The following is a 130,178-nucleotide window of genomic DNA, read 5'->3' on the forward strand; positions in this document are numbered from 1 at the left end:
AAATAAGAAATTAAAACACCATTCAGGAGTGTCCTACACCCCAGCAATGAAGGGAAAACATACCTTTTCTCCTCTCTCCTTTAGGAGATAATCTTTGCATATTTATAATTATCCAGCATTCAATTTAATCTTTTTTATTCTTTCCTTTTCCCCTGTTAAATTAATTTCTGTCCATTCTTTAAAACCTTCCTCACTGTCCACCTCTTTCACTAAGCCTTCCCTGATTTTCATCCCCTAGCTCCAACTAGGAATAACCACCACTTTCTCTGACCTTCTCCCCTTCTAGAAGATCATTCTTTTTATTCTTTTCTAATGATTTGTAATATTTGTGTATGACATATCCTCCTCCTGCTTCCATAAGGGTAATGGTCTGAATTTATCTAAGTTTTATCTTTTTCTAGTAACTAGCACAATACTAGGGCAGCTAGGTGGTGCAGTGAATAGAATGCCAGACCTGGAGTTGGGAAGATTTGAGTTCAAATCTAAACTCAGATGCTAGTTATGTGACCCCAAACAACCACTTAAACTGTTTGCCTCAGTTTCCTCATCTGTAAAGTGAGCTGGAGAAGGAAATGGCAAACTACTCCAGTTGCCAAGAAAAAACCCAAATGGGGTCACAAAGAGTCTGACTTGACTGAAAAACAACTGAACAATTCCCTACTAAAAGAGATAGGACTTGGCATCAAATCCTGGCTTTGCCACCCACTGACTGTGACTTTGGACAAGTTATTCACTCTCTCAGAGTCTCAGTTTCCTCATCTATAAAATGAAGAGATTGAACTAGACAATAGTCTATGTTTCCTTCTAGCTCTAACTCTCTGAGCTGAGGAAACTTATCTTCTTTGAGTTGACACTGTTCAATGATAGGCCAGATGTCTTTTTCCTGAATTATTTGCCTTGTTAATTTGTGATATCAAGTTAATTCATGACATAATTACCAGAACCTCCAGGTCACTGGCTCCTGTGCAGATGAAGTCCCTGAAATTCCTAGGAGACTCTCTTTACTATAGAGGCCCTTAAACTTGGAGCCAGCAGAACTAGGAGAGAGGCCTGGCTCCAGCACTTATATAACATCAGATGAACTATGTAATGCAATGACTCAAGACAATCCTGAGGGACTTATGAGAAAGAACACTATCCACATCCAGAGAAAGAACTGTGGGAGCAGAAAGAAAAACATTTGTTCTATTACATGGTTTGACTGGCATATGATTGGATATATAAACTCTAAATAATCACTCTCTTGTAAATACTAATAATATGGAAATAGGTCTGGATCAATGACACATGTAAAATCCAGTGAAATTGCTTGTTGGCTACAGGAAAGGTTGGGGAGAAGGGAAGGGAAAGAACATGAATCATGTAACCATGGAAAAATATTCTGAATTAATTAAATAAATAAATTTTTTTAAAAAATCTAAAAGTTGAAAAAAAGGCAAAAAGAAATGATTAATTATGTAACAATCAATCTTGATTTTCTTGTAAGTCAAGAATCACTTTAAGATCCTGAGCCTGGGAGATTGGAAAGATGGTGGTAGTTTCAAGGGACATGATAATTACTTCTCAGTTTTCTCATCTCTCATCAAAATGGGGATAATAAACTTGCACCCTCTATTTCTCAAGATTATTGTCAGGAAAATGATGTGTAAGTCTTTTTAAAAAATCTATTACCTTTCATTTTATTTTATTAAACCCTTACCTTCCATCTTAGAGTCACTAGCATATATTGGTTGCAAAGCAGAACAGTAAGGGCTAGGCAATGGGGGTTAAGTGATTTGCCAAGGGCTACACAGTTGGAAGTGTCTCAGGCCAGATTTGAACCCAAGACCTCTGGTTTCTTGGTCTGGCTCTCAATCCGTGCAGCCACCCAGCTGCTCCCATGTATAAGTCTAAAAAAACACTATAGAAATGTGATTGATTTCATTATTATCTGAATATACAGCATTGAAAGATCAATTCTATATTCCTTGTTGTTATTGGGGTGGAGAGGTTGCCCAATCTGTTGCCAAGGCCTGTCAATTTCACTTTGGTCACATCTCTCTCATACGCCCTCTTCTCTCCTCTGACATCTCCACTGTTCTGGTGGAGGTCCTCATCTCCTCATGCCTCCACTATTGCAATAGGCGCTGCTTGTTCCCCACTCTAGTTCATGGTCCTCTTAGCTGACAGAGTAATCTTCCCAAAGCACAGTCCTAATAATGCCATTCTCCCTGCTCATAAACTCCCAGTGGCTCCCTCTCAACTTCAAGGATCAAATAAAAAATAAAATTTTGGGCATCCATAGCCCTTCATGTCCTGCTTCCCCATTCCTACCCTTTCCAGTCTTCTTTTTTTTTGTGGAATTCCTTTTTATTTTTTTTAATTTTATAATATTTTATTTGATCATTTCCATGCATTATTCATTAAAGACAAAGATCATTTTCTTTTCCTCCCCCCGACCCCCCATAGCCGACACGTGTTTCCACTGGGTATCACATGTGTTCTTGATTCAAACCCATTGCCATGTTGTTAATATTTGCATTAGAGTGTTCCTTTAGAGTCTCTCCTCTGTCATGTCCCCTCAACCGCTGTAATCAGGCAATTGCTTTTCCTCGGTGTTTCTACTCCCACAGTTTGTTCTCTGCTTATGGATAGTGTTTTTTCTCCTAGATCCCTGCAGATTGTTCAGGGACATTACACCGCCACTAATGGAGAAGTCCATTACGTTCGATTATACCACAGTGTATCAGTCTCTGTGTACAATGTTCTCCTGGTTCTGCTCCTCTCACTCTGCATCACTTCCTGGAGGTCGTTTCAGTCTCCATGGAATTCCTCCACTTTATTATTCCTTTTAGCACAATAGTATTCCATCACCAACATATACCACAATGTGTTCAAATTGCCCTCCGGAATGGTTGGATCAATTCACAACTCCACCAGCAATGAATTAATGTCCCTACTTTGCCACATACCCTCCAGCATTCATTACTTTCCATAGCTGTCATGTTAGCCAATCTGCTAGGTGTGAGGTGATACCTCAGAGTTGTTTTGATTTGCATCTCTCTGATTATAAGAGATTTAGAACACTTCTTCATGTGCTTATTAATAGTTTTGATTTCTTTATCTGAGAACTGCCTATCCATGTCCCTTGCCCATTTATCAATTGGAGAATGGCTTGATTTTTTGTACAATTGATTTAGCTCTTTATAAATTTGAGTAATTAAACCTTTGTCAGAGGTTTCTATGAAGATTTTTTCCCAATTTGTTGTTTCCCTTCTGATTTTAGTTACATTGGTTTTGTTTGTACAAAAGCCTTTTAATTTGATGTAGTCGAAATTATTTATTTTACATTTTGTGATTCTTTCTATGTCTTGCTTGGTTTTAAAGTCTTTCCCCTCCCAAAGGTCTGACATGTATACTATTCTGTGTTTACCCAATTTACTTATGGCTTCCTTCTTTATGTTTAAGTCTTTCACCCATTTTGAATTTATCTTGGCGTAGGGTGTCAGGTGTTGATCAATTCCTAATCTCTCCCACACTGTCTTCCAATTTTCCCAGCAGTTCTTATGGAATAGTGGATTTTTGTCCCAAGACCTGGGATCTTTGGGTTTATCATATACTGTCTGGCTGAGGTTGCTTGCCCCCAGTCTATTCCACTGATCCTCCTTTCTGTCTCTTAGCCAGTACCAAATTGTTTTGATGACTGCTGCTTTGTAATATAGTTTGAGGTCTGGGACTGCTAGGCCCCCCTCATTTGTGTTTTTTTTTTCATTATTTCCCTGGATATCCTTGATTTTTTGTTATTCAAAATGAACTTTGTTATGTTTTTTTCTAAATCAGTAAAGAAATTTTTTGGGAGTTCAATGGGTATGGCACTAAATAGATAAATAAGTTTGGGTAGGATGGTCATTTTTATTATATTGGCTCATCCTATCCATGAGCAGTTAATGTTTTTCCAATTGCTCAAGTCTAGTTTTAGTTGTGGGGAGAGTGTTTTGTAGTTGTGTTCATATAGTTCCTGTGTTTGTCTCGGGAGATAGATTCCTAGGTATTTTATTTTGTCTAAGGTGATTTTGAATGGGATTTCTCTTTCTAGTTTTTGCTGCTGAGCTGTGTTGGAGATATATAGAAAAGCTGATGACTTATGTGGGTTTATTTTGTATCCTGCAACTTTGCTAAAGTTGTTGATTATTTCAATTAGCTTTTTGGTTGAATCTCTAGGATTCTTTAAGTAGACCATCATGTCATCTGCAAAGAGTGATAACTTGGTCTCCTCCTTGCCTATTTTGATGCCTTCAATTTCTTTTTCTTCTCTAATTGCTACTGCTAGTGTTTCTAGTACAATATCGAATAGTAGAGGTGATAATGGGCATCCTTGTTTCACACCTGATCTTATTGGGAATACATCTAGTTTATCCCCATTGCAGATGATATTAGCTGATGGTTTTAGATATATACTGTTTATTATTTTTAGGAACGACCCTTCTATTCCTATGCTTTCTAGTGTTTTTAATAGGAATGGGTGTTGTATTTTATCAAAGGCTTTTTCTGCGTCTATTGAGATAATCATGTGGTTCTTGTTGGTTTGCTTGTTGATGTGGTCAATTATGTGGATGGTTTTCCTAATATTGAACCAGCCCTGCATCCCTGGTATAAATCCTACTTGATCATTGTGAATGACCCTTCTGATCACTTGCTGGAGTCTTTTTGCTAGTATCCTAGTTAAGATTTTTACATCTATATTCATTAGGGAGATTGGTCTATGGTTTTCCTTCTCTGTTTTTGACCTGCCTGGTTTTGGAATCAGTACCATGTTTGTGTCATAAAAGGAGTTTGGTAGAATTCCCTCTTTGCTTATTATGTCAAATAGTTTGTATAGCATTGGGATTAACTGTTCTCTGAATGTTTGATAGAATTCAGTGGTGAATCCATTAGGCCCTGGGGATTTTTTCTTAGGAAGTTCTTTGATGGCCTGTTGGATTTCATTTTCTGATATGGGATTATTTAAGAATTCTATTTCTTCTTCTGTTAGTCTAGGCAATTTGTATTTTTGTATATATTCATCCATATCACCTAAATTGGTGTATTTATTGCCATATAATTGGGCAAAGTAATTTTTGATGATTGCCTTAATTTCCTCTTCATTGGAGGTGATGCCCCCCTTTTCATCTTTGATGCTGTTAATTTGCTTTTCTTCCTTCCTTTTTTTAATTAGATTGACCAGTACTTTGTCTATTTTGTTTGTTTTTTTCAAAGTACCAGTTTCTTGTCTAATTTATTAAATCAATAGTTCTATCACTTTCGATTTTATTAATTTCTCCCTTATTTTTTAGGATTTCTAGTTTGGTTTTCTGCTGGGGGTTTTTAATTTGGTCACTTTTGAGTTTTTTTATTTGCATTTCCAATTGATTGATCTCTGCTCTCCCTAGTTTGTTAATATATGCACTCAGGGATATGAATTTACCTCTGATTACTGCTTTGGCTGCATCCCAAAAGGTTTGAAAGGATGTCTCGCCATTGTCATTTTCCTCGATGAAATTATTAATTGTTTCTATGATTTCTTCTCTAACTAAACAATTTTGGAGTATCATATTGTTTAATTTCCAATTAGTTTTTGATTTGGTTTTCCATGTACCATTACTGATCATTATTTTTATTGCATTGTGGTCTGAAAAGGCTACATTTATTATTTCTGCTTTTCTGCATTTGTGTGCCATGTTTCTGTGACCTAATGTATGGTCAATCTTTGTGAATGTGCCATGTGGTGCTGAGAAGAAGGTATATTTCTTTTTATCCCTATTTATTTTTCTCCAAGTGTCTATTAATTCTAATTTTTCTAAGATTTCATTCACTTCTTTTACCTCTTTCTTATTTATTTTTTGATTTGATTTATCTAAATTTTATAATGGTTGGTTTAAGTCTCCCACTAATATGGTTTTACTGTCTATTTCTTCCTTCAATTCTACTAGTTTCTCCATTAGAAATTTGGGTGCTATATTATTTGGTGCATACATGTTGATTAGTGATATTTCCTCATTATCTAAAGTCCCTTTTAACAAAATATAATTACCTTCCCTATCCCTTTTGATTAGGTCTATTTTTGCTTTGGCTTTATCAGATATCATGATTGCCACTCCTGGCTTCTTTCTGTCAGTTGAGGCCCAGAAGGTCTTACTCCATCCTTTAATTCTGACCTTGTGGGTGTCTACCCACTTCATGTGTGTTTCTTGAAGACAACATATGTAGGGTTTTGGATTCTAATCCATTTTGCTATTCGTCTACGTTTTATGGGTGAGTTCATCCCATTCACTTTCAAAGTTATGACTGTCACTTGTGGACTCCCTGGCATTTTGATATCCTTCCCTAATTCTAACTTTCTTCTTCAGCTCTACCTTTTAGTCCAGTGATTTACTTTAAATCAGTCCCCCTTGTACTTCCCTTTCTACCCCCCTCCTTTCTTATTCCCTCCCTTATTTTCCCCTCTAGTCTTTTTAAAATTTCCCCCCCACCTTCTCCCTCCCTTGTACTGCTTCCCTCCCCACCAGTCTGTTTTTTACCCTTCTACTCCCCTATATGGCGCAAATCTATTCTCTTCCCCAATGGATTGGATTGTTCTTCCCTCTTTGGGTCAGTTTCAAAGTACATAAGATTTGAGTATTTCCTGTCTCCAACCTCTTTATCCTTCCAGTGTATCGATGTTCTCCCCCCTCCCGCCATGAGCTTCTTTGTGACATATAAATTTACCCCCATTTGTTTCTTTTCCCATTTCTTTTAGTCATAACCTCTTTTCTTTTTTAGCTTTAGTCATATATATATATATATATATACACATACACATGTATACGTATTTATGCATGCATATATCTATATACCCATTTTTGTCTTGTCCTTTCATCCTATACAGTTTGTCACTGTTCCCTCTGAGTGTAGTTCTTCTAGCTGCTCAGGTGATAGCAACAGTTTTTAAGAGTTGCCAATGACCTCTTTTCTTATAGGGATACATATCATTTTAACTTATTGAGTCTCTTAAAAATTTTTTGTTGTTGTTGTTGTTGTTGTTGTTGTTGTTGTTTTTTCCCCTCTTTTTTAATTACCTTTTGATGATTCTCTTGAGTTCTGTGGTTGGACTTCAAATTTTCTGTTCAGGTCTGGTCTTTTATTTATGAATGCTTGGAATTCCTCTGTTGTGTTAAATGACCATACTTTCCCCTGTAAGAATATAGTCAGTTTTGATGGGTATTTTATTCTTGGCTGTAGGCCTAGTTCCCTTGCTTTCCAGAATATCATATTCCATGCCTTTCGGTCCTTCAGTGTGGATGCAGACAGATCCTGTGTTATCCTCACTGTGTTTCCATGGTATCTGAATGGCTTCTTCTTGGCAGCTTGTAATATCTTTTCTTTCATCTGATTGTTTTTGAATTTGGCTATAACATTTCTTGGTGTTGTCATTTGGGGATTAAATACAGGGGGTGATCTGTGGATTCTTTCAATCTCCACTTTCCCCTCTTGTTCTAGGATCTCGGGACAGTTTTCCTGAATAATTTCCTCTAGTATTATGTCCAGGCTTTTTCTTTTGTCGTGGTCTTCTGGTAGTCCAATTATTCTTAAATTGTCTCTTCTTGAATGATTTTCTAAATTGTCTGTTTTGTGAATGAGATGCTTCACATTTTCCTCAATTTTTTCATTCTTTTTGTTTTGTTTTATAGTATCCTGCTGCCTTGTGAGGTCACTTGATTCTAGTTGTTTTACTCTGGTTCTTAAAGATTGGATTTCATCTCTGGCTTTTTGGTCATCTTTTTCCTTCTGGTCTGATTTTCTTTGAAGATCGTCTTTCATCCTCTTTACCTTGTCTTTCATCTCCTTTGCCTCATCTTTCATCTCCTTTGCCACATTTTCCAGCTGGATGATTTTGGCTTTCAGGACACTATTTTCTTGTTTTAGTTCATGTGCCTCTGTTTCCAGATGACTTATCTTAATTTTAAGTTCTTTTCCCAATTGTCTTCAGCCTCTCTTAGTTGTGTTTTGAGTTCTTCCACAGCCTGTATCCAATTCGCTGGGATTTCTGGTTTATCGTTTGCTGATCTCTCCCCCTGTGTTCCATTTGCTGAGTAGTAGCTCTCTATTGTAGTTTCTTTCTTCTGTTTCTGTTGTTTGTTCAAATTCACCCCTTCTTTACTCCCCGTATTTGTCTGTGCTCTTGTTCCTCTCATTTTTTTGTTTTTTTGGGGGGGACTTCTATCGGTCTCCCCTCTTGGAGCTTTAACAGAAGATCTCTTGGTGTAATCTCTGGGGGAGGGTTGTTGGGGATTTGAGCTTTCCTGTCCTCTGGAGGCTTTTGATTGGCTTAAAGTCCAGCAGTCAATGAGGATGGATGGGGAGCCTGGGCTTCCCTGCTTTCTGGAGACTTTTGATGGGATTGAGTTCAGCTTAGTTGGGCTGGGTTTACTCTGAGTTTTAAACTTCCTGGACGGCTGGAGCAAATATGGAGGATCTCCAAAGCTCTGGCCAGGCTGCCAGGTCTATGCTCCTTCTAGGCTGCCATCTTGACTTCGCCTCTAGGTTTCTGTTTTTTCAGAAGACTCTGCTCTCTAAGGGGGGAGGGGTCATGGCTTGCCTGAGCTCTGAGGGCTCCTGATGGGATTAGGTTCACCTGGTTTGGGCCGAATGAGCCCTGAAGCAAAAAACCTCCTCCTCCACAATCTGTGTTGAATGCCTGGAGACTGGCCCAGGTTGTTTTCAAGGTAAGCCCTTCACTGGCACTGAGGTTTTTGTTCTTTCAGAAGCTCTGAGGGCTCCTGATGGGATTAGGTTCAGGTGGTGTGGACCAAATGATCCCCAAGCCAAAAAAAGGAAGAAAAAAAAACAACCTCCTCCTCCACAGTCTGTGTTGAATGCCCAGAGACTGGCCCAGGTTGCTTTCAAGGTAAGCTCTTCGGAGCAACCCCTTTGCCAGCCCTGAGTTTTCTGTCCTTTCAGTAGCTCTGAGGGCTCCTGATGGGATTGGGTTCAGCTGGTGCCCTAAAGCTGGGACCTCCCTTGAGACTCAGATGGAAGGACCCAGCCAGGGGGCTACAGGCTTCCCCCTTCTCTCTTTGTTTCCCTGCTGTCTGTGTTGGGTGCCCCGGAGACTGGCTCAGGTTGCTTTCAAGGTGAGTCCTCAGAGCCCTGAGGTTCCTGCTGCTGCCGTGGGCTCAGCACTCTGGGTTGGGAGGAATGGGTCCTGGGACCTTCCTTCTGCCTACCCCTTAGATCTGAGTGATCTAGGGTTCTGGCTTTTTGGGTGTGGTACCCTTTGATCCAGGTCCAGGAGGAGGGTTCCCCAGATCTATCCTGTTGTTCAGCTTGAATTTCGGTGTCCTAGGAGCTCTCTGTTTGCGATCGGTAAGGAAGGGTTTCTGAGGTCTGAACTTTCGCTGTTTCTACGCCGCCATCTTGACCGGAAGTCCCTTTCCAGTCTTCTTATGCCATCTACACCTCCCTTACTCATCTACTCTGCAATTTGGCAAGGCCAGTTTCCTTGTTTTTCTTCAAATGCATCACTCCATTTCCTGATTCCAGGTATTTTCACTAGCTGTCCTCTTCTCTTCAGATTTTCTTCATCTTCATCTCTGTCACTCAGCTTCCCTGGCTTCCTTTAAGTCTCAGTTAAAATCCTGCCTTTTAAAGGAAGTCTTTCTTGCCTCTCCCCCTTTAATTCTAGAGTCTATTTATACCTTTGATTATCTCCAAGTTGTCCTGTATGTAGCTGTTCTTACAGGGTCTCCCCTGTTAGACCTTAAGAGCAGAAACTGATCTAAAAAACAAACAAAAAAAAGCTCTTACCTTTTGTGTTGGAATGAATCAACACTAAGTAAGGGCTAGTGACTAGCCTGGGTTCAAACAGCAAGGAAGTATCTGAGGTCAAATTTGAATCCAGGACCTCTTATCTCCAAACGCTCTCTGACCACTTAGCCACCTCGCTGCCCCCCAGAGACTGTCTTTTGCTTCTTTTTGTACCTCTAACAATTAGAGGCAGCTGAGTAATGCAATGAATAAGTTCTGTTACAAGAGTAGAAAGTCTTAAATTAAAATCCATCTTGCATTACTAGCTGTGGGACCCTGAGTAAGTCACTTAACCTCTGCTCGCCTCAGTTTTCTCAACTGTAAAATTGTTGAGATTCCAGAATGAGGGAAAAATCAAGGATTACTTGGACATGATGAACCCAAGAGATTGGGAAGACCTATTTATTTGAGGGCACCCTCAAAATAAATAGAAAAAGTTTGAAGGAATAATTTTAAGGGAGATGATAATCACATCTACTTTGTGAATGTTGAATCTGAGATGTCAATAAGACATACAGGTGGAGATATCTAAAAGGCAGTTAACACTATGGGGCTAGAGCTCAGCAAAGAGATTGTAAAGGCTAAATATATAGATTTAGTAGTTATCCATTTAGAGACAATAGGGAAAAAATGAGAATCACTAAAGGAGAAAGTGTGGAGAGAAGAGAATAGATATGACTAGAGAAAGAGCCGGAAAGCACTTTGGAAGCCCCAAAGCATTATATAAATGGAATTATTATTATTATCATTATTATCCAGATGAAAAGTGGAGTTTCCCCAGATCTGGCTATTCACCATGGTGAAGATAAAACACAGTGCTAGCACTGTGGAATTTCATATTAACTGAATGAAAACGAAATCAGATTTGTATATATGTTTCCTATAACCTGAATTCCTGAAGGGGGGAGAAACAAACCTAAAAGGCTAGGTTGGAAGCAAATAGCCAATTAACATTTAACAGTCTGAAAAAGGGTTTAACTTTGAAGCATTTTCCTGTTAATTGATGGCTTCTTTTGAGGTTATTGAGTTAGGCTGTGTAGGTCTGAGGGCTTTCACTTTATAGCCTTCTCAATTAATGGGACCTTTGTTTGGCAAAATGTGGGTTTAAAGTAATTGGGTGTACAAATTAAAATACTAGGCTCCAGAGGGAAAAAATTGTTCCCATAACTGTAGGTTAATTGCTAGTAACTGTTGCTCCCACGGCCTTGGTTATCATTGATGAATGGCCTTGGAGGACAATAAAAAAGGTACAAGAGCTATGGAAGGATTATTAGCAACTTTAACTCTTTCGCAGTAAAGATGGGCATAGGGCAGTTTAAACAGGAACTCTGACATGTCCTCTTCTCCCAGTTAGGTGCCCAGTGCCCTCATACTGCCTACTGTCCAGAGTGCTTTGACTGTTAATCAGTGCAAAATGACAAGACCAGGAAGCTCAATTTGGTGGGGTTTGTTCTAATGGCATTAACAAAAAAAAAACTTACCTTTTTTCTTAGAATCAGGGCTATGTAGTGGTTCAAAGCAGAAAAGCAGGAAGGGCTAAGCATTGAGGGTTAAGTCACACAACTAGGAAGTATCTGAGGCCAGATTTGAACCTGGGAACTCCCAACTACAGACCTGGCCCTCTATTTATTGAGTCATCTAGCTGCCCTTTTACTGCATTTTTAAATACAAAAACAGTATAATACTAAAACTGCTGAAAAGAAATGTCATTATCCATTGGAATTAAATATTTTCTAGCTATCTCTCTTTGGGCAGCTAGGTTGCCCAGTGGATAGAGTTGCTGGGCCTGGAGTTGGAAAGACCAAATTCAAATCTAACCTCAGACACTAGCTGGGTTACCCTGGGCAAACCCTATTTGCCTCAGTTTCCCTATCTATAAAATGAGCTGGAGAAGGAAATAGTAAACCACTCCAGTATCTTTGCCAAGAAAACCATAAATGAAGCTGGGCATACCCTTTGATTAGTAATACCACCATTAGGTCTGGATCCCAAAGAGATAATAAAAAAGAGGAAAGGACCTATTTGTACAAAAAGATTTATAGCTGTTCTTTTTGTAGTGTCAAAGATTTGGAAATGGAGGGGATGTCCATCAATTGGGGAATGACTGAATAAAGTATGGTACATGTTGGTGATGGAATACTATTGTACTATAAGAAATGATTTCAGAAAAAGCTGAGAAGATCTGCAGAAACTGATGCAGAACAAAATAAGCAGAACTGGGAGAACATAGTACATAGTAATATTGGCAATACTGGACAGTGATTATCTGTGAAAACATGGCTACTGTCAGCAGTGTAGTAATCTGGGACAATTCTGAAAGACTTGTGATGGGGAATGCTAACCACCTGTGGATGGATAGAACTTGCCTTAGTACTCAATATTTTCTCTTAGCTGCAAGACCAAATTATTGTTTAAGGTCTCTATAATGGATGGTGCAGTGAATAGTATTATTGTACTTGAAGTTAGGAAGATGGAAATTTTAGTCTTATCTAAGACATTTACTAGTTAAGTAAACCTGAGCAAATCACTTAACCCGTGTCAGCCTCAGTTTCTTTACCTGTAAAAATAGAGATAACAGCACCTACTTTAAAGGGCTGTTGTGAGGCTAAAATGAGATGACATGTAAAACATTCTTCAGACCTTGAAAGTCAGTTAGTAAGTTAGTAAATCCACATTTATCAAGACCCCCTCATGCACTAGACTCTGGGCTAAGCACTGAATATACAAAGAAAGGCAAAAGAGAGTGCCTGTTCTCAAGGTGCTCCACCCAATGGGAGAAACACCCTGCAAAAAACTATATATAAATAAGATAAAGGGGGATTGGAAAAGGTTATTGAGAAAGCTGGGATTAGATAGGACTTAAAGGAAGCCAGGTAAGCCAGTAGGAAGAGGGGATGGTGAGAATTCCAGGCAGGAGGGACATGTCATGTACAAGGAATGGAAAGGAAGCTGTGTCACTATGTGTAACTAAGGTGGAAGAAGGAGCAATTGTATAGGAAGAAAGAAAAACAAGAGAAAATGGTGTCCAAAAGAAGAGATGAAATAATGGCAGATCAATGGTGAAAAGTGCTACAGAGAGGTAAAGAAGGATCAGAATTGACACATGGTCATCACATTTGGCAACTAAGACATCACCAACAATTTGGAGAGGAGTTTCCAGTGCGTGATGAGATAAACTTGACTGAAAAGGACTGAAGAAAGGAAAAGTAATGAGGAGGCAGCTTCTTTTTTGGAGCTGAGCTGAGAAATAGAGGAAAGATCTAGGGTATACCATGAGGGGATGATGGAGACAATAACCTTTTTTTAAATGATGGGTGCATAGGTGTGTTTGTAGACAACAGAAAAGGGAGAAGTGGAGAGGGAAAGCTTAAAGATTAGAGAGAGAGGAGATCATTGTGGAAACAATCTGCTGTCAGATACCGAAAAGGTTTGGATCAAATTAACAGGTAGAGGAGATGGCCATGACCACCTCAAAGACTGAAATGAAAGAGGAAGAGAAGAGGGTATGACATGATGGGGTTTTGAGATATAGAGACAAAGAGCAAAGATCAAAGTAAATGACCTATTTTTCAATTTTAAAAAATGAGGTGAGGTTTTCTACTCTGAGGATGTGAGGTGGCTTGCGGAAATAAGCTGGCAGCAATTCAAAGAACTAGAAAATCTCAGGACCTCTGGGCCTCAGTTTGTTCACCTTTTAAGTGGAGAAGTTGGTTTAGCTTATAACTTAAGGCCTTTCCATCTATGTGATTTTTTGAAGGAAAAAAAAAACAAAACAAAACAAGAAAAGTCAAATGAAGCTTATTAGAATATAATCCTATGCTTTTTTTTCTAATTATTTGTTTTATAATTTTTTTTAAACCCTGATCTTCCATCTTAGAATTAATACTGTATGTTGGTTCCAAGGCAGAAGTGTGGTAAAGGGATTAAGTGATTTACTCAGGGTCACCCAGCTAGGAATTGTCTGAGGTCAGATTTGAACCCCAAACCTTCGATCTATGGGCCTGCCTCTCAATCCACTGGACCTCCCAGCTACCCCCATTTTATACATTTTTAAATGCATTTAAAATTTTTTTAAAGAAATATATTCATTTTTTTACTCAATAGATGCAGAAAAAAAGCCTTCAACAAAATACAACATCCATTCCTATAAAAAACACTAGAAAGCATAGAAACAAATGGGCCATTCCTTATAATGGTAAATAGTAGTATCAACCTAAAGCCATCAGTAAGCATCATCTGCAATGGGGATAAGTTAGAAGCCTTTCCAGTAAAATTAGGGGTGAAGCAAGGATGTCCATTATCACCTCTATTATTTGATATTGTACTAGAATGATAGTTTTAGCAATTAGAAAAGAAAAAGAAATAGAGAATTAAAATAGGCAATGAGGAAACTAAACTATCTCTTTGCAGATAATATAATGGCAAAATTAGAGAATCCTAGAGAATCAACTAAAAAAATTAGTTGAAATAATTAGAAACTTTAGTAAAGTTGCAGTATACAAAATAAATCCACATAAATCATCAGCATTTCTATATATTACCAACAAAGTTCAGCAGCAAGAGATAGAAAGAGAAATCCCATTTAAAATAGCTCTAAACAATATAAAATACTTGGGAATATACTTGCCAAGACAAACACAGGAATTATATGAACACAATTACAAAACACATTCACACAAAGTCGGAACTAAACAATTATAAAAATATGAATTGTTCATGGGTAGGCTGAGCTAATATAATAAAAATGACAATTCTATTAAAATTAATTTGATAATTCAGTGTCATACCAATCAAACTACCAAATATCTATTTTATAGAACTAGAAAAAAGAATAACAAAATTCATCTGGAAGAGCAAAAGGTCAAGAATAAAAATGGATTTAAATATAAAAAAATGTGAAGGAAGGTGGTCAGATCTCAAAAATCTATTATAAAATAGTGATCATCAAAGCAGTGTGGTATTGCCTAAGAAATAGAATGGTGGATCAATGGAATAGATTAGGCATACAATAAATGGGCTAAATGAATTCAGCAACCTAGTGTTTGATAAACCCAAAGACCTGTTATAAGGAAGAGAGGGTTTTAGCAAGATAGGTGGTCTGCAGAGGAGAGACGCAGGAGGATAAAGATTCTAGAATGTGGAAGTAGGTGGTTGAGATTGTTAACTGGATTTACCTGGGGAGACTGGCTGCCTTACCTATGTTTGCTGATCCACCCTGATTTCCCATCCTTCCTCCTACCGTGCTGTTATCTGCTGTTTCCTGATGATCCTGAACATCTCTCTATCTGACTGTAAGACCAAGTCTGGGGTCCTTTTGGATCCAGGGCCTTTCCTTGGGCCCTGCCTGACTATCATTTGACCACTACCTCTAATACCACCTAAGAGGGGGGTTTTAATGAAGATTTAGGTAGAGCCGGGACTAGGATTTTCTTTAGGTCAGAGAGGTGAGGATTAATGTAGCTCAAACTCTATGAAGATTCCCTAGAAAGAAACTATTAAATCTGAAAATTTTATTTAATTGATATTAGTATTAAGATCATCCTAATTCCTCTTTATCCTTTTCCTTTTAGAATAAACACAACTTCCTTGTTATTAAGTAGTCTGTGTTTATTGGTCTCAGTCCAGGCTCTACCAGGACTGGTTTCTGTTGGCCTTCCCAAACCACAATTAACAATCTGATATTGGCCCAATTCTATCCATCAGATCCCATCCCTAGCTTTTAGGATAAAAACTTGCTATTTAACAAGAGCTGCTGGGAAAATTAGAAAAAGGTATGACAAAAACTAGGTATAAAACAATATCTCACATCCTATACCAAGATAAGGTCAAAATGGGTATATTATTTAGATATAAAGAGTGATACCAATAAGTAAATTAGAAGAACATAGAATAGTTTATCGAACAGATCTGTGGAAAAGGGAAGAAATTATGACCAAACAAGGGACAAAGAGTATTATGAGATATAAAATGAATAACTTTGAGTACATTAAATTTAAAAGCTTTTTGTAAAAAAAATAATGTAACCAAGATTAGAAGGGAAACAACAAACTGGGAAAAAAGTTTTATGATAAAATTCTCTGATAAAGGTCTCATTTATCAAATTTATAGATAATAAAGTCAAATTTATTAGAATGCAAGCCATTGCCCAATTGACAAATGGTCAAAGGATATGAACAAGGAATTTTCAGATGAAGAAATCAAAGCTATCAAAAATTGTATGAAAAAAAATGTTCTAAGTCACTCTGGAATAGAGAAATGCAAATTAAAATAATGCTGAGATACCATAGCACACCTATCAAATTAGCCAATAGGACAGTAAAGGAAAGTGATAAATGTTGGAGGGGATGTGGCAAAATCTGGACACTAATGCATAATTGGTGAAGTTGGGAATATGAGGGCAATTTGAAACTATTCCCAAAGGGCCATAAAATTGAGCACACCCTTTGATCCTGTGATACTATTATATACTAAAGCGATAATAAAAAAGGGAAAAGGACCTATCTACTTGTACAAAAATATTTATAGCTGCTCTTTTTTGTGGTGGCAAAGAATTGGAAAATTGAGGTTTAGTTCATCAAGTGAGGAATGGCTGAACAAATTATGGTATATGTTGTTGATAGAATACTATTATGCTATAAGAAATAATTAGCAGGGTGATTTCAGAAAAAGCTGGAGAGATATACATGAATTGATGCAGAGTGAAATAAGCAGAACTGGGAGAACATTGTAAACAGTAACAACAATATTGTACAATGATCAACTATGAAAAATGTGGCTACTCTTAGCAATGCAGTGATATCGGACAATTTTGGCAGACTTATAATGGGGAATGTTATTCACCTCCAGAGAAAGAACTGATGAAGTTGGATGGATGAGGATCAAAGGATACTATCTTTCACATCAGTATATTTAGTTTTATTTTAGAGTTTTGTCTTTGTGTGAGTGTGCTCTTACAACAATGACCAACAATATAGTAGTGTGTTTTGTATGATTTTTAAAAATCATATTTTGAAGAAAATATTCAGAATATATGATATAATCTGAGCTCTAGTACTTCTAGGCTTCCTTTGTTCCTACATACTTCATTTTTTCCTTTGAGTCTTTTGACCTGTTGTTCCTCCACATAAATTTTGTTACTCTTTTGTCAGGATCTATAGAATAACTCGTTTGATTGATATTATGCTAAATCTGTAAATTTTTTTAATGTCACCATTTTTATTATATCAGCATGATCCAACAATGAGAGTTTTTAAATCTTCCCAATTATTTGACTTTATTTCTATAAAGTTTTTTGCAATTGTGCCATGTAAGTCTTGATACCATGGCAATAGATTTCTAGATGCTTTATACTTTATTTAGTTATGATGAAAGGGATTTTTTTTTATATCTTCCTATTGGATTTTTTAGTAAAATAAAAGTTGTTGATTTTTGTGGATTTATTTTATATTTTGATACTTTGTTGAAGTTGTTTCAATTAAAGTTTAATTGAATCTCTAGATTTTTTCCATGACATTGTCTACAATTTGTAGTAATTTTGTTTGTTCTTTTTCTGTGCTTATTCTTTCAATTTCTTTTTGCTTCATTGCTATTATTTGGATTTTTAAAAGTATATTAAATAATATTGGTGCCAAATGGATATCTTGCTTAACCTCTGATCTCTTTGTAAAAGTCTTTAGTGTTTTTACAGTACAAATACTAGTTATTGAATTTTTATAAATATTGTTTACCATTTTGAGAAAAGGTCCATTTATTCTTATGCTTATTGCATCTATTAATATAATTATGTGATTTTATATTTATTTTTAGAATTAATATTGCCTATTGTATTTATAATTATCCTAATTTTGGACTCTCCTGGAATTCCTGTTATAAATCCAACCAGTTACAACAGATAGCTTTTGAATGTGTTGCTGTAATCTCTATACTAATATTTTATTCAATGTTTTTGCATCAATATTCATTAGAGATCTTGATCTAGAGTTGCTTTTTTAATCTGCTTTCTCTCACCCCGGCTTAGGTGGAACCATATCATTTCCCCAAAAGAATATTATGATCCATTGTTTCTCTATTTTCCTATACAGTTTGTGTATAATTAGAATATATTTTTCTTTGTTTTATAAAGTTCTCAGTAAATGTTAGCCTATTTCTTTTAAATTATCTATTTTGCTAGCATGTAATCTGTAAAAATAAATTTTGAGAATTTATATTATTCATCTGTTATAATTTGTCCTTTTATATTTTTGATGATTATTATTTGGTTTTTAAATCAAATTAGCTAATAGTTTGTCTATTTTATGTCTTTTCAGAAAACCAACTTCTAGATCAATTCAATGGGGTTTTTGTTTTTATATATCCCTTTTATCTTCAAAGTTTTTTATTTTTGTACATAAGTAAGACTTTTGACTTGTTGATTTTCTAGAGATTTTTTAGTTATGTGCCCAATTCATTAATCACTGTTTTTAAAAAATGAACATGTTTAGAAATATAAATTTCCTCTTCAGCATGATTTTGGCTGCATTCCACAAGTTTTGGTATGTTGTCTCATTGTTTTGATTTTCTTTTGTAAAATGTTTATTGTTTCTACAGTTTATTATTTGACTCCATACATTCTTTATAACTTTCCCTGGCTCTCTCTCATGCATAGAATTCTCTTCCTCCTCATCCTATCTTCTAACTCTCTTGGTTTATTTCAATTCTCAACTAAAATCTTACCTTCTGTGAGAAGACTTTCCCAATCCTCCTTAATATTAGTGCTTTCCCTCTGAGATTATCATAAATGATCCTTTATGTGTCTTCGTTGTATAGTTGTTTGCAAGTTCTCATCTCTATTAAAGTGTGATCTGGGGGCAACTGGGTAGCTCAGTGAATTGAGAGCCAGGCCTAGAGATGGGAGGTCCTAGGTTCAAATCCAGCCTCAGACACTTCCCAGCTGTGTGACCCTGGGCAAGTCACTTGACCCCCATTGCCTAGCCCTTACCACTCTTCTGCCTTGGAACCAATACACAGTAGTGATTCCAAGATAGAAGATAAAGGTTTAATTTTTTTTAAAGGATGGTCTCCTTGAGGGCAAGTCCTATTTTCTGTCTTTCTTTGTATTTTCAGTTCTTAGCACAGAATCTGGCACATAGCAGGAGCTTAATAAATTTTTGCTGACTGAGTGTGTCATTTAAATGCAAATAATTTTAAAATTACTTTTTATTTATTAGAATTTTTGCTCTGTTTTAGTTGTAGTCAATAAAATGTATTTAATATTTCTATTTTGCTGCATTTGCTTTAATTTTTACAAAGGTCGAAAGAACAACTGACAAAACATATGTATATATGTATGTATATATATTCTTTTGCATTCTATTCAATTATAATCAAAGGTTTATCATATCTAACTTTTCTAAAATTGGTTTTGGATAAAACCATCTTGAAAACCATCAATGCACCAGCTACTTTCCCACATCTCCATCATTAGATGAAGGCAAAGGGTATAATACATACATAATGAACAGATTTGCCAACGGGTCCCTTTTTCTATGTGTGAGAAAAGAGATTGTAAATCCTGTGTTTCTTCCCTCTAACCTTCCTTCTACTTCTGGTCTAGTTGAGTCAGCAATAAAGTTGTTTGTTTTTTTAAACTCTTACTTTCTGTCTTAGAATCAATATTGTGTATTGGTTCCAAGGCAGAAGAGAGGTAAGGGCTCGGCAATGGGGGTCAAGTGACTTGCCCAGGGTCACAGATTACATGATTCTCTCCCTTTTTCCCTCCCCACTCCCAGAGTTGACAAGGAATTTCTCTGGATTATACATACATTATCACTCAAAATCCATTTCCATAGAATTCATTTTTAAATAAAGTAATCTTTTAAAACCAAAACTCCAAATCATGTACCCATACAAATAAATGACAAATCATATTTTTTCTTCTGGATTTCTACTCCCAAATTTCTTTTTCTAGATATGAATAGCATTCTTTCTCATAAGTCCCTTGGCATCATCCTGGATCATTACATTTGCTTTTAGTAGCAAAGTTGATTATATTTGATTGTCCCACAATGTTTCAGTTTCTGTATATAATGTTTTCCTGGTCCTACTCATTTCACTCTACATCATTCATGTAGGTCTTGCCAGTTCATATAGAAATCAAACAGTTATTCATTCCTTATAATACAATAATATTCGATCACCATCATGTACTACAATTTCTTCAGTCTTTTCTCAATTGAGGAACATCCCCCCATTTTCCATTTTTTTACCACCAAAAAAATTTATTATTATTATTTTTGTTTATTTGTTTATTAATATTTTTGTACAAACCTAGTAGTGGTAAAGCAATAAAGTTTTAATAAGAAATAGTTTACCTCTTGCTAGAAGATCTTGATACAACCTTCTACGCAGGTCCCTGTGAAGTTTCTAGACAAAATCAGATGAGGTGATTCAACCTGAAACATACTCAAATTCCTATAAAAATAAACCATGTTGTAAGAGAGTTCCATTCCACACCTTAGGTTGTGTTATTTTATGGAGATATAGTCAGGAGATAAGTACCCTAAAAAATCATTTTCCCTTCGTAGCATTCTGGTTTCTCCACTGTCTTATATAAAGAGTTTTGCTCTGTGGTAAGTGATTTACCATAAACAAGTTTGCTTGACCATCAATTGCCCTCAACAAAACCTTAGCTATAAGAGGAAGTCCTTTCTGCAAAAGATAATTGAATAAATGCTCCAACCATTTCAAAGTCAGAGAATATTAGGCAACAAAATTTTTTTTTGTTATTTCTGTTCTAGGTTTTACATAGGGGTCCAGGGAAACTCTGAAAGTTTAATAACGAGGGGAAACTAGGTGATGTACAGGGACTGGAGTCAGGAAGACTCATCTTCATGAGTTCAAATCTGGCCTGAGACACTTCCTAGCTGTGTGTTGGGCAAATCACTTAAACCTCTTTGCTTAAGAAAAAGTTTAATAACCTTTTTTATCTCAAATCCACCCAATTTGCATACATATATAAATTTAATAAAACCTCCAAAATGGTGTTAATTTAGTATGTCAATGCATAAGCACTCTTAGCACTATGTGCCAGCCACTCAGTTGAGCACTAGAGACACCAGAAAAAGAAAAAACAATGCCATTTGCTTTCAAGGAGCTCACATTCTAATGGGAGAAACAACAGGTAAGTAATGAAACAACTTTTATATATATATATATGTACATATACATATGTTTATATATATAGTATTGAGTAAATGGAAGATAATATCAGATAAAGAGCATCAGGGAAGGGGGTTAACAATCCCCTGAAAAGACCTATTGTATAAAATAAGATTTGAACCAAGTCATAAAGAGACAATAAGGAAAGCAGAGGCAGAGGGCAAGAGAGAGGAGTATTGTCAGTATCTTGGGTGGAAGATAAAATGTCATGTGCCAGAATGGCAAGTAGCCCAATGTAGCTATTGCATCAAGGGAACTAAGGATAAGAAAAGTGGAAAAGTAGGAAGAAGTCAAATGTGTCAACAGAAGACTTTATACATTGAGTTCTCATTGGCCAGTCTCCTAGGAAATATATTTGATCTGGAAGTATATTAGGCAGCAGATGTTTGAGTTCTAAAATGTTTCTTTTTCTAAAATTGTTTAATACAGGTTTTCTGATGTTTAGTTTTTAGTCTTATCTCAACATGGATAAGCCCAATGTATGATCCCGTCTTGAAAATTATCAATGCATCAATTAATTTCCCACAATTCTATTGCTTGATGTGGGCAAAGGATATAGAACATCTGTTGAAGCTGGATGACTATGTTTTCCCCAAAGTTTTGTACCCCTCTCACTCCCATGTCTCATCCAGCTTGGCAGGATCTCAACAAAACCGTCACTTTAAAAATTCCTTCAAGCCCATGCTCTCTCTAATGGTGAGCATATCCCAAAGACTCTGCCTTAAGCCCTCTTCTTAATACAATATGCTGTCTCATTTGCTGACCTCATGATGATTACATACACATATGTACCAACACACAGACATTTATAGATGATCTCTACATATATAGATTTATGTATGTATATGATAATTGAAAATATATCCCCCCAGGGAGCTTATTTTCTATGAGTTATTATAAATTTATATATGCATATTCATACATAGATATAGATGTAGATATATGTGTTTGTGTGTATAAAATCAATTTCAGCCTCTCTTCCATGTTCTAGTAATGCAAATTCCTATTAGACATTTCACCCCAGACATCCAATGGATGTCTCAAATTTTAAATGTCCAAAACAAAATTCATTATATTTCCCACTCCCCTGTATCCACCTTTCCTTCAAACTTCCTAGGTTCTATCAAGGGCAACATCATCCTTTTAAACAGCCAAGTTCTCAATATCAGTGTTATCTTCAACGCCTCACTCTCACTCACCTTACATATTCAGTTTGTTGCCAAATCATGTCATTTTTGCACCAACACATCTCATACATCTGTTGCTTTTTCCAAATACACATAAACTGACTAAAACCAAGCCCTCCTCATCCCTTATCTGAATTACTGCATCTGGTTCCATCTCTCTGACTCAAGTCCCGCCCCAATCCATCCATCCTCTACTCATCTGCCCCCAAATTTCCTTTTAATGAGATCAGACCATGTCATTCTCCTTAATAAATGTGGTGACTTCCAATCATCTCTAGAATTTAAAATAAACTTACTCATTGGCATTGAAAGTCCATCACAATCTAACTCCAAGCTGCACTTCCAGATTTATTACATTTTATTATTTATATTTTTATATAATATTTATTTATTACAATGTTTATTATATTTTTTACAAATTGTACAATCCCAGTCATTGTCTGTTCCTCATGTCTATACTGCACTACAGGCTTTCTTCCAACTCTTAGAATTTCTAATCTTCAAGGCACAATTGGGAAGCAGCTAAGTGACTTAGTGCATAGAGAGCCAGGTCTGGAGATGGAAAGTCCTGAGTTCTAACATGGCCTCACACATTTCCTAGCTGAGTGACTCTTGGCAAGTCAGTAAACACCCACTGCCCAGTCATTACCACTCTTCCTTCTTAGAAAAATATGGAGCATTTCTTTTGAAATGGAAGGTAAGAATTTTTTAAAAAAGACACAATCATGCACCATCTTCTATGGTAGACTTTTGTTTATCCAACCAGTGGCTAATGCTCTGTCCCCCCAAATCTCCTAAATCTATTTTGTAGTTATTTGTACATATATTTGTCATATTTTCTCCCCACAAAAAGGATGAGGGAAGGGGCTGTTTTGCTTCTGTCTTCATTTCCTCTGCTGAGTGAGTACTCCACTGAATGATGGAGGTAGATGAAATCCCCATTCTCATTCCACACAATTCCTGTCTGTGTCCCTGGTCTGCCCAACTTTGCTAGAGAATTTCCCCTAAGTTTCCTAATATTATATAGTTAGCAGCTTAGCAGGCAGAGAATCATAGAATTATAGCAGAAAGGGACACTAGAGAACATCGAGTCCATCCCCCTCATTTTATAAATGAGAAAACTAAGGACTACAGAGAGTAAATGATTTGCCCAGTCATCCAGGTGGTAAGCTATAGAGATAGGATTTGAACCTATATTTTCTGACTTCAGAGTCAGTGTTCTTTCTACATGCCATGTTGCAAAATTAGAAACATTATGATGTCTAGTCAGCAAGTGATTGTTCATTGCTGCACATTACTTAAATTCTGACTGTGTGGGGGCAGCTAGGTAGCACAGTGGGTAGAGCACCAGGACTGGAATTGGGAGGACCTACGTTCAAAAATCTGGCCTCAGATACTATCTAGCTGTGTGACTTTGAGCAAGTCACTTAACTCCAATTGCCTGGCTTTTCTCGCTCTTCTAAGTTTTAAATCCCAGAGACAAAATTTTACTACTCTTCTCGAGAGCATATGCACCCTATTTTGTAATCAAGGGGAAGCTTAGATCATTTCTCATATTGTATCACATGTTAAATTCATAACTGCCTGGATAAATGGATCTCATCACATGCTATTTACAGTTCCGATGATTTAGAAGGAACAAAAGGTTATTCAATAGATTTCTATTTTTGCTTTTTTTCCCTTTAAACACTTACCTTCCATCTTGAAATCAATACTCTGTATTGGCTCTAAGGCAGAAGAGCAGTAAGGGCTAGGCAATGGGGGGCGAGTGACTTGCCCAGGGTTGCAGAGCTAGGAAGTGTCTGAGGCCACATTTGAACCCAGGACTTCTTGTCTCTAGGCCTGGCTCTCAATCCACTGAACCACCCAGCTGCTCCCTCTATTTTTGCTTTTTAAACACATTGGGAATTATCGCTGAGTCTACATTGTATGTCAGAGGTTCTTAACCTTTGTTGGGTCATTGACACCTTTGGCAGTTTGATGGACCCATCTCAGAATGATGTTTTTAAATACTTAAGATAAAATGCAGAATATTTCAGAGAAAACCAATTATATTCCAATACAGTTATAAAAAATGTAATTCATACACTCTAGGTTAAGAATCCATGCTGTATTATATCTATATCACCTATTAGCTATAAGGCCTGCTGTATATAGCAAGGAACTAATTAACTGTACTAAAGCCACTGGAATCTCTAGCCATGGATAATGGAGATGACCCTAATGGTTTGTATTACAAAATATGAGTCTCAATAAAACAAAGTAGAAAATAGGTAAGCTGGTAAACTCTCATTTGAAGCTTAGCCCAGTGCCTAGTACAGTGTAGTTAAGTGCTTGTTGACGGTTTTATCTTCATTTCATAATGCAAACAATTTTAAATAACATTGGGATCTTGTACAAAAATCATGCCAAATTTTTAGTTTCTAGACCAAAAGCATGGAATTTCCTTTAAGAGGGCATGAAAATATGTTGAAATATAAAAATTTTCTTGAAAAGTATTGAATATCTGAAGCCCTTTCATTGAGGTTCCAACCTGAATATGCCATAGTTGTTGATAAGGCAACAGTATATTAAAAATAAATTCTGTCAAAGGAAAGAACTGATAGGAACCAAGGAAGAAAACAGTAGTAAACCCCACTGAGAAAAGATCCTAAGCACGTTTTCTTACCACTATTAAAAATTAGGCTTGATCTAATGAAAAAATTATCAAGATAAGGGATCAGGTATAGGTTTTCTGTATCTGAAAAATAAACCTTCAAGAATAAGTAAGGCTCATCAAAAAGGGCATATTTATTATCTCACCACTGTGGGATGAGTACTCACAGACCCCATTTGCAAGCCAGCCATACCTGCCCATTCTTTGTAATGTTTTTTTTTTTATTTCTTCCCATAAATTCACCACAAGGATATGACCCAACATATTATAAACCTTCAAAATAAGACAGACTAAAGAAAATTAAAAACGGAAAGCCCTGGCTGCTTTTCTCTAGTCTGGGACAATTAAAGCCAGTTAGAAAAATCTATAATATTACTCCCAATAATAAACTAAAATTCTACTACTCAGTTCCTCAGAGACAATTCTGGAATCTTCATCACAAACATAATATACTCCAGGCACCATTAAAAACCCTTCTTCCTAACAATTAACAACATGACTTCATGGGATTTTATGAATTTAAATATGATCCTAAAGATATAAGTTCATAAGAAACATAAAAACTTCATGAACATAATTAAAATCTAAAATCACAATCTTATCCCTACCAGACCAATAACAATGAACCATTGAAATTCAGTTGAATGCATGTCCATATGGATTACCTGATTCATTTGAATGTTTCTCAATTTGGGCATTATAAAAACCCACTAGAGAACACAACCATCAATACCAATTCATCATAGCTACAAAGGTATGCCATGATTGTCCATCAATTTCTATTCACAATAAAAATCAAATACACCATGGATAAAAACTGTGTCCTCAACTAATATCAACAACTCGATGTTATACCAAACAATAAATGAATGTTTCCAATTAGATGAATTTCAAATCCAATTTCCATCTAATTATAATTTTGAAGTCCATCAATTTCATATTACCTGCAAAGAATGTAAAATGCTCAGACTACAATTCTAAATATAGTATCAATTATTCACTTGCCAGAGGGTGTTAACAAGTCCCTCAAATAAATGTTTTCAATATCTGGTACTCCAATTCCTTGACGGCAGAAACTATCTTTTGCTTCTTCTTGTATCCCCAGGGATTAATGAATGTCTATTGACCAACTGATTCTAGCTCTCTCTTTTTTTTTTCTCAAAATCCAGACCAAGATTCTAAGATGAACTTTAAAAAGAACAGCTGTAGGTCACTAAAGGATGTCTATATGAGTCCCTTTTATAGGTTTATCATATCAGTCTGTTCTAGATCCTTTATAATTTTCTTTGGATTCCTGCAATATAAATGTTTTGTTTGGTATGGATCCTTATTTCATTCAATAAAAAACTGATTAAGTATTTTTATGGGTCAGCTCATATGCTAGGCTCTTAGCAAATAGAGCCACGCACACACACACACACACACAAATAGTCCTTGCCTTCAAGAAGTTTCCTTTCTATTGAGGGAAATAACACATATGCATATACATGATATATTCAAGGATCTACTAAGCAGTAAAAAGTATTAGAGAAGGAAGGGAGGGCCAGAGAAGGCCCCATGGAGAAGGTGACTCCATATTGATTTTTGAAAAAAGCTAAAAGGCAGAAGTGAGAAGAGGATGCTTTTTAGAATGAGCCTGGCCAAAGGCAGAGAACTGGAAATGGAATGCCTCACAGGAGGAAAAGCAAGTAGCCAGGAGATTGGAATATACAGTTTGTGAAAAGTTGGGCTTGTCAAAGGAAAGTAATAAATGTTGGAGGGGATGTGGCAAAATTGGGATGTTAATGCATTGCTGGTGGAGTTGTGAATTGATCCAGCAATTCTGGAGGGAAGTTTGGAACTATGCCCAAAGGACGATAAAAGACTGTCTGCCCTTTGATCCAGCCATAGCACTGCTGGGTCTATACCCCAAAGAGATAATAAGGAAAAAGACTTGTACAAGAATATTCATAGCTGCGCTCTTTGTGGTAGCAAAAAAATTGGAAAATGAGGGGATGCCCTTCAATTGGGGAATGGCTGAATAAAGTGTGGTATATGTTGGTGATGGAATACTATTGTGCTCAAAGGAATAATAAAGTGGAGGAATTCCATGGAGACTGGAAAGACCTCCAGGAATTGATGCAGAGCGAAAGGAGCAGAACCAGAAGAACATTGTACACAGAGACTGATATGCTGTGGTACAGTTGAATGTAATGGACTTCTCTACTAGCAGCAATGCAATGATCCAGGACAATTCTGAGGGATTTATGTGAAAGAACACAAACACAGAAGAAAAACAACCACTTAATCACAAGGGTCAATGGGGATGTGATTGGGGATGTAGACTCTAAATGAACATCCTGAATAGATCTTGATCAATGACACTTGTAAAACCCAGAGGAATTACATGTCAGCTACAGGGAGGGGGTTTGGGAGAGGGCAGGGAAATAACATGAATCATGTAACCATGAAAAAATATTTTAAATTAATTGATTAAATAAAAATTTTCCAAAACTTAAAAATAAAATAAAACACAGAGGGCTGAGCTCTCCCTAACATTGGGTGGGGGGAGAAGTTGGAATGATTTCATTTGCAGGAAGAATGAAATAAAATGATAACTTTTAATTTAAAAAAAAAGAACAAAAAGTTGTGCTTCTAATAGGAAATATGTCATAAACCAAAGGAGGGACTCTTGAATGGGTTTGCTCCTTTTGTGTTTATTTAGTTGTTTTCAGATGTGTCAGTCTCTTTGTGACCATTTGAGGTTTTCTTGACAAAGATATTAGAGTAGTTTGTCATTTCTTCCCCAGCTCACTTTACAGATGAGGAAACTGAGGCAAACAGGGTGTTAAGTGACTTGCCCAAGATCACATAGCTGTTAAGTGTCAGAGGCTGGATTTGAACATGGGTCTTTCTAACTCCAGCCCAGCACTCTATCCTTTTTGATACAATTAAGGAATGTCAAATTTACAACTGGCATTTCTTCAGACAAGGTAATGAATAGTTCCGCAGTCCTGCTAGTTGTTTCCTTAGAGTTGTGGCCATGTCAATGGAATACAGTGGTCCCTCTGTACTTGAAATATTTCTTTTGGGTTACTGGTGGCATTTCTAACTTGATATGAAAGTTTCCATTTGAATTATGACATTTCTGGGATTTTCCTTTTGAGGTTTCTTCCTGAAAGTGATCCATGAATTTTTTTCTAACTTTGTTCATCTTTTTCACAAAATAAAAGTTAAAACAGTTCCACTAAGAAAGACGTCTTCTCCATCCTCTTTCTCTCTATCCTTCATAGTCTTTCTTCAAACAGTATTTTAGCATCTCTTAAGCCATCACCTGAAACAATTTTTCTCAGGCTTTCTTCATTAAATTTCTTTTTATAACCTTTCTTCCTAAAATACATTACAAATCTTACAAGAAATGAGTTTCTACCCACTTTCTTTATCTTCTCTATAATTCAATCTCATAAATCAAAGGGGGAAAAAATTCTCCTTGACAGAGTAGGAAACAGCACCTTATACAGAAGCAGTTAGTTTATAACTCTAAATTGCCAATCCAAACTTTCCTTTCCTCAATATTCCATTTGATTCTTAAAGATATAATAAGAGTAATTGTAAAGTAGTAGTGTCAGTTTCAAAGTTGACTTTGAAAACCACAAGCTAATATTATGCTGAATTGTATTTTTGCTTTATCAAATATTTCCTAATTATATTTTTAATTATAGTTTGAGCCTAACTCAGTACATTTGAGACCTTCTGTAGATCATAGTAAAGCCCAATGAAATGAATGTTATAGTAATAAACCATTTCAGTAAGCTTACATCTTCATAATTTTATATTATTTTCACAATTTTATTTCACAAATTTATATTAATAACTTTCAATAATTTATGTATAATTTCAACATGCATAAGGGATACCATACTGGAATGTCATTGAGGTAGAGTGTCATTGTGATTAAATGCTGTTTAATAGCAAACAAAGGAATTGTGGGACTTTATATTCTCTCCATCTTTCAGTCAAATGTTCAGTAGCTAGATGGTGCAATAGATATAGTGCTGGGTCTATAGTCAGGAAAACAAGTTCAAATCTAGCTTCGGACACTTACTATCTTGTGGTTCCAGCCAAATCATCTAAGTTCTGTTTGCTTCTGTTTTTTTTTAATTGTAAAATGAGAACAATTATGACACCTACCTCCCAGGGTTATGAGGATCAAATGAAATAAATAATATTTTTAAAGCAGTTAGCCCAGTAACTGGCAGACAGTAAGTAGGTGCTGTATAAATGCTAACTAGTTATTATGTTGTTCACTATGTATCACTTGCAGAAGGCTTCCTGTTCACTTCTAATGTCCTCATTAAGGACTTCTTTAATAAATGTGCAAATTATTCTCATAAAAATTCTATATAGGTGCAAAAATAGGAAAACAAATTCATTGATATTGGTTATTTGAAGTAAAGATTTCTTTCTTTATGATTTTTGTATCTTTCTCATCTTTCAAATATCTTGAAAATTGCTTCCTCAAAATTGTTTCATATTCCTCTTGGAACCTTCTTTTCATTTTTAATCTACTCTACAATACTTTTCGCATCTTTATTTTCTTCAGTTCAATTTCCACTTTTTTTATAAGTGCATTAGGGATCAGAGGTAGTAGAGTCCAAATGTGGTGGACCCAGTGACACTGATAGTTTAAAATAGTATATCTTTATGCTCCTTTAAAATCTTTAATCTGCTGGTACTTCTAGTCTTCAACTTCTGTTGGGATGATGTAGGTAGGTAATGGAGCAGTGGCTTGCTAATGTGGCCAGAAGGTTTGTTTAGTCTCTTCTATTTCCCTACCTCCATCCCTGACATCCTATTACTAGACTCATTGTCTAAATGGATTTTCCAAAAGTAGATGTTGTTCAATCATTTCAGTCATGTCCCTCTCTTTGGGATCCCATTTGAGGAATTCTTGGCAAAGATACTGGAATGGTTTGTCATTTCCTTCTCCAACTTATTTTACAGAGTAGGAAACTGAGGCAAGCAGTGTGAAGTAACTTTTCCAGGGTCACCCAGCTAGTAAGTGTCTTAAGACCAGATTTGACCTAGGAAAGATGATTCTTCCTGGATGGATATCCAGTGCTCTATCCACTGTGCCATTTCGCTGTCCCATTCATCCATTCCCCACCCCAATCCCCAGGCCCAGTACAGATTTTTTTTTTCTACTCTGGAAAGTTTTGAGAAAAGACTCTCTCATTCTCTTTTATCTTTTATTAGATCCAAACCCTCAGCCAGTGACAGAATACTGCTAAAACACTTCAGTTTTAGATTTCTCTCTTCTCTCAGGATGCTCACGCTCCCCTCTCAATGGCCTCCTCCTAACTATATTTCTAGTGAGCATACCCAGGCAAGCAAATGCTTGTGGTTAACATTGGTTATAGGGGCAGCTATGTGGCAGAGTGCATCAGACCTAGGGGTCAGGAAGACTCATCTTCCTGAGTTAAAATCTAGCCTCAGACACTTACTAGCTGTGTGACCCTGGGCAAATCACTGAACCCTATATGCCTCAGTTTCCTCATCCATAAAAATGAGCTGGAGAAGGAAATGGCAATTATATATCTTCATTATATATCCTTGCTTCTGCCTTCTGTAGATATCTTTTAATAACTTAAACTGAGCTGAGTGCTCAGAGAATCAGGCCTAGAGGTGGGAGGTCCTGCGTTCAAATCTGGCCCTAGATACTTCCTAGCTATGTGACCCTAGACAAGTCACTCAACCCTAATTGTCTAGCCATTACTGCTCTTCTGCCTTGGAACAAATACCTAACATTGATTATTATAAGACAGAAAGTAAAGGGTTTTTATCTAAATTGGGTGATGAGCCCATATTGGTCTCCTTAAATAGATTTCCCTTTTTATTCTCATAATAACGATTTCTTCGGTGACTCCAGACTTTTATTCTTGAAGATTTCCTTTCCCTTTTGGACTACTTTCTTGATGACATTTTAGGCCAGTAGAGCCTACCTATACTTTCTCTGGACACCACTCTATATTAGGATGTTCATGAGACTCAATCAGACTGTGGCTGGCTTTTTTCTCCATCTCTATCCTACATTAGAAAATAGAATGATGGCTGCCTCACAAGAATACCATAACTTCCACCTGCAGTAACTACTTCTTCTTTATTGGTAAGAATCAGGTATAGAATTCAGGTTCCCTTTATTGTTTATGTTTGTTATGCCTTTTTAGAGGATGAAATTATTATTAAAGCAAATCAAAAAATATTATCTGTTCTGATGAGAGAGGAAACAAATTCCAGCTGATAACTGTCCTAATAATTGAATTCCCCTATCCCTACTATAATATGCCACTGTACCAGGCTCGTAAATGCATTTCTCATAATCCTCATGTATTTCTTCTTGCCATCCAAGTGGTATATTGAATAGTCCAAGGACAAAACTGCATCTGCAATCTGCCTCCATTGTTCTTCACTTGCTAGAAATATAGACTATCAGCTTATCCCACTTCTCCCATTCCTGGATTTCTTCATATGAGTGCCCTTAATATGCAAAGTATAGTTCTATTCCACACTCTTTTTGCCTATCTCATTCCTATTGAATAATTATGCCCTTTCGGAACCATAATCCAGTCATAAGTCCCATCCCACCAAGTCTCAACGATTCCTATGTGGTTAGCTTGATCTTGTATTATACGCTCTGTCTATTTTGAAGGGGTTTTGTACTTTTGTAAGTAAGCACCTGAGGCCATGAGTTTTATTGCTGACCCTCTTCTTGGACATTGTCTCCTGTGAATTATCAGTTCTCTGTGCTATGTTCTTCTTTTGCAATGACTGGGGTATCTGGGTTTTTCTTCTTATCCGTCACTGTCTATAATATCTGGTATATGTATATTGGTAAATTTTTTTCCTTTTATTCCATTTTCAGCTTAAAGTTCTCATCATCTCATTGATAAGAGAGTAGGCAAGTTTACTCTTTTAAAAAAATTAAATATTCTTTTTTTCTAATTACATGTAAAAAACTATTTTAACCTTCATTTTTTACAATGTTGAGTTCCAAATTCTCTCCCACCCTCCTGCCCCTCTCCCATCATTGCGAAGGCAAGGAATTTGACAAAGGTTATATATGTGGAGTCATATAAAACATATTTCCAGATTAGTCATGTTGTGAAAGAAAACAATGACAAAAATAAAGAAAGCTGAAATAAAGTATCATTTTATTTGCATTCAGATTCCATCAGTTCTTTCTCTGGGGGTAGATAGCATTTTTTATCATGGGTCCTTCAGAATCATATCAGATCTTTCTATTTCGAAGACTAGCTAAGTCATACACAACCGATCATTGTACAATATCACTGTTATGACATACAATGTTCTGGTTACACTCACTTCACTTTGCATCAGTTCACATAAGTCTTCCTAGGTTTTCTGAAGTCCTTCTCCTCATTGTTTTTTATAGCACCATAGTATTCCATCACAATCATATGCCACAACTCATTTAACTATTCTCCAATTAATGGACATTCCACCTAAATTTCCAAAATCTTCACAATTGCAAAAAGAGCTACTATAAATGTTTGTATAGATCCTTTTCCATTAAAAAATCTCTTTAGGTTACAGATCCAGTAGTGATATAGCTGGGTGGCAAAATATCCACAGTTTTATAGCCCTCTGGACATAGTTCCCAAATTGCTCTCCAGAATGGTTGGATCAGTTCACAACTTTACCAACAGTGCAGTAGTGTCCCAATATTCCCATAGCCTCCCCAAAATGTATCATTTTCCTTCTGTCACATTAACCAATCTGATACATGTGAGGTGCTATCTCAGATGTAATAATTTGCATTTCTCTATTCAATAGTGATTTAGAGCATTTTTTCATATGATTATTGATTGTTTTGATATCTTCTTCTGAAAACTATCTGTTTATATCCTTTGACACTTACCAGATGGGGAATAACTTGTATTCTTACAGACTTGACTCAGTTCTCTATATTTTTGAGAGTTGAGGCCTTTATAAGAAAAACTTTAAAAAAAATCCCCCCAGTTTTCTGCTTTCCTTATATAATCTTGGCTGTATTTGTTTTTGTGCATGTGTAAAACCTTTTCAAATTCACGTAACCAAAAATCTCATTTTTCTTTCCATTATCCTATCTCATTTGGTCAGAATTTTTTTCCTGTAGCCATAGAGCTCACAGGTAAACTATTCTACACTCCTAATTTGCTTATGATACCACCTTTTATATGTACATCATGTACCCATTCTGACCTCATCTTGTTATATGATGCAAGGTATATTGTCTTCGTCTGTGGTCTATGGCTAGTTTCTGCCAAACTACTTTCCCTTTTTCCCAGAAGATTTTGACAAATAGTGAATTCTTGTCCCCAGAGTTTGACTCTTTGCTTTCATCAAACACAAGATTACTCTGATCATTCCCTGCTCTGCATTGTGCACCTAATTTATTCCACCGATCCATCGACTATTTCTTAACCAGTACCAAATTATTTTGATGATTACATTTTGCAATAGTTTGAGATCTGGTATGTCTAGACTACCTTCCTTCATAATTTTTTAATAATGTTTTTGACCTTTTGTTTTTTAAGATGAATTTCTTAATATATATTTTTGGTAATTTGATTAGTATGGCACTAAGTAAGCATATTCATGTTTTAGGTAGAACTGTCTTTTTGGCAAGTACATTTTTACCAGCCTGTTGTTACATATGCTTTATCTGTGGTCAGGAGGCTCTTATGTTTTATTTTATTTAATTTTTTAACCCTTACCTTCCATCTTAGAATTAATACTGTGTATTGATTGGTTCTAAGGCAGAAGAGCAGTAAGGGCTAGGCAATGGGGTGTAAGTGACTTGCCCAGGGTCACCCAGCTAGGAAGTTACTGGGGTCAGTTGAACCTCAGATCTCCTGTCTCTAGGTCTGGCTCTCAATCCATTGAGCCACTTGGCTGCCAGCTCTCTCATATTTTAAGAAGCAGATTGGCATAGTTACTAGTTGGTCATGGAGTTAGGAAGGACTGAGTTCAAATATAAACTCTGGCTTTGCTAATGTTAAAGCGCTTCTAATAGTCTTTTTATTATTTAAGCTATGCGCCACAATCCCAAATTCTGGTGCTAATTTTCATCCTATTACTGCATCCTTCAAGATCAGATCTGGCTCCTATAAGTAATTCCTAATGGGCTATTTCTAAAGCATTTGGCACAATGCCTGGCACACAGTAGGCACTTAATAAATGTGTATTCCCTTCTCATACTCTATATCTCAAGAATTGAAGTGGACTGAATTTCTCTCAATAGATATGACTTTTCCTCAAGAGAGGTGAAAAATGTCTAATGGGGAAGGAAACTACCGAGATTTGAACATTTATGGAAATTTGCCTTTTTGTATAAATATGTAAATTTACCAAAAAAAACGACGTCTGAATTGAAAGCCCAATTTTAAAGACTGTCCCTAAAGTTACTAACACGGGAGGATTCCTGTGGAGGAAGATGACGAGATTAAAATTGGACTTTCTCTTTCCTTAACAACAGGGGTTTATGACGGTGGGCTGTCACAAATCACTTATTTCATATGACTGAGAATCAAAACGGACTCACTGATCTCCAATATCTTCAACTGCCGGGGCCTCTCTCCTCCCCTCCAGTTGGAGTGTTCCAAACGTAAGAATTTTGAGAGAAAAAACCGCTTCACATTCAAAAGCATTTTAAGTGAACCTTTTGCCCTCGATTTCTTATGTCTTCATTGTTGCCCCAGGATAGGAATCAAAGGCTTAAGAGCCGCTTTGCTGGAGCCCAGCACACTTGCAGATTCACACGTGTCACGTGCCACCCAGACCCAGGCTGAATGGGAAAGCCGAGCGGTCCTTGTCGGAGGTCGATGTTTAAAAGTCCAATACTGCCATCTATTGAGCACTGCTGGAAAACTCCCAATCTGTTCTTCCTCATTGACTTCGCTGAGGAAATCGAAGCATTATAGGCTGCAAACTAGAAAGGAATTGTGCCTGGCGCATAGTCGCCTCTTGCGAATTTGAGAATAATGCGATGGAACCCGCAAACTTAAAATAGAACTTGTCCTTCTGAGGGGGTCCCCAGGCTCTCTGAACACACCCGAATCTCCATTCAATTAAATTCAGCCAATTATCATAGGCTTCCCAGGGTGCAACACGAGGCTGGGTGCTAGAAATGGACCACCGCGCGGCAACACCCATGCCAAGGGGCAAGAATGGAGTGTGGCAAGGACTCTGCCACACTCAAATAATGTGCCTTGGGAGGGAAATGACAGGAGAAAAAACTTAATTTAACTTAGCCCTTCATAGCATGAGTCTCTGCATCAATGCGCTCCATGCTACAACTTCAGACCAGGGTCACAAACGCCATTTCCACTTCCCATCTAGAGCTCTTTGGAGAACTGTTGCTCTCCGTTACCTTTTTTAGTCACCTTCAGATCTGGGTTCTCTCTCTTCAGTAGGGTTCTTCCCCCCCCCCCCCAAACCTGATTAGTTTCCCTTAATCACCAACAGGCATGGTCTTATTCCCTCCTAGAAGGTAAAAAGAAAAAAAATGGCACCTGCCTTCTAATCTAAGAGTTTAGATTCTAGTAAAAGACATATGGACAGATAACTATGATGCAATTTAGAACTTGGTCATACATCGGAGAGATCAGAGTCAAACAAAAGATGATAGAAAAAAGGATCATCTCTAGGTAGGAGGATCAGAGAAGGCGTCCTGGAGGGGGTAGAATCTGAACTGGGCTATGAAGTAAAAGGATTTTAGCAGGCACAGATATGAAAGAAATGTTTCAGGCATGGGATTGTATAGGGAATTGGAGTTTCTTGTACCAACAATAGTGAAGGACAAGATTTAGTAATAATTAATGATCTGCTTTCACCAGTGAAAAAGAGTGCTATTCTGGAAAAGTAGACAGGAGCCAGGTAGTAAAGGGTCTCTGTCACCCGTTAGCCAAGTTTAGATTCATGTTGGAACTCATCTTCTCTGTCTTCTTCCCCCTCAAAAGAAAAAGCTTTTGATTAGCTGGGCAGTGAGGTGAAAGTTTTATTTTTTTTTTACTTTTTCCCAATTACACATAGAAACAATTTTTGACAATTATTTTCTGTCATTTTAGGATTCAGATTTTCTCCCTTCCTTCTTCCCATCTCCTGGAGGTGGTAAATAGTATGGCATAGGTAATGCCAGTACTTCCATGCAAATTATCATGTTGTTCATGCTGTGACAGAAGACACCTATCTATCACACATGCAATAAAAACCTCATGAAGGAAATAAAGTGCAGGATGGCATTCTTTGATCTGCAAGCAGACTCCAAACAGTTCCTTCTTTGGCATTTTTCATCATGAGTCCTTTGTGGATATCTTGGAAACTTGTTTCCTGATAATAGTTTAGTCCTTCATAATTGATCATCATACAATATTCCTGTTACTGGACACCTGGTTCTCCTCATTTCATTTTTCATCACTTCATAGAAGACTTTGCAAGGTTTTGCTGAACTCATCCTATTTATGTCTCAACGGTATTCCATTACAACCATATATGACAACTTGTTCAGTCATTCCCTAAGTGATGGATATGCCATCCGTTTCCAATTCTTTGCACTACAAAAAAGAGCTGCTAAAAAGATTTTTGCACAAGTAGGACCTTTTCCCTTATCTCTGAGCTTTGTGGGGATATAAACCCAGTAGAAGCATTGCTGAATCCAATGGCATGTAGCTTTACAGTTCTTTGGGCATGGTTCCATATTTGCTTTCCAGAATGGTTATGTCAGTTCATAGTTCCACCAACAGTGTACAAGTGCCCCAATTTTTCCACATCCTCTCCAACATTTGTTATTTTCCTTTTTGGTCATGTTAGCCAATCTGATAGGTTTGAGGTGGTATCTGAGTTATTTTAATTTCCATTTCTCTAATCAATAGTTACTGGAAGCATTTTTTCATCTGACTAATAGTTTTAATTTCTTCCTCCAAGAACTACCTGTTTATATCCTTTGGCCATTTATCAATTAAGAATTGTATTCTTACAGATTTGACTCAAGTTCTCTATATATTAGAGAAATTAAGCCTTTATTGGAGATACTTGCTATAAATGTTTTCCCCGATTTGTTTCCCTTCTAATCTTGGTTGTATGGGTTATTTGTACAAAACCTTCTTAATGTGGTATGATAAGAAAATTATCCATTTCATTTTTTGTAAATATTCTATCATGTTTAGTCATTAACCCTTCCCTTATCCGCAAATCTGACAAGTAAACTTTTCTGTGTTCCCCTAATTTGCATATGGTATCACCCTTTTATTTCCAGATCAAGCATCCATTTTTTATTTTATCTTGGCTTATGGTGAAAGGTTGGTCTGTGCCTAGTTTCTGCCATACTGTATTCCAGTTTTTCTAGCAGTTGTCAAATAATGAGTTCTTCCCACATGAGCTTGAACTTTGGATTTATCATATACTAGGTTACTATGGTCATTAACCACTGGATGTTGATTATCTAACCAATTCCATTGCTCCACTACTCTATTTTTCAGCCAGTACCAGGCTGCTTTAATTATTACCATTATATTGTACAGTTTGGGATCTGGCGTAGCTAGGCCTCTTTCCTTCATTTTTTCCATTAATTCCCTTGATATTCGTGATCTTTTGTTCTCCCAAATGAATTTTTGTTATTCTTTCTTCTAGCTCTATGAAGTAGCTTTTGGCAAAGACAGTGAATTTGGGTAGGATTGTCATTTTATTATATTGGCTTAGGCTATTCACAACCAATTACTTAGTTCTCTCAACAGTGTTTGTTTGACTTTGTGTGAATTGTTCTTAATTTGCTCAAATAGTGCTGGGTTTGTCTTTGTACGTATATGCCCAGGTATTTCATATTTAGTCTACACTTATCTTGAATGGAATTTCCTTTTCTTTCTCTTGCTGTTGGGTGACACAGTTTTAGTACATCTGCCCTCACCCCAAGTTGGTTGGACTTTTTATGGCCTTGTGTGACTCAGAAGCCAATTCATTTCACCCAGAAGCTACCAAGAAGCAGCTAATAATGTAGATGCAGCTTGAGTCTTAGCTCTTCTTCCTCTGATTTGGACTTGATTTGAATAAACTAGGATTGGGGCTCTGAGGGGCAATCACCTATTATAATGGTCTACATCAATTCAACAGGCATTTACTAAAAGCCTACTATGCATCAGGCACTATGATGCTGGATAGAGTCAAAATAGTCCTTGTTGTCTAGGAGTTTACATTCTACTGGGGTAATAATAATAATTAGCTATGGGAGGGGTGGGGAAAGGGGAGGGAGGAAAAGAAAATGATTTTTGTAACCAAGGAACAATGTTTGAAATTAAAAATTAAAATTAAAAAAAGAATTAAATCCTAAAAAATAAAAATAAAAAGTTAAAAGTCCTTCACAACCCTAAAAAAAAAAAACCAAATAATAATAATTAGCATTTATATAGTGCTTTAAGGTTTTCAAAGTGCTTTCAAATGTCTCATATTTATTTTTATAACAATCCTGGAAAGTAGGTGCTATTATTATCCTACTTTTACAGATGAGGAAACTGAGGTTGACAGAAGTTATGTGACTTGCCCAAGAACACACAAGTAAATACAAAATGCATGCAAAGTAATTTGAGAGGATTAGGGAGTGACCTTTGAATGGGGGGGGGGGGGGCAGGTGTAGAACATTAACTATTATGATTGTCCAGGAAAGACTTTGTGTAAAAATGCCTTTATCTGAATATGGAAATAGGTTTTGAACAATGATACATGTATAACCCAGTGGAATTGTTTGTCAGCTCTGGGAGAGAGAAGGGAAGAGCTGTGGGAAAAATCATGATTCATGTAACCATGGAAAAATATTCTAAAGAAATAAATTAATTAAAAAATAAAATAAAATGACTTATCTGAGACTAGAATGGAGATAGGGTGTCTACGATGAAGAGGTAAAACATTTTGTTAATTTTTGTTGTTCATTTTTTTTCAGTAATTATGACCTCATTTATTTATTTATTTGTTTGTTCACTCTGTGATCTCATTTATTGTTTTCTTGCCAAAGATACTGGAGTGATTTACCATTTCCTTCTTTAGTTTATTTTACAGATGAGGGAACTGAGGTAAAAAGAGTTAAATGACTTGCCCAGAGTCAAGCTGCTCATAACTGAGGCCAACTTTAAACTCAGAAAGATTAGTCTTCCTGACTCCAGGAATGACTCTCTATCCACTGTGCCACCTAGATACCCACATTCCATTCACTGGGGACAGGAAATACACAGTTATGTATAAGGAACAAGTAGGTCAGTTTGACTAAAATATAGAGCACAGAAAGGAAAGTGATATAAAAATAGTCTGCAAAGATAGGTTAGAGCCAGATAATTGAAGGTCATTAAGTCAAACAAAGGAGTTTCTATTTTATATTACAGACAATAAGAGACACATTAAAGCTTTTTGAAGAGAATGATGATGGACCTGTATTTGAAACCTGTTTTTACATGGAGACAGCCTCTCAGCCTAGACTACATGAAAACTATACCGATATTTATGGTAGTAGGGAGACCAGGAATAAAATTTGTTTGAAGAAATGAATCAGATAGTACGAAGGGTCCTGAGAACCGAAGACAATCTTCTCCAACTCTCAAATGACGGATGGATGCAGCACCATCATCAATCCCTGCTACTAGTAGGAAAAGTGGGGAGGTGATATTTATACCTCAGTGTTCCCTCCACTCCCCCTAACCCTTGAACCAGCAAGGGCAGGCCTTTTGTACAATTGATCTGGAGGACATGAAGTGGTTCAGCTACCACCAGGACAGCATGAAGTTTTTGAGGATAATATGTCTCTTGAACCAGTATCAAGTCCACAAAATCTTCAGAGATCTCCAAGCCCATTATTGTTGGGACCCACAATATCCAGGGTTCTGGAAGTTGTCTTGAAGTTCTAAATCAGAGATGGGCTACAAGATGGGACAGTGAGGGTGATGTTGATCTAAGAATGAAGAAAGCAGGACTTATTTTCCCCTTACCTATTGTGCCAAACAGTTAGTGACCCCTTAGTGTACACCCATTGCCTGGGTGTAACTTTGTGATCAGAAGGTAAAGGCAGTCTGAACATGGGATGATGACAATGATGAGAAAAGAAGCTGCCATTTATATAGCACTTTAAGCTGTGCAAAGCACTCAGCATATATTTTCTCATCTGATCAAAACAATTGTGCGATGTATGAGCTATTATTATATCCGACCTACAAATAAGAAAGTTGCCATGAAGGTTTAAGTGACTTGCCCAGGATTACACAGCTAGTTAAGTATGAGAGGCAGAAGAGGAAGTCTTCTTACCAAAGTCTCCACCCCTACTTTACACCCAACCCTACTGTAGCAGTCCGCCCCTAGCTATGGGCAAGGGAAACAGTTGGTATGTTCAGATTGTCTTAGAAGAGAGCATGCTCAGGCTTGAGCATGCTCAGTATTGCACGTGGCTGGGAAAGCCTCTGACCTTTGACCCCAGCTTCTCCCAGGTTAGGTGGGAACACAGGTTTCTTTGTGCTCACCTGGTTAAGAGAAACCACACCTATACCTTGTCATTAACCAATGATAATCATCCCTGTGTACTGTGTATATTTGCATATCAAAGAGATTAAATATGGCCCAGCCAGCTCCGCCTCACTCTCTTCTGCTCTTCCTCCCTTCCAGCTCTCACTGATGGCTGTCCTTGCAGGAGCCTGGCCGGCTCCATCTTTAATCTTTCTCTATCATCTCTCCGACCTGTGTGGTATTGAATCTGGATCTCTGGACTGGTAAAAGCCTTCGGAATAGTCCATTGATCAGAGCTTGGCTGTGGCTCATTGACATTTAATAAGGCGTGCATTTGTGACTCATTCCTGCCACCTCATATCTCTACTTCAACTCCGTCATCCCCCTCGTGGTATCTAAAACTTCTATCCTTTCTCTATCTTCCTACCTTAAAGCTTCTCTCTCCCCTCTAAGGAAGCTTTACCTACCATCAACTGAGAGCTACCAGTGGGCAAATGGGAATATATGCTAGCTAGTCTGGCATGAGTGACCATAACTAGATGTGGAATTCCATGCATATAAATTGCCAGATAAATGCACACAGGGTAGTAAGACTATACTAATTTATCGGGGCAGAGCCAATATAATGATTAGAGAGCTACCCAGCTGAACTCCTCCAACATTCCCTTTCAAACAACTTAAAAATCGCACCTTCAATCAAACCCCCAGAACTAGTTCTAAAAACAGTAGCATAAAGAAATTGAAGCTTGGGATAAGGCTTCCCTTAGGGTAGGCCCTAAGGTGAACAGAGTCTAATAAAGTTCATAGTCAAGACATAGGCTGGAATATGAGCAAATTAAAAAAATGCTGTGGTAGCAAGGAAGACCATGACATAAAATCAATTCAGAAGAAGCCAATAATGTGAAAACAGCTACAAAGAAAGCCTTAAATAAAAATCCTAATTGGACTCACACTCAAGAATTCCTAGAAGATTTGAAGAAAGCAGTTCTTTTAAAGGGGCTCAAATCTTATCTCAGACATCTCCTAGCTCTGTGGTCCTAGGCAAATCACTTAATCCTAATTGCCTAGCTCTTTCTGCTTTTCTGCCTTAGAACTGATACTAGTATCAATTTTAAGACAGAAGGTATAGGGGATTCTTTTTTTCTAAAGGAAAGAAAACAATGAGTGAAGCAAAGAAATTATGACAAGAGAATTAACAGCTTGGTAAAGAGGCACAAAAAGTACTGAAGAAAATAACATTGTAAAAAACAGAATTGGCCAAATGATAACACAGGGGGAAAAATTCACTAAAGAATTCCTTTAAGAGCACAATAGGTCAAATGGAAAAGATGCAAAAATTCACTGAAGAAAACATATTATTAAAAGTCAGAATTGGGCAAGAGGAAGCTAATGACTACGAGACATCAAGAAACACCCCCTCCCCCAAAGTTAAAACAAAATCAGAAGAAAAATTGAAATATCTCAACAGAAAAGCAACTCACCTGGAAAACAGATCAAGAAGAAGTCATTAGAAATTACTAAGAATACTGAAAGCCATGATCAAAGAACCTCAACATACTTTAAGAAAATATCAAGGAACATTGCCCTGATAGCTTAGATACAGATGGCAAGATAGCAGTTGAAAGAATCCACCAATCATCTCCTAAAAGAAGTCTCAAAATAAAAACTCCAAAGAATATTATAGCCAAATTTTGGAGCTCTCAGGTCAGAGAAAATATTTTGAACAGCCAGAAACAATTCAAATATCAGGGAGATACAAGTCAGAATCACACACGATTTAGTGGCTTCCACACTAAAGGAAAAGGCTCAGAATATATTCTGGAAAGCAAAGGATTACAAATTTACAAAAACTTCCTAACTGATAAAATGGTCAAAGGATACAAAATGGCAATTTTCAGAAGAAATAAAAACTAGTCATATGAAGAAATGCTCTAAAATCAACATTCATTATAGCAATACTTTTGGTGGTCGTAAAGCAATGGACATTGAGGGGATGCTCATCAACTGAGGAATAGAATAGGTAAAAAAGTCATGGCATGGTTTATAAACTATTATTCTGCAAGATATGAGGAGGTGGTTTCAGAAAAAAACATAGGGAGATCTATACGAACTAATACAAAGTAAAATGAGAACTGGGAAATAATTGTGCACACAATAACAGCACTGTTTGAATGATGAACAACTGTGGAAAACTTGGCTACTCTGATCGATACAGTAATACAAAGAAAATTTCAAAGGATTCATCATGAAAACATGGTATTTTCCTAAACAGAGCACTGATGGACGAGAGTAGTTTCCCACTTTTCTTGCTTTTTTTTTATTTGCATAATTTCAAATGTACCATTGATATTTAAAAAAAAAAGACTTTATGGTGTTTTCCAGTCTCCCTCCTTTCTCACTAGAGCCATAGAATAACTGTGTATCTCGATGGTCTTTATTCCCACTGTTAGACCAGCCCAGTCACTTCTATACCTTGCTGAATCAGCATTAGAACACAGAACAGAATTGGCTCTGGGCAACATCTGGTGAAGACCATGTTGCAGTAAGCAGTCATCAAATAAATTCCATGGATCAAAGTGGCCCACCTCCCCGTGCATCCATCCCACACAGCCTTTGTGAATGAACAGTAGTAGATCTCACCTGTATGAACAAACACATCTTTGATGCAGAAGCATCCAATGGAATGCACTGACAGGTACAATTCACCCCTTCCTCTGATTTCTAAGAGACATATTCCTTCCATTGGCAAAATTATGTGCATGCATTCTTTTGGACCAAAATCTCAAAGAATTTATTTTCCACAATCTTAACAGTGACCGGTTGTAAAAATGGGACAATATATTTAAAACAGGAATTGACACTTTTGTGGTTCAGGCAGTCACTGGAACTTCTAAAAATTGCAGGAAGCCTTGATTCCATTCAGTCCACACTGATTGACCAAATGATTTAACCACAGATGTGCTGGTAAATGTTTTAACAACTGTTTGGGGGAATGGGGGGCGAGGAACAATGCATACATACTTTAAAAACAATTTTCTTTTTTATTCATTAAAAACAAGAAAAAAACCAAATCTATCAGGGGTATTCCCTACTATGTCTTGAATTTGAGTTCAGAAAAAGCTAGAATTTCTTATCTTAGCCAAAACCCAGTAGAGATCTACTTGTACCAGCTTGACCAATCTATGAAGGAGAGAATAATCCGTCAGATAGCCTTACTCACGAGGAAAGATATCACAATGGCCCTATTTGCGTCTGGTCTGGGAATAGGGGTTGGAATCCTCTAGGAAATGAAGGCACATTAATAATTTTCATTGGGGTCGAGTCTTTCATTTGCTTGGCAAAAAAAGAAAAGTCTGAGGAACTCCAGATTTCCTTTCTCTGCTGTCCTTGCAGAATTATGAACTAGAAAAGGATATGGAATGTTATACATAGTGTATCAGATTCAGTTAATGTTTGGTAAGTTTTGCTGAAATGCCTTTTGCCTTATTTTATTCCTTGAAACAAGGGACCATTGATGGGGAGGGAAGAGTATATATTTGGAAATGAAAGCCATGTAAAACAATAATTAATAAAATTTTAAAAATAAACTTGCATTGGTATCTTTTTTTCACATCCCCCACTTTTTTTAAACCCTTACCATCTGACTTGGAAGCAATACTGTGTATTGGAATTGGAAAAAATCTTGATAATATATGAAATGTGTAGTCTACCCTGCCAGCTCTATATGGACGTGGAGGAAGTGTCTTCTTATGTATTTTCACTGGGGCCAAACTTAATCATTACAATCTCAGGGTTTTGGGGTTCTTATTCTTTCTATGTGCATCATTGCTGTAATGTATAATTTTCCTGGTTTTGCTTCTTTGCCTCATTGTTATCTTCCTCTGCTTCTCTGTATGTCATATTCATCATTTTTTAAATATTTCATTACTCACATGCAAAAAAATGTTGAAAGTAGTCATTCTGATAGATGGACTTCTAGTTGGTTTACAATTCTTTGCTGCCTTAAAAAAAATGTACCATATAGTTTGATGTACATGAGACAAAGCTTTTTTAGTGGGGAGGGAGGTCATTCAACCCTTAATGTCTGACACTGGAATTCCTGGGGCAAAGGGTATAGGAATGTGTTACTTTTTAAAAACAAGTCCCTATTTTCCCGAATGATTAGCCCAAATTACAGTTCCACCAACAGTGCATTAGTTTTCTTGTCTTTTATAGCCTCTTCAAAATTATGTTGTCTTTCTTTGCCAATTTACAAGATGTGAGGTGAAAACTCAGTTTTGACTAGATTTTCTCTTATTAAAGTTATTCATATGGTTGTCATTAGTTTTTATTCTTTTGAAAACTGCTTGTTTCTATCCATTGTCCACTTATTACTGAAGTGCACTGTCTCTGCTTTAAATGATAGGACACCACTGACTAAATTCCTCAGAGTAGCAAGTTCAGGAACCACTTGGTTCTTATATATATATGTATAGAGAGAGAGATTATACTTTATTTCTGAAAAAAAAATGTTTTGTAGTTCTATTTATATCACTCCTGTATATCATTTTTAAGAGTCATAAAGCAAGTTAATTCACAGATCATTCATTAGCTGTTTTTAAATAATCAGTCTGTCTCCTCTATTCCCTCCTGAATGTTACTAAGAAATAAACAAAAACTCTGAGGCAATTAGATGGAATAACAGGTCTGGAAATAAGTTCTGGGTTCAAATATGACCTCAGACACTTGCTGTGTGATCCTGGGCAAGTCACTCAAACCCAACTGCCTAATCCTTACTGCTCTTCTGCCTTGGAACTGAACAGAAGACAAAGGTTCCAAAAAATAAAATACTAAGTTTCAGAAGATTTTTGTGGTCTGGTTTTGTCTCTTGCTGCCTCCCCCAATTTATGCTGATTTTGGGTACAGTCTTGTAAAAGGCTTTTTCTGCACCTATTAACATAATCTCATGGCTTCCACCATTGTCATTAAGATGATTAATGAATATTTTTCTAAAGTTGAATCATTCTTCATTCTTGTTATGAATCCAATTTGGTAATAAAGATTTGGGGATATATTGCTATATCCTGATACAGCCCTACATACTTTTCCTTTTTTTCTCACTCAGGCTACTATTTGCCAAACATGAAGCTTCTCTTTTTCTCACTTTTAAGACTAGTTTATACAGTGCAAGGATTCCTTTCTCTTTAAAGGTTCTATTGAATTAACTCAAATCCATTTAGTTTTTCCTTAGAAGTTCATTTGTGCCTTGCTTAATTTCTTTCTGAGTTGGATTGAGGTAATCCTTTTCTTGTATTAGTGTAGTCATTAAATGTCTACTGCTTTTAGTAGTGTTCGTATATATTTGGTGTTACTGATTTTACTTAAGGAAATTGCTTTTAGATCTAGAAGGATCTTTTGAATTCAACTAGTCCAGCCCCTTTGTTTTACACTAGGGCTGACGGAGGCAGAGGGTCACTAACTTGCCAGTCACGTAAGTAGTTGGTGTCAGTTGAGATTTGAATACAGGTCTTGATTCCCAAACGTTATGTTTTACAGTGTAAGATTTTAAGCCAAACTCCATTTCCTATTCCCCCCCACCCCCCTTTTTTGAATTGGGTTCAAAATTGCTTCTGGTTTTCCTCTCTCAATCTTTATCAAGTTACCTAGCAAATTGTCTTTTTAAATTTTATATTCTCAAAGCACAGCTCGTTTGTTATTAAGTGCGAACAGCTACCATCCCTACTCAGACCGCCTCTCTACACTCCTAGGCTATCGCTCTTCATAAACGACCTCATTTTCTTTAACATAATGATCATTTCTATGAGTTGTTGGATTCTACTCAAACATTTAGTAATTAGGTCTTTGTCTTAATGGCTATTATTTGAGCCTTACCCTTACCTGTCTCCTGCTCCAAGATTCTAAATACACCCTAACGTATGCCCCAAGCTCTCTACTCTGCCTGCCCACGAGCTTGTTCCCGATTGTTCTCTGAGCAAGCACATAGCTGTAGAAGTGGCCCTGTGGCAGGGGATGGATACAGAATGATAACACTCTACGTTGGGCCTTGGCCATCTAGCTACTTCTCCAAAGCACTGATCCAGCTGGGCTGCATACTGACTTAGAAAAACTAATGTCATATCTGTTAGGCATTTCCCAATTTGAATGTGGTTCTTGTGTTGGCTTGACACCTCTTGACCTAAAAAATAATCTATGACAGAGCTTAAGTATAAGCCTGGCATATTCCAAAGTGCTGGATGGGCTGAGCAGAGTGATTATTTATTGAAATTATTTCAAAGATACTGCTCGTCTTTTGGTTTTCATAATGCCAGAGGGTCGATCTTCCCTTAGGGAATATACTCATATACCCCCAGTTTAAGTTGATTTCTGTTGGATTCTATAATATATTGAAACCTTTTATTTCTTGTCTTCAATAAATAATATGCCTGCATAACTTGAACTGGTATTCAATATGTAAAATGTAAAGTATGGCTCTTAGCGATTTATATTTCTACGTGGATTCAACTCAAGGTTCCTTTATGACAGTAGCTTGTGAGGCATTATCTCCACTGCACAACTTCCTAACATACGGTCATTAGGACTTGCACTATGGTTTTCTGAGAGATCAAACTAGGTCTATAAATTCTTTTATGATAGCGTTTGGTTGTGAAGGTTTCAAAGGTCTCACTTTGCCATCTTTTGCCTATGCACTATTTGTCCCATCTCTGCCATTTCTGTTCTGAACTATCAAATTCATTGTTCTGTCAATTTTGTGGCAGCTAAAAGACTCAATGGATAGAGTGCCAGACCTAGCTAGATACAGCAAGGTTTGGGTTCAAATCTGTCCTCATACTCTTCCTACCTTTATAACCTTAAGCAAGTCACTTAACCCCAAATGCCTAAGCCCTTACTGCTCTTCTGCCTTGGAACCAATACTAAAACTGATTCTAAGAAAGAAGGTTAAATGTAAAAATAATTTTCCCCTCCTTATAACTTTCAACATTCCAAAATAAAAATCTTTTGAAAATTTTTCTAGAGTTTCTTGTGTTGGTTCTAGTCTCATTTCAGGGGAAAGTGGGGTATGGTTATTATTGCAGTATTATTCCTTTCTTCTAGAAATTTCTACTTGCTGGCTTTTGTTACCTAATATTTATAATTTTATAAAAGCAATGTAATTGCTTATTACTTCTTCTAGTCTCTGTTAGGTTTTTATGAAATTCTCCTTGGTTAATTCTTTCTCCCTTCCTTTTTTATTTTTCATTTAAATGTTGTATTTCTTCTTTTTGGAGGTGATAGTTCCCCTTGTTTTATAAATATGTTTCTTAACTGTGTAAGTGCACTTCTGTTTGAAATCAAAGTGCAAAGTACATCCAACACACTTTAAGATTATAATAATAGTGCTTGGGGAAATAGTTTATTTGCATTGCTTTAATCTTTCTATTGTGGTGTTAAATGCTAACATAAGCATTATTCTTCTACATCCTACTTACAATTCATTTTTGAGTATGTACTACAAATACAATATATAATTTCCAAAATGTATATAAATGTAGTTTGTGGGGGTTTTGTCATTTTGTAGGAGCTTTGCAAATTTAATCACCTAAAATGTAGATTTTATACAGGACATAATTTGTACATCTTTAGGAGGGCATATGCTATATTGAAAGACACAACAATCTGCAAAAATGCAATAAAATACAGAAAATAGAAAGAATAGATGTTATCATATGGGGCACAATTATAAACAACAGTACCATTGGAGTTGTAAATTTAGCAATATAATACCCATAGTTTATAGAAACAACTGCAAATCAGGAGAATGTTCTGACAGATAGTAAAACATTATATACACAATGAGGTAAATGTACCTTGGTCTTTCAAGAGGTAATTTAGGTTTAAAGCAAATGAAATATTGAAACATTTTCTTTACATGTATATTAACACCAAATACCTCTATAATAATTTTCAATGGCACAATGTGAAAAAGGATACCAAAAAATGTTCATGACTTATATTACAAATTTTGTTTAGAAAAATTAATGAATGTTTATGTTCCACAAAGAGTCAAATGTTATTAGCCACATTTTCAAAGGTATAACACAAAAGAAATTTAATATTGGAGTGAAAAGTGCCAATGTTGTACTCTCATCAAGAAATCCAGCATGCCAGCATACAGAAATATTCCAAAATTTCAAAACAGTCCCTCAAAGCACCAGTAGCCGTCTAATATAGTACCACTCTGAAAGAACTGAAACCATTTCAATAGTCCTTTTCAACTAGACTAAAAATCTGCTATTTTAGAACAAGGGCCTCCCTTCCCATTTTCCAAATGAAGGAGATACCTTTAACATTTTACTTTCAGTCACTGAGTCATTACAAAACATGAATGATATATTGGTGAAACAGCAAAAGGTAATGCAGATTTTGTTTTATCTTTTTACTAATACTTTTCTCATCTGTTAATCCACATGTCATCTTTATTTAATGGGAACTAGAAAACATTTACATGATGCAAAATGACAAACTTTTCTAAATTTAGTTAAGAGAAGATAAATTTGGTATGTATTAGAGCACTGTCAATCTTTTCCGAGTACAGGCACTTTTTGATTATACTATGTACTTTGTGGAGGCAAAGGTACAGCTCCCATGCTACTACTGGATCTAGAGGGGCTCCCCGTGTTTTTCATGATTTCCATATTAATCAGTATTGTCACAATTGTCACCTCTGTCATCTACTCAAATCTTTTACAAGGCTATATGAGGAGTTTCAGGGTGGAGACTCTACCCAGAAGGTTATGATCTGTTAGCAAATTTTAATAATGCCTGATTAATCTGAAAAATTGGTTGCCATTAACGTGCCTCACTCTCAGAAAATTAAGAGATGCTGTTAAACAGCAACCCCCTAAGACTTGGGAAATCCAAAGAAATTCATTAGGAAAAAGTTGTAGGCTCTAAATTTAAAGAGCTAGAAAAGAGTAATGCTGTAAATCTGGTGCTACTTGTGAATAAAACATGGACTCTATTTTGTAGCCGCTTTTCTGGGGTAGGAATAGAGCTTTTGGACAGATGACATTTTTAATCATGTTGACTATTTTTAGGGTTAAATATATGAAATATAAACAGCATGCAAGAAGGCAACTGTTTCAATATTACCAAACTAACACTATCAGGCTATTATTGCCTCACAGATGTTTTATGTCACCTTTTCCAATATTAGAAGCATTGGGGTTATTTATGCTATCACTGGCCCAAACAATAGAGTTGTAGTCATAAATAAATTTATATTAGAACCTAATCAAGAAATGTAGTAATTTAATTCCCTGATTTAAGAAGTATCTAAGCCTAAGTAGCCAGGAACCATATGCTAATTCAACTTTCCTACTAATAAAACTAAATATGTACTTTGCTGAAATTTATCTTTTGCAAATGTGTGAAATCATGCATTGCATTTTTTAATTAGACAAGGAATTTGGCATATTCTTGAAATTATATATTCTTTTTTAGTGATAAATGGCATTGGTCCCCTGAATTTAATAAAAGAAAATCAAATTAGTTGACAAATATTTAATTTTTTAAAGTGTTCACAGAGCTAGAGGTACCTACTTCCTTTTTAATAATAAATATAAAAATGAACCTCCTAAAACAACTTTTTTATAACTACAGGAAAAAAGGCTCAAATTTAGGCAAATTAGAATACTATACTGTGTAGCCACTAATCATGATGTTTTTAAATGGTGAAATAAATGCTAAATTCCTAAAATGTCACTTCATTCAAATTTTTTTTGGTTCTGGACTAATTGTCTCTCAAATTTGTTCTTTCAGATTTTAAAGAGACAGATATTATAATGCAACTTTGATCCAGTTGCATGGCTATCATTTAAAAAATAAAAATACTATAAAGTTATTCTAATTATTTAAGATGTATAACCTTATAAATTCAAAGACCCAACTCAGAGTTATCTTGAGGGATGTTTTTGAGAACTGGATGGATCACAGTGATTAAATAAAAACTTTGAAAACTGGGAAAACTCTGGAAAGACTTTATAACATTGGAAGAAATGATAAATTCAACTTGTTAACCTGAAGTCTATGGCAAATTTACTTTATGTATTTATTTGATTTAAAAACCATTATTAAAATTGAAATTCCCAAATACTTTCTTTTAGATTTTCATGTCTCAAATACCTAATGGTGAATTGAAATTGAAATACCTATTAAGTTGTAATATTCTACTCATGTTACAAAAAGAAAAAGTTGTTTAAAAGCTTTATCTCCTTTCACATTCTAGTGATACCTCAAAAAAGTACTCTAATTTCAACTTAGTTACAAAAATATCAACAGAGGCTACAGGACAAGTTTACTTTTACTTAACCGCTGCACTTGTATCTTGTACACCCATTATATTTCAACCTTTTATAAACTGCTTTCACTTTTTTAAGGAAAAAAATCTATTAAAGTTTTAACAGTGTGGTAATTACATCGTTTAAAAAAAGTAACACTGCCTTTGATCAGATAAATAAAAATAGGCTTACAGAACTACACAACTTTTTTAACAAGCAGCTAAACATAGCAAACTTTCCCTTTTTAAAAAATTAGGTTTTATGCTAATTTTAAATTATTAAAGTACTATAAGCATCTAAAGAGTGCCACTTGATTTAAAAAAAATTATCACAATTAAAACTCAATAATGTATTATTAAAATGTGACCATAACTAAATTAACTAACTTTAATACTATCTAATTTCTATAGTGGTTTAAAAGCATATTTGGGTAAGAATTTTTTTTTTAAAGAATGGTATAATTACATGCCAAAAATATAGTATGTTCAATCAGCTAAATTAATCTTTTGAATTTAGCTTCTCTAGATCTGATTACACAAGCAGATTTTCTACAATTTTACTAATCTGAATAAGAAAGACATAGAAGTGGCACTTACTGGTATATGAGTACAATTTCATTTTGAAGGCTTGAGATTCTGAGTAAGTGAAATAATAATAGTATACAAAATATAACTGCATAAATTAAGTTCTCAATTGGATACAGTTATTTTAAAATTCAAGGTAAGAATTTTGTAAGTGTAGTTTAGTTTTAAGATCCTGAAAATTAAACTGCAGTACATTCAAAGTCTGAATCAAGGATAATTTTAGTGGTTCAGAATACTTTGAGATTGTACTAACAAAAATTAAGTCACTTACATTAATGATAATCTACTGTACAATTCAGCTCCCCTTTTTTAAAAGATAAATCTTTAGCAGAGTTAACTAAAGACTGGCAATCAACTTTTAAAAAACAACTTTCATGTTAATAAAAATAAAGCGACTACACAACTTTTTTAACTGTCCCAGGAAAAGAGGTGTTCATAGTGCACAGAAAGAAGCCACACAGTTGTTTCTCAGGGCTATTGTATCCTGGTGGTCAGTAATCCACTGTTACTTCCATGTTTCAAAGGAGGCGATATCCTTTTGTTCCCTCTCGGTGAGGTAGAACAACTGACCTTCCAAATGAAAACCCAGGAGTTGATATGGATATAAAGTGTTACTCAGCTCAAGTGTGGAACTACATTTTTATGCCCTCTTGTTGACTGAGCTGTGATAATGTCTTCTTAATACGTAAAGCTGTAAGCCTAGCTGCTCCATTGGCATACCAACATTCTCGCATAATTTTGGCCATCACTCTCAAAGCCTGCAGGAATAAGAAATAAAATCAGTACTTTCATAGGTGACCCAAACATTCCTAATATTTTTGTAGACACATACTGTGATATAAGGGGTATAAATATGTACTTCTATAAAGAAGGCAAGAATGAATACCTGGCCCATTTTATAGAAAAGGAAATGGAGGCACAGAGAGCTAAGGAGTAGTCCAAAATCACATACTTAGTACCTCACAAAACTTAAATGTTTCACTTCTTAAACTTAAAAAAATAAAAGCAATAAATTTTCATTCTAAAGTTGAGCTGAATTTTCTAATGGATTATTACAGAACTTGCAATCATGTAAATTTAAAAGATTTTGTTGTAACTACTTACCTTCAAGATTAGTATAAGCTCCAGAGGAGAGAAAGAGGGGAAGGGAGGGGGAGGGGGAGAGGGAGACACAGAAAAAGGGAGTGGGTGGGAGGGGGGAGAGGGGGAAGGGGATAGAGAAAGAGAGAGAACACAACCCCATGTATTTGTAAAAAGAAATAAAACATAACTGTCTCTACTAGAAATCTTCACTGAAATTAAGTATTGTGATATGTTAGGTTCTACTTCCTCCCACAACAGATTTTTTAAAAATTTGTAAAAGAGGAAAAGAAATCTAATGGTTAAGATTATTGGCTGTATGAAGTCTTAAGTGTGTGCTCAAGCAGTAGTTTGTTTTGAAGACTGTTGTACAAAAAATGGTGTCCATTTATGCCCATGCACTTAAATTACTTCAGATAAAAACAAAGTCGCTTTACTATAATACTTGTCCTCAATGCAAAAAATTATTGAAACTGTCACTAACTATCAGAAGTTGACAATCTATAATACTTACTTCACAACTCTGCCATCGATTTGGAATATTTGGCCGTAACTTCTGTTCACAAACTACTTTCCGCATTTCTTCTACTGATGGATCAGAAGGTACAAGATCATAATAAGGCAGCTGGTAGTCTTCATGAATTCCTATTTGTTTAAAAAATATATGCATATTTTGAGATGCATACCTTGTAACTAAATATTACAAATTGCATTTCATTCAGGGATAATTGTTCCTTGTTCACCATAACATCTTCTTTGGAACAGGCAAACATGCTTTATCACTCAAAATAAAGGATACTCCCTGAGCTCTATGAAGATGGATTCCTCCTCAGTGAATATCTGCACTTAAGGTATTCATTTAGAGTAGCCTAGGTCAGGTGTAAGTGAAGAAAAAGAAAGTAATATTGATTCGTGTTTTTGTGTTATTTCCTAGGTAAAGAAAACTTCCTCTACTAAAGTCACCCAAAGACAAGGTTGTAGAAGTGGCTTGGGGAACACAGAGGTGAAGCCTTTGCCCATCCAGAGTCATGTAGTCAGGATGGGTCAGAAGCAGGACCTGAATCCAGCTTCTTCTGAGTCTAAGGCCAATCCTCTAACTATGAAGTTCTGTTGTCTCTCATACATAAAACACATGAAAATACAAATGACATGTATAATAACATATTTGTAGCATATACATTTATATGCCAACAAGAATCACAACACACCAAATAAACACAACTTGCCTTGAGTTTGGAACTGGATAAATTAAAAAGAGCAAAGATATAGTCTATCAAAATACCTAAATAATAAAGAAGCACATTTGTGTTTCTGTTACTTATATTTCACTAGTGTGTGTATATTTGATATACGGTTATAGATGTGCTATATCAAATTAATAAAGTATATATCTATTTGTGTATATGTAAATTACTTTATATATACTTATGGTAGTAAGATATTCATTATATGTAAATAACACTTCTTTAAGAGCACATCTTACAGAACACATTATATAATATTATGTATGTATGCAATATTTATACACATTTATATTAAATACAAAAAATAAAGAGGCTTCTTTATTAAGTAGTGTCCTTTCTACCAGGAGATATGACTCAATTTCAAAGGTCTTATTTCATTCTCTATTCTGTCTGTCTCAAAGAACAGTCTGCTCTTTCACAAATTCTGTATGAATGCCTTTCCTCTTGTTGGTTTTATTTTATTTTTAGAGGGTGTGGTTCTTCCTATCAAACAGCACATACTTTAAAATTTTATATACTGCCTACTTTACACAGGTATCCAGGAGGTGGTTTAGGAACCAAACGGTTTTGAGAAACAACACCCAAATAAAAACTATATTTAATAAAGACAAACTATATTAGCTTATGGGAGGTCCTGGAACCCAGAAGACTGGGGAAGAATGAATGAACTCTTGAGAACTGCCTCAGCTATTTCAATGAGGTGTGAGGAGCCTATGAGCAGAATGTATGAACATATATAATACCAGTGATAGGGGTGCAAGGAGGGGATCTGTCATCTGCTGCCTGGTGTTAGGATAGAGGTAACTGCTTCAATCTATTGTCTCTCTGGCCCCATGTTCCTAGAAGATGCACTATTATTTCTAAAAAAGTGTTTCTTTGAAATGTTACTGTGTTTTAAGTGGCTATATGACATCCATATATCTATGGTAGTTGTTAAAACATGAGTGAGATCAAAAAGATACTGAGTAAAATGATACATTCTAAGTACATATCATACAAAGAAACAAGAAGAATGGAATTAGGTTGTTTACTGGAATTAATTTTTATTTTAACTGACCAAATTTCGTTGGAATGAGATTATCTGTTGAAATTCTCCTCCAAAGTGCAAGCTATGAACTGATAACCTGTTAGACAAATAATTATTCTATGGATAATTTGAAGTATAATCTGAATTGTATTTTTTAATTTATCCCCAAGTATCTTCAAACATTTGGATAAGAAAATGTAAAAGGAGACACAGAGGTACAGAGATATCTAGAAGCAGGTTATTCTTTCCCTTAATCAAAAATTCTTCCCTTTCCTTTCTACCCTTAATTGGGATTGAAAGAGCACCCAAATGAAATAGCTTAAGTAGTAGAGTTGATTTACTAAATGGGCTTTATTTTAGCAATTGATATGTAATATATTTTAACTACTTTACTTACATAACCCTTTGTAAATTTTAGAATACATATTCCTCACATCTCTTGAGGTAGTGAGAAATAATATTCAGATGGTTAAATTTTGTGTAAAATTGTAACTTACCACCAATCGAACATCTCCGAGCTATTTCCCAAAAAACTAATCCCATTGCATAGATGTCAGCACGTTTGAATGATTCAAAGTGTTTCATGTTTATGGAATCATCGAGAACTTCAGGGGCCATGTACCTATTTAAAAAAAAAGAAAGAACAAAATCAATAACTTTAAGAGCCAGGTACTGGGCATAATGCTGGAAATATAAAAAGAGGCAAAAGATAGTCCCTGCCCTCCTGGAGTTTAGAATTGAATGAAGGAGACAACATGCAAACAAATCAATGAGAAACAAGCTATATTCAGAATAAATAGGAGATAATTAACAGAGGAAAGGCATCAGAATTAAGAAAGGTTGAGTGAGAGAAGATGAGATTTTAGTTGGGTCTTAAAGTCAGAGGTCTGTGATTATATAACAGAGAAGGGTGAAATATTCAAAAACACTTTCCATATTTAAAAATTATTCTGTAATCTTTTATATCCAATCAACAACCAACACATAAATCTCTGAAGAACTCTTCCATCTCAACAATTAAAGACATGTGGAAAAACCACCAAATTCTCTTTTAAGCAGATAAGCCAGAGAGCAGTTAGGTGGATCATTAGTGTAAAAATGGAAATTTGAACCAGAGACTTCAATCCCCAGAAGTCCTTGCTAGTTGCCAGATTGCCCTTTAATCTCCCTGAATCTCACCTAAGTTAGAGAACACAATGGCTATCTAAACTGACTGTACTGCCTACTCTCTTGCTGCTTCCCCTTCCAAGCACACAGGTCTCTCAAGATGTAGTGTAAGTAAAATTGAATGGGTCTTTCGGCCTTCCTAGGCACGTGCTTTCTTATTTTGTATTTTCTTTATTTCTTAATCTTTAATAAACCTCATAAAAATATAAAACTTTTATTACTAGAAACTAATTTTTTAATCTTAGTAGTATGGCGAACCACGTGAGTTGTGACGAAATACCCTCGATCTTTTTAAAAATCTTTTACTAAGTTCAGCTTTTAATAGATAGTGCCTACTGATTTTTTTAAGCCACGTTTAGCGAGTCTCTTGACTCATCCCAGCTACTGCCTGCATGTTTCTGCAACCCCGGTGGCTGCTGCTCCTGGTCTTTCTCTTGCTCACCTGGCCTAGCTGATTCCCTCACCTCTGGCCTCATCGCCACAGGCCCAGCCCCAAGACCCAAACTGCTGGTAACAGACCCAATTTCTTCAGGATCAAACACCATCTGGTAAAAAAAAACGGGGATGAATTTTTCCTTAGGCTACAATTAGCCTCCATGTAGACTGGGGGCAGAGGATCACAGGGAGGGAGAAATAAAGAAAAGAAGGAAGAGGCTTTTCCAAACAGGAACTTACAAGCATGGGGTATTTAAATGGATATCTTTTGACTGTACTGATAATTTCATTTACTTCACATGAGATTCAGGGGAAAAATTCAGCTCCCTGCAATTCTTTAGCCAAATATGGGATGCCTAAAGTCCACTCTTACTATGGGGGGGAAGCTCAGTGGCTTAGTGAATTGAGAGCCAGGCCTAGAGATGGGAAGTCCTTGGTTGAAATCTGGCCTCAGACACTTCCTGGTGGTGTGGCCCTGTACAGGTCATTTAAACCCCATTGCCTAGCCCTTACCAATCTTCTGCCTTCTGACAATAGGCATCTAAATGGATAATTTAAAAGAAAATCCAAGGAACTTTAAAGAGACTGGAGGTTATATTTTTAAGGCTTTTCAGACTCCAATGTTTAAAAAAAAACTATATCCTATTGCATTTTACTGATTGTTTTCTTTAAGGTTTAACTTTATGATTTTAAGTTCATATATTATTGCATTCAATACTATTCTATTACACTGAATCATTTTAATATACTGGGCTTTAACTACTGTTATATTCTGTTGCTTTTCCCCTATAACTATACTGAACAAACATTATTGAGTAAGCCCATATAAAAACAGCTTTTCTATTTTTGACTTTGTAAATTGTCACACAAAGGATGGATGGACTCCATCAGAAAATTGCTATAACAACCTTTGGGAAAGTTAATGAGCTAAATAACTCAAATCAATTTTAACCGTTCTTTAGACATAATTTTTAGAATTTTTTCTTAACAATCTCTGGTCATTTTGCCTTCCCCTAACACGAGGTAAGGCCCATTTTAGTAGCTGAAGTGAAATAAAATTATAGCCCCCAACTCTCTCATTTATAAAAATGTGAATGGAAGTTGGGCAGTTAATCCCAGGGCATTTGTGCCCCTAGAAGCCTCCAAAAAAGGAGCACCTCTCATTTATAACTCTTCAGTTCACCACTTACTTCCACCAGAATGATATCTAGATTTCTTGATGATGGCTTTTAAAAATGCCATATAGCAACTCATGTAAAAATGATAGTGGGGGACTTCCGGGTAAACATGGCTGCAATCTAGACGCGACTTGCTTCCCCTCCCCAGCACCGAACGAAATAGACTACCTCAAAAGAGCATAAAAATCACCTTTGGAAGAACAGAGGGACTCTCCAGTAACCCACAGAAAAGAAGGTACATGGGGTTTGAACATTTCCACACTATAAGGAGGAGGAAAAGCTCGCACAAAAACGTGAACTGAGCCGCCCCCCCTCCCCCACTACCAAACCAGATTAAGCTATCAGAGCACTCACTGGAATGGCAAGTGAGTGAGGAGCGTATCTGTCTGAGGGGGCACACCAGGGTCCTTGGGATCTAAAGACTGCAAGGAAACGACCTCTCAGGGCAGTTTCATGGGAGGATCCTGCGCTGAGCATGGCGGGCTGTGGAGCTGAACTCCGGGACGGTTGCACTGAGCACCTGGGAGGAGCTGAACACCTGGGCAGGCCACGTTGATCGCCTGGGCGGTTGGGCTAAACACAGGGGACTGTGCTCTAAAAAACCTCGGAGGCTGGGAAGAACTAGTCTGAGGCAACCTAAATTCACAGAAAACCCGCCCATATCACCCAGACCCCAGACCAAACAAGAAAGTGGAATAAAACCACCAAAGGGATGGCACACACGGCCCAAAATCAAGCCTCCAAGAAGAAAGGGGGGTGGGGGGGGGAAGTGACTATTGAAAACTTTTATGGAAGGAGTACCCAAGGAAAAGAAAAGAATGAGGATGAAATCCAAACAAAATCAGAACATGCCTCCCAAAATGGAAACTATCCACAAGCTCTGGAAGATCTCAAACTGGAGCTTACCCAAAAGATGGAAACCTTTTGGAAAAAAAATTGGGAGAAAGAGATCAGCAGTCTGATAGACAAGACTTCACAATTGGAGAAGGAGCTGGAAGCATCTAATAGAAGGGCAGACAAAGCTGAAAAGCAAAACCAGTCCCTAATGACCAGAATTAAGCAAATGGAAGACAGTGAGATTACAAAACAGTAAGAATCAATAAAGCAAACCCAAAAAATTAATGAATTAGAAGAAAACATAAAATATCTCATTGAAAAGGTCACAGACTTAGAAAACAGAGGAAGAGACAACCTCAGAATTATTGGTCTCCCCGAAAAACCAGAGATAAACAAAAACCTCAATACTATTCTATAGGAGATTATAGAAGAACATGCCCACATGTTCTGGAGCAAGGGGGCAAAATAGAAATAGAAAGGGTTCACAGAACACCCTCTATACTAAATTCCCAAAAGACAACCCCCAGGAATGTAATCGCCAAATTCAAGAGCTTCCAAGAAAAGGAGCTTCAGATATAGGGGGACTCCCATAAGGATCACACAGGACTTAGCGGCTAACACACTAAGAGATCGCAAAGCATGGAACACGATATTTAGAAAGGCAAGAGAGCTGGGTCTCCAACCAAGAATCAACTACTCAGCAAAACTGACTATATATTTCCAGGGGAAATTATGGGCATTCAACAAAATAGAAGATTTCCAAGCATTTACTAAGGAAAGACCAGAGCTCTGTGGAAAGTTCGATATCCAAGCACAGAAAGCAAGAGAAACATGAAAAGGTAAATATGAAAGAAAGGGAAAAGGAGATATATCTTATCTTTTTCTTTAAGTCAAACTCTCTTCTATAAGGACAACATTTATATCAAATTATATATATTAATATGTGGGGAAAATGTATTGTGTAACTCTCAAAAATTGTATGCATCATAAGAGTAGTTAGAAGAATCATGCATAAGGAAAGATTGGGGCATCAGGAAGATTTGGTGAAAGGGGGGGACAAAGAAAGAAAAAAGGGCGGGGAGAATCATCGATAATACTAACATTTACTTCAAGAAATAGGGGGGGACTAAATAGAATAATCTTTTCCATACAAAGATACACATGGGAAGGGGAGGGGAAGAACTCTCATATGAGAAGGAGAGGAAGAGAGCTTGAAGTGAAATTACTTAAACCTTACTCTCAGTGAAATCAAATCTGAGAGGGAAGAACATCTAGATCCAGTGGGATCCTGAATTCTATATTATCCAACAGGGTAAGAAAGAAAGAAAAATCAAGGAGGGGGAGGGAGGAGGGAGTATAAAAAGGGAGGGAAGGAGAGGGGGAAGAGGAAGGGAGCATAGAAAGGGAAGAATATCAAAGGAGGGGACTAGGGGGTACTGACCTAAAGTAAATCACTAGTTCAAAAGGATATAGCTAAAGAAGAAAGGTCAAAACTAGGGGAAGATATCAAAATGCCAGGGAATCTACAAGTGACAATCATAACTTTGAACGTGAATGGGATGAACTCACCCATAAAATGCAGACAAATAGCAGATTGGATTAGAACCCCAAACCCTACCATTTGTTGTCTTCAAGAAACACATATGAGGCGGGTTGATACTCACAAGGTTAGAATTAAAGGATGGAGAAAGACCTTTTGGGCCTCAACTGATAGAAAGAAGGCAGGAGTTGCAATCATGATATCTGACAAAGCCAAAGCATAAATAGACCTGATCAAAAGGGATAGGGAAGGTAAATATATTCTGTTAAAAGGGAGTATAGACAATGAGGAAATATCATTAATCAACATGTATGCACCAAATGGTATAGCATCCAAATTTTTAATGGAGAAACTAGGAGAATTGAAGGAGGAAATAGACAGTAAAACCATATTAGTGGGAGACTTGAACCAACCACTATCAAATTTAGATAAATCAAACCAAAAATAAACAAGAAAGAGGTAAAAGAGGTGAATGAAATCTTAGAAAAATTAGAGTTAATAGACATATGAAGAAAAATAAATAGGGACAAAAAGGAACACACCTTCTTCTCAGCACCACATGGCACATTCACAAAAATAGATCATACACTAGGTCACAGAAACCTGGCACTCAAATGCAGAAAAGCAGAAATAATAAATGCAACCTTTTAAGATCATAAAACAATAAAAATATTGATCGGTAAGGGTACATGGAGAGCCAAATCAAAAATTAATTGGAAATTAAATAATGAGATACTCCAAAATTGGTTAGTTAGAGAAGAAATCATAGAAACAATTAATAATTTCATTGAGGAAAATGAGAATGGTGAGACATCCTTTCAAACCTTATGGGATGCAGCCAAAGCAGTACTTAGAGGAAAATTCATATCCACGAGTGCATATATTAACAAATTAGGGAGGGCAGAGATCAATGAATTGGAAATGAAAATCAAAAAACATGAGAATGAACAAATTAAAAACACCCAGAAGAAAACAAAACTAGAGATCCTAAAAATTAAGAGAGAAATTAATAAAACCCAAAGTGATAGAACTATTGAGCTAATAAACAAGACTAGAAGCTGGTACTTTGAAAAAACAGACAAAATAGACAAAGTACTGGTTAATTTAATTAAAAAAAGGAAAGAAGAAAGGCAAATTAATAGCATCAAGGATGAAAAGGGGGACCTCACCTCCAACGAAGAGAAAATTAAGGCAATCATTAAAAACTACTTTGCCTAACTATATGGCAATAAAAATACCAACCTAGGTGATATGGATGAATATTTACAAAAATATAAATTGCCTAAACTAACAGAAGAAGAAATAGATTTCTTAAATAATTCCACATCAGAAAAAGAAATCCAACAGGCCAGCAAAGAACTTCCTAAGAAAAAATCCCCAAGGCCTGATGGATTCACCAGTGAATTCTATCCAACATTCAAAGAACAACTAACCCCAATACTATACAAACTATTTGACATAATAAGCAAAGAGGGAGTTCTACCAAATTCCTTTTATGACACAAACATGGTACTAATTCCAAAGCCAGGCAGGCCAAAAACAGAGAAAGAAAAGTATTGACCAATCTCCCTAATGAATATAGATGCAAAAAATCTTAAATAGGATACTAGCAAAAAGACTCCAGCAAGTGATCAGAAGAGTCATTCACCATGATCAAGTAGGATTTATACCAGGGATGCAGGGCAGGAAAACCATCCACATAATTGACCACATCAACAAGCAAACCAACAAAAACCACATGATTATTTCAATAGATGCAGAAAAAGCCTTCGATAAAATATAACACCCATTCCTATTAAAATCACTAGAAAGCATAGGAATAGAAGGGTCATTCCTAAAAATAATAAACAGTATATATCTAAAACCATCAACTAATATCATCTGCAATGGGGATAAACTAGATGCATTCCCATTAATATCAGGAGTGAAACAAGGATGCCCATTATCACCTCTTATTATTTGACATTGTACTAGAAACACCAGCAGTAGCAATTAGAGAAAAAAAGAAATTGAAGGCATTAAAATCGGCAATGAGGAGACCAAGTTATCACTCTTTGTGGATGACATGATGGTCTACTTAAAGAATCCTAGAGATTCAACCAAAAAGTTAATTGAAATAATCAACAACTTTAGCAAAGTTGCAGGATACAAAATAAACCCACATAAATCATCAGCATTTCTATATATTTCCAACACAGCTCAGCAGCAAGAACTAGAAAGAGAAATCCCATTTAAAATTTCCTTAGACAAAATAAAATACTTAGGAATGTATCTCCCAAGACAAACACAGGAACTAAATGAATACAACTACAAAACACTCTCCACACAACTAAAACTAGACTTGAACAATTGGAAAAACATTAATTGCTCATGGGTAGGACAAGCCAATATAATAAAAATGACCATCCTACCCAAACTCATCTATCTATTTAGTGCCATACCCATGGAACTTCCAAAAAATTTTTTTACTGATCTAGAAAAAACCATAACAAAGTTCATTTCAAATAACAAAGGATCAAGGATATCCAGGGAAATAATGAAAAAAAAAATACAAAAGAAGGGGGCCTTGCAGTCCCAGATCTCAGAATATATTATAAAGCAGCGGTCATCAAAACAATTTGGTACTGGCTAAGAGACAGAAGGGAGGATCAGTGGAATAGACTCGGGGTAAGTGACCTCAGCAAGACAGTATATGACAAACCCAAAGATCCCAGCTTTTGGGACAAAAATCCACTATTTCATAAAAACTGCTGGGAAAATTGGAGGACAGTGTGGGAAAGATTAGGTTTAGATCAACACCTCACACCCTACACCAAGATAAATTCAGAATGGGCGAATGACTTGAACATAAAGAAGGAAACTATAAGAAATTTAGGCGAACACAGAATAGTATACATGTCAGACCTTTGGGAAGGGAGAGGCTTTAAAACCAAGGAAGACTTAGAAAGAATCACAAAATGCAAAATAATCTGGAATACATCAAATTAAAAAGTTTCTGTACAAACAAAACCAATGTAACCAAAATCAGAAGGGAAGCAACAAATTGGGAAACAATTTTCATAACAAAATCCTCTGACAAAGGTTTAATTACTCAAATTTACAAAGAGCTAAATCAATTGTACAAAAAATCAAGCCATTTTCCAATTGATAAATGGGCAAGGGACATGGACAGGCAGTTCTCAGCCAAAGAAATCAAAACTATTAATAAGCACATGCAAAAGTGTTCTACATCTCTTATAATCAGAGAGATGCAAATCAAAACAACCCTGAGGTATCACCTCACACCTAGCAGATTGGCTAACATGATAGCAAAGGGAAGTAATGAATGCTGGAGGGGATGTGGCAAATAGGGACATTAATTCATTGCTGGTGGAGTTGTGAATTGATCCAACCATTCTGGAGGGCAATTTGGAACTATGCCCAAAGGGTGATAAAAGACTGTCTGCCCTTTGATCCAGCTATAGCACTGCTGGGTTTATACCCCAAAGAGACAATAAGTAAAAAGACTTGTACAAGAATATTCATGGCTGCACTCTTTGTGGTGGCCAAAAATTGGAAAATGAGAGGATGCCCTTCAATTGGGGAATGGCTGAACAAATTGTGGTATATGTTGGTGATGGAATACTATTGTGCTAAAAGGAATAATGAACTGGAGGGACCTCCAGGAAGTGATGCAGAGTGAAAGGAGCAGAACCAGGAAAACATTATACACAGAGACTGATACACTGTGGTACGATCGAAGGTAATGGACTTCTCCATTAGTGTCAATGCAATGTCCCTGAACAATCTGCAGGGATCTAAAAAACACTCTCCACAAGCAGAGGATAAACTATGGGAGTAAAAACATAGAGGAAAAGCAACTGCTTGACTCCAGGGGGCAAGGGGATACGACTGAGGAGAGACACTAAATGAACACTCTAATGCAAATACCAACAACATGGAAATGGGTTCGAACCAAGAACACATGTGATACCCAGTGGAATCGTGCGTCAGCTATGGGAGAGGTGGTGGGAAGGATGGGGGGAGGAAAAGAAAATGATCTTTGTTTCCAATGAATAATGTTTGGAAATGACCAAATAAAATAATGTTTAAAGTTTAAAAAAATTATAGTGGGTTTGTTTGTTATTGTAATTAACTGGACTATTGAGAATTTTGGTGATATTTATACCTACATATTTGTACTAATATTCTTTATAAAACAAAATGTTACCTTGTAAAATTTATTTGCTTGTACTCACGGTGGATCATGGCCAGATATGAAGAGAAAATGGATCTCTTTTTTGGTGAGAAAGCCTTGTATTCTATATTTTCTTAGCTGACACAGTGTGTCAATGATTATAAGCTACATTTTTGAATTTTTAAAACTCTTTTATTATAATTTTCTTGCATGTGCAATATACTATTTCAGTATTTTTTTGTCTTTTTATAGTTGAAGCACATGTCACCAGTATTAAAAATTTTCTTTACCTTTTTGATTTTGCAGTAATATAAGTTTAAAATACATTTGCTATAATGTTAATGCATGCCCCAAAAGCTTGAGACTATAAAAATGATGCCACTAATTGTTTAAAAAAATTGGGGGGGGGACTTTGCTTAATGATTCTGTCTGATTCCAGGACAAGATATACACAAAAGAGCCATTTCACAGGGCCAATGAAGCACAAAGCTAAACCTGATTACTGCCATAATCATTAGTGTGAAGACTCAAGGTTGCGGCATTTAACATACGTTAAGACATTGGCCTTCCTTGTATCCACACTCTGAAAATACTTACAGATGAGTATCCCAAACTTGGCTTCTAACCTGGCTCCAATAATCTAGTCCCTTTTCTCTTTGATAGTGTGGCAAACTTTCTGTAGTCCTGGCTACTGACTGGGTAAATGCATCATTGTGTGAACCTTAAAAATTCCCAGACCCTACTTCATAAGGTTAGGATTGTAAACCTTAAAAAAATTCCCAGACCCTACTTCATAAGGTTAGGATTGTAAACCTTAAAAAAATTCCCAGACCCTACTTCATAAGGTTGGATTAAGACCATTCCCCATTGGGACCAATTTCCATTTGGGCAGTGAAGGTACTTGATCAGGAATGTGAGAACTCTACTTCACCATACTTAAGCATGCCTTAGGGGAAGATAAAGTTGTAAACTCCTTGCTGAACAATGAAAAATACTTAAACCCATACTTATAATAAGGCAAAAAGTTCTTAAGCTGTGCCTATTTTTAGAATTAATACAAAGGGGTGCTAAGTACCTATAAAGGTCAGGCAACTTGTGAACTTACAAGGAGCAAACAGGTGAAAACTTACTCAGAGATTCTAGTCTACTCAGGTGTGAACTAAGAATGATCTGTCCTTTGAAAAACGTCTGTGAGAACTTAGGGGAGGAGACATAGGAGAAAATTCCCTTTAAAAGGAGAAGAGAGAGAGACTGACTCAAGACCTGTGTCTGTTCTCATTCTGGTATCAGTTTCTCTTCTCCTTTTAAAGGGAATTTTCTCCTATGTCTCCTCCCCTAAGTTCTTCCATCTACCAATCACAGTAGACGTTTTTCAAAGGACAGACCATTCTTAGTTCACACCTGAGTAGACTAATCTTTTGAGTAATTCACACCTGAGTAGACTAGGAGGCTCTTGGAATCAGTCTCTGGAGACAGTCTCTTGAAAGACAGTCTGAGGGAGGCTGACTCTGGCTGGAACTCCCTCTGAGGAGACTCTGTCCCTCTGAATCCTTGCTTGGACAGATCTTGTGGTGAGTGATAAAAGACTGACTGATCCCTCTCTATGCCAGCCTAGGCTGATATAGCCCTTTTCTCATTATTTCCTTTCTCTCTCTCTTCTTAATCCCTCATTTGTATTAATTAAAATCTTTATAAAACCCAGCTAACTTGGGTATATATTTAATAATTGGGAATATTTCCCTGGCGACCACCTTATATTTGATTTAAAAACAAGACACTGTAGTGAAAACATATTTCCTGCGGTCACAATTTACTCATCCACTCATATATCTACTACAATTTATGTCTTCCACTATTTTAACTTACAGTTTATGACATCCAACTATTTTAATTATTACAATTGCTTAGATCATTTTAATTGGGCATTTTTATACATAAGACTTTGATAGTCTATATTTTCATCCAGAAATTATCTTTTTTTATTTGGATTTTTCTGATGTCTTTTTAATTTCTCTTACCAATTGATTCATATACCTATAACTCAGCCATGCATCCCTAAATGATCCTGTGTTTTACAATCACCCTCTTCATGGGGAAGTGTAAAAATATTATTATTTTAAATTGCAAAGTTTAAATTTCTTTTAAGAAGAATTTTAGGTAAAGAAACATAATACCTCTCAGAATCCAGAAACTGAACTGTTTGGAGAAGACACCATGGAGATGCCTCCACACCACAAGCTGCACGAGAAGATTAAGAATGAATTTTTGTGTGGTTGATTGAACATTTATTTGTATGTATACTTTCATGCCAAAGGGGCCTGCCCCCTAACTGGTTTTTTGTCAGTGCGTCTAGCAATTATTTTTTTTCCCCTCTTATCCTCAATTTATTGCAATCTTTAAATTGATTATATTTTCATGATCCTTTTGGGGAAAATCTTTCCCAACAAGGATCAAATGGCGAAATGTAAAAATGGAGATTTGAACCACAGACTTCAATCCCCAGAAGTCCTTGCTAGTTGCCAGATTGCCCTTTAATCTCCCTGAATATCACCTGAGTTAGAGAACACAATGGCTATCTAAACTGACTGTACTGCCTACTCTCTTGCTGCTTCCGCTTCCAAGCACACAGGTCTCTCAAGATGTAGTATAAGTGAAATTGAATGGGCCTTTTGGCCCTCCTAGGCACGTGTTTTCTTATTTTGTATTTTCTTTATTTCTTAATCTTTAATAAACCTCTAAAAATATAATACCTTTAGTAGAGAAACAAAATTTTAATCCTAACGATAGCCAGGCCTGGACTTGGAAGGACTTGGGTTCAAATTTGGCCTCATACACTTCCTGTGTGACCCTGGCCAAGTCATTTAATCTCCACTGCCTACCCCTCACCACTCGTCTGCCTTGGAACCAATACCCAATCAATATTGATTCTAAGAAGGAAGGTCAGGGTTTAAACAAAAAGAATATCCAATTAAGGTTTACCTACATATATTAACATAGACACTTGAAAATGATTGAACAAAACATCAATCTCTATATCTTTTCAAACTCTATTTTAAAATCTATTCAAACCTGATATATGGTTGATATTCTTAAACCAATTGCTAATCCTTGTTACCTTAACTGCATCATCATGAATACTGTTATAAAGTTTCCAGCTTTTAATTATTTTTAAATATTGTCCTAACTCTGACACATACTGCTGAATGAAGATTTAAGCTTTCAGTGACCCAGGCAACTCTTAGTCAGAAGATAAAGTTGCAAAGCAGGAATTGGCAGAAAAAGTTTCTACATGGAGAGCTTCTAATACTAATGAAGTTATGGGTTCAGACTAAAAAAATTTTGTTTAAACATACCATTATAATTTGAAATGTTACATCATTCTGTCAGTGACAGAATGAGTCATATGCTACATGCATGGGTTTCTTGATAAAGTTAGACTGCCGAGTCAGCTTGCTCCAACAAGGAAAGACTGAGGTGTGAAGTGGAAGGTACAAAGAAAGCAAAAGATTCAAGGTTCGATTGTTTTCCTCAGCTTCTTAGCAATATTTCTTGTACACTGAAAATGATCCTCTTTCCTCATAGCTTCTATAAACTCCTGATTCTCAGTGAACTTCCGTTTTAAAGAGTTTTACTGATTAAAAAAAAAAAATCATTGTCATCTCCTGATGAGTTTCCTCTACCCCCAACTCCCTGGGGGAAAAAAAACCACTCTTTTCTAACAAAGACCTGGCTCCTCTTGCTCCCTAAATGTTGGTATTTCTGGGCTCTCTTGATGATCTGATCCATTCTCATCAAACCTGGAGATAACACAAACTTAAGAAAGAGCAATCACAATGAATGTCAGAATCAGGATCCCAAAAAGATCATGGCAAGCTAGACAGAAAATAACAAGATGATATATAGTAGGGTTTACTATAAAAATTCAGAAAACAATTTTTATTCTAAAATTATAAAATGCAGGAGGTATAGTTATCACTAAAATATAGAGATTTTAATGAAAAATGAGCTGAGATAAAAAGTAAAATAAGACACCCCAGAACGACTAGTGCAATCCGGATGAAGGAAGTAATGATCCAGCAATCCTCTCCCCACCCAGTCCCACCACATCTTGCTTGCTGCATCAGTTTTGGGTGCCTCACTTTGAAGAAGGGTAGAAATAAACTAGAGAGCATTGAGAAGAGGGTAACTAGGATATAAAAGGCTTTGGGACTGTAATTGTTAGAATGGGTGGTCGCCAAAATTGTAACTAACCCTTAAGTCACAAGATTGTTAATAGGTAGATTTATTAATAAGAAAGAGAAAATAGGAGAGAAATATAGAAAGCAGATGAAGAATTTCCTAGCCTAATAATCCAGAGCCTGACAACTCAGTGTCTGTCTCCAAATCTCAGCCTCAGAAAATAACCCCACCAGCTCCCTACTGGGTCTCATTTTACAAATCCTTACTATACCCACTAGCTCTCTTACATCACTCCCCAAGAACTAATCACAGTTCTTTAATTAGCTTGGCACCACCCAGGGGGCAGTACCTGTGGGGTCAATTCCCTGATTGCTGATTGACCCAAATTCAAAACAAATGGAAGGGAAGTCTAAATATCTGATTGACTGAATAAAAATACAAATTCCCTTCTCACAAGACTATACCAGTGGAATTAGAAGGAACCTCAGGTGCTTGATGTGGAGCCAAAAAGACTGGAGTGAAAGATGAATATATCATCTTAGACATACATCGTTAGGTTCCTAAATGGCAGAATTAGAACAACCCAAGGAAATTGCAAAGAAGAAGATTGAGATTTGATGCTAGGAAAAACTTTGCATAAGTTTGATAGCTCTGGAAAAATGAAATGGGCTGTTTTAGGAAGTAGACAGTTCCCCTTCATGAAGACTTCAAAGACCTGGTGACTATTCATCATTTATATTGTAAAGGGGATTCTTGTTTATAATTGGGGTAGAGGACTTCTGAATTCCCTTCTAACTCTATCAAATGCCCACCTGGGAATGTTTGATCAGAACCTGAAAATCAACAAACCCTTATCTGGAAACTGCCATATCTTCCCAGAAAACTCAGGTTTAGAATCTTGAGTCAACATAGTTCTTTTCTATCCCTTCGTCTCTCATCTAATAATGTGCTATGTCCTGTATTTTCTGCCTTCAAAATATATATTCCTTTGTCTCCATTCCCAGAGCTTCCACTCTATTCCAAGACTCTTACTACCTTTTTTTCTTTAAATCCTTATCCTCTGTCTTAGAATTGATATTAAGTATAGGTTCTAAGGCAAAAAAGTGGTAAGGGCAAGAAAAATGGAGTTAAGTGACTTCACCAGGGTTATACAGCTAAGAAGTGTCTGAATGAAGCTTTGAACCCAGAAACCCCTGTGTTCAGGCCTGGTTCTCTATCCATTGAGCCACTTAGCTTCCCCTTCTCACTTCCTTTTGTCTTCATGTGACTTCCTGCCCCATATCATGTTTTTGTTGTTTAGACTATTTTCTTAGATAATTAAAAAAACAAAACAAATTGTATTTCCCTATTTCACCTCAGATGAAAAGTACAAGGGCTATATGCATAGGCCCAGGCCCATTCCAATTGGCACAGAAGCTTTGATTCTCCAATCTCCATCCTTGGCTAATTTTCCCCTTCTTTAAAGGTAGCCTGGTAGCCCATTATACCTATACTAAACTTGGAGTAGATATTAACTTGACTTATTAGTCCACTAAAGTTCTTCTGAATTCAAAAGATCTGCCACAGGGATTATAGGTGTGTAGTGCCATGTCTATTCATCACTTAGCATTCCTAATTGGTACTCCTCTTTCCTAATTTTCACCCACTCTCCCTCCCAAATTTACTTATGTATACTGTTGCCATATTCATCTTTTATTGCATACCCATAATCACATTTTTCTTTTGATCAAAAATCTTGAAAAGTTCCTTTCTGCTCACTGAATAAAAGCCATTCAAGAGCCTCTTCATTCAATCTCAACCTACCTTTGCATAAGAATAAAGTGAGCCCCACAGATTTGCTCAAGGTTCTTACAGCTAGTTAGTGGTAAATGCATGACTAGATAGAACACAGTGCCTGACTTGACATTCATTACTTTTACCAGAACAAAAAAGATGCCTCCCTTTTAAAAAAGAAAAATGTAGAAAATGGTTGTAAATGTAATTTATATTTTGCAATAAACTGGGGTACCCTAAAATTAATTCTATTGTATCATAAATATGGTCTACCTAAAAATAATGCTATTTATAAATAAATTAAATGCTTGCTTAATGAATTTTTTTAGCATTCTTAGAATTTCAGAAGGATTTGTGATACTTGACTATCCTGGAAAAATCTGAACTAAAGGCTTCTCTGAAAAACCTCTCCCCTGACATTTTTTTAAAAAATCATTCCAGTGATCATACTTTTTCAAAAACAAATTGAGGAGGGGGGCAGCTGGGTAGCTCAGTGGATTGAGAGCCAGGTCTAGAGATGGAAGCCCTTCTGCCTCGGAAACAATACACAGCATTGATTCTAAGGTGGAAGGTAAGGGTTATTAAAACACACACACACACACACACACACACACACTGAGTTATATTTAAAATATTTCATAGAACCTTTTTAACAAGGTGTAGACTAAAAGAGATTCCAAGATCCTGTTTTTTATGTGTGAATGTGATGTATATAAAAATTTCCCCTAAATATGTCTTTTTACCTCTAAGCCATGGCAAGGTTCTACAAAGCAAAGTCCATTTCTTCAAATACCTCAATATGTTTCCTAGTGCTTTGCATACAAAAGAAACTAATGGATTTACTGAAGAAATATTCCAAGCTATAAAATATATAACATGTCTGGATTATCCTATTTCCTTTCCTATATCTCCTCTGGCCATATGAAGTTCTATTCTCCCTACATCCCTATATCCAATAACCATCCAGTGCTCATTATTCCAATCTATCCCTGGTTCTTCCCAAGCTCAAAAATTACATCTAAATCCTTCCTACAGTTTCCTAACCTAGCACAAATTCCCATTTCCTCTATTTCACATAAGTGTTAGCAAAACAAAATTTACAGTAGCTATAACTACCAACCCTTTCCAAAGAAGTCAGTTTATTACTTCTAATGATTCTTTGAGAACAAATGGTAACATTTAAAGCAGTATGGGAGAAGTTCTTTTGGGTAGTGATGATCCTGTCTACTACAGAATTCTCCCTTCTAGGAGGAAGAGTTGGTCATTGTTCTACTGTATCTTTCCTTATTCACTGCCTGCTAAAGCCAGAGGCCTAAGCACCTTTATCTGTTCTTCAGTACTTATTGAGTTGAACTTTCTATTGCAGAGAGCAGCAGACTCCCCTATCTCAGGCCAAGCTTCTGGAGCTGTTATTCAGGAATTTCAGTTGTGTCCAACTCTTCATGATACCATTTGGAGTTTTCTTGGCAAAGATCCTGGAGTGGTTTGTCACTGCCTTTTCCAGTTCATTTTGCAGATGATGTAACTGAGGAAAATGGGTTCAGGGTCATACAGGTAATAAATATGTCTGAGGTCAGACCTGAACTCAAGAAGCTGAGAACCAGGCACTCTAATCACACCTAGTGTCACCTACTTGCCTGGGGGCTTTCAGAGGCATTTAGCGATAATCCTATAAGTGGTTTTTCATCATTAATCTCAAGCTCCCCTTTTAGTTTAGATATGAGGATTCTCCTCTAAGTATTCCCAACCAATAAGAATAAAAAGTCTTTATCTTTCCACTTCTTAGCTCTTCCTCCCCTTCCCAGCTACTTCCTCCCTAGGCATCAGGGATTAGTGCCTCTTCATACCTCTGTTAATAACCCTAGGATTGTCTTTTTTCTCCCCAACTACTCTTCAAAGAGACTAAGTGCCAAGTGTTGCTCAAAATGTGAATGCAAAATCTTTTTTTTCAGAAACAAACTCTTTCATACATACAAAATGAGATAAAACTACTTCTACAAGAATTTTTAGATATGATGTTAAAGGCTTTTTATCCCTACAGGAACAAATATTTTTAAACATTTTAAAGAAAACTTAAACCTTTTTAATATTTAAAGTGACTGAAGAAAAAAATGTCTTTTGGGTATTTTTCCATAATGACCTAATACTATGTACAGAAATCCCAGTTTTACAGAGAAGTGAAAGAATTCATCAGATGACTTTGGGACAACACATCTAAAAAAGCAGCTAATGAAAGTTCTAAAATGAAAAGAGGACAGGATATAGAGAGGCATAAGACCTAAGTTTTTAAATGAATAGTTTTATTATGTTTATTAGACAAATTAAAGTACCTAAATTCTAATTCCTTCCATTCTTAGCATCCTATCATTTTATATATTTATAAAGCCCTTTATATTAGCTAAGGACATCTTGTAAAAAAGCTCAAAAGTTAATGATATCTAAAAAATATCTAATCACATATCTATATCTATATATCTATATCTATATATATGAATAACACATTTTTGTAATATACAAGTAAAGTGCATTCATGTAAATATAAAAGTTTGGCAAGTTTTATGTATTATTAACTAGATAGAAATTTAAGTTCTACAAATAAGTATCTAGAACAAAGAAGTATAGACTGATACGGAGTATGAACTTCCCATTTCATATATATATAATCTAATCATGATGAAGCCATGGTTCTTTGTAATCATGACTTTGCATTTTAGAATTTCTTATTAACCACTCTTACATGATACATTCTAAAATTTCCCCAGGAATCACTGATTAAAATGTTTTCCCTTCTTGGGACCAGGTAGTTTTGGGGTCCATTTGAAGTTCTTGAGCCATCCCAGGAATTCCAGGTCCTAACAAACTTCAGATACTATATAATACTTTGGCTAGAAACAGGAAAGGGCTACTCTAGTCTAAAGCTGAAAGCTGAAAAAACTTTACTGGATATAGGTATGGATTACAGGAAATATCCCCTTTCACTAACTTGCACTTTTTATTTAGGTGCTTTGGCTTCCGGGTTTCTCACTTACCATGCAAAGAATTTAAGTCTCTCTAACATGTGAGGGAAATAAAATACAGTTTTAAAATGAAGAACAAAATAGTAAAGAAATCAAATGTGATTATAAAAAATATATATATTAAAAATTTTTACCTTTTTGTTCCCACTCTGTGGTTTGGAGCTATATCAATTGTGTCTGTGGCTGAATCATGTCTTACTGCAAGTCCTAAGTCTGCAATACAGCATGTTCCATTCTTCTTTACTAAAATATTCTTTGATTTCAGGTCTCTATGAGCAATTGCTGGTTTGCCTAAAGGAAAAAAAGTTAAACATGACTATAGAAAATACATATCAATAGTCTTTCTTGACAGAAAAATGTTTCAAAAATGTGAACATTCCTAAAACTATGTTTAATATACTCTCTACTAATCTTTTTCAGCTCTAAAAATTTTATTACTCTATTAATTCAAGTACCGAAAAGTCAACCTAGAGATTTAGGCACAGAAATTTTAATCTCAGTGTGTTTGTCCTACCAATTACCAAGATACTTCTCTATACTGCCAAAGTTTATTATCCTAAATTAGAAAGTAAAGAATCTTAATTGCATAAAGAATTATAGTGCAAAACACTTTTCAAAATGCATTTATTTTGAAATATCCAAAAGTATTAGCACACTATTGTGGATAATTATGAAATTATCTATATGAAGCATAGTATTAAGTTTCCCCCAAAATTTGAATTATTAGAGCTTTTCCTATTCCTGCTCAGGAAATTATTTTGAATTATTTTGTGCATAGTTTGAATTAATTTAATTGGAAACATGTTGTTTCTCTTCATAGAAGATTATCTAGCTCTTGAATTGGGCTGAATCCCGAGATGCCCCCTGTATTAGTGATCACTCACAGCTTTGGATCATCTAAATTTTAGATTTTTAATTTTTTTTTAATTTTAAATAATTTTTATTATTTTCTTATTTATATTTTGTATTTTGTTTATACTTTAAATTTTAATAATTTATTAATTATATTATCAAATAATTACTAATTAAATTATTTATTACATATATATACAAAATATAAATAATTATTGAATTAGATAATATGAAATATAACTAAATATAAAAAATAAAATTTTAAACTTTGATTCTAAAATCTGATTAGAACATAGTAAAACTAAAATTGGAAATGAGATCATTTAGGAAAACCCCTCATTTTACAGATGAGGAAACTGTATTTCAAAGTGACTTACAGCAAATAACATAAAACAGAGAACTAGCACTGTTGAATCCAAGTCTCTTGACTCAATAAATCCATTACTTTTCCCACAGTACCATGGCTTGAATTTGTGCTCACCACTAATAAGCTACCTACCTCTAATTAACATTAATCAGCTCTCTGCATACAGGTAAGAACACCTAACTATATAGTCCTATAAACTAAATCATTCTGTGTAGAGCCAAAATGGTTGAGTACAGGCAGCAACCCAGCTGTATTCTCCAAACAATTTTAAAATAATGCATAAAATCAAATTCTGGAGCAGCAAAGCCCACAATGGTTTTCTAACATGAGAAAATTAGGAAGTCATTGGAAAGCTCTGTTACACCAAAGTAGAAGCTAGCCCAGAGCACATGTGTCAGTAATACCAGCAGTGGGACTTGAGGTGGTCAGGACAGCAACAACAGCAATTTCAGCTCTCAACCCAGAAACAGTAAGTAAATTAGACAACTTGTCAGAAAGAAATTACAAAGGAGTGTGATCTAACATTACGTAGAGGATCAGGTACTGTTTAGCAATGACACTGCCTATTTAGGGTTCTGGTTTGCAGTTCCAGAGAGAGAAAACACTAGCACTTGTGGCTACAGGGGAGTAGGGACCCTTCCTGAGGAAAGACAAAAGCTATGACCACACTTCTCAAGGTAATACCACTTTGGAAGCAAGAAAAATTTGCAGATAGCCAGAACTATCTCTGAAAAAAAGCAGTAAAAACAAAACAATTAAAAAACACTAAAGTATGGGACAGTGCCTCCCCACTCTCCTGTGAATAGAGCCCAACTTTAACATAATGTCTACAGTCAAAATATAGGCTGGAAAATGAGCAAACAAAAAGAACTTAAACATAAGAAGCTACTATATGGTGTCAAGGAAGACCAAAACACAAACTCAAGAAGACAAGGTGAAAGAAGCTATAAGTAAAGCCTCAAAAGAAGAAATGCAAATTGGATGTAAGCCCAACACGAATTTCTGAAAGAGTTAAGAAAACGGTAAGAATAATAGAGGAAAGCTTTGGAAAAGAAATGTAGGCAATGAAGAAAATTAGGAAGAAAATTAACAGGTTTGAGGGGGAGGGGCCACAAAAAATACCAAAGAAAATAATGCCATAAAAACAAACATGAAAGAAAAAAAGCAACAAGGGACTTAACATTTATAATATAATGACTTTATCATTAGTAGAACAGTAGATTATATTGGAATGATTCTTGCAAAAAAGAAAACGAAGAGGTGAGAAAAGAGGGATGCATTGGGGGTAGACGGAGAAAAAGAATGGGGAAAATTATCTCACAGAAAAGAGGCAATCAAGGAAGAACTTTTAGACTGGAGGGGAAAATGGGGGGTGGTGAGAAATGCTTAAATCTCACTCTCATCAGAAATGGAACAAAAAATTCTCTGCACTCATGTGCTTAATAGTTTGTTGAATTGAAAAATCTATACTTTATTGAAAATGGATTAGAGAGAGGATAGCTAAATGGCTCCATAGATTGAGTCAGGACCAGAGATCAGAGGTCCTGGGTTCAAATCTGACCTCAAGCACTTCCTACCTGTGTGACCCTGAGAAAGTCACTTAACTTGCCACAGCCTAGCCCCTACTGCTCTTTTGCCTTTGAACCAAAACACAGTATTTATTTTAAGACAAAAGGAAAGAAAGAAAGAAAGAAAGAAAGAAAGAAAGAAAGAAAGAAAGAAAGAAAGAAAGAAAGAAAGAAAGAAAGAAAGAAAGAAAGAAAGAAAGAAAGAAAGAAAGAAAGAAAGAAAGAAAGAAAGAAAGAAAGAAAGAAAGAAAGAAAGAAAGAAAGAAAGAAAGAAAGAAAGAAAGAAAGAAAGAAAGAAAGAAAGAAAGAAAGAAAGAAAGAAAGAAAGAAAGAAAGAAAACAATCTGAGGGCTATTAAAATAGTGTGGGTAAGAAATATTCCAGTCTTTAACTAAAATAGTTGTCACAAGTGGAGAAAAGGAACTAAGTCAAGTCAAGCTTTTATTAAGACCCATGTGTCAGGCAGGCACAGGGCTAAGCACTTGGCATAAAAAGAGAGGGGTAAAAAAATCCAGAAGTCTCTACTTTCAAGAAGCTCAATCTAGATTCTGTACAGGTATAAACCATAATATGACTTGGGAGTTGATCTGACATGGAAGAGTGAGAGGAACAAGAAGAGGGAAGAACTGAAGATAATTTTCAGGTTATGAGTCTGTGTGATTAGTAAGGAAGTTGGGAAGAGAGCGAGCATCACACCAGAGAAAATGAGTTCCACTGTGAACAAGATGAATTTGAGATGCTAACAGGACATGAAGTGTAAGTGTGTAGCAGGCAGATGGTAGTATAGAATTGAGAGCAAGTGAGATTAGGCTAAGTATCGAAATATGATTGAGAGTTATCACTTGTCAGAAGACAAACTGTAAGAAGTTGAGGACAGTATAAGCTTATGGTAAGCAAATGTCTTTTTTGCTTTCTCTTTGTAATCCCAGAATATAGTAATGTCTTTGTCAATAAGGAATTTATACCAATTCTCTAAGAAAGTGGTGCTGATGTGAATTTTTTCTTAGAATGGATTTAGATCATGTAATTAATGAGCAACTTCAGATTTTACACTAATATAGCAATGTTCCGTTAGCTATTCTTTCTCCCTTTCCTCCTATCTCAGAGGAAAAGTTATGGCACTCTCTAAAATTACCTCGTCTACCTATTCTAAGTATTCCATCCATTTATTCTTCTGGAATTATACTTTACCTAACATCTTCCAATGACTCCTTCTTCATTTGCTCTCTATCTTCCACTTTCAAATACACATAAGCCATCTCTCTTCGGGAAGGGGAGGGAAGACCTTCACCTTCACTTGCTCTTGCTACCTATCTTAAAGATCTCTTTACTTTTTTTTGCTAGCAAAATAAACTTTGTTCTACTTACTGCCTATATTTGCTACCTACCTGTGCTATTCACAAATCTGTTTGACTGGGCCCTTTCCCTCACCACTTTGTTGAAATTGCTTTCTTAAATGTAGTACTATCTCTATCTGGTGAGATTGAAATGAATTGTTCCCAGTTCTTATCCTCTTCAACTTTTTGGTGTCAAATGACACCACAGACCCAGAGAAGTAATTTAGTGTTGAGGAAATAACCTTGAACTGGCAGGCACCTCTAACCCTAAAATTGGCCCTGCTGATCAAGTGGGTCATTATGCAAGGTACAATTGGGAGTGGGGTGGGGGGAAGGGAGAAATCAAGTGGGCTAAAAGTGGTTTTTAAATATACAATAAAACTGTTTAAAAATCTAAAAAAACCTGTTTTTTTCTCACAGAAATCCATGAACATTTTTAAAAATGTAATAACCATTTCAATATAATTGGGTTTCTTTGTGATCCTATATATTTTATTTTATGCATTTAAAAACAATATGCTAAGGAGACAGCTAGGTGGCTCAGTGGATTAAGAGCTAGGCCTAGACACAAGAAGTCCTGGGATCAAATCTGGGCTCTTCCTAGCTGTATTGGTTCTAAGATGGAAGATGAGGATTAAAATAAGTACTAAGAAAGGGGGTTTGTAGACTGAAAAGACTATGCCACACACCTTCCTCTTTACTAATAAACTACCTCTAAAATTGTTAATATTACAGTTCTCACTATATATATAAGAGCAGACTTCTACTAAAGATTTTTCCTAATATGAATTTATCTGCAAATGGAGGGGGGGGGGGTAGGGAAGAGAGGGAAATAGGCAGGGAAAGGACGATGCACCCATGGGGGGAGGGGTCCAGCACATGACTCAATGACATGAAGAGGCCAGGAAGAAAAGCAATAACAAAATGTTACCAGTGTTATAGTTGCCTTGCCAGAACCAAAAGGAAGAACCTTGGAGACATAAATGTAGGGACCAAACACAGACAAGAGAGAATGGGTGACATGCAGGAGCTAAGGACAAACAAGAGATTCCTAGGTATAGATGGAAGAGACTTTCAAGGGTCAGACATGTGGGTAAGTAGATGGAGAAAGGTAAAGATTTCTTCTCTTGGTGCCAGAGGTTCAAGCCAAGCTTCCCATAATCTGGCGGCAGCAGAAGTCTCTCAATACATCTGCTGTTCTTTCACTTGCAGGGATGTTTTATTGGCCTTTTTTTCGTAGGGGTAGAGGTACGGGAGGCTTCAGTGCCCCTTACCAAGGGGCAGGAGTAGAGAAAAAGCACAGTAATACAAAGTTAACATAGATGGTTTTTTTGGGGAATGCAGATTTCTTGCAGAATCTTTTTTACATAAAGAAAGAATTGTCTGTCAAAGGAAACTTTACTTCCATATCAATATATATACTAATTAAAAATGAGGATGCTAAAAAAGGAAGCAATGTTTGTAGTTTCAAGGATCTGCCCAAGAAAAGGTTTCCTACTTGAATATATAAAAATTGTGGAGCCAGATGAGGAGAAAAAAACAAATTCATGAGTAAAAGAATGAAATTAAGTTATACATGACTGGGATGAAGGTAGAACTGAGTAAATAAGTAAAATGGTGTTTTCAAATTCTTAGTAGCATTAATTCTATGATATTATCACTGTACAACTAGAGTTTACATATAAAATCCTATTTTATAAGAGATCTTCATTCTCATATCTCAGAACATTCCATTATAAATACACACATAATTTTAGTATAATTCTTAAGAGTACTAGAAGTTCTATCAAAATAAGAACCAAGGCTGATTATGTGTTATTTTCAAATTCACAAAAATTTTCCAATGGGATGAAGTTGATTAAGGATTAAGGAGAATTAGCAACAAAGATCATTCCCAAGATCATTCTTCACAATTCAATCTGCAATTAATAATCATCTCTTAGAACTGGAAAGACCTACATGAACTGATCATAGTGAAATAAGCAGAATCAGGAGAACATTTTACACAATAACTGAAATATTGGATGATCAAATGTAATTGACTCTGCTACTAATAGCAATGCAACAATCTAATACAACTCTAAGGGACTTATGAGAAAGAATGCTATTCACATCAAGAGAAAGAAGTGTGGCAGTAGAATTCCAGAAAAAAAATGATTTATCACATATTTATATGAGCATACAATTTGAAGTTTGGGTTTTAAAATATTACTCTATTACAAAAATGAATAATATGGAAATAGGATTTGAGTGATAATATATGTATAACCCAGTGGAATTGCTTGTCAGCTCTGGGAGGGCAGAGAGAAGATGAGAGGGAGACAACAAGAATCATGTAACCATGGAAAAAAAAAACCCTACCTTGAGTGCCCACAATCTCCATGTGAAGATGTGCAAGTCCACTAGCAGTAGATAAAGCTAGTTTGATCATTCCTTCCACAGTAACCGTGTATCTGTTTAAGTAATCAAAAAGGGACCCATGCTCATGATAATCTGAAACCAACCACAACTGAGTCCACGTACCATTGTCTGCAAAACAAACAGCAAAATTTTCCAAGATTTATATAAAACATTTAAAATTTTATTAGTAACATTTAATTGCTACATCTAGCTTTTAATACTAAAACACACTACTGTAACACCATCCTATATTTACTTTACACATTTTGCTTTATATTTGCATTATTACACATTTGATAAAGTGTATTATCAAGTGTAATCAAGTCAACTATCAAAACTCATTTAAGGGGGTAGCTGGGTGGCTCAGTGGATTGAGAGTCAGGCCTAGAGATGGGAGGTCCTGGGTTCAAACCTGGCCTCAGACACTTCCCAACCATACGACCCTGGACAAGTCACTTAACCCCCATTGCCTAGCCCTTACCACTCTTCTGCCTTGGAACCAATACATAGTATTGAGTCTAAGATGGAAGGTAAGGGTTTTAAAAAAAAAACTCATTTAAAAAGACATGGAAACTAAGGCTCAGAGGCATGGAGCCTATATTCCTAATTCTTCATTTAGCTTCTTTCCACTCCACTGAGTAATAACTATGCATTATTTTACATTTCTTATATGTGTATGTGGGTTAGTATGTCAATTTTCACAATGTCTGGAGAAGCTCTTCAGCAAGTTGGCTATAAAGAGATTTTGGTTCCAAGGCAGCAAAGTGTTAACGGCTAAGCAACGGGGGTTAAGTGATTTGCCCAAGGTCATACCGCTAGAAAATGTGGCCAGAAATAAACCCAGGACCTCCCAGTCTTGGGCTTAGCTCTCAATCCATTTAGTCACCCAGCTGGTCCCCAAAACTTAGCAATAACTTTAACACAGAAGGTAAGGGGGTTTGCCCCAGGAGATTAAATTTCTTTAAAAAACTATCTACTAATTTGAAAATCACTTGTCATCTCCATAAGTGAGCAAACTAGATCCTTGAAATACTAGAATGTTTAGAACTAAATTTGAATTACAGTTGTATTATTACTACATCTATTTCCTCACCGTGCTATTAAGAACTCTAGACAAGTTTCCTCATGTATAGCAATGGTCTCCTGCCCAAATAGGAGTCACTAGAGGACTGTGGCATACCAAAGAGAAAAACATCAATCACCCAAGCAGCGGTTAAGAACCCATACTTACTTTTATCCATTATTCCAACACTCTTCTACCTTAGTCCCTCTACAATAAAAACCAAACCCTGACGGGACATCTATAGCAGGAGTTGCTCAAGTGTCCCTAGGAAGTGTCCCTTCCTCTCTTTCTTTTCATTTTGGGTGGGATATTGAGTCAAAATATCTCATTACACAAACTCACCGTTTTAGTTCAAGCCTTCATTCATGTAATTTCTCCCCTGGCCTACACTACTACTTCAAATTTCTTTCTACTCGAATCCATCTTCCATACACCTGTCAAAGTAATTTCCCCAAAATAAAGACTGACCATGTTACCCTCACTCTTCTCAATAAATACCAGTGGCTTCCTATCAAATTATAAATTATATTTGGCTCTAAAGCCCTCATAGACAGGCCCCAACCTAACTGTCTAACCAAGTTAATATATTTTGGGAATGTATAAGCAAATTTTTACTCAAAGTTTTGGAGACCACCGCTCTATATAACATGGCATATAATGTAAGGTCCCTTTCTGCTCTAATTCTCTGTGTATTTCAATAACGTTCCTGTCATTTCTTAAAATAAGATGGGAGTCAAAAGGTAAGTGTTGAATCCTTTCTCCAAAATGTTATCCTTTTAATATCCTAGAAATTATCTAGCATCACAGGAATTCTCAAATACACTGGAAAAAGAGAAAAGCCAGATAGGAATTTTTATAGTAATACTTGCTTATTACTCTAAATAGCTCTCTTCCACCCCACCACTATATCAATCTGAAATATACTGCAATAATGAAAAGATGTAGCAAAAAATTATTTAGAATTTGGGGAGCTAGGTGGCGCAATGGATCCAGCATTGGATTTGGAATCATCTTCAAGAGTTCAAATTCTGCCTCAGAAACTTACTAGCTGTGTGACCCTTGAAAAGTTACCTAATCCTGTTTACTTTAAATCATCTATAAAATGAGAGAATAAAATTGCAACCCACTCCAGTATCTTTACCTAGAAAACCCCAAATGAGGTCAGGAAGTGTTGGATATGACTTTCAGTCAACTGAACTTCCAATAAAAATAGCATTATACATAATGAGTCCTGGGTCAGTTCAAGAAAGTTAATTTGATTCATAATGTATTTGGGAAGCATATGGTATAATCACCTAATCATATCCTCCACTCATTACACTGTTTATATAAAATGCCCTGAGTTTGAAATTCACACTTCACCAGGAAGAATTACTGATGAGAAGCTGGGAAAGAGGTGTGGTTTTTGCCACAAAGGGATTCAACATATTTACTTATTTACTGAGTCTCTGGGCTCCAAAGAATTCTTTACACTTGAATATCTGCAAAAGAGAAATAAGAAATAGCACCTCTCCAGATTAATCTCTCTCCAGATGTTCTAAAATAGAAAATATTAGGCTGCTCTGGGGGAATAAAAGATAAAGGAAGAGGTGGGTCAATGACCATAAATTGATTCCTTGTTGACTGATGTATATTTCATAAAATTGAGTATTCCAATAATTAGGAAACAAGTCTACAAGTCCTACTTGCTATAAAATCGAGGTGCTTCTACCCATTCTTATACATGATGTAAAAAACTAAGAATCTAAATGTGGAAAAGATGGAACCTTTAATTCAATGAGCAATGTCGAGAATTCAGCTTAGGTCTTTCAAACATTTTAAATACCATTTCTTCCTTGACCAAAACCAAAAAAAAAAATTGTATTCAGAATACGAGATGGAAAAATCCAGAGTAGCTTTGATTATCTTAAAATTTAAAAGTATCCTGATATGAATACTGAAATATAAATTATTTAAATGTCACAGAAATAATCTTAATCTGTCATGTTTCAAAATGTCTATAAGAATCTAGATGGTCCAGAGCACTGGATCTGGAGACAGGAAGACAAATTTGGCTGCAGATTTACTCAACAACTGTCACTTAACCACTCTGCTATAGTTTCTTGATCTGTAAAATGGGAATAACAGCACCTACCTCCCAGGGTTGTTATCAGGATAAAATGAAATTATTTGTAAAGTGCTTTGTAAACCTTAAAGTGCTAGCTATTTTTTCCTTAAAAAATTTTTTTTAAAAAGACAATTAGGTATTGCAGTGGATAGAGTGCTGAACCTAGAGTTGGGAAAATATCAAATGCTAGATCTGTTAATTACTATTTATATGAATTTGGCAAGTCAGTTTACTCCCTGGTTCTCAATTTCCTCTTATTTAAAAGGAAAAATGTTTTGACTAGAATATCTTGAAGGTCCCTTCCTGCTCTTTTGTCTACAACCCTGTTGTGGCATTTTTCCTAAATATCATTTAAAGATGAAAGATATGCAAAAATAAGACTAGGAAAGATAAAGTTGTATATCGGGATAGCTCTAATTAGATTTCTATGAAATTCACCAGTTTATTACAAAGCATTTTGTCACCATTACCTCATTTAATCCTAACAATCTATGGCAACTAAGAGGCCAGAAAATTGGTGATATTAAAAAAAAACCCACAGGGAACTAGAAAGGGAATATAATTTGGGGTGATGTTTTAAAAATGAATTCAACTAATAATCTGAATAACTGGACTAAGAACTAAAGAGACCTTGGCAGGATGAAAAGAGAAATTAATCTAATAAGATAAAAAGTTTAACAGCAATAAATATAATGTTTTACACTTCATCTTTTTTTATCATAATTGGTCACATTTATGCTTTGTCTTACTGTATTTACATGGAGTTTTCTATTTCTAACCAATTTTCACTAGTTTTTAAGAAGTTTCATTAAGTTTTAAATTGATTTCATTATAGTTAACATATAGAATTTCTAAAGTTCACTGACCTTTATTGTCAGCTGCTATAAATCCCAGAATGTTTTCATGACGTAACATTACAGTTTGATAAATCTCTGCCTCACGGAACCAAGAACGTTCTTCTCTTGAGGAAAATATTTTGACTGCAACTTCTTCTCCTCTCCATTTTCCTCTCCAGACTTCTCCAAATCGACCTTTCCCTATGCTTTCTTGCAATACGATAGTTCTTGCAATAGTTCTTTGAACAAGTAATGGTAATCCTTTTAAAAAAAATTTGCATTATTATTAAATATAACCAAACAACATTATTTCTTATTAACTTTATACTGTATATGAAGCATTGCAAAAAACTATGAAGACTAATACAAATCCATAAAAGAACACATATCCTCATAGATCTGCTCAATTGAACTATTAGCTAAGATAGACATAAGCTAACTAATGAATAAAATAAGCATACTCCAAGTACTATAATATCAGAGAAAGTTACACGTAGTTGGAATGGTCAGAAGACTTCATGTAGAAGGTATAACTGAGTGGAACTTGGAAGGACGTGGAATAGCTAGAAGTATAAAGAAACTGAAGGCATTCCAGGCAGAAGGGACTATTAGTCATAAAAATAATTGAGTGAGGAGATAATAATAAAGTGTATGTGTGGAGGGGGGAGGTTAGTTCTAGAAAGACAAACTAGAGTCACATAAAAATGACTATATGTCAGGCTGAGGAGTTTGGACTCAGAACAAGTCAATCAGTACCACTGAGGATATGAAGAAAGGTAAAAAATCAATCTCCTACATTTAAAGACATATACAAGGTAAAATGGAAGTAATTTCAGAGTGAAAGCACTACCATTCAGGAGGTTCAGGAAAGGGTTTCTTTAAAGTTAAAAAGAGCTTTAGTAAAAATTTCAAAAGCTTTAAAAATATCTAGCATACAGATCTGAAAAGAATGTAGTGTTCATTTTACTATTGTCTATCACATGAATAACAAAAAACTGCTTATTTTGTTAGTGGGGCAAATTTAAATTAAATTAGCCTCAGGTTAAAATGTATATGAAATTCCAAATATATAAAAATATAACATTGTATTAGGCTATTTTATTTATTCTCTGCCCTCTCTAAGAACTTCTACTCATAAAATGATGCAAATATAAAACATTATATTAAACCCTACCATTTACCCCAGGGAAAAAAAAGTAAATTGTGTTGCTCTTCACATTTCTCAAGGCTAACTGCCCATTTATTTAATTAAAGGTTGTTTGCTTCCCAGTTCAACTACTCCAATAATTAACTGAGTAGCAAACCCTTACTACACTATCTTGGCTGGAAGACCTTCATCAGGGAGTAAATGAAACCACTTTTGTAAGCTTAGATCCCTGGATGTGAAATGTGAAAACATTTTGAAAATATAAACGTAACAAATACCAACATAATTCATTAACTTAATTGTTCTTTCTTGTGAACATTGGTCAATGTTCTAATTGGTAATGTTTAATCGTTTGGTGATGGCAGACATTCATGTTTAAAATCAGTCCATTTGGGGAGGAGAGAAAAAGGAAAGTCTCATGCTCACCAAGGAAGGATGCTTTTGCTGACATTTTGAAATAAAAGTCCTAGACAATTTAATTTTATCTTATCTTTCCATTAAAAATGCCATCCTGAATTATGCTTGTTATTTTTATGACTTTACTTAGCAAATAAGAGGAAGGTAATACTAACCTTGAGAATTTTTTACAATAGAAACAAAACCCCACAAACTAAAAACCAAACTCTTTTTCTCCATTTCTATAAAACTACAATTAATATATGGAAGAGTTCATCTAATTTTATTCTTAACACTTCTGTGATAAAAGAAAGCAATCAAGGTGTCAAATTATTTATTTAAAAACTATCTATGAAAATATATACCTAGAAAGGAACAATATTTATACAGGAAGTGCATCACTCTTGGTAATATATCTTGAAGCATGAAAGGAAAATATCTGTAAACTGATTTTCTATTGTTTTACATTATAGATTCAATGATCATTTATTTATTTATTTATTCTAGGCTTCCTGATCTCCTTATCAAAGTAGTTAAAAATTAAGCATTAAACAACAATGTATTAGAGAACCAAATAGTTTAAAAGAACACTGCAGGAAATCCTTTAAAAATTTCAAAGTATTGTTATCATATATAAATAACCCTACCCTAATTTTGTGCTAGTGAAGACGTGGTACACGTGCATAGCGGGCACTCTGAGGAGCTGCTCTGTTCCCTCTCTTACCAGGGCCCAAAGTCATTTTGTGCATGCCCCACCCCTCTGTCCAGCCACCCAAAGCAAGCACTTCTCCCTCAGCAATCTCTGGTAAATTAAAGGTTCACCAACACTATCCTAATTCATCTCTTTAAGTTTGCTTGTATATATACTCAAATTTTCTTGAAATTCACAATACATATGCCTGTGCTCAAATAGTCAGAGCTAATAACAAAAGTTCACAGTAGCTACATTAGAACACAAGCTAACAGAATGTACCATAAAACTTTTATTTGCAACACTATAGACAAAGTAAATTAAGGAGCCAATCAAATTCCCTTTTAGGTATATTCTATCTGTTCCATCACTAATGAAACCTAAGTAAGCATACAAAAACTAAGAATAATCGATTTAATTTCCATTACTTCTATTCTTCTGCTTAGCCCTTCTGTATTTTGAGAAATGATTGTAAAAACTCCAATGAAGAAATGGCTTGAGCAGCTATACTGAGGAATGATAATTCTAAATGATCTGAAAAATATTCAAACAGTATGAGATTATGCCTATGCACAAAATATATTTCCAATTCTTCAAAAATTAAAATATTGTACTTTAAAATCTAGTTAAACTCAAATATTTACAAGTCTGACTGATGATAAGCTTGTATAGAAAGTATGTGACTACCTTCTCCTCTCTGCTACTAAACTAAAAATATTTCAAATTGAACTATAAAAGTATTATATCTTGAGGAGTTTTAGTTAGGCTCTTCCTCATATCAATCAATAAACATTTATTAGACACCTTCTATGTGCCAGGAATTGGGTGAATCAAAGTTCATGATGTATCATTACAGTCTGCTAAATCTCTGAAAGTTCTTAAGTTCTTGTAGATATAAATATACTTCATTATACAAACCTTTAAGGCACAGTTTTTCTAATTCAATTCAATATATCTATTGGTCCATATAGTCACAAATGAAGTTGTTTGGGTGCATTACTGACGCACAGATTTTGTGAAATTAAGATTATATAAAGCAAGCCTTTAGGTAACATATCTTACATCATAAATGCAATAAAGGCAAATTTCTTTGTCTCTACTAGTATAACTCATTATTCTCCCATAAAATCTTTCTTTGGAGCTTAATTATATATTATAAGAGTAACCAGATTCTTAAAAGGATATCACAGTGGAGCATAAATCCTTGCAAGCCTACCATGATGAAATGGCTTAATATTGACATCTTTCTGTACTGATGTGAGGACCAAGGTAGGTAAGATTAGAGAAAGTCATCTTCAGAAGGCTGGTTTATTAGGCAATGAACTTCATTTGGCTAAAGTAATTCTTGAAGACTGCCTAAGGGATTGCAATATACCTCATGGGAAGAAGTACATACACCAATAAAATTGTGATCTAAAATGGCTATAACAATGGCATTTATCACTTTAGATTCTAAAGATTAAAGAATTTATTTTATCTTTTTAGAGGGACATATTTCTCCCTGGTAGAAAGCATCTCAAATTGTTTTTTTATTGTTTGATTCACTTTATAGCCTTTTCAAAAAATGATCTATGAAATTAATTTTATATTTGGTTAACTCCTTGTAGTTTTTTAAAAGTACACTTTACCTTCAAAAAAAATTTGGAGACATTAAGAAAATTATTACTACCATGAGTTATTAAGATATAAAAACTGAAACATAGAGAGTCTAAATCTTTGTTAAAGTCATGTAAGTTAGCAGAAAAGTATACTTACAATCTTCTTTCTGACTCTTAGCCTAGTGTTATTTTTGTTACACAGTGGATGAGCTAAACTTAATAAATAGCCTTATAATCCAAAACTACACATCTAAAATGTTATTCTGTAATAAGCTGCATCTTTTCAGATAAAATCCCCTAGGACCCAGTCTATAAGATAAAGATAGGGAATAATAAAGTAATGTTATGATTTTAACTGTAACAAGTTAATGCACCCATGAGAATCAAATCTGACATAGCTCTTCATTAGCTCCATGCTTTAATCAATTGTACTAAAAGGTTTCAGTGACAGACAACAATAATTAAGAATAATATAAATTTAAAATTACTTAAATCTCCCAATCAAAAACCTAAATGTAATACCTGACCCAGATCCAGATGTTGTCATGTCATAAATTAGGTCCTTTAACGTTGTACCCTCTGAAATAAAAGGGCGATCCAAAGAGGGATCTTCTTCATTTGGAACACGATGATGTATAACAGTACGATTGTGGCAAATATAGATCATCAACATCAATGAAATACAGACAAGGCAGACAGGTCCGGCAATAACAGCTGCCAATTCCACAGGACCAAGATTAGGAGATGGTTTCACTGGGGTACCTAAATGGGGGAGAAGGGGTGGTAAAAAAATTTTAGACAGTAGGAGTATAATAATTTCAAATATTAGCTCACTGTTGCATATTTTATCTGCCACTATTACATTTCTCATGTAACAAACAAATTTCTGAGTTAAATTATATTGATCTATAATGTATTTGTAACCATGGACATTTCATGGGGGAGTCAGTCTAGCCTCATATTTATTTGTATAGCTATAGATAAGACACTGGGATCTAGTAAACAGACAAAAATACATTATTAGGAAAATCCTGCTGAATGCTGCTGCATGATCAACAGCTCTACTTCTTTATAGTAATGTCATAGAAAACAGAAAAATGTCTTAACTATGCTGTTCAAGATCCAAACATTAGGCAGAGTGCTTCATTTGATCTACAGTATTGGTAAAGTTGCTGCCTAACTATAGTTCAATCTATTCTTATTCCCTTGATAAAGTTCCTTAACAAAATGCTTATTCTGTGGTCTAATACTGGGTCAGAACAGTTTTATTTAATTCACTCGCAATATTAACTAATAGATACAAAGGTATATGCATATACAGATTGTTAATTCTTAGACATTATCTAGTCTGACATGCTCATGCTAGAGATGATGAAATTAAAATACAAAGAATTAAATGTATCAGTTACAGGTTTTACTTCCAAAGCAATATCTGTAAGGAGGAGGAGAGATATTCATTAATTAAATAAATCAGATTTCTTCATCTTAATCATCTATCTTTCCTGTCTAGTGGGCTCCATACTTTTAAGGAACTACATATAACATTCAAGATTTTCTCTGTCTAGCTATTCAACTAGTCTTATATTTGTTTTCTCCCAACTGTTTCTTAATATGACCTCTAATTCTAATCCTTTTACAAATTCATGTGTTCTGAGGCTTCTCCCTCTAGTTGGAGAGGGCAAAAAGGAAGACATGGAGAATTCTTCTCAGATATTCCACTTAAGGAACCTATGGCAGCCATCTCATCATTTCTCATCTTGCTTCAAAGACATTTTAAAATTTCTAATACAGCAATTGATCAATATAACTCACATAAACAAAAGTTCATGAGGAAAAGGAGGAAAAGGATGGTTCTCAATAATTTTTAAAGATCTGAAGGTGTCCTGGGGCTAAAAAGTTTGGGAACTGCTAATTTAGAAGATTCCTTTGCATGCTTAAAATGCATTATTCTAAACAATGGAAAAAATTAACTTACCTGTTGGGAATTCTATTTTATTGCAGTGGTCTTTGGCACAACAGAAAGGTGACATCAAAAATCCATCTTTTAAAGAGGGGGCACATATAAATGGCCTATCTCGAGGAACTAAATCAGCTTCTGGTATACACATGCTATTATATATAACTTTATCTGCACTTTGTGTTGCAGCAACAAAGCAAAGTCCATCTGTCACACATGTGTAATTTTCTTTAATACAGAGGTGGCAGAAACACTGCAAACCTAGAAAGAAAAAAATGCAGTTTTAGAAAATAAAGGGGGGTTTTTTTTAAGTGAAAAAAAAAACTGTAAGTGGCCCTACACTTACATAATACTTAAAACAAAATTCTGTTTCAATCATACCACCAATATTAAACTAACCAGTCAAACCTATCAAGATACTTTATTTGGATCTCTAATTACTTTTGGCTTACCAGAGAAATTTGCCTGTATCTAGACCCAAATTCTTTTTCTTTTTATGTATAAGGAAATCATATACTGAGTAAGGAGAGAGATACTATTATTAAGGTAATAAAAGAGAGAAGCTGAAATTCACTGTCCATTGTTTCTTTTGCCTGTCTGTCACTTCCTAGTCAACAAAAGTATGAAGATAATATTGATGCCTGATCCTCCTATTCTCCTCCTATTTATATAGTACCTTCTACCTGCAGGACACTGTACTAAGTGCTTTACAAATATCTCATTTAACCCTTCCAACATCTCTGTGAGGTAGGTGCTATTATTATCCACACTTTATGATGTGTGAGGATCCTCAGATGAGGAAACTGAGGCAAACAGATAAAAAGAACCTGCCCAAGTAAAAGTCATATGTAGGATTAGAACTCAGGTCTTCCTGACTCCAAGTTCAGAGCTCCTACCTACCATACCATCTAGCTATCTCAAATCTATACAAGTAAAGCAAATTTCCTGACTTCTAAAGTGATGACTAAAAGATAACAAAAAGGAAAAGAAAAAAACTAGAATCTAAGAAAGTGCTCAACCACTGAGGAATGGCTGGACAAACTGGCATATACATAAGAAATGATGAGACAACTTCAGAGCTAAGGAACCCAGGAGAACAAATTATATAAGGACAATAGTAAAACAACTTTGGAGGAAATAAGAATGCTGAACTTCAGCTGCAGATTGTTCATCCCAAGCTAAACTCCCAGCCATTTTTTGACATTCTATTTTCTCCCAATAAAGCTACCCCCCCAAAAAAACCTTTATTATCTACCTTCCTTCATTAGCCTCAGTTCAGTCTTAGAATCAGCTTGTCTGACACTTTTTACAGGATTCTACTTTTCTTTCTCATTGAATGATTCAACACCTCCCATCCTTTCTGGACTGTGAATCTTAAAATTCTCAGACCCTACTTCAGAACACTTGGTTAAGACCATTCCCCATTTTAAACAATGAAGGGACTTAGTCAGGAATGTGAGAACTCTAACATTACTCCACCCATACTTAAGCATACTTTAGGGGAAGATAAAGTTGTAAACTCTTTACTGAACAATGAAAAAGTACTTAACTCATACCTATAGTGAAGCAAAAGCCTTAAGCTAAGTCTATTTTTAGGAAGGTGCTAAGTAACTATGAAGGTCAGGCAACTTGCAAACTTGTAAGGGGCAAATAGGTGTGAATTACTCAAAAGTTTAGTCTACTCAGGTGTGAATTAAAGTCTACTGTGATTGATAGATGTGAGAACTTAGGGGAGGTGACATAGGAGAAAATTCTCTTTAAAAGGAGCTGTCTGAACCAGTTCAGGGGAGTTCAGGAAGGAATTTCAGCCTTCCATGCTGAAGTGGAGTTCAGGAGCTGAACTGATGGGTCTCTCTGAACACTAGAATTTTGCTTGGAAGGATCTTGTGGTGAGTGATTAAAGACTGACTGATCTCTCTGATAGGGCTTGGGCCTAGGCTGGGCTGGACTGGCCTAGTCTTTTTTCTCATTGTTTTCCTCTTACTCTCTCTCTCATTAATTCCTTATTTATATTAATTAAAATCTCCATAAAACCCCAGCTGACTTGGGTATATTTCATATTTGGGAAATTTTTCCCTGGCTACTACTTTATATTTGATTTAACTCAAGACAATGTCTTGAAACCGTATTTCCGCGGTCACAATTTAAGGCAACCACTCTTTTATCTGTTACAGTTTATACCTCCACTCTTTTAAATGTCACAGTTTATAACAAACACTACTTTAACTGTTACAGAGCTGACGGACTTCCCCTTGGCAATGTGCTTTGAAGACTCTTAACTGTATCTCCCCAAGTCCTTTAAAATCTGCTTTCCTAAAATCTAGAACACATGTCAGACTATGCCTAAGTTTCTTCTCTTTCTGTATCACTAAATCACTTCCCCAGAGGGTTCTTACTATATCCACCTAATAAACAGTTCCTCCCTGTTAGTGAGATGAAGATCAAGAAGAGAGTTTCCCATTATTGTTTTCTTTGAAGGATAAAGTTATCACTAAGGCAGATTACTAAATTTACACTTTACATTTATACTTTACAATTCAAACAAACAACAAGCATTTATTAAGAATATACATGGGTTGTGCTAGGCTTTGGGGGTAAAACCACAACACAATTCTTGTAAAGAAGCTTACACTTGGGGCTCAGTGGATTTTGAGTCAGGCCCAGAGATGGGAGGTCCTGGGTTCAAATTTGACCTCAGACACTTCCCAGCTGTGTGACCCTGGGCAAGTCACTTAACCCCCATTGCCTAGCCCTTACCACTTTTCTGCCGTAGAACCAATACCCATTATTGATTCTAAGATGGAAGATAAGGGTTTAAAAAAAAAATCTTACACTCTACTAAGAGGATACAACATATTCAACCCCTAAGATAAGCCATATATAAAATAAATACAAAATGATTGGGGTTGGGGAGGAAAGGTAGGATAAGCAGTTTCAACTGCAGAAATTAGAACAGGATTACCAAAAGAGATAGCACTGGAGTTGAGTTTTAAACTTTTAAGGAGCAGAGAGATCCAAGAGACAAAATCATTTTGCCTCAGACTGGCAAAACTGATAAAAAAGGAAAATGACAAATATTGGAGAGACTAAGGATTAGTCTTGTCATTATGGAAAGCAATTTAGAACTATGCCAAAAATTTACTAAAATTGTAGATGTACTTTAACATACCAATACTAATAATGCCTATACCAAGAAATAAAAAAAAAAAGGAAAATGACTCAAAAAAATTTTAGTAGCTCCTTTTATTATGGCAAAGAAGCCCCTAAGGGTATGCCCATCAATTGGGAAACAGCTGAAGAAAATGTTGAAAATGTTACATGAATATTTAATTCATTTCTTGAATGAACATCATTGCTTCATAAAAATGATGAAAGGGATACTTTCAGAGAAACTTGAGAAGACATGAACTGAGGCAGGGTCAACAGAACCAAGAGAACTATTTATAATATAATAACAACATTGTAAAAATAAATTAATTTTGAAAAGACAACTCCAACTGACTCCCGAAGGAATGCTAACAAATGATGAAGGAAACTCCTGACAGATATAATAGTACTGAAGGTGCCGAATGAGAAATGTATTTTTTACATGGCAAGGTGGGAATTTGTTTTGCTTGACTGACTATGAATATTTCTTACAAAGGTTTTCAACATGGGTTACTGGAAGAACAGTGGTACTCTCAATCAAAATGAGGAAAGCAGAAGGAGTGGGTTGGGGGAAAAGGTGAACTGAAGAATTCATTTTGGACCTATAGAGTTTAAGATGACTATGAGAACATTTAAATGAGAGATGTCCATCCTATCAAAAAGAGGTAACTAGAAAAGCAGATTTGGGTATTTATATACAGTCAGTTCATGCCCTCAAAGAGCTCACAGTCTAATGAAGGAGATAATATGAAAGCAATTATATTCAAGACAAAATGGAAATAGAGGGAAAGTATTAGAATTAATACAAAGACTGGGAAAAGCTTTTCATAGACAAAGTGGGATTTTGGCTGGCACTTGAAAGGAAGGAGAAAATTCTAGGAAGGAGAAAGAAAATGCCCAGCTAGAAAAGTAAAGAATCCAGAGAAAGTCCTAGGATATAGAAAGACAAGGAAGAGGACATGGAAAATAATCCTAAGAAGGAAACAGAGGAATTAGTTAATCACCTCACAACAATCCTATAAATAATACAGTTGTGTTCCTGTATCCTCTGATTTTGGTATCCCTATTCAATTATCCATGGTTAACAAGAGGAAAAAAATTTGGAAAACTCCAGATAATGAAAAAAAAAAATAAACAGTTCCTAAATTTTAAACTGCCCACCAAAAGAAACAGGTTATAACATAATGACATCTGCCACCCAGTAAGACTCATCTCCTTTTGTATCCATACTCTTGACTCCCACAGGAAACTTGCCTCTAGTCTGCCTCTAGTGTTCTTGCTGATGGCATCTGCTGTAGTGTTACTGCAGTGCCTTTGTTTAATGAAGCCCTAATTTAATATAACATTGACCCCCAAAGTGCAAGAGAAGCCGTGCTGGTAGTGCACTTGTGTCCACAAATCTGTTGAATAATCCACTGATTCAGGTACCAATGATAACAGCAGGTGTCCTCATAACTGAGGTTTCAGACATACATGTAGGTCTTAGAACATGTCCCCCTCAGATACAAGGGCCTTACCATCATAGTACAAACAGTATTATACCCATTATACCCATTATACACATGTGAAAACTTGGGTAAAGTTTGAGTCACACAAGCAGAATTAGCCACAACTCAAACCTAGATCCTCTGATTTTATGTTCTTTTCCACTATACCAAAGTGTTCTGCATACTGCATACAAATTAGAGAGGATCCTGATTTCACAATGTAATGACTGAAAAGTCCAATTTAATCCATTTCTCCACTGATCCCATCAGTGAAGTGCTCCCCCCCCCCCAAAAAAAAACCCCAAAGGTGGGGACAACTGGGTGGCTCAGTGGATTGAAAGCCAGGCCTTGAGATAGGAGGTCCCAGGTTCAAATCTGACCTTAGACACTTCCTAGCTGTGTGACTCTGGGCACTTAACCTCAACTGCTTATCACTTACCACTCTTCTACCTTGAAACCAATACACAGTACTGATTCGAAAACAAAATTTAGTCAGGGTTTAAAAAATAAAATTAAAGGTCCCAAACTACTTCAGAACCTATTACAATGCCTCCAAAGAGGCTGTTGAATAATAATTCTTTTTTTAAAAAATAGAATAATTTTTATTCAGAAGAACTAAAGAAACTTGGATGGTGGTAGTAGTAGTAGTAGTAGTAGCAGCCCTTTTTCATTTTACTGTTTTGCTGAAAATTATGACTTCATAGATACAAGTTAAAAGAAGGATGGATGGCCTCAACCACTTCCTAGCTGTGTGACCCTGGGCAAGTCACTTGACCCCCATTGCCTAGCCCTTACCACTCTTCTGCCTTGGAGCCAATACACAGTATTGACTCCAAGACGGAAGGTAAGGGTTTAATAAAAAATAAAAAAAAAGAAGGATGGAAAGAAGGTGAGAGAGTAAAAGGAAAAAAGGTCTCAGTAGGTTTTAAAATAAATGCATTAGTGTTAACTTGTTCAAACATAAGGTGATATTCACCAGGACTTTGTGAATAAGATATACTAAACCCAATTTTGGGCCTCAGAAGAATAGTTTTTTTTATAGTCCTTGAAAGATACATTTGCAGGCAACATCTACTGTCAATATTACCCTCTGAGAACTTTAACCATCCTGGCATTAAGAGGCTCATAAATCATGAGTTAGGAGGAAAAAAATTAAAAGAAGTGAGAGGAAACAAGAAAACAGATTTGTACATTAAACATATTGTAATAGCAAACAACTGTGGGAGACTTAGGAACTCTCGCTCTCTATAAAAAGCAAAATGATGAACCACAATTCCAGAACTCAGTCACCCATTTCCTGATAAAAGCAACAGGTTCAAGTGTTCACTGACTTTTTTGTTTTAGAGTTTTTCTTAATATGGCCTATGCATGCAATTTGTTTTGCTTGATTATACATTGTTGTGTACAAGACTTTTATTTTCTTTTTTTTTCCCCAATGGCACTCAGGAAGATTTGATAGTAAAAAATGTAATTTAAAAAGCGGTCATGAAGGAAGTTCAATTCCACCTAAACATTCCTGTTTACGTTCCCATGAAAACTCACAACAAAATTAAAAAGACATAACTAGAAGAGAGATAATTTTTAAAGGTCTGTCAAGCAAATGTTGTTAGGGATATGGGAAAACTGAGAAACGAATACTGTAGGTGGAGTTGTGAATTGCTTCAAACATTCTGGAGAGCAATTTAGAACTGTGCCCAAAGGGCAATAAAAACATACATACCCTATGACCCAGCAATACCAATACTGTTTGTCTCCTAAAACAGTTACAAAAGAGAAAGGAAAAGGACCTATTATATACAAAAATATTCATGGCAGCTCTTTTGTGGTGGCAAAGAATTGGAAATTGAGGGGATGCCCACCAATAGGAAAGCAGTTGAATAAGTTGTGCTGATTGTGATGAAATACTATTATGTTATAAGAAAGGAGAATAATACTCTCAGAAAAACCTGGGCTTAAAAGAATTGATGCAAAATGAAATGAGCAAAACCAAGAGAACACAAGATGGTGACAATATCGATCAATTGTAAAAGTTTTAGCTATTCTCATCAATACAATAATCCAAGACTACCCAAAGGACTTATATGAAGAAAAGCTATCCATCTCCAGAGAAAAAATTGATGGAATCTGAAGGAAGATAAAAGAATACTTTTTTAAATTTAAAATTTTTCTTGCTTGTTTTTTTATTTGTTTTTGGCCTCTTTTCTTTCATGAAATGACTAATATGGAAATGTTCTGCATGACTTGCACATATCTACTCTATAATATTGCTTGTGTCTCAGGGAGAAGGAAAAGAAAGGAGTAGGATATTTGGAGCTCAAATTTTCAAAAAAAAAAAGACTAAAAAATTTTAAGATGTGATTGGGGGGGAGAAAATTTTTAAGTTTGTTACAGTTTAAAAATTTCAGAACACCAAAACATAGCCTTCTGATCACAAAGGTGGACTTTTCAGTAGACTACTAGAGATCAAATGTGATAATATATATAAAATACCTGGCAGACTTTAAAACACTTTTTAAATGTTCGTAACTAAAGATCACATAACAGATTTCATAAAGTTCATGAACCACTTAGCCAAGAATTCTTTACTAAGAAAAGCAGGGAGGGAGACACTTGATTATATAGATTAAAAGGAAAGTTGGGTATCTAATAAAGGATTTGACTACTGTAAAAAGTAAAATTAAGAGAGAGCAGACTGAATGATTTCCCTTCCAAAAGAGAATGGTAGCAAGCAGCTAAGGAGTATAGTGGATAGAGCACCAGACTTGGAATTAGGAAGACCTAGGTTCAAATCTGCCCCAGACAATTCCTACCTATATGACCCTGGGCAGGTCACTTAACTCCAATTGCCTACCCCTTATCACTGTTCTGTCTTGTAATTGATACTAATACAGAAGGTAAAGTTGTTTTTGTTTTTATTTTTAAGGGTAATGGAAAGTTAATGTTCTACAAGCCATGCCAAGTTTTGAAAGATTTCCATTGCTGGAATAAAGTCTTTCAACAGACTAGTTTCTTTCAGAGGATCTTACATAGGAGATTCCTTACCTAACCACTTTTATAATCAGAAGCTATGTTACAAAGGGACTAGTAGCCATAGGATTTGATCCTGGGTGATTAGCTAAAGTTGCTAGGCTACTGGATCCAGAACTAGAAAGGATAATTCTCTTCCCAATTAATAAGGCTGCTTCTCTGCTTTTTTTTGCTGGCTCATTTTTTTTTCTTTTATCTTAAATGAAGGTATTCTCCCAAGGTTCTGTCTTAGGTCTTCTAGTTATATTTTCCACATATTCAATTATCACCTATAATACAGATTGATTTGCCATTCCCCCAAAAGAAAAAAATTCCCCTATCCACAAATGAACCTCTCGTGAGGTTCAATTCTACATTAGTATTAGTCATTTCCACCCAGATGCCCTATTCTCATACTCAAAATGTCCAGAACAGAATTCATTTATCTTCTCCTCAATACCTATCCACTCTTCTTAATGTGTGTGCTTCAATTGAAGGCACCACCATTATTCTAGTCACTTACATTCACAACCTAGAAATCTTCCAACTCTACCCAATAACCAATCAAGTTCTACTTCCAAAACATTTCTTACATACTCACAGGAAAGTCAAATTGGTCCAACCTCTCATCACCTCTGCTGATCTACTGCCTTCTAATTGGTCTCTTGTATTTTTAATCTCTTCCTCTAATTCATCCTAGATTGCTGACAAACTGATTATTTCTAAATCCAGGTATGACCACTGTGAAGGGTTAAAAATTTTTGAGGTAGGAGTTTGAACAAAAGTCAGGACAGCAGTTTCTTAAACACAACACACTTTATTTTGAGGAAAGTTCAGATAGGAAATAGGACGAAAGTGAGAGGATTCAATATATACCTAAGATCCCAATCCTAACTAAAATTTTCTAAAAAACCCTAAATCGATCTGCCTTCCAGGGCAATGTCTTCTGCCGGGGAAGGTCTGGCCTACTTACCTACTCTATTTAAGAAGAATATACCCATTATCTAGCTACCTAAGTTAATCAATAAGCATTCATCACCTTCTACCTCCTTAAATGTTTCTCTTGACCCACTGTCATTATTTTTCCAACTGCCAGTCTGTCTCAGAGACAGAGGTGGACACCTCTGCTCTCCAGGAAACCCAGAAACAGAAGCCCCTTTCAACTACATGCAACTCACCTATCAACTCTTAGCTACACCCTCCTGTCATCAATAGACAACCTGCACATCAGGGGGGCTCTTACTCAGAAATCTTTTTGCTCCCTTGATTCCCTTGAGAAATTAAGAAAACTCTCTTAACACCTTGTCACTTCTGGCTCAAATTACTCCTGTTGTCTCTAAGAGAAAATGCAAATCCCTAACTATATTAGACATGTAAGCCTTTCACAATCTGATTCCAGCTTCTTTCCAGAATGATTTCATATCACTATATCTTCAAATACACTTACCTTTCAAACTAGTTTACTAATATTTTTTAATTAATTTTTATTCTTAAATATTTTCCATTTTCTTTCTCCTCTTCCACCTCCCAGAGCAGACAAGCAATTCCACTGAGTTGTACAAATGTTATCACTTGATACCTATTTCCATATTATTGATTTTTGCTAGGGAGCAATCTCTTAAAGCCTAAACCCCCAATCACATACCTATATATACATGTGATAAGTAATGTCATATGTTTTGCTTTTGCATTTCATCTCCCATAGTTCTTTCTCTCGATGTGGAGAGCATTCTTTTATGTAAGTACTTCAGGAGTGTCCTGGCTTGTTGAATTGCTACACTGAAGGGACTGGCTTCTAATCAGAGACAGAATGTGTAAAGGGAATGGGAAATGGAATGTCCTTTATTAAAAATATTGATTCCTCACCCCTAGCAGATTGGCCCATTTGACAGTAAAGGAAAATAATAAATATTGGAGGGGATGTGGCAAAATTGGGACACTAATGCATAGCTGGTGGAGTTGTGAATTAATCCAGCCATTCTGGAAGGCAATTTGGAACTATGTGCAAAGGGCTTTAAAAGAATCCCTATCCTTTGATTCAGCCATACTACTACCAGGTTTGTGCCCCAAAGAGATAATAAGGAAAAATACTTTAGCAAAAATATTCATGGCTGTGCTCTTTGTGGTGGCAAAAAAATTGGAAAATGAAGGAATATCCCCTGTTTGGGGAATGGCTGAACAAATTATGGTATATGATGGTGATGGAATACTATTGTGTTGAATGGAATGATGATCTGGAAGATTTCTATATGAATTGAGAGAACCTTAGTGAACTGATGCAGAGTGAAATGAGTAGAGTTAGAACATTGTACACAGAAAGTGAAACATTGTGGAAAAATCCAGTGTAATGTTCCCTTCCTTACCACTTGATCCCTTTGTTCTCCAAGGGAGTTTAGGGATAGGAATGTGAGGACTTGTTTGGTAAGATGGCTGTAGAAGGAACTTCATGACTCTTCCTAATACCAATTACAACAAAGGTTCTCAAAAGGCCAAAACTAAAAATCAGATGAAGGAAGGGACTCTGCCAGGGGACACAGCCTTGAAAGCTGGCAGGGTTTGGGCATTTCCATGCTATAAGGGTAAAATTACACCTACCAAAGTGTGAGCTTATCACCACCAGAGTCCAAGCAAGGGCAAGGCAATATCTAACTTCTCAGGGGCAGATTGAGGGCACCCCAATCTTACCCTTGTGGGCAGCAGAGGGCTTTGACAGCTAGACTTCAGACCCAAGGCTGAGGAGTGCGGGGTGCAGAGCTCAGAGCAAGGAGCTCAGGTGTGGAGACCCAGACTGGCCATGAAGACCCAGGTTGACCCTGGCAAACAAAATGGAGATTGGAAAAATAACCTCAGAGGAAGGCTCTTTAAAGCCGACTACACAAAGAACTGCCTACCCACCTCACTCAAGACTTCTGGCTCAGAAGCCAAGATAATTCAAGGGAAAAATGAGCACAGCAATGGCCACTAACACCCAAAAACTACAATCCACAAATACCAAAAGAAATTAAAAGCCTTTGACCCCAGATAACTTCTTTGGAGAAAAGGAGCAGAGTACAGAGGTGATAGCAAAAAGTGACAAACAAGCAAACATATTCAAACTTTCAAAAAAATGGAAATTGGTCACAAGCTCTCCAGGGAAATAGAAATGCAAATAATTCAAATGGAAAACAATAGTTTAAAATTCAGAATCTCCCACTAGGAAAAACACAAAAATCAGATAAAATAATAAATAAGTTGGAGACCAGAATTGACCTGCTGGAAAGCTATAAAAAGCAGGATGGACCAAACTGAAGAGGAAAATCAAAAGATCATAGCTGAAAACAAGTCTTTATACAATTGGGCAAGTAGAAGCTAATGATCTTGCAAGACAGCAAGAATTAACAAAGCAAAATCAAAAGGATGAAAAAAAGAAGGAAACATGAAATATCTCATTGAGAAGATGACTGCCCTGGAAAACAGGTCCAGGAGAGAATCTGAGAATCATAGGTATACCTGAAAACCTAGGAAAAAACAGAAGCCTTGACATCATAGTATAAGAAATTATCCAAGAAAACCACCCTGATATTCTTGAATGAGAGGGCAAAATAGACATTGAGAGAGTCTACAGATCACCCTCTATATTAAATCCTCAAAAAACTACTCCCAGGAATGTAAGTGCCAAATTCAAGAGCTTCAAGCCAAGAATAAAATATTGCAAGAAGCCAGAAAGAGACAATTCAGATATCAAGGAGGCCATTCCAGATTACACAGAATCAGGCATCCTCCACGCTAAAGGAACACAAGGCTTATAATATGATATTCAGAAAAGCAAGAGAATTGGGTCTACAACCACAGATCAGCTACCCATCAAAACTAAGTAACTATATATATAGGGAAAAGCGCATTTAGCAAAATAGAAGAATTCAAAATATTCCTAAAGAAAATACCAGAACTAAATGGAAAATTTGATCTCCAAATACAAAATTCAAGAGAAACATGAAAATGCAAACAAGAAAGGGAAAAAGAATTATTTTTTAAGTGCTTCAGTAAGGTCAAATTGTTTATATTCCTATATGGAAAAATGATATTTTTAACTCTCAAAAATTGTTTTCACTATCATAGTAAATAGAAGAATTATTCATAGGTAGAAGTTGGGATACTAAGTGGTTTAGGGTGATATGTAAAAAAGGGGGGGAAGTAGAAAATGGCACCAAGAGAAAATTAAAGGAAGAAGAAAAATAGGATAAATTATACCACATAAAGAGGCTCATGGGACAGGGAGGGGAAAATTATTATTATAAGAAGGCCAGGAAGAGTGCACTAATAGGTAATAATTAAACCTTAACTCTCAATGGAATCAGTTCTGAGAGGGAAGAGTATCTGGATCCCCTGGGGTATAGAATTCTATCTTACCCTACAGGGAAGTTGAGAGGGAAAAACTAAGGGCAAGGGAGTGGAGTGGGGAGTACCAAAAGGGAAGGAAAGAGAGAGGGGAGGAAATTCAAGAAAAGAAAGAAAAATAAGAAGGGAGGGAATGTGATGGGAAGTAAAATAAGGGGAAGGAATAAATAAAGGAAGTAAAATAGGGGGACTGATTAAAAACAAAACACTGGTGTAAAAGGAAATAGTGAAAGAAAGGGCAGGACTAGGGCATAAAAACATTGCAAACAAATAAAAAAACAGAAACAATGAATGCAACCTTTTCAGATCATAATGTAATGAAAATAATAATCAATAAGGATACATGGAGAAGCAAATAAAAAATTCATTGGAAATTAAATAATATGATTCTCCAAAGTTGGTTGGTTAAAGAACAAATCATAGAAACAATTAATAATTTCATTAAAGAGAATAACAACGAGGAGACATATCAAAATCTATGAAATGCTGCCAAAGCAGTACTCAGGGAAAAAATTTATATCCCTGAATGCATATATCAACTAATCAGATAGGGAAGATGTCAATGAATTGAGCATGCAAATTAAAAAATGAGAAAAAGAACAAATTAAAAATCCCCAGATAAAAATGAAATTGGAAATCCTAAAAATTAGAGGAAAAATTAATAAAATTGAAGTAAAGGAACTACTGAATTAATAAATAAGACTAGGAGATAGAACTACTTTGCCCAATTATATGGCAACAAATACAGCAATTTAAGTGATAATGGATGAATTTGCAAAACTGCCTAGATTAACAGAAGAGGAAATAAATATTTAAATAATCCCATATCATGAATAGAAATTGAAAAAGCCATCAAAGAACTCCCTAAGAAAAAATCCCCAGAGCTAGATGAATTTGCTAGTGAACTCTATCAAACATTTAAAGAACAACTAATCCCAATACTATAAAAACTATTTGAAAAATAAGTAAAGGAGTTTTGCCAAATTCCTTTTATGAAACAAATATGGTACTGATTCCAAAGCCAGACAGACCAAAAACAAAGAAAACAAAAACCAATTTCCTTAATGAACATAGATGCAAAAAATCTTAAATAGAATACTCACAAAAAGACTCCAGCAAGTGATCACAAGGATTATTCACTATGATCAGATGGAATTTTTACCAGGAAAGCAAGGATGGTTCAATATTAGGAAAACCATCCACATAATTAACCATATCAACAACCAAACCAACAGAAATCATATGATTATCTCAAAAGATGCAGAAAAAGGTCTTTGACAAACTACAACACCCATTCCTATTGAAAACACTAAAAAGTATAGGAATAGAAGGGCCTTTCCTAAAAATAATAAACAGTATATATCTAAAACCATCAGCACACATCATCTGCAATGGGGATAAACTAGATACATTCCCAATAAGATCAGGAATGAAACAAGATGCCCATTATCACCTCTATTATTTAACACTGTACTAGAAACACTAGCTGTAGCAATTAGAGAAGAAAAAGAAATTGAAGGTATTAAAATAGGCAATGAGGAGACCAAGCTATCACTCTTTGCAGATGATATGTGATCTACTTAAAGAATCCTAGAGAATCAACCAAAAAGCTAGTGGAAATAATCAACTTTAGCAAAGCCAGCATTTCTATATATTTCCAACACATCCCAATAGCAAGAGAAATTCCATTTAAAATCACCCTAAACAATATAAAATATTTAGGAACCTATCTGCCAAGACAAACACAGGAATTATATGAACACAACTACAAAACACTTTTCAAAAAATTAAAACCATATCTAAATAATTGAAAAAAACATTAACGGCTCATGGGTAGGACAAGGTAACATAATAAAAATGACAACCCCACTCAAATTAATATACTTATTGAGTGTCATACCTATCAAACTACCAAGAAACTTGAAGAAATTATAACAAAATTGGAAGAATTCATTTGGAAGAACAAAAGATCAAGAATATCAAGGGAAATAATGAAAATGTAAAGGATAGGGGTGTAGAAGTACCAGATCTTAAACTGTACTATAAAGCAGTGGTCATCAATACAATATGGTATTGGCTAAGAGATAGAAAGGAGGATCAGTGGAATAGTCTAGGGGTAAATGTCCTTAGCAAGATAGTATATGATAAACCCAAGATCCCAGCCATTGGAACAAGAACCCACTGTTTGACAAAAACTGCTGGGAAAATTGGAAAACAATATGGGAGAGATTAGGTCTAGATTAACATCTCACACCGGATACCAAGATAAATTCAGAATGAGTAAACAACTTAAATAAAAAGAAGGAAACTATTAACTAAATTAGGTGAACATAGACTAGTATACCTGTCAGATCTATTGGAAAGAAAAGAATTAACCAAGCTAGAAATAAGAGTATCACAAAATGTAAAATGAATAATTTTGATTACATTAAATTAAAAAGTTTTATATAAACAAAACCAATGCATCCAAAATTAGAAGAGAAGCAACAAATTGGGAAAAAATCTTAACAAAAATCTCTGACAAAGGTCTAATTTCTCAAATATGTAAGGAACTAAATCAATTGTACCAAAAAAATCAAGCCATTCCCCAATTGATAAATGGGCAAGGGACATGAATAGGCAGTTTTCAGATAAGGAAATCAAAACTATCAATAAGTCCATGGAAAAAGTGTTCTAAATCACTTATAATTAGAAAAATGCAAATCAAAACAACTCTGAGGTACCACCTCACACATAACATGTTGGCTAATATAACAGCAAAGGAAAGTAATAAATGTTGGAGTGAATGTGGCAAAATTGGGGTCCTAATTAATGCATTGCTGGTGCAGTTGTAAATTGATTCAACCATTCTGGATGGCAATTTGGAACTATATGCAAAGGACTTTAAATGACTGTCTGCCCTTTTACCCAGTCATACCACTGCTGGGGTTTATACCCTAAAGAAATAAGGAAAAATACGTATACAAAAATGTTCATAGCTGTGATCTTTGTGGTGGAAAAAAATTGGAAAACGAGGGGATGCCCTTCGATTGGGGAATGGCTGAACAAACTGTGGTATATGTTGGTGATGGAATACTATTTTGCTAAAAGGAATAATGAACTGGAGGAATTCTATGTGAATGGAAATGACCTCCAGGAATTGATGCAGAGTGAAAGGAACATAACAAGGAGAACATTATACAGAGATTGATATTCTAAATGATCACTGGGTGATCAACTCCACATTTGTCTCCCTGATCTATTGCTACAGCTTGGGAAGAAATCCAACATTAGCAGTCTCTAGATCCCTATACTGGACAGTTAGCATCAGACCAGGATACCTGTCCCAAAGAGAAGTTTGATAACTGAGAGACCATATCTCATTGAATTAGTGGGAATCTAGGCTGACTGCTGAGCAACTTCTTACTGAGAAGGGGGAAATGAGAAAAGGGGAAATCGGGGTCCTGGCAAACAAACAATCTGACCTGACTATGAGCTTTCTAACCATGAGGGTAAAGGCAGAACCAAGGTCACCATTAGAATGGTCAAATTATATTGAAAAGGGGGTAGGAAGGAGAAGGGGAGATAGTTGAATGGTTTAGGGGATAGAGAACTAGGCCTGGAAGTTAGTTGGGAGGGCCAGAGTTAAAATCTGGCCTCAGATATTTCCTAGCTGTGTGACTTTAGGCAAATCACTTAAGATCAAAATTCTAAAACAGAGAGTAAGAGGTTTGTTTTTTTTTTTTAATTATATTAAGGTTGTATCTGGAAAGAAAGGAATCTAGTGATAATTCTTTTTTAAGAGATACTTGGCAGTATAGACATTTTATAAAGTAATAATTTTGACTGTCCAGGAACTTGCTCTCCACTTAAAAGCAATGATTTCATAGGACTAACTAGCCCAGTTCTGTCTTCATAGAAAAAGAAATCTATTATCTAGAAGGATTAAGAGACAGGCATTTTACTGGAGTTAGCTGGGGTGCCCAGGGAAAATTACCCTCCTATCTATCACCTCACTCTATTAATGCTTACTACATACTACATATACTAACAGCTTTACATGAACAATCCAATGATCCTGTGACCTCTAAGCTCAGGAAATAGAGATCCTTTTCCAAAGCATCCCATAATTGAAATAATGCTAGGTGGCATGGGTCTAGAGTCAGAACATGAGTTCATATGCTGCCTCAAACACTTATTAGCTCTGTGGTTCTGAGCAAATAACTTACCTGTCTTACTCAATTTCCTCAGCAGCAAAATAAGAATAACCTGCCCTCAGAGTTATGAGGATCAAATGAGGTATCTGTAATCTGTATGTTTCTACAAAGCTCTTAGCACAGTGACTGATGGATAGTAGGGCTATAGATGGTAGGATAAATGGACTCTAGCTCTGCCCTACCCCCATTTTAATGTACTTCCCTGCCCCTTCCTCTTCCACTATGCCCTCTAGAAATACCTCTTCTATCATTAACAATTTTTTCTTTATACTAGATTCTTTCTTTTCTTATTTTCTCTTCTTGCATGGAGAAACCTGAAATGTAAACTGGTTCTCTCCAGAAGATACGAAATTACATCACTGGTCATGCTTTGCTTTCCAATACTAAATGCATCTTCTTTCACACTCCCAAAACACTGGGTCAAGATGAGATTAAATTTAAACACTGTGCTCCCCTATCTGCCACTTCCAAAAACTCTCTTCCATCTTGCCATCTTTTGAAGGCAAAAAATCCATCTCATTTCAAATCTGTATCCATCTGCCAAAACACAAGGTTCTACATATATAATAAGCACCTAATCAATATTATTGCATTTTCTTCTCAATTCAATTGTTCCTCTTATGACATGAACTTGAGAGTCCTCACCATCCTGGTCATTCTTAGCTGAACCTGCTCCAATATATCAGTTTACTTTTGAAAATGTAATGTACAAAACTGAATTTTATCAATAAAGTCTGACTGGAGCAGAATAGTAAAGGACCAGGACCTCCTTTGTTCTGGTCACTGTAAAGGCTAATAACATATCAGTTTTTATTATACTAATCTTGAAACAAACAAAATCTGCTTAGTATTTACTATGAATCGCCTCATATAAAGAAAGCTATTAAGCAAAGTTTTCCTCATTCTCTACTGGTATAACTATATATCTACTTTTAGATCTAAATATGACACAGTGAAGAGAGCTGGCCTTGGAAGCAAAAGACCTGAATTCAAATCTAGCCTTTGCAGTGTACTTTTTATGTGACACTGGGAAACTAATTTAAACACTCAGTGTTCTAGACAATTCTCTATGCCTATAAGGTACAAAGAAGGTACCATGTGACCTGTACTGGAAGAGGTGGGGTTCCTCATATGGGATTTCCCTATACCAATGCAGTCACAAGCACAGTGCCTATCCTTTATCCCTAAACTTAAAGTAAAGTTAATTTTATCCTATCTCCAAGTCTGTTTAGATCTTTTTGGATCTTGATTTGATCATCCAAAATTAGCTTACCTGTTCCAACTTTGATTGAGGCAAGCAAATTTGATAGAAGACATAGGCCTTCTCTAACTTCATCAACATCACAAAAAGGCTAAGGATAGATTTCTGGAGAAATACTTTCTTCCAAGCTGGAAGCAATTCCATTCATCAACATATAATCTAACCTATATTTTTTATCCATCTTGACAACTAGATTATCATGTCTATCAGATGCCTTACCAAAATTGTCTAACTTGCTACTGACTACATATAAAAATAGAAATATGATGAGTTTGGTATGAATCATTGTATGATGGCTCCATTTACCACTTTTTAAAAGTATGTATTTGTGTGTCTGTGTATTATAAATCTGCCTGACTATATGCATATACACATAAAAAATTACAAATCAAAACTAAATAAAAATTCAAAAATGCTTGTATTGATCATTTTAATATTGCCTCTATTCTGATATCTCTCAAATCTCTAGTCCTAACTCTGGTAGAGGTTTTATATTTCAGGTTGTATTAATTTTTAAAGATATGATATTGTAAAAAGGTAACAATGCCTGTACAAGGTGTCCTCATCATTATAAATAGAAACTATTATGTAATCAGTAAGGTTTGCACCTAGGAAAATGGATCAAGCTGTTAAACCTAAAACAAGTGGGGCTCAAACACCATATGAGTCACATAACTATCTCCGGAGTTTGGAGGCAAAAACAAAGAAGGAATAAAACTGAGCAGTTGACAGGAAAAGGTAGCAGAGTAAGAAGTGTTAGGATAAGGTAAGATCATAATCAACAATTTCAAAACAGGAAGTAGAGTTCTCTTGGCCAAGAAGACAAGAGAGTACAATAAGGGAAACCAAAATGAAATTTAATGACAATCCTCTTGACTACACGGGCACTTATTGGCAAAGATATCAAGTACTAGTCATTAATAGTATCTCATACACATATGTTCTTTCCTGCACTGTTTCTGCCCTCCCTTTTTCTCCTACAGAAATTCTATATTCTTCAAAGTTCAGCACAAGACCCATCTTCTTTCTGAAATGTATGCACAACTATTTGATGAAACCTTTCTTTTATTGCAGCTGAAAATTAAAGCCCTTCACAATCTCCACCCTATATTCCCAACTTGTTACATATTCCTTTCCTCCCTGTTTCAGAAAGCAGATGAGTAGAAAGGAAGAAGACAAAGGGAACAAAATAATATGCTTTTAGGCACAGTTGCCATTATCATTCTGTTCTTAACTTTTTCTTTGTTGTGACACATTAAATAAGGAAGGAAGGATATATAGGGAAATAACTAATATGAGGGGAATAAGAAGTTTATTTAAAAAACATGTTTATTTTGCTTTTTCTTTTCAAATTTTTCAAAACTCTTACTTATATTTTAGGTAAATTAAAGAGAAAATGACTAGGGGCAGCTAGGTGGCTTAGTGGATTGAGAGGCAGGCCTAGAGATGGAAAGGTCCTAGGTTCAAATTCTCAGACACTTCTTAGCTGTGTGCCCCTAGGCAAGCCATTTATACCCCCATTTTCGAGTCCTTACCATGCTTGTGCCTTGGAACCAATAAAGAGTATTGACTAGCTGAAGAAAATGACTGGTGGGCAAAGAGGGAAAAAAACTGAGAAGAGTTTGATGAAAATTGGTAAAAGCTGATGATAATAAGCATAATTGACTTACTCCCTTCTACTGATTTTCTTTACCCAGGTAGAGTTCCAGTTGACTGAGGGCTTGGCCAGTGTCACATGCACTTTCTATATCCCCCAAAGGACTTAACACACTGTAAGTCATGTAGTAGGTATTCAATAAATAGCTTACTTGTCACCCCATTACAATCAATTGAAAGCTATCTGAAATTACAAGAACTTTAATGTGAGTTTATTATGAGTAAAAAGTTACTTAAAATAGAAAAAAGTTAAGTTATTGTGATCACTCAATATCAGTAAATACCAAATTATCAAATTTTGAGACAGGGAGCTTATATATATTAATAAGGAAGATGTGTTGAAGTAAATATGTACTCTAATACTATGAAAATAAATAAAAACTTCAACTGTGGTGCTTAAATGAAAGCAATAAATGCATTTATTGATAAACAAAATGTTAAAGACTGTCACATTTATGGAAAAGTCTATAACAAAATATCCCCAAAGTTACTTTTTATTTCTTTTCCATCTTCTTCCCTCTGCATGCACATTAAAGACACTGGAAAGTGTACTAAAGACCAACCTCTATAATTGGTTCATTTTGTGTTCAAGGAAATTACTTCTCTGAGCCTTAGTCACTTTTAGCTCTAAAATCTATAATTACAAGTATCTATCAACCATTTTTATTGCTTTGTGATGATCAAATTGAGGGGCTTATTTTATAAGTAATCTGACAAAACTTACATTAATTGAATAATTAGAGATAATACCTTCATACTCACAGACCTACGGGGGGAAAAAGGAAAGCAAAGAAAAATTTTAAATCCAAAATCCAAATCCAATGACAAACCAGAAAACTTAGTGCAGATCATAACTGAAATTATATTCCTAAACAATGTTTTTTTAAAACTTTTTGTTGCTGATATTGAGTAAAAATGATAAAAACAATCTAAATATAACAAAGATTTGCTAAGCTCGACTTAGCTCAAATAACAAAATATGTATAGGTCAAACTATATACACTATTACATGGTCATACCACACTGAATAAAGATTTTTCCTATATTTCTATATTCCTATATCTCCACTCTCAAGGAAGTAGGTAATGAAAATAAGATGCAATCTCATAAAACATGCCACAACAAAGTTCACCTGTTTGAAGACTGCTTTTTTTAAAAAATATGGGTTTCTTTATTTTTCCTTTTAAGTTAGCTCCTTTCTCCCCTTCCCATGGCATAGAAGGCATCATCCAGCAAAATATATAGATTATGTCTTTCATGTTTCCATTCCTCAACTCATTCTCTGGAGATGAACATTCATAACTTATTCTTCAAATATTAAATCTATAGCTGTATATAATATTCTTTTGGTTCTACTCATTTCATTCCTTATCTCATATAGTTCTTTCCAAGTTTTAAAAAAATATTCAGCTCATCATTTCTTCTGATGCAGTAGTATTCCATCACAATGATATACCATAATCTGTTTTGCCATTCCCCAACTGATGGACATCCCCCTTGATTTCTAGTTCTTTGCCACCATAAAGAAAACTGCTATAAATATGTTGGAGCATACAGGTTTTTTTTTTTTCCTATTCCCTTAATTGCCTTGGGAAACAGACCCAGGAACAGTATTGCTGGGTCTAAAGATACACAGTTTTATAGCACTCTGGGCATGATTCCAAATTGCTCTACAAATGGTTGGTTCAGTACATAGTTCCACCACACAATTTTAAGTGTCCCCCCCACTTTTCCACATCCCTTCTAACATTTGTCATTTTGCCTTTTTGTCATTTTAGCCAATCTAATAGGTGTGAGATGATACTACAGAATTGTCTTGGTTTACATTTCCCTTATCAATAGCAATTTAGAGCATTTTTCATGTACCTGAAAACAATTTTTTGTTGTGATTGTTTGTATTATTAGAGATTGAAAGATTATTTGTATTAGAGACTGAAAAATTCTTAACATCTGAGAAGCAAAGGGACCTTTCTATACATAGTTCAAATTAATAAAAAGGTAAAAAATCCTAGTAATGGTTCAGGATGTACAATTTTAAAAAGATACCAATAAACACACAGTTCCAAAAGCTTTTTCAATCTCTTATTTCCCAATCAACAACAGTAAATACTACTTTCTTTAACTGTCATTTTGATCATGGCAGGACTCTGCCTTGGTACCTAAAGTGGCCCACAATTATTTCTCATGTAAAAACCAAATTTTTAATCCCAACCACATGCTTTACAGAATCTCAGATTTGGAAGGGGTCTCGGGATACATAAAATCTAACCCATAAATGAAAAGGAATTCCTTCTACAATGTATCTTACAAAGTATAATCCAGCATTTGCTAATGAGGGAACTCATTATCTTTCCAGGGATGCTTTTTAATTTTTTACTGTTTTGTTAGAAAGTTAATCAAGGGAGCAGCTAGGTATATCTCAGTAAAGCTACCTGGTTCAGTGGATTGAGAGCCATGCCCAGAAATGGGAGGTCCTGGATTCAAATCTTCCTAGCTGTGTGACACTGGGCAAATCACTTAACCCCACACTGCCTTCTCCTTATTGCTCTTCTGCCTTAGAATCAATTCTAAGATGGAAGATAAGGGTTTTAATAAAAAAAGAAAAAAGAGAAAGTTAATCAAGTCTAAATCTATCTATCACTCTGCAACTTCTAGTCCTTTCTCTTAGTTCTGTTTGCCCTTTGGGACCTAGTCAGACAAATTTATTCTCTCTTCTATATAAATAAGAGTCACCAAAATATCTGAAGAGAGCAAAATGAAGTCTGTATGTATTTGTTGTTCAGTCCTTTCAATCAGGTCTGACTATTTTGTGACTCCATTTGGGGTTTTATTGGCAAAGACACTGGAGTGGTTTCCCATTTCCTTCTCCAGCTAATTTTTAGAGATGAGGAAACTGAGGCAAACAGGGTTAAATGCTTTGGTCACACAGCTAAGTGTCTGAGGCCACATTTGAATTCAAGTCTTCCTGACTCCAGGCCTGGGGATCTACCTATTGAGTCATCTAGCTGCCCTCCTATGTATTCCCCAGCCTAAACAGTCACAATTCTTTCAACAGGTTCTCCATGTGGCATGATCAAGATACTTCACAATTTTGACCACACCCCTCTGGATTCCTCTTTAAAATATAATGATTAGAATTTAAAACCATACTTAAGATGTCTGACCAGAACAGACCTTCTCAGTCTGAATTAGGTTTTTTGGTTGTCTACTCATTACACTGTTGACTTACATGGGCCTTTAAAAGTCTACTGAAATTCCCAGTGATTCTTTTTCAAATCAACTGCCATTGGGGGCAGATGAATGGCTCAGTGGATTGAGAGCCAGGCCCAGAGATGGGAGGTCCTAGGTTCAAATCTGGCCTCAGACAATTCCCAGCTGTGTGACCCTGGGCAAGTCATTTAAACCCCATTGCCTAGCCCTTACCACTCTTCTGCCTTGGAGCCAATACATAATAGTGATTCTAAGAAGGAAGGGAAGGATTATAAAAACAAAACAAAACAAAAATCCAAAATCAACTGCTATTCACGAATGTACTGACATCTTCTTGTGAACTGAATTTAATGTTATGTATCAAATTTTACCTTTATCCCTATTATCTTAAATTCAGACCAATGGTCTAGCCCATTGCTGACAAACATTTTTAAGTTCACATGCCCAAGCTGCAACTTCAAGCTGCCTGTGAGCCACCACATTACCCTTAGAGAGTGAGGAGGAAGTGTTTGATTTGGGCAGCTGGACAGAGGGGTGGAGCATGCAAAAAAATGTCCTCAGGGGCTGTGGAGAGGGGGCACTTTAATGGGTTAGCTATCTCTCCCCATATATCAGCTGCCAATATAAAGGAACCCTTTATGCCTTTTCCAAGTTACTAACAAAAACATTAAAAAACAAAGGGCCCAGCATAGATCCCTGGGAACTTGAGTAGAACTTTTAGTTCTGACCAATCAATTAGGTCCAAAATTCACCCAACTACTATTATCTAGCCTATGTCTCTCCCATTTTGTTCACAAGAATAGAAGAGATTCTGTCAATGCTTTGTGAGAATCTAAAAAAAAAGCACAAAACCCAAACAACCAAAGCAGAAGCAATAAAAATTGAAGTGTTCTCTTCATTTTTTCATCATCATATCAACCCCTAAACAGCAATTATACTGCTTTTTTCAACTTTCTCCTCTTTTTAATATAGCTTTAAGACTTGTTGTGTCTTAGTTTTCCTCAGTAGATTCTGTTTGCTACTCTTGCAAATCTTATAGCCATGCCACTGAGTTTGCCTTCCATTCTTTTTTTGCCTTACTTTCCATCCTCCTTCTATAAGACTTGCTAAAGTCTCTGGAACACTTAACTAGCTGTGAGCCCCCGGGGCAAGTCACTTAATCTTGTTTGTGGAAGTTTCCTTATCTGTCAAATGAGCTGGAAGAAGAAATGGCAAACATTCTCTGAAGAATTGAAGAAGAATTGGACACTACTGAAACACAGAACAACCATTTATGTTCAATTTTTCCAACCCAACTTTCTTAATCTCCATTGTAGGATAATCTTTCACATCTTGGGCCCTATGTACTGACACACATCCCAGCCAGGCCTTTGACTCTTTTCTTTATATATATTCTCATGGGAACCATCAATTCCCAAAGATTCAATCATCTTCTCTATGTAGAAAGCCCCCCAAATCTATATATCTAACCTTAAGTTCCAGTTCCATATCTCCAGTTATATATCTCAATCTGATTGTCATAATGACCAATGAGATCTCAACTCAATAAATGTGAAACAGAATGATCTTATCTCTAAACTTATTCACCTCTTAACTGCCCTATTTGATAAAAGCACCACATACTTCTTAGCACTCATGTTTAAAACCTACCACCCCACCCCACCAATATTCAACTAGATGTCCAGTCTTACAAATTCATCCTCTTTTAACATCTACTCTTACCCATTCCTTACTCACACCATATTCACTAGGCCAGGCCCTTTATTACCCCTTATCTGGAATACCAAAACAATCTAATCAACTAATCTGCCAGGACCTTCACCAGTCTATCTTCTACACAGGTGTCAAAGTTACCACTAAAGCACAATTAATCTAACCATGTCACTTCTCTGCTCAAGAAATCTCAGTGATTCCCCCATTGCCTTTGTGGTAAAATAAATGCCTTTGTGGCATTTAGAGGCTTTCACAGCACAGCTCCAGCCTATGTTTCTTAGCTGATTATGCATTAAAGCCTTTCAAGGATTCATTTGGTTCTATGGTCCTGCCAAATTAGTCTCCTTGCTCTTATCTACATTCCATCTCCTGCCCAGTGTCTGTCTTCAGGCAAGTAACCCTTTCACTTCCCTGCCATCCTTTAAAGCTCAATTCAAATACTGCCAGATTTCCCTAGTTCTTTTGTCTCTCTGTCCCGCCCTCCCCCTCCTCTCCCTCCCTCTCTCTCCTCTCCTCCTCCCCCCAAAAAGGTAGCATAAAGCCGCTGATAAAAGACAGCCATGAAGTCTGGAAGGCCTGGGTTCAAATCCTGCCTCTGAGACATCCTGGATGAATGATCAGGGGTCAAGTTTCAGGTTCAGAAGCTCTTAGATACATTCTAAAGATGACAAATTTCAAAGGTGTCAATTTGAATTGGTAGAGTTTCCAGCCAATGGGAGGCCCAGACAAAAATGAAATCACAAGTTGTGTTCCCTTTCTTCATTACTATTAAGTATGTTTTGTATTCTCCACCCCCAGGACAATGTAAGCTGTTTAAGGGCAGAGACTATCTTGCTTTGGTATTTGTGAACCTAGCACAGTGCCTGGAACATAAAAAAAAATTTGCCTCTTATTCATAAAAACGCATTAAAATGATAACTTCTTTGGAGTTCAATTTCATCATCTGTAAAATGTTGGACTAAATTATGTGCAAGATCCTTTCTGGCTCTAAATCCCATGACTCTAAGATTAATGCTTCAACTTGTTATTTCTGAAACACAAAAGGAAAAGCATCTTGATTTTAAAAACCTAGCTTATTTTAACCCAACTTCTGCAAATCAAATTTTCTTCCCTCTCCTTATCCAAATTCTCTAATTACTAAAAGAAAGGAGGCAAGGAAATTTAGGTCCTAGTGAGGCTCCTGTTCTAACCAATTACCATCACCCCTTCTCTTGCTCTTGAGGTCAGCACTTTTCTGATAGTCTGTTCAAAGGAGATAGATTATATCCAACTCAAGTTTGACTACTCAAATGGTCAGTTATGAACAAAAGACATATATATATTTTTTAATTTAGAAACTATATATCCAAACTCAAGCCACTGACTAACTTCTGGTATACAAGCAGTTAGCCACTTTTCCCTGCAAGCTCCAATTTACAGTAGGATATTATTCTTTGCTTATATCCTCAAACTACCTGCCCCTACTCTCTTCCTCTGCCTTTCTGAAATTATTCTGGCTGATCCTTCATATAACTCAAGACAAGTTGGTCCTCAGAAAAGATGCTCAAATTTTCTATTCCCTGAAAACAATGCATGCTATAATTGTTCTAAATGCTGTGTTCTTATGACATGGTGTCACAAGTCTGTTTCCAATGTTACTATTTCTAAACAACCCTATGTAGAACAAAACTTGGTCTCTCTGTAGAGAGCAATTTAAATTTATGTAGTCAAAATTTTGTCCACCCTGTAAACCTGCCTTCCATTTATAACACTGTTGCTATGAAACAAGCTACCCCATAACACTGTTTCACCTAGTCATATTTTCACAGAACTAAATAACTTATTTAGGAACCATATTAGCTATGGTAAGACAGACTTCTTTTTAATAGCTCAACAAAGTGAATCACTGCTGGACAGTCAGGGAGTTTAAGTTTATTAGTGGGTACTTTAATATTCAGTATTCATCCATTTTTGAACATCCTATATACATACCCTAACAAAAAATATATAAGTATTTTCTTCCACATCTTTCCCCATCTCAATTTCAATATATCATAGGTCAGATTAAGAAATTAAATAGGAATTTTGGGGGCTTAGTGAGGTAGCCAGGTGACACAAAGGCCAGCAGAGCACACAGTAAAAATTTTAGAAACTAAGAAATTATGCAATACTATATATTTTATACATTTCTGAGTTGTGCATATCAACATTTTATCTTTTAATACCACAAATACATAATTTTAAAGTTAAAATTAGTAAAAAGTTAAAGTTGTGAAAAGAATGCAAAAGCCAGCAGACAACACATAAAGGCTAACAATTTGGAGATACCCTAGAAGTTTGGTAACTCATGAATGCATATAATACTATAAACATGCCATTAAGAGAAAAAGAAACAAATCAGATTTCTTCTCTGGAATAAAAGGAGGGCCAAAACACTTTATAAGGATTATGGGGGGCTGTGCCCCTAAACAAACCTCTAAGCCCACCTCCTATCCTCCCAGTCTCCCCTCATTCATTCCCAGAGTGCCATCCCTCCTTACTTCCATTTCCCCTTTCCTCCTTTTAAGGCAGCTCAAGGATTATCTTTTGTATGAAACCTTTCATTATTATTCCCTCCAACTACTTAGTGACCCTATTAAGCTATCCAGTATTTGACTACTTTGCATATACTTGCATTTATCTATATACATGTCTTTCCCAAAAGACTATAAACTCCTGGTGGGTAAGGATTATTTCATTCTTTGTATAATACCTGGCCTATAGCAGCTGCTTAATATTAATACTTGTTAAATGATTGATTTCTGGGTTTGTGCCTTCCCACTAAAGGACCTCCAAGGCATAATAACAGTTCACATTTATAAATTACTAAAGACTCTTTCCTCACAGCAATATGGCAAGAGGAGGAGTGTAATTATGCTCTCCATTTTATAAGTTAAATGATTGGCCTAAAGAGTAGGTATCACCTGACTCCAAGGCCAATCAATGCCCTTTCCACAGCTTTAAGCTATTTCTATCCAAAGTGCAGCACATGGAGCATGGAAACTTCTAAGTGCCTATATAATACTCTACACTGAAAAGTCACTCAAAAAAAATCTGTTGCCTAAATCATACTAGATTTTCAATTTTAAAAAAGATCAACTTTTCATTATTATCCATACTAAATGGTACAGATAATCCATTAAGTCCTTTGTATTTACCCTTAGAATGTATTTATTTTTTCCAATAGACTTATCTTCTACTTTTTACTTCCTTGAGCAATGGAAATATCGGAACACAAGCCTGCTGCAGAATTCTGGCATAAAAAATTATCATCCACAATATATAGAACCAGGAGAGGTGTACTGGTCATGTGGCAAGAGCATGGAATAAAAAATGAACATCTCGATGCTGATGGTGTAAAAAAAGATCCTGGAGTGTGTGTGTGTGTGGGGGGGGCATATTAAGGAAGCCTAGTATCATTTTTACAGGATAATCTTCAAATTAGTTTGTAATCTCTTAACATATACTGTTCTGATAGCAATAAAAGGGATCCTAGTAAGAAGGAAGAAAGAACTTCGAGATTTTAAAATTTGTAGAGTTTAAGGCCACAAAGTAAATAATCAAAATAATCAAGTAAAAAATCAAATCAAATAAATAATCAAATCAAATCAAACTGCTTCCAAGGTGACTGAAAGACAAAAAAGACCTTAATAACAAAGAAAATTACATTAAAAATTTTCATAGGATCAGAGCTCAATGGTTGAAAGAGATCCCCCTCACTGGGCAGATAAGAGAAATGAGGCAGTTTACCTCCTTGCTCAGGGTAAAACAATTTTGATGTATCTTGACTAAGGTAATATCTTACAGGATATATCCAGCATCAGATATAAAACGTTCTCCTTGACATTTAAAGTCCTTCACAACCAGGCCCCCTTTCTCTCTTTGCCTTACTCACCTTTACTGATTCTACCCTACCCACCTATACTAACCTACTTACTGTAGTCATATGACAGACACTCCATCTCTCCAAGACTTTTTACTAGCTGTCTCTCACATCTGGAATGTTCTCCCTTTGCACCTCTAACTCCTAGTTTCCCCTAGACTCTCAAAAGTCACCTCAAACCTTACTTTCAATACAATAGACCTTTCCAGATGCCTCCCAGTTAGTACTTCTCAGTGAAATTCGCATTATCCCTCCCCCATTAAAAAGGGAGCTCCTCTAGGGCACTAAGCATGTTTTTGCTTTTCTTTGTATCCGCAAGACTTAGCATAGTACCAGGCACATAGAAGCAATTAATAAACGCTTGGTGAATGACTCTCAGCCCAGAGTTCTTTCCAACCCCCAACTCTTTATACCTAGTTCCAGAATTGGAAGGTTTAAGTTGGTTGTTTTTTTGTAATTTTATTTATTTTTGTAGGTGTTGTGTGTATGTGCATGAAGCACAGCGAAGTCTGTATTTCTTTCCATCTCCTAAAAAAGTCCTCTCACTCACGTACTAGAAAATCGAAGTCTTAAGTTTCCACATGTCCTCCCAGAAGAGCAGCAACCTGCTACTGTTCATGATAGTCATCTTTCTCCCCACTAGAGATCTGATTTAGCAGCAAGAGAAGGAAAAACAAATCTTCCCCAACACGTGTTTGATGAATGTGTAAAAAAAAAAAGTAATTCCCATTCAAACATTTCAAAATGATGAGCAAAATAAGCAGACAAGTTTCTATAGTGAAAATAATTCTTAGTCATTGGGTGATGGAATTCACTTGCACCCCTCGCACACACCCGCAGGCACCAAGAAGGCAGTGGCTCCTCTTCACACCTAGTTGGCCCTTTGCCTCCCAGAGTGAACACAAAGATAGGAGAGGGAGATGTCCTGCCTTACCCAGTTCGGCACAGAGGTATAATGAGGCTCTAGCGGGGCCAGGGTAGTTACTGGTCCCTTTTCTTGTCCGCCTCCCCACACGTACACACCCCCAGCCCCGACCAGAGAGGCCAGCCCCGGGATCCTAGGCAGCACCCTCCGCGCCGCCGCCCCCCCACCCCCGCCTCCTCTCAATCTCTGTCTGCGGTCTGTCTGGTATCTGCTGCGGCGAAGCCCGGGAGGAGTACTCCTCTGCCCACCCCAAGCCGCCCGACCACCACCACCAAGCGCCCCTGGGGCCCGCGCCATGTTGGAAATAGGGGCTGCGGCCCCAGCGCCCCCGTCCGCCTCCGCCACCGCCTCCGCCCCGGCCCCTCCCCACCTCCCCGGCTCACCCGCGGCCCCTGGGACCAGCCCCGTGGCTGCCAGAAGGAGAAACATCTGGTAGCGAGGAGGGACGGTTATCTTCCCTGTGACGGCCGCGGGCGCCTCCATGGTCCCGCGTCCCCGTCCGGTCCGTTCAAGGGGCCGGGGCCGCGTCTCGGTGCCCCCGCCCCGAGGAACCACCGAGCCGAGCCTCGCGCCGCGGCCTCGTTCGGCCCCTTTGTAACTGCTCGAGGGTGGCCCTTCCATTGGCTGCGAGGGACGCCCCGGCCCCGCCTCCCGGCAGCTGCCGAGACTGGAGAACAACAAGAGAGGCGAGAGCCCGGCCCGCAGGGCCGCAGCCAATCCCGGGCCGGAGGGCGCCGGAACGGGGCCTGGCCCCCGCCTCCCTTCAAGTCCCTCCACAGGCTCACCCCTCCCACTCTGCCTCCTTTCCAGGCTCCCAGAACTCACCCTCCCCTTCCTCAGCTCCCCCCGCCCCCATCCCTCACGCCGGAGGTTTCGGGTTGTGCTAGAAAGAGGGAGCAAAAGAGCTGTGCAGTGAAGGAGAAAGCAAGCGCCGGGGCTAGGAACTCTCGAGCTGGGGGCACCCACGAGGCTAGAGCATCTTGAGCCTAAGCAGAGGGGAAGTGTCTCAGGACTGCCCCCCCCCCTTTGGGGCTTCTTTACATCCTCTACGCTCTCTGCTAGATGATTGTGGTATCTGCACCCCTTCCCGGGGGACCGTTATCGCCCTTAGCCACTGCAGAGCTGCCGCTAGCTTCAGTTCACCCTTCTGTCCCCACTCCCTTCTCTTCCTCCAAGCCCCGACTGCCTAGCGAAGCTGGGAGATGGGGCCTCACGGCCCCTTTTCCCCCAGTGCCCTTGGAGACGTGACTTCGGGGCCCTCATTTCTTAACCACTCTATTATTATTGAGCCCGGAAAGGATGGAAAAACCAGCTTGGTCAACCGGGTTTCTTAATGTCTCCCGTGACGGGATAGGAGAAAGATCATCTTGCATGCTCTCTGAGAGCCCCCTAGGACTCCAAGAGCCCGTACCTCCCCAAGCTGGCCCCTTTCTATTAAAGTAAAATAAACTCAGGAGAAACTGGGAAGGAGTAAAGTGAACATATGCCGAGATGAGGCATCTCAGTTTTGCAAACCACAAGTGGCTAATGTTTTAAACCTACGGTGTTTGCATTACAACGGTTATCCTCCAATGTGCCTCTTTGGGGAATCTTTGGTTTCCTTAAAGACAAAAATAAGCTGAACTACTTTTCCATTCTTGATTTTCTCGACTGAGAGACACTCCTCCCACCTTCACTTAAGTATGTGCCAAAATAATTTAGCAGCCAGACTTCTGATTCTGTAATAAAATACTTTTACTTTCGATACAAATACTATGCAGTTTTTTAACTCTAAACCTTTTAAACAGAAAACTTAAAATGTCTATTTTCTAATTGATTAGATTTTTTTAATTTAATGATCTCTTCTTGTCTTTTCATCCTAGCTTCCTTCAAGTCTGCTAAAATCCCACCTTCTGTAAAAAGCCTTTTCCAACATCCCCTTAATACTTCCATTCAGTGATTATCTCCGATTTATGCTGTATATATTGTTTATTCATATCTATTTGCTTGTGGTCTCTCCGATTAGGTGAGCTCCTAGACAGCAAGGATTGTTTTTACCTTTTATTTCCAGTGCTTAGCACCGTGATTCATAAATATTTATTGATTTGACTTAGAGATAGCCTTAAGAATTTATCTTGATTTGTGAATTCCCTTAAAACTTTGGTGATAACAGCTTAATAAGTGGAAGAAAAAAAAACCACTTTAAATCTAGACTTTAAAAGCCTAAAAAGTGTAGGAGTGGTGGTGATTAAGGCTGATGCAAATAGTCTTTATCCTCCCCTGAGTGACTGGTATTTAAAGAGTTTAAATTGAGATAAATGAATTAACTCCCTGGTTCCTGGGACACATTTCTGGCAGCACTACCACCATCACCATTTACAAACTTTGTGTTCAGTAATTTTTCTATTGTGAAACCATTTGGACTTTTTTTGGTAAAGATACTGGATTGGTTTGCCATTTCTTCTCGAGCTCATTTTTATAGATGAAGAAAATGAGGCAAATAGGGTTGAGTGACTTAGCCTGGGTCACATGGCTACTGTCTGCGGCTGTTAATTCAGTTCTTCCTAACTGAAGACAGCCTTCATTGGCAAAGACCCTGACATTGGGGAAAATTGAAGGCAAAAGGAGGAGTTGGCAGAGGTTGAAATGGATAGATAGTGACATGGAAACAACAAATATAAACTTGGCCAGACTTCAAGAAATAGTGGAGGATAGAAGGACCTGGCATCCATGGGGTCAGGAAGAATCAGACATGACTAACAATTGAACAACAAAATCAAAAAAAGACATTTAAAGCAACCTCTGTTTCCACTCCTAATCTTTCTCCCCTTTTAGGAATAGGGCTCAGAGACTTGTCTCACTGGAGAAAGTTTCTAAGTCCTGATATATAAATCATTTACCTAAATCACCTAAATCATTTTAGTTCAACTCTTGATACATTTTTCTAGTGACTAGAAAGTGTCTGTGGTAGAGATACAATGTTTCTTTCTCTCAAAAAGTCCTGGACACTAACCAATTGTTTCTTTCAAATGCCCCCTTTTCCATGCTCCACAAGAGCCTCCATCTTGCTTGTTTTATTTATCATCAGTTGTTCTGCTTGGTTTCCACTACAGGATAAACTTGTCATCAAAAATGTCATCATCATGCAGATTGACTCAGCTTTTGATATTCAATCCCTTTTCAGCACCTTCAATAACTTCTCTCAGGAAGGGGGACTGGAGGGCTAAGCAATAAATTCAGAACCTTCCAAGTAACTTCATTTTCTATCAGTTGCCCTGCTTGGTTTGAAGTGTTGTCCCAAGTGCCTCATCCCTTTTTCTATACCCTTTTGTATATTGTCCTTCCCCTGACCTCTCCCCCAAGCTCTTTGAAAGCAGGAACTATCTTTTTTTATTCTTATTTATAGCTCCAGTGGGGTGTATGGGGTGTATGGGGTGTTCAGAGAGGGATAGTATCTCTGGTATAGAAGGCTTGTCGTGCCCTCCTAGGGCAGCTCTCCAGCCACTGACCCCCACCTGACACTCAGCTCTCACTTGTGGCTCCCAGTAGCTGCTAGCATGTGGCAGAGGCCACACCCCGGGCAATGGCTTCCACAGGCCGGCTAAACCTTGTGAGGGTAGCCATCGGGTCATCGACCCCTGGTGAACCAGGGCTTTGCTCACCCAGCATGTGAAGACTGCTTCGGCCGAACAGATGGAAGAAACCAACAAGAAGGTTCAACGGCTGAGATGGCGACACAGCAAAGCACTGTGGAGTGCTTAGGGCATGTTGGAGCACAAAAGACAACACGGCCATCCAATGCAGCTGAGGAAGTCTCCAGGTGTAATGACCTTTCATGCCACTGGACCCAAGCTTCCAATGCCGAGAGAATGGAACTGTCTCTGTACATCGACTCTTCCACTTAAATCTCTTTCATGCACAACTGTCTTAGTGCAAACCCACAAAGCCAATCGTCATTCTTGGTTACCGAGAGACTACTACCATAGCTCCAGAGTTTGGAACAATGTCTGGCACTTAGTAGGTGTGTAATAAATTGATGATTGACAATAACTGGCTAATCCTCAAGTTCTGTAGTTAATTTTTATTTATTGTTTTTTTGATCAGCTGTTCCATGATTATATATTAAAAAATACTTCAAATTCATCACTAAAATTTCAAAATCACTATCTTAAAAACTAAGATTTATGGTAGTGGTGAGATCTGAGTTTTTGTTTTGTTTTGATATAGAGAAAAAAATAGATATCAGTCTGTATCAAACACCTCTGATATCATCACCATCATAGACCTTGATTTTCAACTACTAATTCTGAGAATTCTCTAATGAAATTATTTATTTTTATTTTTGTATCATGAACAATATCAGTGTCTTTATATGTCACATCTTTCTACTGTCTATTTCCCTTTCTGTTGAGACACAAAGAGAGAAGAGGAAGGAGGTGGGGAGTAAAACACTTGGAAGGTGAAAGGGACCTTTCCTAACACAAGTTGTAAGCAAAAAGTAATCAAGCCTTTCTTGGAAGTGACAGATATAAAGCCCTATAGCAAAAGAAAGTCCATTTTTCACTTCAGTAATCCTAATTATTAACATTGGAACCCTAGGAAACTGGGATAAGTCATGAAATATCTAGAGAAGGAGTTATCAACTTAGAGTCAGTGAACATTTTTTAAAAATTAAAACTATATAAGATGTTCCAAAAGCCTTAGTGCAATTTTAAGCTATACTCTGTGATTCAAAGTAATTTTTTCTTACATAATCCTATGTACTTTATGAACTTGAAAACATTCTAAAATGTTCAAAGGCTTCACCAAACTTCCAGAAAGATCTATGACAAAAAAAGTTTAAAAATTTCTTAATTCTAGAGCAAGTTATTTCTTATCAAATCTGGAATCAAATCAGAGTAGATAACAATTAAACATAAGTGAGAAAGAGAAAAGTTACAAAAGTATAGAATTGGAAGGAATTTTAGAAATAAGAGTCAGTACGAATATCTCATTTTACAAGGCAGAAACCTAGACTCAGTGAGATTAGGAAAATTAATTAAGATTATATGACTGATCTTTTTGTAGTGGCAAGAAAAATTGGAAATTGAAGGGCTGTCCATCAATTCAGAACAAATTGTGGTACATGGTGTTGATGGACTACTATCATGCAATAAGAAATGATGATTTCAGAAAAAGCTATAAAGATCTGCAAGGGCTGATGCAGAGCAAAATAAGCAGAACTGAGTGAATGTGGTACACAATAACAGTAAAAGTGTATGATGATGATCTGTAAAAACTTGACTACTCTCAACAAAGCAATGACCTGGGAAAATCCAGAAAGAATTATGACAGGGAATGCTATCCATCTCCAGAGAAAGAACTATTGGAGTCATCTTTCACATCAGTGTACTTATGGTTTTATTTTGGTTATTTATGAGTTTGCTCTTACAACAATGACCAATATGGAGGTGTGTTTTGCATGACAACAAAAATAAAATGGTTTTTTTTTTAAAAGGTTTTATGACTGATATGGGGTACACAACATGTTCAGAAAAGGCTATTACCTCTTGAGGGCTGCTTTCCTCCTTTGGTGTTCACTTGCCACTCAATTCTTACCTGTGGCTCCAAGAAGCTGTGGCATGCTCAGTGGCTACACTCTAGTAAACTGTTTTAGCAGATGGGCTAAACCAGTCTGAAATCATTCAGTGAGTTGCTTGGGATTGTGGGGGGAGGTGTCTATTCCAGGCACATGGAGACTTCCCCAAACAGAAGGGGCAGATGAGAACAATTTGTTCCAATGGTCATGAGGGTAGTAGAAGTGGATGTTGTGGACCACTTAAAGTTTGGTTAGACAACAAAGAAGCCAAGATCAACTTGTGCATTCTGAGCCATTACCATTTGCCTTGACTTTTATCTTGACATGGACTTTGTTAACTCTGGGAGAGAAAGTAGGGCTTTAAATCCATGATCCCATGATCCAATTGTGCTCTATCAAGAAGTGAAATGACACTGAAGAAGATGGAATCAGGAGGAGCAACTCTATAGAGGACCAAGTACCATGAAAGAAATCTGGTTCAGGTAGCAGTTTGAAAGCACAAAAAAACAAACAACAACAAAAACTATTTTCAAAATATCTGAAATAGGGAAGGAGACAAAGAGAAAATCCAAAAATATTCCCAAATAGTGAACAAAAAGCTATAGAATAACTCTATAGAATATAGAGTATAATATATACACACATCAAGTATATCCTTAAAGAAAATATGGGTGGTAGGACAGCTAGATGGATCAGAGGATAGAAAGCTAGGCAGAGAGATGAGGTCCTGGGTTCAAATCAAGCCTCACACACTACCCAGCTGTGTAACTGAAATAGATAATATTGGAGGGGGTATGTTTGATGGATATTAGATAACTAATGGATCAGGTAGTTATCTTCTTTATCCTACCCTCCTCCCTCTATATCTCCCTTTCTCTCTCTTCCAGCCTCTTCTTTGGCCTCTCTCTTCTTCCCCTCCCCCTTTCTTCTTCAGAATTTTGTTTTCTGTGTCTTGCTAGTGTGCCTTTATTGTTATTTACTTCATATTTCTTTTTCAGAAAACAGTCATTGATCAAGTGTCCTTTCTTATGGCAGAAAAAACATTGTCTAGTTTCTTTCTGTACTGTTTTTGGTTTATAAGTAGGTTTTGTGTTTGTCCTAACAGCATTTAGCTTCTTGATTTCCTCAATCTCCTTGTCTCCTAAAATTGTCTCTGTCACCTCTAATTTTTCCTTTAAATCTTGCATCTGTTTATGTTATTCTGAATAATTTTCATGGAGGTAAGTTGAGGTTTCACGTAATTCGATCAGACTCACAGTATCATACTTTAGGAAGTAATGTTTGAAAAAGTTCTTCAAGTGAGGTGTGCACCCTTTCAAAAACTGTCTCCTCACATGATTTGTAGACTCATCAGTATTTGCCTCTAAACCCATAATTGATTCAGCCATTTCAGAGAGATGATCTATAAAGGAAGCTGGATGTTTCCCTGTATTTTGCATAAATTAGTCAAATCTTGCCCATGCATTTGGCTTTGAACAACAGAGCTTAATAGCTTGGATCAAGTCTTCCCTACATTTCCTTAATTTGGTCATGCTTGTGGGATTTGCAAAATCAAGGTCTTCCCTTTGCTCCTCTGTGGGCCAACTCTGTGGGTCAAGTTATTTTCTGACCTGGTCTTTTCAATGAATTGGCGATGCTTGTGGGGACTAAATAGTTCAGACAAGAGAAATTCCACATCTTGGAAATCTGGATCAAAAATTCGGAAAGCACCTTTGATTTCTTTCTGAGTCTTAAAGAGCTGATCAATAAATCTTGGAACCCATTTCTTCAGAGAATCAAGCTCCTGGGTTGTAAACTTAATAACATCCTTTAGTGGAAAAATTTTCTCTGGTTCACTATCAGACTTAGAGTCCTTGTCACTGTAATTTCCCTGTGCGTTAGCCTTTGTTTTCTTTGCCTTTCTCTCTTTCTCTCTGGGTACACTATTAGTCTGGCCATGTCCCTTATCTTTAATCTGGTCTAGCCTTTTGCCTTGATAAATTCTGCAAACATGTTCTTAATAACATCTTCCAAGTTAGTATCTATCACCATTATCTGTGCTGCCTTTTTGGGCATTACAAATCTATAGATGTTTTTCAGATAGGTCAGTGTATATATAGCAGTCATGGACATGATATAAACCTGAGTCATAATGTGCCAGAGGACAGTTTCTTTCTGGAATGGCCACTGTGGTATCAACATTGTGGTGTTACCAAGGCACTCCACCGAATACAATCATGGTGGTCATTTTACTGTATAGGATGTTATAAATCCAGTAAGTCATAATGGCTTCCAGCACAACTCCCCACAGAGCACTTGCTTGAACATCTTGCTGTTATTTTTATGGATTGTAAAAGTCAGCCCAGGGTGCCAAATTGTAATAGATAATATTGGAGGGGGTATATTTTTGATGGATAAATGATAACTAATGGATCAGGCAGCTATCTTTTCTTTTACCCTCCTCCCTCTAAATCTCCCTTCCTCCCCTCTTCTTCCCTTCAGTTTCCCCTTCCCCTTCTTCTTCAGCCTCTTTCTAAGTCACTCAGGGTGAGCTATGATGTTTCAGAGGAAATACTCTTTTCTCTTCTTTATCTCAAGTAGAGGTTTATTGGGGAAAACAGGAAAAGATGAAGGATGAAGGTAAGAAGGTTGGGGTTTTCCCTATTATCTACAGTGAGTCTTAGGTTGGAGGATATTGAGAGAAAATGGCAAATTCAGTCACTACCATGAAACAGAGCAAGTCAGAGAGAGATATATGGACTTTTGTCCTTCTGCCTTCAAATCAGCCAGGCCACCTCCAACTTAATTACCCCAAGTCCCAGAGATAAGCCCAGCTTCTTCCTTCAAAGTCACCACCATCAGCCAAGCAGCCCAGAAAATCAGTCAACAATTGGCTCTTGCCTTCAACTGTTTCCCAGTCACATTCCAAATGGAATTTTCCTTTGATTGACAGCTGATCAACCTCCAGCTTCTTGTCTTGCTGCATGCTTTCCCTCTGACTTTCACATGCTTTCCCAATTCCTCTTTCACACGACCCTGGGCAATCACTTTACCCCATATGCCTTACCCTTACTACTCTTCTGCCTTGGAACCAACAGATTCTAAAACAGAAGGTAAGGTTTTTGTTTGTTTGTTTGTTTTTTTAAAGAAAATATGAGGGAGGCTAAAAGAATAATAGTTTTTGATGAATTTAGTTAACATTGGTAATAAAATGTACTAAATTTAATCTGCTAGAAGAGGTAAAAACATGGAAATATCAGTTAAAGTAACTCTAGGAGGAAGGTAAGGAAACAAGCATTTATTAAGCACTTAGTATGTGCTAGGCACTGTACTTTATAAATATTCCCATTTGAAATAATTAGGAGTAAAGAATACCTTTTTCTTCTATCAAGCAGAGACCACAAAGGATAACAAAATCCCCAAAAAGCACTTAATTTAGGGATGATTTTATGTTTGAGAGAGAGAGAGGTCATTGAGAAAGAAAATAAAAAAGGCTGATTCACCCACTTAAAAAACTAAGAGCAAAGCTTAAAGAAATAAACGAAACAAATTGAAAAATGTGCTTAAATGTCAAAATGTAAGGTATATAGTTATGAGAAATAGAATAGGATAGGGAAAAGAGGTTGGGGGCACAGGGGAGGTGGGTTGGAAAAACAAATAGGTGGGAAGCTAAGAGACTGGAAGGAGAGATAAATAGAAAACAAAGAATCTTGAGAGTGAAAGTAAAGCCAATCAAATGTTCTGATGCCCTGTTGCAAACTGTAATCCTTCTTATTCAATCCCTGATTAAATTAAAAGCCAGCCCTCTTCTTTATCTACAATATTATCATGCTGAGAATCTCTATCCCAGGGGCTAGACCCATACCCCCACTTAGAATAATCACCATAGCTCTTCTGCCAGTCAACACTAGCCACCTGCCCAGCTCTTATTACTTATAATTCTTATTCTCCTGGGCTAGCCTTCACCCAAGATTGAAACCATTACTCTCACTCTCCTTCCATAGCTATTTAAAATCCCCTCTGGGGCGAACTAACTCTAGGCACCTTCTTCAGTAACTGCCCAACCTCCTTTCCCTGATCACTTTGGTCTTTAAATCTTGGGCATTCACTTCAAGACTTACATAGGTCTGCCTCTTTCTAGACCTAGTTTTATACTTCCCCTTGTGAAATGGATTCTCAGATAGCCATTCTGGCTGGAAAAGATTCCCTAACACACCATGAAGCAACATGGTGCAATGACCTGGAAATGAGGAATTCAGGTTATTTCTCTGTACTATTAGTAACTCTCCTTGTGACTTGGAATCATAAAATATTAATGCTAGAAAGGAAAAATTAAAAAATTCAACCCAGCCCCCTCATTTTATAGATAAGGAATCAATTTTTCTGAGACTCAGTTTCCTCATCTGTAAAAATGGGGATTTTAGCCGGAATGAGCTGCTTCCAGTCTAATTTTCTTTGATTCTAATATATATATAAATTTATGACCTTGACTTATAGATATACAGTTAGTGTATCAATATCATAAATAATGCCTCAATAACTCCCTAATATTTTCCTTGGAACTTAAATGCACAATAATGAGAAGAAACAGATTAATTTTAAAAATTGTTTTCCTGTTGTTTTCAGTGAGGCCATTAGACTCATAGAATGGCATATTAACTTCTACCTTCTCACACTGACATTCAGCAGAATAGTTGTCTGACAGTCCATAAATTAAGTCTACACATGACCATCCCTATACCCTATAATAAATCAAGATCTTAAATAGGTCAAAAGGAAATCAGGTTTTCTTTTTTTTTTTTTCTATCTTGAGCCTTAGTTGGAAGATATATGCAAAAGAAACAAGCAAAAAGGGATATAATAGTGTACATAGTTATTTAAATTCTGTCCCCCACCCTCATTACACATGTGATCAGGGATAGGGTTTTTTGGTTTGTTTGTTTATTTTTTTCACATCTTTGTATTCTCAGTGCTTATAAGCACAGTGCCCTGCTACAGGTAGGCACTTAATAAAAGTTTGTTGACTGAATCTCATTCATATAGTGATTTTAAACTAAGGGGTGCCTCATGCTCCTATAATTTTTTTAAAAGGTGTTTTCTGGAAGTTCTAGTGGGAACCTTTTCACAGTTCTAAATTTGTCCTTTACCAAAGCCATGTATTTCTGAAGATTTACCTGCCTTCCTTCCATATAGGTTGAAAGTATTATGCCATTCCCTTCGTGTTCTTCTTATATCTTTCTCCTGAGATTTTCTTCTTTTAATAGAGGTCCAGAAAGATGTACTATATGACATGAGAGAGATTTGGGGGGAAAAAAAGTATCTTCTCATACCACGGCTGGATCCTGTGGCTATCATGTCATCCTCTTATTCTGTTCTCTCATTATATTGTTCTCTTTTGTTTTATCATCAAAACTAATAAGGAGGATGTATAACATTTCAAACACCATCCTTCAAAGATCAATTTCACCCCTGGGAAACAGGGTACTTAACAAGCTCAGCTGCTGCTGCTGCTATTATTGTACCTGATCTCTGGTTATTTTATGTGAGGCAGGTTTGGGAGACTTTTTTTCATGACATTTATGAAGAGCTAGAGCTACCAGTGTATTACAAAACATCCAACAACCCTTCCAGAGAAAGTATGTTTTTCTAAACTAGTAGCTACCAGCTCCAATGCTTCCTTGGACTTTTCTTCATCTAAGATGTATTTCTCTCATCCAAGATGAAGAATCTTGGGATTTCCCTAGAGCTGAAAGATCACCTTATCAAGACAGCTCTAGCTCCCAATTCTAGTCATATTTCAATGCCATCTTCCTGCGTCGTCATACTGTACAGTCTTCCCCTCCCCCCTGCCACTTCCTACTCTGGGCTCAGTAATCAAGTCAGAACCTCCATTGTTCCTGAAAAAGACATGTGAATCTCAGTCACATATGGATCAACTACTCATCCTCTCCGATTTTCCAGACAAAAATTTCCTTCCCTAGCCATCATTCCCTTATATGTGCTGTCTCCCTTTGTTAGAATGTAATTTCCTTTAAAGCAAGAATTGTATTTGTGTCCCAACAGCTATTCAGCACTTCTTTCATAAGTCATATGGTAATAATCTTGTTTTCTGTAACCCCCAGCTTGATCCTTGTCCTTGATAGCCTGTCTTCAAGAAACCCACAGTTAATCCTATGTCCAATCTAAATAGGCTGAATTGATAATAGGTTTCACCTCTTCCTAGACTTTGTCCCTCTGCCCTGAAATACATATGTAAGAAAGTATTTAATTATGAAATACTTCCTAACCATCCCAGAAAGGCGTAGCTGATACAATAACATCTTAAGTACTTTTTTGTCTACTTAGTTTCTCTTATTATATCTAGACCACTCTCACATATCCTAGCCTTCAGTTACATCCTCGGTCCCAAGTATTTAAGTAACCAGTGGGTTGTCCATAGCAGAGCACAATTATTTTGCAGAAGGCAATTAGGTGGCTCCATGGATAGAGCACTAGGCCTGGAGTCAGGAAGACGGAAGTTCAAATGTGACCTCAGAT

The 130,178-nt window shown here is 36.3% G+C and overlaps 1 protein-coding gene across 1 annotated transcript; it reads right to left on the bottom strand.

Moving 5' to 3' along the window:
* Positions 1-47,715: 47,715 nt before the first annotated feature.
* Positions 47,716-118,760, bottom strand: TGFBR1 (transforming growth factor beta receptor 1). The gene is made up of 9 exons (XM_007498994.2): positions 118,489-118,760; positions 89,245-89,487; positions 87,792-88,031; positions 83,468-83,698; positions 79,393-79,560; positions 73,042-73,198; positions 55,102-55,226; positions 52,848-52,978; positions 47,716-52,011 (listed from the first exon to the last, which is right to left on the bottom strand). Exons 1-9 carry the CDS (start codon positions 118,724-118,726, stop codon positions 51,886-51,888), a joined length of 1,659 nt encoding a protein of 552 aa, XP_007499056.1. The 5' UTR covers positions 118,727-118,760; the 3' UTR covers positions 47,716-51,885.
* Positions 118,761-130,178: the final 11,418 nt, after the last annotated feature.

Source organism: Monodelphis domestica, chromosome 7 (genome assembly GCF_027887165.1).
Source record: "Monodelphis domestica isolate mMonDom1 chromosome 7, mMonDom1.pri, whole genome shotgun sequence".
NCBI lineage: Eukaryota > Metazoa > Chordata > Mammalia > Didelphimorphia > Didelphidae > Monodelphis > Monodelphis domestica.

Excerpts from the sequence above, each read along its gene's own strand:
- TGFBR1 (XM_007498994.2), bottom strand. The coding sequence starts at position 118,726 with ATGGAAGGGCCACCCTCGAGCAGTTACAAAGGGGCCGAACGAGGCCGC. Across the intron at positions 88,032-89,244 it reads TAAAATAGAATTCCCAACAG|GTACCCCAGTGAAACCATCT; the intron begins GTAAGTTAATTT and ends TCCCCCATTTAG. Across the intron at positions 79,561-83,467 it reads TATAGCAGCTGACAATAAAG|ACAATGGTACGTGGACTCAG; the intron begins GTCAGTGAACTT and ends TTTGTTTTGCAG.